At 38.6% G+C, this 144,179-nt stretch overlaps 2 protein-coding genes across 2 annotated transcripts; both read left to right on the top strand.

The window, feature by feature from the left end:
* Positions 1 to 36,803: 36,803 nt before the first annotated feature.
* Positions 36,804 to 41,870, top strand: GPR78 (G protein-coupled receptor 78; the record flags this gene model as incomplete). Its single annotated transcript, XM_079534842.1, has 3 exons — positions 36,804 to 37,471; positions 37,836 to 37,949; positions 41,633 to 41,870. 3 exons carry the CDS (start codon positions 36,804 to 36,806, stop codon positions 41,868 to 41,870), a joined length of 1,020 nt encoding a protein of 339 aa, XP_079390968.1.
* A 15,977-nt stretch (positions 41,871 to 57,847) lies between these two features.
* CPZ (carboxypeptidase Z) lies at positions 57,848 to 92,685 on the top strand (the record flags this gene model as incomplete). Its single annotated transcript, XM_079534375.1, has 11 exons — positions 57,848 to 57,935; positions 70,933 to 70,956; positions 72,211 to 72,585; positions 73,378 to 73,590; positions 75,030 to 75,226; positions 76,201 to 76,362; positions 82,679 to 82,837; positions 85,714 to 85,849; positions 87,159 to 87,298; positions 90,439 to 90,538; positions 92,336 to 92,685. 11 exons carry the CDS (start codon positions 57,848 to 57,850, stop codon positions 92,683 to 92,685), a joined length of 1,944 nt encoding a protein of 647 aa, XP_079390501.1.
* Positions 92,686 to 144,179: the final 51,494 nt, after the last annotated feature.

Consider the following 144,179-nt stretch of genomic DNA (forward strand, 5'->3'; position numbering starts at 1 on the left):
TAGGAAAAATTCGAAAAATAGAATCAAATGGAGGAAGATGATGTAGCACTGTTAACAAATGTGATTCTCATACAGCACTGACACAGATCTGATATTGTTACCATCTACATATTCTTAGCCCCAGCTAGAGCTAAAATAAGCACGTTTAATAAATGGTCAGATGCAGATGCATCTTTAAATTACCAGGCAATAGGCAAGATTCAATTAGTAGCTATCATCTGTGATGAAGTTTTTGCTGAAGTGCACAAATTCTAACATGATTTTATGTCATGAAGCTTCCATGGAGCAAGGATTATTTCAGCACTGAAAGTTACATGGCTGTTCTAACAACCTCAGGATCACATGAAAAAACTGCACTGATGGGCCAGGGGAATCTAAATCAAATTATGGTCCTGTATCTTACATAATTGTTCTTAGGGGCGTCAAGAAAGTGAACAAGGGTACAATACCTGAATGTACTTAGGATAAAGATTCTTGGGGAATGTTTTCCTGGTGAACTTAGCAGCTGGTGATTTCTGTCTCATGTGACAATAAAATTAGTGCCTTGGAATTTCAATCAATCATCAAGTCAAATGTAAATCAGAGATGAACTACTCCAATTTATTGTCACTACTGCAATAAGAAATTTTTTCTGAAACTTGAATCATTCAATTTTGGTTTTGCTGCTGCTCATGTCTTCACACTTGGGAAAACTTTACATGAAATAGTATTTCCTTCTTGGATGGCAATAGATTTTTCTGTAATAGCTTAGCAAGTAAACAGAATTTCATTACTTCCGCACTGTGTGTTTTACGTCATGTTAATCTCCTGGAAGTACGAATAAGCATGAATTGAACATTGGAAAATAATGTACTGAAAGACTGTTCCTTTTGAGGTATTAAATCAGATTCAGAGAACATTAAGAGAGATTTGCATACAATGTACCTGAGTTTTCAAACAGAGCCAAATTTTAACTGGAGCAGAGCTTGCAGGCCTAAGGCGAAATGGGTCTTTAAAACCAAACAGCATACATTTTTCTCACTAGCAATCGATTATCAAAGAAACTGAAGTGCTGAACTCTTTAGAAATGTTTCATGCTCTTTCAAAAATTTTGCCTAGAGTGTACATTCTTTATGGCTTAATCAATTTTGTGTCACACCTGTGAATTGCTATTTTCATAGAGATTCATAGTTGTAAAGATGTTCTAATACAGGGCTTAATGCTTTTGAAATTACCTTACTACGTGAACAGATGTGTCTTAATAAGAGGCCTGGAAGTAGAGGACTTGGTATCTCAAGTATTCATTCTCATTGTGTCATTTTTTTAATGAAATCCTCCAAAGACTGAGAAATTCTGAGATAAACAGCAATTAATAATTCACGGTGGCCAGAGGAAAGCAGCAGCCAGTTGCACTTCATTGCACAGATCTAACAACTAATGCATGGCTTGGACACAGAATTGAAGGAGTTGGCCATTGGCTGATATTTCAAAAATCCAATTTCAGTTCGGATAAAATAGATCTGGAAACATAAATGCATGCTTTCCTAAAGCAACATAAAGAATGCTTATGTCTCTAATCACTACTTTATGATTATAATCTAGAGGCAGTTCTATTCTGCAATACACATTGGTGTTTACCTTGCTAAAATTAGATTTTTTTTAGAAACCTGGTGTGTAATAAAGAAAATAAAGCATGTCTTTTCTTTCTTCTCCAGACTCACTGTCTTCAATACACATGTAGTAGTCCCATCTTTTTCCCCAAACTTTGCTGCCATGGGGAGAGATCATTACATCCACACGGTCACTGCATGTGTGAATGTCTAAAACCACTTCTTTCTTTTACCTTTGTATTCTTGGCTGTACCTTGGCTCTCTCCTTCTGACATCTTCCTGTTCTCCAGTGGCTGACTAAAAAAGAATATTTTACATGGCCATACTCCTTGTGCTCAGTGGGTTGAAGTCATGATCTTGTATCTGCTTCATAGAAACCCCTTTGAATCCATCCAAAATGTTCTGGTTAAAAATCATTACTGCGCAGACTGCTTTGGCCACATCACGCTTAGAATTGTTTCTTCTGTCTTTCACATTAAATCCAGATTTAGTGGCCACATTTTCCAAATCATTTCCATGCTTGATAGAAAATCCTATCAGAACAAGACAGATCTGTAATGATGTTGCTGTAGACTACTTTTCATTTCCAGCAGTGTGCATTTTTTTTTTCTTAAGGCTTATTAATGCAGATTCCTTTGATGAATTTGGATGGTCTCCTCTTAAACCAAGATAAAATTTTAGCAGTTGTGATACTCTTTAACAAGGAGCTCTCCAGCTTTGAATAATTTTCATCCTACCATCTACTCTTTAGGTTTAGGCTTTCTTGATCTTCTTGCAGGAGGTGGCAATGCACAACCATACTCAGTTTAATTTTTCCCTCCCATTTCAAGTATGTTTCTGTTGTATTTCTCCTTAGTCACATCTTCCAGTTTATGTATTCCTGACCTATTTAATCAGTTCTTGTGCAGAAAAAATTGGACTTTTTCTATCCTCTGTATTTACTTTAAATGGGAATTTTCTGAATTCTTATATGCAGCATGGATTGATCCCTATACAAATCTTAACGTGTCTACATCTGAAAATGTTGACTATTACCTCTGGACTACTCTTCTGTCCACCCTAGACTGCAAACCCTACAAGGTAGGTTGTAGATCATAATTGCAATCTGCATTAATACTGAATAATTAAAGATAATTGAATACGGGTCCTGTGTTTAAAAGTTGCTACCATTATGTAGAGAGCTTTCATAGAAAGAAGGTAAAAAACTTTCACAAAGTAAAAATCAGGTTGATTTCTTGTCAGAAATAGATTTAAATTAGAAACAATTAATAGATCTTGAAGATAATGCATCAGTTTCTGGTGTTCATCTGGAATTAATCTTGTGTTTAATGATTAGAATTTAGCACATTTAGCTTCTCACCAGCAGTCAGAAATGTCTGGCTGAGAGAGTATGAGAGAATAAGTTTACATTTCGCTCTTTAGCAAGAGCTGAATTCAGGCTGAATTTTGCATTAGAGAGGGGAAATAATTAATTTTCTCTGAATACAATGCTTCTTTCTTTTTCTAATGTAAGTTTTTTTAGTGTGTTATAAGGATTATCCCAATTACTGCGCTATGAATACTTTGTGACTTCTAAACTTACAGAATAGAATCATAGAATTGTTTGAGTTAGAAGAGACCCTTAAATGCCATCTAGTCCAACTCTCCTGCAAGGAACACCAAAGGGACACCTACAGCTCCGTCAGGTGCTCAGAGCCCCGTCCATTCTGATCTTGGTTGTCTCCAGGGGTGGGACATCCACCACCTCTCTGGGCAGTCTGTTCCAGTGCCTCACTACCCCTATCATAAAAAACTCTTCCCTTATATCCAGTCTAAATCTTCCCTCTTTTGGTTTGAAACCATTTCCCCTTGTCCTGTCACAATAGTCTTGGCTAAGGAGTCTTTCTCCTTCTTTCTTATTGCCTCCGTTTGGGTATTGAAAGGAAATTGCACTATTCTGTATCAGCAGATATTTGATAAGTAATCTTTTTCCCTTTTTTCCTTTGGTCCATTTTCTTCATAAGCATGGTATTTCTTGTTCTACATTTTTCCACAGAAACCATGCATTATTTATTTTTATTTGGCACAAATCATCTTATCTTGCACTATGCTGAATAATAGATACAGTGGAAGGTGAGGTGAGCTGCTTCAAAGTGCCAAGCAATCTTAACTATTCTCCTCTTATTTTGGGAAAACAAAAACAACCAAACAAAAAACTGTTCTGTATTACAGTAGTTTGGGGGAAAACATAAAGTCAGCATTTAGAATATGAAGGTACCACTAAAGAATATAGCTGGTGACTAGACATGCTGGGAAGAAGTTGAAAAATACAGAAATTCAGTCAGGGAACAGAAATTTAGAAATGTTTCTTTTGTTTTGCAGAGGGATTAAGCCTTTCCAGGAGTCAGTGAGTGGTGACTGAAGAGTAAAATAAGATTGTTTTAACGGTTTCAGAAAAAAGAGAGTCTGTGACCTCCAACTTAATTTGTTTGTGTTGGCTCAGGTAGCAGCTTTTCCTCACAGAGTCCCTGAGAATTCTGTTCCACCAAAACCATAGGTAAAAATTCCATGTGATGTATTGAGTGTTCAGACATGTTTATTTTATTTTATTTTTTTACTCTGTTTGCTCAGAGTAGGCTTAAATACATAGTGAAAAGTAAAGGTACAGGTAAATAAATATTCTGGGAATAAATTATTTTAAGTGTTGAAAAAGAAAGTATGACCCTGTCTGAGTTCCTATCAATAAAATACAAGATAGGTCAGAGCTTTTCTCATGCAGAACAACACAAGAAAATTCACTACTGAAATTTACCACATAATCTCTATGGAGCTTGGCTTGAAAGATGCAATGAAAATGCTTTAGACTGTGATTCTGATTGCAGAATTGACTCATTTTCTACATATGAACCCATAAGCATGTCTCCAGTGATGTGGCATTTTGAAAATGAAAAAACAAATGAGTAAGAATTAGCACGGTCATTTTGACATTCTGAAGTTGCTGTTAGTCAAGAATTTCCAAACTTGCTGTTCTATGGATGGCATCTTAAATTATATGATTTGTACACTTATTTTTATGGAAACACACAATTACTTATAGCAACTACAGGAGTTGCTATTGTATATAATTATCAATAATGAAGATGAAGTGCAAATACATTTCTTTAAAATTATGATTTAAATCTTTTCTTCTATGCTTAGCCCTCTGCACCTTTCTTGTCTTTCCTGTAAATGCTTTACTGTCTTGTGTAGTACTTCTCCTATCTGCTTCTGCACTTTGAGTATCAAGTTTCTGTCTCTTGATCTAAACATGCTTTGCACTAGTAGTTTCTATTTTCCTGTACTTGTATGAACATCCAGCATCTCTCCAGGAATAACCCCTGTGTTCAATACGTGTTCTGGGTTCTGGGTTCTCTGGTTCTACTGTCATCCCTTGTGTTCTCTCTCCCTCTTATATATTTCCCATCCCCAGGGAAAAATTCTGATTTCTCTTGCATTTGTGAATATAAAAACATCGCTGCAAAAGGACCACAAAGATCAACACATCCTTTCCCTGCAATTTCCAGAAGCCCTTCACGGGGCATGTAACTCAAAATAGTGCATTAAATACCCAGGCATAGAATCACAGAATTTCAGGGGTTGGAAGAGACCTCAAGAGATCATTCAGTCTAACCCCCTGCTAAAGCAAACACCCTACAATATGTCACACAGATTGGCATGCAGAACCTCTTCCAGTGCTCCATCACCCTTACCATAAGGAAGTTCTTCCACATATTAGTACAGAACTTCCTATTTTCAAGTTTTAGACTGTTACTCTTTGTCCTATCACTACCCACAACTGAGAAGAACCTGGCCTCATGCATTTGCCTCCTACCTCCCTTCAGATGTTTATAAGCATTTACTATATCAGTCCCTTTGCCTCTACTTGCTAGAATATGAAATGTTTCCAACATTTTATAACATCATTCAAATATAAGTCCTGACCTACCCTAGGTTTTGCAACACTGGGAGTGGCAGGGAATAGTGATTAAATCATAAAATATTTTGGGTTGGAAGGCAACTTAAAGCTCATCCAATCTCAACCCCCTGCCATGGGTTGATTGTCACTCACCAGATCAGGCTGTCCAGGGCCCCATTCAATCTGCCCCTGAGCATCTCCAGGGATAGGGCATCCACAGCTTTTCTGAGCATCATGTGCCAGCACCTCACCACCCTCTGAGTACAGAATGTCCACCTAACATCTAACCGTAATCTCCCCTCTTTGAGTTTAAAGCTATTCTCCCTTGTTTTATCACTATCAGCCTGTGGAACTGTTGGACTCCCTCCTGCTTATAACATCCCCCCAGTTATTGAAAGACCACAATGAGGTCTGCCTGGAGTCTTCTCTTCTCCAAGCAAAATAGTAATAATTAATATCTGTAGATACAGAAGTTTTCTTTTTAAAGCAGGAAATTTGACACCTATCATTTTAAAATCAATATAAGCAAGAACTTGGGAGCAGAAACATGAATGAATTATCCTTGACACTGATGATATTTAAATGTACTGTCCCACATGGTACACAGCAGTTCCATCCTGCAAGGCAGCCTGATGAATATTTTCCCACCGGGTTACAGGAGGTTCTGTACTGCCTGATAGTGATAGGAGTGAATTTGCTGAACATCACACAGAAGAGGATTTTGGGATTTTCCTAACTTTGCTGGCTGTCTCATCATGTATTGCTTTCGGCTCGCCTTCTTTATTCCTTTGGAGTGATTCCTAGATGGCAAGGAAATCATCTTTAGACTACAATTAATACCACTCCATTCATTATCAGTCAATACTCTTAGCAGTGTTTCCAATCTTGCTTATTTTGAAATATTTCCAATGTCAGTTTTACAGGCACATTAACTAAAAGGTTATTACAAACCATAATGCAATTGACCATTACTCTGAAATAAAAAGAAAAAAAGGAGAAAAGAATGCAGTGAAGAATCAGCCATTTCTAAATTTTCTCTTTGGGTTAACAAATAAATGACATGACCCATCATGTGAATTATAGCATCTCTAAAATCATGTACTACTTTCAGCCACACAGCATATGTGTTAGAGACAGTATCTATCAGAAGAAATGCCAACACATCTGCACCACTTGTCATGTTTTCTGTTGGATGAGATCCAGTGCCGGCTGGCATGCCTCTTGGGGTAAGTGTGCCTGCACCATGTCTATGAGACCACATGTTCAAAACAGTTTGTGGCTATGTATACTTATCAGGTGTTCCACATCCACAACTGGAGCAGCCAAAAATCTCAGCTTCTCTTGCAGCCCATGAATTGTAGACAGTTTCCAGAAGCAGCGAAGCTTGAGAGCTCCTTCTGCAAACCAAGGTCATGTTTCCATGATCCTGGAAGCCAACGAGCTGTGTGCCTTTGTAAATGCACCTCAGACTTTCAGCAGTATTGATTCTCCGGCTAAGGAGAATGTTTGAATCAAAATATGATCCTTTGCACTATCTGTCCCTAGCCATCACTTTCCTATTATTTTTACAAACAAGATCCCAGAATATTGACTTCTTTGTATTCATCTTCATCATTACTTCTCGTTTTAGGAGTGACTAGTTCATTTAGATTTCTAGGAAAGAGAAGTAGTAGAAGAAGTAGTTTAGATACATTAACTTTTTCTTTTTTTTTTTTTTTAATTTTATGGCCTCCATGTGCTTTAATTGGCTCTGTAGCTAATATGTTTTGTGTCCATCTTACTTACTGCATCTTTAGTTGCTCTACTTTTTGTTTCAATTTCATTTTCCACTAAGAGAAACACTTTAAAATTTGTTCTGCATTTCTTTATTTTTCTAAGTATTCCCATTGCCAGCCAGTGCAAGTCTACATTTGCAAAATATATTGAGAAACCAATGTGAATTTCACAGAAAAAGGCATCACAGAATGAAAGGGGAATAAATGTAGCCTTTATGGGAGTCGTCCTTTTTTTTTTTTTTTTAATTGAGCGTTAAGCCTTTTTAAACTGACTTCTCAGTTTTTTTATAATAGTACAAGCTATAAACATGTAGGAACTATATAATTGAACTGAATTACCTTAGTGGTTACTTCCAATCTTAATGATTCTGTGATTCTGTGAACTCTTTACATCTGCCTAGTTACAGCAAGAAGTCTTTGGATTCCTGGGGCAGAGACTTAAGTCTGAGGTGTCTCATTTCAACACCCAAGTGTAGCTGTAGAAAATGTTTCTTGAGTCAAATCCTGTGGTCCTAGCATTGTTGTACCTGATCTTTGAAGTCAGTTGGAGTTTTGAATGTCCAGAGACAGTGGGGTAAGTTTATTGGTTTAAGATAAAAAAGCGCATTCCTGCTTTGGATAAGAGGTGGTGTGCAAGGCAACAACAGTGAAGGAAAAGAATAGTAAATTAATCTTTAGAAAAATATTCAAAATTATTCCCTGTTTTTGGTTTGAAATAAAAAATATGCAGGTATTGCCAGGCTTTTAATGTTTGAATCAATCATGCTTATATCTCCAGTTTACTAGAGTGTAAATGTATTTAGCAAGATATGCTAGGAAAATAAAAAAATTAAATCCAGTCCACACTAAAATTCCTAGGGAGGATTCACATGCTGATCAGCTGTTGAAATAGTTGTATTGATTGGGTAATAAGATTAGGCTCTTACTTAATACCCTGAAATAAGGTTGTAATTTTCAGCAGGCAGTGAGAAGCATGTTTTACTGAACTGTGTCTCCACTAAAAGACATTTTGTACACAAAAGCCCACCTGCATGTGTCCTTAGTGTCCCTCCCTTGGGTCTTAGGGTCTAATATGAGATTTCAACACTCTTTGAAACCAAAAAAGCTTCTCAAGCTGTGCAGAGAACTTTACTGCTACTTAATGAAAACTCTGATTATTTTTCAGTGGTTTGCTTAAATGTAGGTGTTCTTTTGTTTTGAAGGAATGAATTATTCTGTAAGAAAGTTATTCAGGGCAAAAAACCTAGAAGCAATTTATTTTCAAATGACATGAAAAAAATATCTAGGATTATCAAAAGGTTTTAAGAGAGGCAGGTGCTCAGAAATTAAATTTTGCATTGTCCTAGGTTTTAATTTGCATTTCTTTGCCTTTCAAGTTTTTTTAAAAAATAAGTACTTCCATTATAATGTCAGTTCTGTTCATTTCTATTCATATCTGAAACCTGCCAGGACCGTTGTGATCAGCTACTCTGATTTTCTGTATGAAAAAAATAATAATAATAAAATAAAATGCAGGCAAGAGACCTTTGGCAAGTAATTCCCATATAAAGCTCAGAGACTGCAGAGCTTTTATTTTCCAAAGAAACAGATTTAATCTTGAGTCTAATAATAAAAGCTGAATACATAAACCAGACTAAAAACAGTGAATATTATAAAAAAAGAACACTGTATTTACTTTGCCTTTGACAAAGCCTAATGTCTTACTCATTACTTCCACTATAAAATTTAAACTTCAATTTTTTCTCTCTCTGCCTATACATTGTAGCCTGTACATAAATTATATTTCTCCTTATGACAAAAAATATTTTGTCAGACAAAAACTCTCACCCTTCTTCCAAAGCATTTTTGCTGCTGAGTAAGAAGACCAGTGAAGGAACTTATTCCACTAGTGCTGATTTTTATTAGATTTCTTATTATGAGGACAAAAATTTCCACATAGCATATTCCATGCTGCCTAGAGGGAATATTGCTTGTTTTCATAAATGGCATTATGCTTTGCTTATCTTTGGTTATTACATTTGAGTGAGGAAACAGACATGGATAAATAGATCTGTGCATTGGATTAAGGATAAAATCTGATAAAAGTGACAGACCTTGCACGTTTATGCACGAACTCCATGGGCAATATCTTAAATCCAGAGTTAGAAAGTATATATGTAATATACATGTATGTGTATATACCTTTGTATACATAATTTATAAATGCGGTGTATGGTTTACAGAAAACCTAGTTCATCTAAAATCAGGTAAGAACAGGTAAGAAGCTGCCTGAATTTAGTGTGCAAAGAATTGTAAAAACAGAATCTTTTATTTCTTTAGATACAAACTTAATTCAGATCTTCAGACATCGATACTGAGCTCTCTACCACAGGAATAATAACCCTAACTGGTCATTTGAAAGTAGTAATTGTTGGCTTTATTGGGTTTTTTGTTTGTTTGTTTTTCTTATGATGCCTCTGTTTATAGTCTATGCTGTCTAATGGAAGTCTCTCCTAAAAGCATTTGTGCATTTGCTACCTTTTTCACTGTGGAGCTACAAAACCCTGCAACTGCAGCATGTCAGAATGACCAGAGGAAAGCTTGGTTTATGAGTAGCAGAATTTCCTATCTCTTCTTTGGAGGTTGTGTCAAAGCTGATAAAACAACTTTGTTCATAAAGAGATGGAAACTGGCTTTGTAGCTTGTATTCCATGTAAGTCCAATAAGACATTAAAGTCCTTCATTTGAGTTTCTCTTCAAAGTTATTTCCAAGACAGTTGTTTTGTTTGTTTGTTTTGATTCATTTCTTTGTGTTTGAATTCAAAGACTCCTGCATGCATAATGCTCACACAGATGTCAAAGGAGTGTTTTGAATCCAGAGCCCCCAGAAATGACGTGTCCATATCATGAGGAGGTAGTCATGTTCTTTCACTCCTTTTCCAAATGAGCTCACTGTCCTCTCCGTACTGTTGTCTGGTGCCAACATTAAAACAGAGAAAAACTCACTGATTCCAATCTTGCCCTCCTTGGCCTTACTCTTACTGGCTGGCTTGCAAGGAGAAAGCAAGCCCAACCCAGGTTTGTTTTTTATTATTATTATTTTTGTTGTTGTTGCTGTTGCCTTTGTTGTTTTTGGAGGGAGATGAGATGGTAGCTTTCCTGCTGCTGTGATGAATGTGTGGACTTTGTGCCTGTTGGATAGGGTGAGAAACAAAGCTACCACAGCTCTCTGCCTCTAGGTATCAGCAGGGATGACAGTACAGCTAGGCGCCATTCCAGCAGCTGACAGATGCTCAGCAGAGATTTTTGGGCATCATCTATTTTGAATATAAGTACTTAACTCTTTTGCATAACACCATACTTGCAAGACTGTGAGACTGATCTGCTAGGTTTTCTTGACATACCTGATATTAAGGGAATCTCATAGGAAGATATTCTACAACATTTTAAAAACATACATCAAAACATGATAAGTTTAATATTTAGTGTTAAGAATGAAAATAAGCTGTTTAAGATCATATATCATTATTTACAGCTACTGAGCACTAATCTTATATCAGTGAACCTTATGGAAGAAATGTGGAAAACCAAGAGATTGGCTGAAAGTGCAGTGATAGATATATTAAACCTTTCCAGTCAGTTGCTATATGCCATCAAATCCCAAGCCAGGAGGAGGACTGGTTTCCATGTGTTTATGATAGCCTTGGGTGAGTTGCTCAGAAGAGCTGTCATAAGGACCATGAGTACCTCAAGAGCAGGTGAATATCTCCAATCATACATTTTTAATTGGCTTGATATGGATATTGGAAACTATAGAACACCAAAAGCTAGAAGAAATTATAGAAACTTGGTCTTTTTCTTTTTTTTTTTTTTTTTTTTTTTTTTTTTTTTAGCAAGGAGGATTGATGCTTATAAGAGTGGGTATGTTTCCCAGAAGTGATACATCCGTGAGATGGAGCCTATCAGCTTCTTTCCAATGGGCAGAGGACAGTGTGTCTCACCCCTCTCCAAGACTATGTTAAAGGCAGTCAGGTCTTCCAGGCTTTCCCCAGGATGACATACAACATGTTGTCAAAATCTCTTACGGAGAAAAGATTCAATACATTTCCTTGACTGCTGCAATTTCACATAGAGCAACCTCACTGTGACTGAATGTCCTAGATAAGAGCATCACATTATTTGTCCTGTTAAAATATGCTCTATTCAAGCAGTCATAATTTATACCAGAAATTCTTTAATCAAGAATCTCTCTCTCTGTTTCTTTCTATAGAGAGCATTTAAAATACTTAGGGTCCTCTGCACTACAAGTGGATGCTCTGAGTGCCATCTTGACAGGATAAACATTGTTTTTAATTTTATTTTTATGATTATCTTGTGTTGACTTCATTTAATTTTACAGTTTATTAAAGTACACTGGAAAGCAGGAATTCAGGAACTGAAAAATGTATTTGTGCCTCAAATATAAACAAATGCCTCTGAAGCACATGCTTCAGAGTGATGCAGGCATGCCAAGCTCCTGCCAAGAGTGCTTGCTTCCACCCGTTCACAATATGAGTCTGTCTGGCTGTTTCTGCAGTAAATAAATTTACTTATTATTGAGCAGCTTGGAGAAAATGCCATGCTTATTTACAGAGAATATAGATCTTCCAAAAGGTAGAAAGAAGAGAGAAATAGGTAATGACCAAGATGAACTGTATGAACTGAGCATGAAATAATAGAACTGGATTTGATTTTACTCTAGGACAATGAATTTACTCTGCAATTCATTAGTAGAATGTAAAACTGTATTAAAGAACAAAAATATACTAATAACAGAAAATGAAAACCCCACAACATACGCCTTCTCAATAGCTACTGGGACAGCACATAGTTCTTTTGAATTAATGTATTGAATAATATGTCTTGTGGCTTTTGATGAATTCTATTATCCTGGGAAAAAAATAAAAAAGAAGTAGTCGTATTTCACTGGATGTGAAGTACTTTTATAATTTTAGCTGAAGCACCACTTCTATAGATACTTCACACATATCAGCCATTACAGTGAATTCAAAAAGTTACTTGTGTGCCTTGCATAGTATGCTCATATCTTCATGAACAGGCTTAATTTTTATGGGCTTCACTCTGTCCTCTGAATGAAAAGGTCCTCTTCATGATTACCTACAGTAAGTAATCTCTTAGTTATTCAAGTTGGTATTCACTGTACCTAAATTAGGAATCTAGGCTGTGGAGGTAGAGAATGGAGAAAGGTACATTCCTGCAGAGCATGATTCAGAGCACTGCATTTAATAGCCTAATGATTGTCTAACCTACATGCTCTGAATCTTCTCCCAGAGATGTCTGTCTGCTGAGAAAGGCTGAACATGTCCCAGGAAGGAATTACCAGCTTTGCTGCCAAGGGCCTCTGGTTCATCTCAGCATTGGGACTGTTCAGTTCTAGGAGAGCTGAATTTGATGTGAAAGAGCTCTAGATGGACTCCATGTCTGTTTTATCTTCTGAAGTTCCATTTGTTGATTTTGTTTAATGTCTTGTTTGTATGGCCTTACAGACTACATTCATCCCTGTTTCTGTCTCATCATGTGCCGCCAAACCTGCAGTATTCGTTTTTAGACACAGAACCCAGACTCTGCATCCTCCAAAAGGAATCTTGAGCTTCATCTGGGGCAGTCACCCTCTATTCCCTCTTCAGCACTGGAAGATAGTTTGGTTTACGATGACTATTTCACCTTGGCTCTGTGTGCTGCCAATACTCCAAGTGGCTTACTCAGTCTTCTCTCTGCTTACCAGCCAACTTCCTCCTAAGAGATGTTGGCATTGGCTGACAGCATCCTACACAGATTTCACTGGGGTAGATAAGGTGGAAACCTTATAAGGAGGTAACTGGAAACCAATAGAGCTTTCTCATTTGTGCTTTCTTTTGAAGACCTTCAGCCCTGTGGAAGCTAGGTCATATAAATCCAATGGGCTTCTGAACAGAGATCTGACTCATGGGACAGCACTTCCCCATCCAATTTCCCTGATGCATTTGCAGCTTTGTACTTAGATTTTGATTTGCTGCACGTAGCTGTCTCTATTACAGCATCAATCCTTTTATCCTCAGCAAGTGAGTAGACTCCATTTCTCCAGGTCATTTTTTTGGTTAATATCAAAAATACATTTAGCCACTGTATACTTCTGTTAGTCAAAACAGTTCTAACAAGCTAGTGTGTGCACCAGCCTTTTTTTCTTCCCTGCTTCCAATGAAAATGTTGTACAATGGTACTGAAACCCAATACTGATCCCTATTGGGAAAAATGTTAATGAGGAGAGGCAAAAATGTTCTTTTGACATGAATTTCTGTTGACAAGAAATTCAAGTTTCTGAGGTCACTGCCTGTAAATCTCTTATTGGATAACAAGATCCTGTCCTTTGCAGCCTATAGGAAAAAAAAAAAAAAAAAGAATTAGAAGGAAAGCAAAAGAAAAAAAAAAAAGCTGTTTTTGAAGTAGGTCTAAATAACTTGCCACACCAAAAACCTTCATTTGTGTCTTTCATCTCAGATAAGTGCTAGGAGTTCATACTTCTCAGCCATTGTGTCTGCTGAGCCAGCTGAAGTAATTCAGTAAAGGTCATATTGATGGACCAACAAAAAAATAAAATAAAAAAACCATTTTCACTTTATAAAGATAGTATTGGAAAAATCCAAATCCTGTCATGCCATTCATCTCAATATTTTGTAAAACATTTGCACTCAGATGGAGCTGTGACTTTTAGTTAAAATTCACATTAGTGTTTATTTCAAGGTGACTGCACTTTTATTCTGTAAACTTCATTCAACCCTATAAACGCTTATGGAAAGCACACTCTAAAAATAAGTTCCTTTTGCTCTTCTCTCATTTAAATTTCTTGCAGGAAAATGCTGATATCAGAAATGAGGCACCCACATCCATATGTTTACATTTATTGCAATTCTCAGTCACTTTTCTGATGTTAACTAGGAAATTATGTTATTTGAGAAACCTATAATTACTCACAAAGCAGCACTCTGTCTTCATATTCACTGCTCTTATTAATGTTTATGGCACCTACAAAAATCACACTCAGATCCAGGGCTGAGGTACACAGCTGAAACAGACAACATAAACAGAGACAGCTTTTCCCTCTGGGTGACCATAGACCACTGTAACCACCACTGGGTGTTTAAAATGTATGGGAGAGCAGACCACTCTACGGCAGCTGTGTTCCCACTGCAACAGAACACATTTTCAGCTTGCAGCAGACATCCTTAGCTCAAGAGCTCTTGTCTTAACAGGGTTAGTGCCAGAGAGAGGTTCCCCTGCCCCAGGCACTTATTGGGGAACATTATTTTCCAGACATTCATGCCAACAGATGCATGCATGGGATGATGCATCTGTACCAAATGCTACTCTCATGGTGGGCATTGCTGGTAGCAGCTGTGTCGCTCCCAAATGATGTCATGGATGTGTGATGGTGCCCATATGAGGAATTGGTGGAGGGGGGGGGGGGGAAGTTTGAGGCTGCAACAGTTTTTGAAATGGAGAATTGAAATGATTCAATGAAACAAAATCCAGAGAGTCTGTTATGAAATTCAGATGCCCCCTGTGTAAAAATACACCTTCCAACATCTTTCTCTGGCTAATTGTTGGCTTTTTTGTTGACTCATCAAAACAAAAGCCCTGGGCTTTTGATGATACAGTTACAAATAAGGCCTGGTATATATATAGGTAGATAGATACATTCATGGGTCTCTTCCTGTTCCCCTTATAGAATCAAAGAATCATTAAATTTGGAAAAGAAAACTAAGATCCTCCAATCCAACCATCAACCTACCACTAATATTGCCCACTAAACCAAGTCTCTTGGTACCACATCACCACAGTTCTTGAACACCACCTTCATAGGCAGCCTGTTCCAATGTATTACCACTCTTTCTGAGAAGAAATTTTTCCTGATACCCAACCTGAATGTCCTCTGGTGCAATTCAAGGCCATTCCCTCTCATTTTATTCTTGTTACTCAGGAAAGAGGCCAACCCCCACCTTCTTACAACCTCCTTTCAGGGATTTGAAGAGAGCAATTTGATCTCCTCTGAGCCTGCTCTTCTTCTGACTAAGAAATTCCAGTTCCCTCAGCTATTCTTCACAAGACTTGTGCTCCAAATCCTTCAAATAAAACAGGGACAAGTTCCTCTGTGAAAGGATGTGTTCTCCGGTGCTCTGTATGAGCAGCTGCTTCCTCACTAGCTTGATGAGGTCTCTCTTTGGGTCCATCAAGATATCTGTAATAAAATACATCCATGCACACCAGATCTGTATGGAAATAAAAACCAAAAGGTTTTTGGAAAATCGACAAGATATACAAATTTGAAATTTAATTATGCAGTTAGAAGAAAATAAAGGTTGTTCAGATCAGTGCTAGTTCTGGAAAGAGTGTCTTAAATACATTTTTAATTGACGAGATTGTTGAGAGATGGCTTTTTGCAGTGCTGCATAGTAGCTTGTTCTTTCTGTAGTGCTCGTGGGTACATAAGAAATAAGAGGTAGTCACCTAATTACAGGGCAGGTAGTGTTATTAATGACTCTTAGTTCCAAATGGAACCATAATTATGTATGAAGATCACTCTAAGAAACACTTAATTGCATCACTTATTGCTAACAACTTATAGCTACCAGCATGCTACTGAGTGATAAAAACAGTTCATCCTCACACACTTCTGTTCATACAGTACACTAAATCTCTGCCGAGACAGAAATGGAGGAAAGGGGTGTACTTATATCAAGTCCTCAGTCTTTTGAAGAATACTTATTGTCTAAAGGTGACTGGAACTGCCTACTCATTTTTCATTGTTGAAAAAAGTGTTCTCGCTTAAAAGCAGAACTCACAATAATTCTTGTAACTTTGTTTTACCTCTTCATCAGTTGTATAGCATTAAAAAATTACAAAAATATAGATTTTAAAAGAGATTGTACTCTTAATAATTTTATTGATCATTTCACTGGAAATTCAAACTTTTTGCATTTGTATTCACATGTCCTTAGGTTTACTGTAATTTGTTAATATAAGATTTATATTTAGAAATAAAAAGATCACTTATTTCCTTTAACATGTCTGTAAAAAAAGTCATTAACAGAGGAAATCCACATTTAATTTTATCACATTTTGAAAAATGTCACAAATCTTTTCAGTTCATGTTTCAACAAGTTTCAATTCTAGAAAGCATTTTAAGATTTGTTATGAACAAACAGTTGAGGCAACAATATAAAGATGTGTGCAGAACAACTAGTTTAAGATTTCCAAATTAATTTTTTACGAAGCTGGATATTTTAAAAATAAAACACAGCAAATTCATATTTGATATAAATATAAATTTTATATACTTTTTATATAAATTTTTATACCTTTCTTAAAATTGCTAGAAAAAATGAGATTTCTTTTTTGATTGAAAATGTTGGGTGTGCATTTTTGAAACTCCACCTTTATCTTCTTGCTTCACTCAATATACTCAAACCAGTGAGAATGAAGGCTGCCTTGTATGATAAGCTGAACTTGAGATTTCACAGAAATTAGAGACCAGGCTTTATATCTGATTTCAGTAGAAACAGCTGCTACTTCTTTTCTTGAGTTTAAGGTAATAGAATATGCATGACCCAGTTTTTCCTTCTTTTTTTTTTTTGTATATGTTTGCAGACATTGTCTAATACTAATTCTGAAGTCGTCCTTTTGCTACACAACTGGGAGAAAAAAAAATAAAGGCAGAGCTTCTTGTTTTTTATATTTCCAGCACAGGAGAAGTGGACAGTATTCTTGCTGTGAACAGGCATGAATTAATCATCAATTGCTTTTCTCAAATGGTCGAGATCTAAACCTCAGTCTCTCCTTTGCAGTCATGGGTTAAAGCAGAGGACTTTTTCAGTTCATCTTGGTTCGTGCACAAGCTCTCACGAGAGAAGAGTAGTGAGTCATACACAGTGGTCCACACATGGGATGCTAACTCCAGGAGACAGGTGTCCAGCTGTGGAAGATACCTAGGACATTGTGGCTCTTCCCTAAGGAATCAGACTAGTTGCTGTGTTTATTGCTTCTGGGCCTGCCATAGGGATATCCTGTCTTTCAAATCTCCTTTTGCTTAACTGTTTCCTTGTTTTTAATTCACATTTCTGCCTATGAGAGGAATATAATGTCCACTTTTTGGAATGGAAAACTTCAGGAATTCTTTAGGATATATACAGAGATATATTTACCATTTCCGTAAACATAGACATATATGCAAGTATTGTCAATCTGCCTGGGAAATATAAACAAATAAAGAGAACCTTGATGGCCCTCCAGATGCTTTCTCAAGGAACTGTAGCGGTGGGGAGAAACTTCATACACAGCTAACAAAATAAATGATCCAGGGGTGGGAGAAGTATGCTGAGCACTTACATCTGGGAGAGTAATGTGTGCTGTGAGGCCCCACACGCTGCAGCCCAGTGTCTATTCTGAGGGTAAAGACTTACATGGGGTGGGAGAGCCCTTTGTTTTCTCTCAGGCCAGAGACAGTAGCGTGGGAAAAGAAAGAGCTAAGGCAGGGCAAACCTCCCCTCAGCCTCTTCCAAATGCTTTACAAAACAAGTGGGAAAATTTTGAATGACATTAAAATAAAAAAAAACATTTAGTTGTTTGTGGAAAAAATGATTTCTTCTAGTTTCTTCTAATACAGCAGAGAAAAGACTTGATAACGGCTATCAGGAGGTTTGGGCATCTCTGCGGTAATGTCCCTGAAAATGTGTAATGTCAGCCAGGAGTGAGAATCTCTGCAGGAAGGAAGGAAAACACAATGTCTTTGGTTCACATCACTCGACAGGGAGGAGGCTCTTGACGAACAACAAAGACCTTATATATGTCAGTGACCAAAGGAAAGCTGAAGAGTAAAGGGGGTGGAGGAAAAGTGCATTAAAATAATAACAAATATGTTATGAAATTTCAGTCAAATGTATGTAAATCTTTATTAATTAAAGGATTTCTCAACATGATGATATGGCCACTTATTTCTTGACATTTTCACAAATGAGAAAGAGCAGCTTCCTGCACTGGCAATTGATCTGCTTACCAGTGTTAACATTAACATACTTGAGACTTTACATCTGTTAACTTGATGACTTTACAATTGATATGAAATGTTTTCTCTACTGTTTTAATCTTGTAATCCAGATTCTGCCATCTTGGTCATCTTGCATGGCATCAGTTTAATAAACAGGGTCATCATTCTCCTTTTGCCAACTTGCTCTTTTTCCTCTCCTGGGCTCTGGCTTTTTTTCTGTTTAGCATCCAAATAGGATGCCTTGCCTCCTGTACTCTGCCTGGATGCCTCTCATTTAAAGCATGGATGAGACTAGCTTCTTCTTGTACTATCAGGGCCGGGATTTACAACATGCTGGAATGCAGGTTATCATGTCTTATGGGGTAAGTTCAGCTTTAACCATAGTGCAGGTAATAGGGGGATCCAGTGAGCTCAGCTCTGACCATGGGAGCCAAAAGGGGGATTAATTTCTGCTTCAATGCACATTAACTGAGCAGGAAAAAAAATGCACTTTTCAAAGCCGTTTAAGATGGCCATACTTGACAGGCACTCGTGGTAATTCTGCGCTTTCCACTTCCTGTTTTTTCCAAATTTCAGAGTTCATTCTCCAAACCAGAGAATGAAACTGCAAAACCAAGAAAATAGGAAGACTTCTTTTTAACTCTCTAATCCTGTTTTTTTACTTGATTTCTCTATCTAAATATTTTACATGGCTTCCTAACAAAATGTTGTCATGTTTCTTGTCTCTCAATTCCCATTTAGCAGTTTGCATTGGCCAATTTCAACTAAAAATGAAAGAGAATGAAAGAAGTCTTGCTCATAGTTACATTCTTAGCGGTTCTGCAAAAAGTAGCAGCTGTGAAAGGACAGATAACCTAAATTAATGTCAGTGCTGAGAAATGATGAGCAGAAGGTAGCACTGCCATAGACAGAATCTCCTCACATAAATGAGGCAATGCACTCAGGCTCAATATGAGCCTGAAGCAGCTCTGCAGCTGCCAGGGATTTAAATCCAATGAACACAGGTCTGTGCATGTATTCATGTTGACTTGTTCTGATGTTACCATGAAAAACCCAAGAACTTTTAATATGAATATGTTAGAAAAAGTAAATAAATAAGAAATAAAGCCTGGTTTAAGGAGTATCTAAAAAGGAATATAAAATTGGCAGTTATTTTTGGAAGGAAAAAATGTCAAATTAGAGAAGCAGGTACATTAAAATGTAGATATGCATTTTCTCTCTTTGTACGCCTATTTTCTAACAGCTGATTTTAAAGGACTGGCATTGCTATCTTAAGTATGTATGATTATTGCCAATGTCTTTTAGCTGCTCTAAAACTTTCAATCTGTGAGCAGCTAATAGAAACGCAGCATGCCAAAAGCTGGGTTTTAGAGAACAATTGTTGAGACTCAGAAGGGTGTTCCCGTTATTACAGCAAGAATAATAGATAGAAAGGGAGAAATAACAGTAATATAAATCTGAATTATAACAGATGATATGTTTTCAATGAAGGAAATTCTTTCCTGGACATCACATGAAAGGATATACAAAGAATTAGGCAGGAGAGGCTGGATATGACAGCATGGTATGTATAGGAGAAGAGGAAACTTCAACAATGTTTTTCATGGAGACCAGGGAATGCCTAAGTGACACAATGAACCAGGTGGCTGAAAGGTCAAGAACTGTGAGTAGTGTAGGTCAAACTCTCAGAGTTGAAATGAATGAACACTGTTCTGTTCAGGCTTATGTTATGAAACATGTATACACTTAGCAATCAATAATCTGGTGAAGAGAGGACTGGGAGGAACCTGCTGGTATGAAGTGAATGTCCAGAAGACTCCATAAACACAGTATCCACAGCTGCCCCTCACAGCCATTACAGTCAGAACATGCTTCAGTGTCAGTAAAAAATAAAAACATCTAGCCTGGAAGGTCAAGAGCCATAAAGCTAAAAAGGACAGACGTTGATGGACACCACCAGTTCCCTGTACCTATAATGTTGACATGAATGAGTGCATTCCTGAGTTTCTTCCTTGAGAAGATAACATAAAGATATGCTTTTCTGAGATATCTCATGTGTACTAATTCTTCGTGAGACTCCATTTGATTTATGCTAAACCTAGCAATGAATTTGGGGTTCTACTGTTTATAACTCCAACCTCAAGTGTATTCCTGTGAGATGCTCAGCATTTCAAAGCTTTACAAAAATTTCTTAATGTTTTAAATTTGGAATTGCTATGTAATAAAAATTAGAGCAGGGTTTCACAGAGAAAGCATATAATACTGAAATACAATGGTTATTAATTATTGTAATTTAAAAAATCCATGGAAAAAAAAATGCGAAGAGGGATTAGTGTTCTGAACTTAGAGCTTAAATCCAGTAGCAATTAACATATGAAAGATAGGGGTTCTCCTGTAAATGGAAAGATGGAAAGCATAATGCCTCTCTAATTATAGCTCATGGATACAGCTGGACAAGGAGCAAATATCTCACAAGTTAAGATTGAGGTTTCAATCTTTGCCTGTCTTGATCCTGATATGTCTTGAAAATAATTTTATTTTATTTTATTTTTATTTTTATTTTTTAAGAGAGAAGGTGGAAGACAATTTCACCTGTGGTATTGATTAGGACAGATAAGTGAGACATGTGATGAATCCTTGACCTAAGTCAGGCAGAGTAGAAGTTTAAATCTGTTTCTCTCTCATCTTACCTGACAGTTCAGTCCCAGCAGGACTGAGAGAGAATGATCTTTCTGCCTAAGAAAGCCAAAAATAGAAAATCTTGATGGTCTCCTTGCTTGAAAATCTTATCAAAACAGACACAAGCCAGCAAGTAACTTTGGTTTAGTGAACTAATACTTTCTAACAGTCACAGAATCACAGAATGGTTGACATTGGCAGAGACCTATGGTTTCATATGGCCAAACCTCTGCTGCAGCAGGGATGCCCAGAGCACACATATCTAGGTGGCTTTTGAACATCTCCAAGGAGAAGACTATACAACTTTTCTGGGCAGCCTGTGCCAGTACTCCATCACCCACTGCCTCCAGGCCTGGCACCAGGTACCACTGATAAAATCTGGATCCTTCCTCTCTGCACTCTCCCTGCAGGTATTTATGGTCATGGATAGGAGCCTCCTTCTCTCCAGGCTGATCAGTCCCAGCTCTCTCAGCCTCTTCTTATAGTATTGGTGCTCCAAATCCTTCACAACCTTTATGATCCTTCATTAGCTTCTCTCCAGTAGTTCCATATCTGTCTTGTACTGGGGAACTCCAGAATAGACACTATTCCAGGTATGTGGCCTCACAAGTGCTCACCCTCTTCATTCTGCTAGAGTAGGACAAAGGTAAATTGGTGAAAATGTGAGTTATATCCATTACATGAGCTGTATGCAGATAATGACTACTGTATGAATTTAGTTATTAAGAGACAAAGTTAAGATGTCACTTTTGCTGAATTCTTATTTTTGACATCTTACTTTAATAACAACAGTGGTTCTCAGTCAAATAGTTGTGCTCCACCACAATTTTGACCTTACATGTAGTGTTTTCTGTGGGGAATATTACATATTTGTATAACTCATGCTGTTCAATATCACCTGTGAAGCATATCCCTCACTGGCACACAAGTTCTGGAGAATATTTTTCTTTGTCTTCTCTAAGAGGACTACTTAAGTTGTGGCATTCTTCATAGGTATTAAACCTTTGGTATATATATATATGTATATATATATATATGTACGTATGTATGTATGTATATATATATCTTCAGAACACTGACCCTACTGATTATTATCTGTTTTCACAGCAGGTGGAAAAAGAATCCATAAAGAGTGGCTGCTTTTCTTCCTAAGAGTGAGACACTAATTTGAGTGGAGATGAGTCCAAGATCCACCTGATAGTCCATTTTCTTATTAGAACATGGATAGAGAGTCTTTGAATAGTGAAAGTTTAAGAAGAGTAGCATGCAAACATTATTGTTTCCAAGTTACAACACAATGCCAATTGAAACTGGGTCCCCAAATGCTTTTGTAAATTTAAATGACACTGTAAGGTTCCATGCTTAAAAATGACTGTCTTTGAAAATTTCCCTCATCACCAATTTAATATAAATGTGTGAAGGGAATACTGAGAATGTTACATATTTAGAGTTCAGTAAAGCACTTGGCACTGTGCTTCATGAAGTCTTACTGCTAAATTAATTCTGGTTGGCTTGGATAGCTGCATACTTATATGGGCTGAAAGCTGCCTGACAGATTGTAGACATGTGGCAGTGATAAAGAGACCTCCTTCTCCAGCGTTAAAGGTGTGTGTCCAGTGACATACACTATTGTGACTCTTCAGAGATTTATTAATCTTTTTGAGTTGTAGAGACAAAAAATCCTGGAAAAGTAGAAATGCAAGGCTAAAAGACTAGAAATAAAATAATAATAATAAAAAACTAATAATAAAAAAAATGCAATGGGGCCAAGAGAAATGTGAAAATGTAATGGTTTATTGGCAGTTACTCAGGAGGGCATCAGATAAAATTCTGTACTATGATACAGGAGTAAAATAACTCAGTGATTCCAGAGTGCATATACAAAGCTATAATGTAATGAACTAATTATGTTGTTATGTTAGCTATAAACTATGCTGATTAGTATTTTTTGCTGCGTCCTTTTTTTCTTCTTATCTATTGCTTAAAATCATTTTATTGATTCTATGGAACATTAAAAATCAAAGAACTCTGATTTTGTGCTTTGAGGCAGTGATTATATGGAAGAACTCTGAGCCATCTCTTGGCATTATGGTGAGTAATACAGATGCTTTTTTATCTATAGTTCCAAGATGAGCATCCTACAGATTACATTCTTCGCAGTACCTGAAATACATCCAAGAGAATTCAGAGAAGTAAAACAAACAAACAAATTGAACCATGTTTGATTGCAAGGGGAGATATAAACATTCAAATCAACTGAAGTTTCTAATAAAATTAAGAGGTACTAGATATTTTCCTTCTTGGAAATAGAGATATTTTGTTCCACAATAAGCTCACTGAAATCCACTGGTATACCTAACAGTAAAAATAAACTTTCAGGCTGGGCTCTGTCACACTGTTGAGATTTCCCTAGTATTCAAAATGTGCAAGTCCTTTGTGAATACAAACATAATCCCTGACCTCAAAAGCATAAAAATTAATAACACATTCCTGCAAGTATTTCACCATAGTTATACCCCTAATAGGTCAGCTGTTTCATAAGATCCTCCCAAATGCTAAATCTTTGGCTTTTGATACATGTGACCTCCTCTTCAATGAAAGAGGAGTTATTTACTAAAAATGTGGCATAAACAAATTGATTCTACTGGTGATTAGTAACTCTATAGTATGACAAAATAAAAGACATATTTGACCTTCCATTAACCTTATTTCAACATATGCAAAAACTTGGTATTACATCCATATCTTGGGAATTCTGTAGTAATTATAGAGTGTTCAGCCTATTGAATGGGCCAAGTGGGTTCACACCCAAGGTAATGAAAAACGCTGTCATTAATTGGTGGTTTGATTTATAATAGCCTTGCTTGTCACCTTCTGACTGTTAGCTGGCCCATACACCCAGCTCTCCACCAGCTCTTTAAGGGATTGGCACGTCGGTACAGTTTCATAACAAACAAGTCTCTGGCGTATTACACTTAAAATGATAATGAACTAGTTTTGAAGCTGAACTTTGAACAAAGCAAAATGAGTGTTTAGATTTCTTCATTTAATAATGCAACATACACTTAAATAGCTGCAATGCTACTGCTACTCATTTCTGTAAATATGCAGACAATAAACACATAGATTGGCCAAGTAACCAACTTGCTTTTAGGCTGGTCTGGCAAGGTAGAGTGGTTTTCTTGTTAATAATCATCCATTAACGCTTAGCCAGCTGAAAATGACACCCATTGCTTTCAAGCCTTATAGCTATTAAGTGAGAATAATTAAAGGCAATCAATGATGAGAGAACTAGATGATGCATTTTTTTCTCAGTATGGCCAAATATATACACTCCCAGAGGGGAAAAAATGACTTAAAATACTATGGGTTCTGTTTTCTGTTACTTATATCAGCCAAGGCCAGAGGACAAAGCTAGCAAAAACAGTACAAACAAAACTGCAAAAAGATAAATAAAATGCAAATGAGCCACTAAACCAAATAATGTTAAAGTTGATCCCTTTGACATTATTTTTCTTAGTTAACAGATATGTTTCTTCCACACTCAATGCTTCGACTATAAACATTTTTATTTATTTATTTTGTTTTCATATTTATTTGATTCAAACAATAGGAAAACACTTAAAAAATTCAGTTTAACCATGAACAGTGGATTTTCCTTGCCTATAATTCTATTTGGAAAAGAAGAGTATGCACTTAGTCACTCCAGTTTAATCTTATTGAGTACCTTTGGGAACCAGGAAACTGGGGCTTCAGCAGAGAAATGCTGGAAAGCAGCATGGCCAGCTGAGACTGAAAGGAGGAAAGGGAATTGGTATGTGTCAATCAGCTGACTACTAGAGAGGAGAAAACATAGCTCCCATATCTGCACATTGTTTTGCTGTTAACTGAAATTACCATTAATTTCAAAAGACTGAAATGTGCTAAATTATTTCTGTAGAAAAATTCAAGAAGGAACAAGAACAGAACTTACATTTCAGAAGGCCTCCAGAGACCACTTATTTTATTTAATTAATACTATCTTTCTACCACAGCATATATTTTTTAAATAGATTGGAAGTCTTGTTTCTTTTGGAATATTACTTCCCATAGCTTGCACAATCATCTTGTTTGTCGCTTATAATCCAAAATATAACCTGGAGATTCTGAATCTCCAGTTGGCCAAATTTCAATCATTACTTTCATAAAAAGACAATTTTTTTTTCCCCAAGTAGTGAAATAAAATTGTCAGGTTTTATTTGTAAGCTAATTTTACTATTATGAAAATCAACCTACATAAAAGGTAATTTTAAGTTGAGAAATACCCTCAAATGTCTATTTTTCTTTGAGGATGTGAAGGGGAATTGGTTTTGAAGAGGGGAAGTTAATAACTTGGGGGTCTAAATCATTCAGTTACATAAAAACATCTGACATTTTTTGACAGAATATTGAAATAAATTATCAGTTGTTCTCTTTATTTTGTCTTATGCTCTATAAATCCTTTTAACATATCTTGATTATTGATTTTCACATTAGCTAATTAAAAAAATACAACACTTTCAAGGTAATGCTGTCTTTTAAGCTGTTATGCGTAAACCTTCTTTTCAAATACTATTATGCAAAATAATTGCAAAGGGATAACATGTAATCTCAAATAACATGGAGGATTTTATCAAACAAGCTTTAAGAGCTGATCCTAGTGGATTTTTAATAGATAAAGCCTTTAATAAGCAATCAGAAATGCATAAATGTCCTGGTTACTGATGCCAGAAATTGCTTGTGTCAATATTTTGTCAGGTCAGTTATTACTCTTCTGCAGCAGTGCTTGTTTCCCATGTTCTCCATAACTCCTGGCTGAGATCCATCCCTGCCCTCCAACCCATGCTAAAAGGCTATACTCTGAGCTCTTGAAAGCAAGATGTCACTTACTCCTGCTCCTAGCAAAACCTATCCTCATTGACCTGCATGATGCATTCTTCCCTTGGCTGATCATGCACACAAGCAAAGATAATGTCTTTCTAGAATGATAATAGCACTGACCTCAGCACAGGAAAGACATGGACTATTGGAATGGTTCCAGAGAAGGTCCAGAGGTCCAGAGGAGGGCCACAGGGCTGGAGACCCTCTCTTATGAAGCTTGTTCAGCCTGAAGAGAAGGATCTGGGAAGACTTTATAGGAGATTTCCAGAACTTACAGGGGGACTACAGGAAGGGGGGGGGAAATTTTTTATCAGGGAGTGTACTAGTAAGACAAGGAGTGATGCTTTTAAACTTAAATAAGGTAGATTTAGATTAGACATTAGAAAGTAATTCTTCACTTTGAGGCTGGTGAAGCAGTGGTTGCCCAGAGAAGCTGTGACTGCCCCATCCCTGCAGGCATTCAACACCAGATTGGATGGGGATATGGTCAACCTGATGTTGTGGAAGATGTCCCTGACTATGGCAGGAGAGTTAGAACTATACAGTTTTTAAGGTCCTTTCCAAAGCAAGACATTCGATGATTCTATGACAAGTATCAATATTTGCTGTACTAGTGCAGGTCAGTCTGAAAGTAGTGTTTCCTATTTAGTTCCATGGAAACTACGTCAGATACAAAGAGCACAATAACAACGATAGAGCAAATTCTTAGCTACAAAACATTGTTTTTTAGCACAGTCACCACCATTAGCTGTGCATTTTCACCAGCAATGAAAAAGAGCCTGCACTGCTCACACCAGTGAAGGTGAGTGATTATTTCAGTGTTTTGCCACCCACTGCCTTGATGTGCTCACACTGGCTGTTTGGTTTCTATAAATATGTTCAGCAAGTATCAATGAACACCAATGAGTGCCATTTTTTCTGCTTTGAAGAATTCAGTGACACACCTTTGTTTCATACACTCTGCCATGTCAGACACTAATTCATCAGACTGCTCCTCTGCTGCCATCTGCCACACAGCAACAAAATGTAGTAGAATAATGGTGAGAAGGTTCAGCTTCTACTGCCAAACCAGCAACGTCTGCCTCTGATGTCATAGGTCAACATCATAAAATTGGAGGCATTACTTTTGGAGCATCCCTCATATGATGGATATATATTGTGATGCATCCCCAGGGGGACACCTCACATAGAGACTGTCAAAGACAGAGTTTAAAAGCCTACTGCTGCCTATAGATTTGATGATGTAAATATGAGATGGGATGCAGCAAATCATTCAAGTGAGAGGGGTGGGAGTTCATGTTAAAACAGATAAAGAAAATGAGAGTCAGTAACAGAAGTACAAGCTGATGTTTGCTGATCAGGAACAGAAAGAAAGCAATTTTGTGAGATGTTTCAAAATGTTAAATTTGTTCCTTTTCAACATCAGAAGAGATTGAAAAAAAAACATTCCAAATATTTCACTAAACAGTAGAGAAGAAAGAGCTACCTTCTATTGCCCAGAACTTTTACCCATGTTACTCAGGATACCTGAGATGTGAGAACTAAATCCAAGGTTTTCTCATCCTCAGCTATTCCATCCCATCCTGCTGAATTAGCCCATCTCATGAGAATGCTTTTCTTTTTTGAAGTTGCTATGTCAAATAAACCAGTAGGTAGGTCATTATTGAAGTGGCAGGGTAGCTCAAGGCAGCTCTAGCCACCACTATCCAGATTGTTTTTGTTTCTCCAATGGAACAGTGTATTTTTACTTGCTCAACTCATTGTACAAAACTAGATGTTAGGTACAAAGCTCTGCTTTCTGTTTCCAAGACTACTGCTGTGTCACTTAAAATAATTATACGGGAAAGAGACAAAACTCCAAATGACCTCAGGAGGCACAAAAATGAACATAATTACCAGAAATAATAATTCAGAATAAATTCACAATTTTTAATGTAACTCCAAAAAATCACAGAAGCTTCTCAGCTACAAAACTCAAGGGACATCACCATAAAGTGGAAAAAAGGTCATTCTGAGAAGAACTGATTTGCACTGAGCTTTGAAGTGAAGATTGGCTGCAGCAGTAGGGATGCCTTCTGGCACTTCTGAGTAGCAGTGCCTAGACAGGCACAATGGAGCACTTCATCTGTACATGACCTCCCAGAACCTCTGTGGAGAGAAGCAAAACATTACATTTCTCCTGACACCATCTATGAAAGATAGATAGATGTCCATTGTCCTCCCTCAAGATCAAGCTTTGAGGATTCAGCATGCAAAAACAGTATATGAAAAACAGGCAACAGCCAAGCCCAAGGGTGACTGTACTACCGTAGACATAGCTGGTCAGGGCAAGATGTTTTGGGTCAGGGAGACCTTTCTGTGGCCTCCTGTAGGCAAAGGAAGATGCTGAGCTGAGTGGATTTAAAGGGCCATCATTACCAATATGTTGCCTATTGCCATGCAGTTCTGAAAAGCTTATGGATTTTGCCAGCGTTAGTTCTGTGGAGGAGTTCCTGTCAGGACCAGAGATTCATATGTTCCATGTTCTGCAGGTGAAACTCATAGAATCATAGAATTATAGAATCACAAGGTTGGAAACGACCTGCAAGATTATCTAGTCCAATGACCCACACATTCCCAGTACCACAAGCTCCTAAACCATATCTCCTCTTGAACACTGCCAGGTACGGCGACTCCACCACTCCCTGGGCACCCATTCCAGTGCCTGACCACCCTCTGAGAGAAAAAGTTTCTCCTAATCTTCAACCTAAACCTCCTCTGGTATAACTTCTGGCCGTTTCCTCGGGTCCTACTATTTGCCTGGGAGAAGAGGCCAGACCCTTTTTCATCACAACCTCCCTTCAGGAAGTTGTACAGTGCAACGAGGTCTCCCCTGAGCCTCCTCTTCTCCAGGCTGAACAATCCCAGCTCCCTCAGCCACTCCTCATAAGACTTGTGCTCCAGACCCCTCACCAGTTTCGTTGCCCTTCTCTGGACATGTTCCAGGGCCTCAATGTCTTTCTTGTAGTGAGGGGCCCAAAACTGGACACAGTACTCGAGGTGCGGCCTCACCAGTTCTGAGTACAGGGGGATGATCACCTCCCTGCTCCTGCTGGCCACACTATTTCTAATGCAGGCCAGGATGCTGTTGGCCCTCTTGGCCACCTGGGCACACTGTGGGCTCATGTTCAGCCGAGCATCAACCAACACCCCCAGGTCCCTTTCCTCTTTGCAGTCATCCAACCACTCATCCCCAAGCCTATAACGCTGCATGGGGTTGTTGTGGCCAAAGTGCAGGACCCGACACTTGGCCTTGTTAAACCTCATCCCATTCACTTCGGCCCAGCGATCCAGCTTATCTAGATCCCTCTGCAGGGCCTCCCTACCCTCAGGCAGATCGACACCACCTCCCAACTTGGTGTCATCTGCAAACTTACTCAGGGTGCACTCAATCCCTTCATCTAAGTCATCAATTAAGATATTAAACAGGATGGGCCCCAGCACTGACCCCTGGGGGACACCACTTGGAACAGGTCGCCAGCTAGACTTCACTCCATTGACCACCACCCGTCCAGTTCCTTATCCAACGGAGGGTAAAACGGTCCAAGCCACAGGCAGCCAGTTTCCGCAGAAGGATACTGTAAGAGACCATGTCAAAGGCTTTGCTGAAGTCTAGGTAGACTACATCAACAGCCTTTCCCTCATCTACGAGTCTGGTCACCCAGTCATAGAAAGGGATGAGGTTGGTCAAACATGACCTGCCTTTCATGAACCCATGCTGGCTGGGCCTGATCCTGTGGACGTCACACATGAGCCATGTGATCTCTCCCAGGAGGATTTGTTCCATGACCTTCCCTGGCACTGATGTCAGGCTGACAGACCTGTAGTTTCCTGGATCCTCCTTACGGCCCTTCTTGTAGATGGGAGTCACATCAGCAAGCCTCCAATCCTCTGGAACCTCTCCAGTCAACCAGGAGCACTGGTAGATAGCCGAGAGCGGCAATCACCCGATCACAAGTAAGACTGAGAGTGAGACCCAGGGAGGAGAGTGATACTCTTCCTTTCTGTGCTTTTGACAAGAGACTGAGTCTCTCTTCCTGAGTAACTGGAGGAGATGATTTGGGGCTACATGTTATTATTGTTCCTAAGCAACATCACTTACTTGGGAACCCCTGCTATGCCAGTGCGCAGAGTTTGTATTACAGTGTCAATTTTGCACTGGCAGTTCCTTGGTTTTCTTTGTTTACCTTAATGAAAGGCAACTTTCTGGTTATATTTTTTTAATACACACAATGAAACACACAGTGAAAGGTGCATGGTAACAGGGACTCTGAGATAGCTGTGCATGTACAGTACCCCATGTTCACATTTAAATGTCTTACCCCCGGAGAGTGTTTGTGGGTATTTTAAGAAAGCAGCATAACACAGGCCTATTTTATTACCCGCCAATTCCATTTCTTAGAGTGAACTTGCTTCTGAGCCAGAGTTTTTTCCTGCAAGTATATGTTCCTGCGTATGGATGTGGGGGTGGCTGGCATAGTGGGTAGGCAAGGGAAGGGGATGGGTGTGATGGGAGGACTGTACTTAGATATTACAGAATTGCTAGAGAAAATATCCTGCTATTTATTCTTTCAAGCAGATGGTGCCAGTTGATTACCTTCACCAATAGAAGCTGTACCTGTTAGCGGGGGTGTGAAGAAACCTTTCTGCAGTGAGAGCTTAGGGGAAGGCAAATTACTGCTTAAGGTATTCAATCAAGAAGCTGCCACAGAATGAATAGCATGAAGGTTAAAGGGCTGGATCAGGGGACACATGGTCAGTTCTGTACAGCAAAGGATGTGGTTTAGAAGTTCTGCATTGTGGGACTGGTCTGCTGCGTGTCCATGAAGAGATGGGTTGTGTGACACATCAGCCCCATAGAAGGGGCTTTGTAGAGCCAAGGGTCACTGTGCCATAACACAGGAGCAATTTTCCCAGCAATGGATACTCTTGCACTTCTCAGTTCAACCCAAAGTTCAACCTGTCCTGCAAGCCCAGCTCTTTCTCCTCCTTTGATCCAGAGTGTCTGTTTGAACTGCCCCTGAGCAAACAGCTTTGCAAACAGCTCTGGACTGTGTGTGCACTCCTTCCTGTGCAGCCATCCAAAGGGCAGGTGTGCACTGTGTGTTTCTGCCCCATGCAGCTCAGATGTGATCTCCATCAGACCTTCCCTTCAGCAGTGGGAGGTGGGGTTAATGTTTTCTTGATGTGATTGCTGAGAGTACTCTGTAAAATAACTAACAATAACCAAAATATCCTCCATTGTAGAAGCTTCATATGTTCTTTACAGTCTTGATTACTTTCACTTACACTGCCTTGGTTTTCCCATTGGCTCTAAAGGATTTGCCTTGGGCTTGCATCAGCCCTAGGAAAGCAGAATCAAACCTTCTGTTAAAAAAGTGTGGGGGATTCTGAGCACATAACAGAAAAAAAAAAAAAAAAAGGAGAATTTCTACAATACGGCAGAAGAGCACATGCTGTTTTTTTCTGATGTTGGCTCCTGAAACTTTACTGCAACAGTAAATAAATTGCCTCAGCAATTTCTGAAAAATGCCATTTAAAGTTTGCTGGCCCCTGGGAGTGCTAAACATTGTCACATTTGTTGAAAATGCCAGTAAAATACTCCTGGGAATTTCATCCACATGCCTGCAGTCTTGATAGGTTTTATAACAAGCTGGTACAGTGTAGCACTGTTGGTTTGAATGGCTTGAACCACCGTGTTTGCGAGGCACTATGGAAAAACTGCAGGAAAAAAATACACTTTAATCTTTTTTCCAATCAGATTCAAATCTATCCACATACCAGATCCTTAGGAAATACATGAAATAGATGAAATGGAAGGAGGTTACATGTTTTGTCATTTTGGGATTCAGTAGAAATCCACTGACAATTCTATATTCCAAACCATTCTATGATTCTATGATTCTAACCTTGTAGAAAGAGTCTGAGGAGAGAATGAACACAGCCTGAGTATTTTGAAGAACCTGTCACTGAGTTATGGAAAACAAATAAGTTTCCATTTCATTTACTTGAGACAACAGTATTCCTCTATCAGTATTTCAGACCTCCATTATAGTAATAAAGCTACTGTTCTTCATAGGCAGATAGTGTTTGTTTACCACCTGACCAGAACATCACTGAAATCAGTCTATTTTGCTGCTAGAACAACTTTTCTTTTTTCTTTTTTCTTTTTTCTTTTTTTTTTTTATTTCCAGTGTACTCTAGGAAAAAAATCCAGCCAGCTTTATTTCAAAACTGAATCTTGCAATCCAGAATTCTACTTGTATGTATCTACTGACTCGTATTGCTAAAGATGAAGATAAAATGAACTGGTAGGAGAAAGAGTAAATATGGACACATACTCTTATCCATTTTTATAATTGTATCTCAACTGAAACTGGTTTGAATTCTGTGAATATTTTGCTGTTTTTCTTTCATCCTCCAATGCCTGCCTTCTTCTATTTCCATTAAAAAACATAAGAAATTGGTTATTCTTACAGTACATTTGCATTTTTCTTCAATCCCTGACTCAAAAATCAGATATTTTCTGTGTGAGTTATTTTGAGATCAGTTTTTGTAGACTCTAGGAATATATCTAATTTACATAAACACAAATATCATATGGAATGTTTTTGTGAATGTGCAGTTTTAATACAGTTGCAAGACTATCTATTGGACTGTGAGATTCCTCATGGTAATATTTAAGCAATTTTCAAGTAATTTTAATCTGCAGTACTGCTTCGTTGTTGAGACTCTTCTTTCTTTTATTCCTGTGTTTTCATGTAGTTATGATAAAAATGCATGCTTTTTAGTTCTCCAGTATTTTTCCCTGCAGAGTAGAGGTAGATAGGAGGAATGTGTAAACCTTTCAGTTTGACTTTATTCTATATTAGGAAGATCTTTGTGGCAAAGATATTCCACAGGTAACAAATGTGCCCACTGGAATTCTGCCATGGGAACAGTATAACAGAAATGTACGAAAATGATGAGTCAGTCTTTGCCTCTCCTATGAAGAGACTAACAGCTTGTCAGTTATATTACTACTATCTACACGCTTATTTGTCTTATTCTAGCAGATAAGATGCCCTGATTTTTCAAAGACCCTCCAATTCATATCATAAAAAAGTAGTGTTGTGAAAAGGAAGAAGGAATTTAAAAAAAGGAAATAAAAGAATGGGAAATTAGATTGCTGCTGAGACTTGATAGACCTAGAGGGCTTAACCTTCACTAAACCTTCACTATCTACTGTAGCAACACTACCACAACTGCTGCCATCATGGTTGTGAGAGGGTTTTTTTCCATATGTCTATTGGTAACTGTGAATACCAAAGCTGTTTAGACAGCATATTAAAAAATGTTAGGGGTATTGCTAAGTTATGAAATGGGACACTTTTTAACAAGTGGCCTGCAAGTGAAAAACTTTGTTCTCTGCATCAGTTCATGAGTCATTCCATTGTCCCTTCTATTAGCTAATATAATTCAATTTCCCTCTCTTCACCTATCATAAGAAAAGCTAGGGAGAAGAATTGCTCTTCTATGTGCATGCAAAGTATTTGATGTAATTTTTGAGGTCTTCAATCATGGTGTTTTTTTTTAAATTAGAACCAAATTAAATGTGTTCCTAGCCATTGCTGAATACAGTGATTAAATCTGAATTATACTCAGTTGTGATCTACATTGGAATTTGCATGACACATCTCCCCTGGTGTGAAACTAAAAGGGAATTTGAATCATACCCTATTCCTTCCCAGTAAATACAATCCATTAGCCATCAAATCCAGTAAGTTGTGGTCAGTATTTAGAATAGATAGATCTGTAGATTAAATGAATGATTCATCTATTAGAATAAAAGTCTCAAGTACTCTACCTAGTCCCTGACAACTGAATAGTCTATGAAAGGATAATTAACTACACATGCTTCCTCCTCATTTTCTTATTTTTGTTATGGCAGCCTCCACTGTTCCCAATATCAATCAGAACCACCTTCTTGATTATGAAAGTAAACACTGTAAGGTCTTGTTTGGGAAAACATGTGTTTTGCTTGACCTATGTGAGCTTTGATAGACTTACCTGTGCATAAAGGTAGCATGGATATATGTTTTTGGAGGCTAAGGTGGAAGATGCCTACTTTTGCAAACACACAATGGCAAGTTCAAACATTCTGGACTCACACAGACAACTGCTTTCTGCCTCAAAAACTGAAACCCAAACTGAAAGGCAACTGAGGTGGAGTGTTTTCCGTTGGTGCCTGTAAGTGAGAAAAGGACAAGACAGGACCCACATCCCACAGGAAGTCACACATATTTATCATGTTGGCCAAGGTCCTCTGAAAACAAAGGAGGGAAAGGACCAGGATACTGTTAGTAGGGACCATACTACACACACTGTCACCATATGTACAAAAAAATACACGTTGTTTTTCTATTTTATTTTCCCTGGCTTTCTGCTAATTGCCACCACATTTTTCTTATTTTTGATGTGTTATTTTTCCATTCATTTTCAGAAACCATTCTTCAGTTGAAAAGCCTTTATTTGAGAAATTATGTGAGTGTGTTTAGCAAATAGAGAGAGAGAGGGAAAGAAAGAGAGAGAAATCGCTTTCGTCTGGATCCAACAGGAAATAGCTTCTCAGGTAGCTGTCACAGTAAGAGAACAGCACATTTAGGTTGGCTCTGTGATGATATAAAATAGCATCTACCCCACCTGACATTACTGCTCAGGCAGACTCTAGTCCCAGATGGCTAACATAAAAGCTCCATAACCTTGTGCTCATATTTAATGAAAGGTAAGTCATAGACGGTTTCTGACTACAGGGAATCTTATGAATTACTGGTATGGGAGAGGGAACAATTGCAAAACCTCTGCTCTGGATACAGCCTGCTTCTGCCATAATGGTTCAGTCCTTTCTGATCCTCTGTGTAGTGTTTGGCTCTGCAGCAGTTGCTTCCTTAATGATAGAAATGAGACAGCTTAACTCTGAGAGAACTCTCATGCTTTATAGATTTTTTCCTCAACTGCTTACACAGGTGTTTTGGGTTTTTTTTGTTTGTTTGTTTGTTTGTTTGTTTGTTTTTGTTTTAAGCATAAGCACTGTCAACATATCTGCTCTTTTGTAGCCTAGTAAATGACAGCTTTCTGCTCAAAAAACAAAACAAAACAAAACAAAACATTCATTTTCTTTCCATCCTGAGGAATTATAGAGCACTGGTTCTTTTCCAAATAGCACATCTCATGTCTTGTTGCTTTGCTCCTTCATTAAGACATACAACTCGCCATAGCAACCTTTTCAATTAAGCCCGATCCAAAACTTATAACTGCTATTGGAAAAGGAAGCCATTGCCTGCAGGCTCTTTCAAGCAGTTTTATGTGCAGTTATTCACACAGTGGTCACACTTGCGTGACAAGACTACATTGTAGGAACAATATATACTACACTGCATTTCCTTAGGATATTAGTGGTCATTTTGGATAGTAAGTGAAATACCTTTTCTTCATGTCAGTTCTGGCAATCAACTGTGAAATATGATGAAATATGACAATGATTAGATGTGGCAGCTTATTACTGTACCAGAGTTTTATGCAGACAGTTTAATATTTTTAATTTTATCTTTTGAGATAAGAAAATCTTTGGACATGAGCCATAAGATCCAAATCCCTGACAGGTGCAGAGGGAGAATTTCTGGATTCCTATATATTTGTCTTTTCAGCTTTTGTCACAATCTGATAAAGGTTTCTCACCATCTTACTGTTATGTTAACACATCATTGTAAATTTAAAACAGTAGGAGAAATATTTTAGCTTTCCACAGAATACACCAGCACTACCCCAATATTTGTATTTGCTCAGTCATTTGGGGCTTTCAAAGAGTCTGAGTTGCCAAAGTGAAGTCTCTAGCTAAGCAACTTCCTTCCCGTTTTGCTGGCTGATGGAAACGGTGTGAATATACCAGAGGGAAGCTGGAATTCCTCAAGGTGCTGTGAAATAAAAGGCAAAAGAACAGGGCAAGTAATTAGACGGAAGGAAGGAACGTTCCAAGGTGCACAGGCTAGCTTTGCTACAGGTTCCAGTATTGCCAGATACAGCTGGAGTACGTAGGGTGTGTCTCAGCACAGCACAGCAATTAAACTACCAGCAACTTGCTGCCAGCTTTGATCCTTCCTGAGCTGCGCATTAGCGGAAAGTTGGGTTTCCTGTTGCTCTCTCCTGCGGTCCGGGAGTGGATCAGACCTACTTCGCGATCTCTGCGAGTCTGTGCTTCGCAGCTGCTCGTCTGCGCATGAGTCGCCGCGGGAGGCTCCGCGGCTGGAGTATTTCAGGGGCTGGGCACAGGGGTAAGATGCTCAGTACCTGAAGGAGGGGAGCGAACTGGCTGACCATGGCCATCACGTCGGCGCGAGGGGGACCCCGGCCCACCTCCTGAACAGCGGAGCTCGGTCGTCGGCGCAGATCCCGCTTCAGCACCGCGGACAGCGCACCCTGAGCTCCGCTCCCGGCTTCGGCTCAGCGCCTCCGGCTCCCGCTGACCCCGCTCCCGGTCCCTGGCGCCCCCGGCTTCGGACCCGCTTCTCCTCTCCGCTTCCCTCTAGCTATCAGCGTACCCCTCTCCGCTCCCCGGCAGCTCTTCTCCGCTCTCCCTCGGCCAGCTCCCAGCCTGTACCTTTGGCTCCTCTCTCCCCACTTGTCTCCTCTCTGCCCCTCTGCTCGCGCCCCGCTGTCCCCGGCTCCTCTCCCCGCTCCTCCGGCTCCACTCCCCCGGCAACATGCGCGGGCGGCCGCGGGCGGTGGCTGCAGTGCCGTCTCGGATGTCCCCTTCCTCCTGCCTTCGCCCGCTCCAGGGGACCCGGTAAGAGATGGACTTGGCAGGCGTGCTGCTGGCGTTGCTCCTCGTGTTGGTGCTGATCGTCTCTCTGCTCTCCAACCTCCTGGTGCTGCTATGCTTCGTCTACAGTACAGAGATCCGCAAGCAGGTCGCCGGGGTTTTCCTGGTGAACTTATCCTTTTGCAACCTGCTCCTTACCGTCCTGAACATGCCTTTCACCCTGCTGGGAATCCTGAGGAACCAGCAACCCCTCGGGGGCTGCATCTGCAAAGCTGTGGGTTTCCTGGAAACTTTCCTGACTTCCAACACGATGCTGAGCATGGCAGCACTCAGCATCGATAAGTGGATTGCTGTGGTGTTCCCCTTGAGCTACACCAGCAAGATGCGGTATAAGGACGCTATGATATTGATGGGCTACTCGTGGCTCCACTCTCTCACCTTTCCCTTGGTGTCCTTGTTTTACTCATGGGTAGATTACAACAGCGTTTATGCCTCTTGCACCTTGCACCTGAAGGAAGAGACAGAGCGGAGAAGGTTTACAGTGTTCACCATCGTCTTTCACTCCACCAGTTTCATGCTGTCACTGGTGATCTTGTGTTTCACCTATTTAAAGGTGTTGAAAGTTGCTCGGTTCCACTGCAAGCGGATAGACATTATAACCATGCAGACTCTGGTTTTGCTGGTGGATATCCACCCCAGGTAATTCTTGCCTTTTCATATCCACCACCCCGGGGTTCTTGCAGTAGGTACCCTCGTGCAGAGCATTGTCCTGTCTTCCCAACACCCCTTCCTGTGTTCCTTCCTAGCAAAACCTCCTGGCTCTAGCTAATGCATAGAGAGCTAGCAGACATGCTGTGCATCTGTAATCTGCACCATTTAAATGTCAGTCCCAGGTATCAGGGAACCGTTTTGGTGTAAGTGTCACTCTGAGGTCCACGGAGACAGAGCTGCCCTGCCATGCCTTAGTCCAGCAATGGGAGCAATCCTTCCCCTCTCCACCGGTCTCAGCTGTTCCCTCCTTGCTCCTTTCCTTAACCCCTCAGCTGCTCTTTTCCTTTTGCAGTGTGAAGCAGCGCTGTCTCAATGAGCAGAAAAGAAGGAGGCAACGGGCTACCAAGAAAATCAGTATTTTTATAGGGTCATTCGTGATCTGTTTTGGTCCTTACATTATCACCAGGTCAGTATCTCCTGATGCGGTGAATGAGGGGACTGTCTGAGAAACCAAAGTACCTTCTGATGAGCAGGTGCTGGTGTGGTGGGGCTGGGGAAGTCTACAGCTAATCTGGGACTGGCAGAGCCTACTGGAGATCTGGGGCCACCAGAACACACATTTGCACAAACTCACACACATTCACATGCTGCTGCCCCTAGAGCTGTGCACTCTCTGTCAGCTTCTGGCTCTACTTTCCTCATTGCAACCTGGTCTGGGTGCCTCTGCCAAGAGCAAGAAGCTTTTAGGATGAGTACCAGGAATTAATTATATGCCACTGGGAGATAGAAGCAGTTTGAAACATTTGACACCCTTCCTTCTTAGCATAACCCAAGCAATAGAGGGAAAGGCAGATCACTTCTACTGATTATCTCAGGTCCTAAAAAAGCATCAGGCCAAAGTCTGAAACTATTAGAAGCTGAGCTGACATAATTTAAATTTATCCAGGCTGACAATTTGGCAGATAAGCTTTGTGTCTGGAAACATTAATGTCTGTGAATTTATTACTAATTATGAATCTTGACCTCATAATTTGGGAGTTAGCTTCCAGGAAAACCAATAATTAATCTTTAAGAATGTAGAAGAAACACTATGCTTCTCAACTGGCCAGTCATTTGCATCCACTCTGGTGATCTGTGCCTTTTAGAATAGTCAGATGTCATTCTTATTCTCTACTTGTAAGGTCTTTATACAATATATGGTTATTATTTTTAAAGCCTGAGTTGGAAGCGAATGTAACTATAACAAATAGCAGCACCTGAGGATATAGTCTTTAGTCTCTAAAATAAATGGGCTGAAAATGTCACAAATTATTAATTTTTTTTAATAATAGTCACCGTTCAATGGTGCTTTCAATACGCTTTCTAAAAGAACAGATTTCTGGCTAGGGAAATGCACTTCTCTTTGAACTACCACATTGATTAAGGCATTCTCAAATTTGTTTCCAAGTTGTCAGGGTCTCCATTCACACCAACATACAGAATTCAGCCACTCTGATCTTACATAGTCATAACCACATAAATGTAGGTCATTTATGATCATCATTGTTGTCCTTTTCTTACATGGGCAGTGGAACATATTGAAGCCAGTGCACAAACATGACAATTTTTTTTAACCTTTAGGATGGCATTTCAGTCCCCATTTAGATGCTGAAATGGTCTGACTGCCTGGATAGCTGCATTTTTTTCTGCAGTTGAAAGGATTATCACAAATACTAACATTACATTACAGTTAAAAGGTTAATTGATCATTATTTAGTACATTCTGAGTCATTTTCTATTCATTTTTACAATAAGCAGGATATAATTTTATTGAACAAAGTGAATTTTGCCATCTCCATCCCATTTGAATACTGCCAGTCTCAGCAAATTCCAGTATCACATTTTTCAGGATGGAGATTCTTCTTGCAAACTTCTCAAATTATTCCTTACATGGTTGTAAAGTAAAAGCCACTTCCTTCCTCAGACATTACATTTGGCAAAGGTGAGATAGATCATTTTCCTTTCGTGACAAATGGGTACAACATGTGTCAATAAGAAGACTGAGTCTATGAGATGCATGTCTCAAGGTACATTCACAATGACCAAGAAGTTCAGTAAATGCAAAATGGGAAGCAATTGAGAAGGACATCTGGACGCTCTTTGGCCCAAAGGCAAAACAATGTCCAGGCTGCACAAGATTAAAAGCAATAGCAGCAGCCGCTGGACGACTTGCTATCATATCACTTCTCCATTCCTACCCTATTTTTAGCAGTTGTGCTGAAGTAATCTCAGTGATGGCAACGGCAGAGATCTTCATTTTTTTCTTGCTTTTTGGCCTGGTGACTCAGGTTGTGCTATGAGCTCAGTTTGCTCCTCATTTCAGAGATATGAACGAGATTTTGATCATTAGCAACATATTCATCTGTTCACTAAAAGCCTGCAGATTAATTTCATCTTTGCTGTCATGTTACTGAAATCAAGAAAATTATACTAAGATTCATTCAGATGGATATTTATAAGGCTGACTTGTTTAGTTCAGGCCTTTTATCTTGCAATAATTTTCTTCCGTGAGCTTCAAGGCAATTACATTTGGGCCCATAACACATTAAAAGGGATGCATAGCAATACATCTATTTTCATAGCTGAAGGATATCTTTCTCTCCTTATTTGGTGTGTTTATAAAAACATCAATTTTGTAAATATCAATAGCATATTTTCTACTTATATTGAACTACAGGATGGGATAAACTGAAAACAAACAAACAAAAAACAACAACAACAGCAAGTGCCTTTTATTGTACATTTATTTATTTCTCACATTTTATGTCTTATACATTCATTTATTCCTCTTTTGTTACTGTTTTGAATTCACTGGAATTTTCCAACAAGCTTCAAACAGAAGAACAGAAGTAATGAGATTCTGAAATGTACTTGCTGTAGGAATCGTTTCATTGTCTCAAAAGAGAATGTTTCCTGATAAAGTTCATCTGCTTGTTGCAAAGTTCAGTCCTCATGTTGGGAAGTCAGCTTTTCTATACAGAGGAGATCTGAACAACATCAAAGTTGAACACTTCGCAAGGTGGGAGCTCTGCACGTTGGAAAGAAGCCAAAAGGTTCCTCAAGCCTGAAAAAAGCATCTGAAATTGCGTTTTGAAATCGTGATGTCTTAGGATATAGAAAAGAGTTGTTTTATCTCATGATGTTTTGTTGCTGTTTTTTTCCTTCTTGAATAAATATAACAGCATATTCTTGAACATTCAAAAGATTTCACAAAAGATGTACAGATAACGTAACTTTTTTACCATGTTCCTTCCACTTCTGTGTAGAGTTAGCCCTATGTAGATGAGCTGTATGCCAGACACTTGCTGGAGAGTCTGAAGGTTTGTTCTCACCTCTGAGGAAAATACTGTTTAACTTGGTTTCTGTTTCTCTACCTGTGATTAATGCACCTCTCTCAGCTGAGGTGCTGAGGCCATTAATCATCCATGAAGCACAGGCCAGGAGACACAGGTCTGGAGACAGCTGTCTGGTCAAATAATGATGATAAAAGTGTTGTCTCCTTGTTTTCTTTGACAAAACTAACAGTCAGCCAAGTGCACACAGAAATTTTCACGGGTAAGTAAATGCTACTAAACACACTTACCTCAAACCTCTATGAAAGTTGGCAGATATGATAGTATGTAAAGGAGACCCTGGTTTTCAGGAGCAACAGACTGGTGCCATGAGTGTCATGCCCAAACATTTGAAGAGTTTAGTGAGTACAGACATCCCAGTTCATGTCTCTATCTTAAACTTGTCATGGGCAAGGAGTAATCAGTTATATCACCAAGATTTTGACCACTGTCACTTACTAGTACAAAGCTCTATATTCAGAAAGAGTAGTAATAAACTGAAGTACTTCATTATGTCTGTTTCATGAGAGCATTAACACTGAAAACACAATTTTCCCCTCTTTCCGTACAAGGAATTATTATTGTTTCCCAGTTGCTTTGTTAAGATAGTTCCCTTTGCTTTTATTGAATCCAAGGAGTTAATAAGTACAGAGTTGCAGGAACCATGTGTTGTAAGAAAATAAGTATTACTTTAATGTTTCATGAGGCATGATTTGAGCACTGGGCTCAGTGTGAATATAACACTCAAGTGTTTCCATCTCTCTTTAATGTTTAACAGGTTGATAGAGCTCCTTCCTTTTGTTACCATAAACTACTACTGGGGAATTATAAGCAAGTGCCTCACCTACAGTAAGGCTGCGTCAGATCCATTTGTTTACTCACTTTTACGTCAACAGTACAAAAAAGTTCTGATCAACATCGTCAATAGGATACTTAAAAGGGATCTGTATCCTTCATCAGGGTACAACAGCTCTCTTGACACTGAAAATGATTACTGCTTGCACAGAACAAACTAACAACACGACAAGTACTCCCCTTCAATCGAGACAGGTGATTGCCAGTGCTGGAAAGCTGCCTTTGCCCTCTCATGTTGACAGTGGTGACAGCGTCTCCAGTAGTTGGAAGCTGCATTAATGCAATGCACTTCTTTGTGGACTTTCCCAAAAAGGCTCTTCCCTGGTCTGCTGCTAGTGAGATATATGGCCCCTGACAGAATGGAGTAGGCTTGAGGGCTTTAAGAGAGCCTAAGGAGGCTTCAGAGAAGCTTAGAAGGAGCTTTTAATGTTTCAAGGCTGAAGACTTGACATTTCTCGAAGCGTCCCAAACCACAGGCCCACCATCTCCTGAGTGCACAGGAGTCCCTGGCTTGGAAGGCAAGGTTCAGCATCCTTTGTGCTGCGCATGCCCCTTGGCAGTCCTGGATCTGCCTTGTTAGTTTTGGATATTAAAAATAAGTCTTTTAATTGATTTATTGTATTGGTGCCTCAAGTGATTGATATGGATCAGCACTTTGAATCTGAGATTGTTATTGTTATTATTCTTTATTAACACGCATCATGATTGTAACATAGCTTTTAGGAATTGGTACATATATTCGATATGCCAGTATTCTATCAAGCATAACCAAAGTCCAAGTATCTGAGTTACTACTATTTAGTACTTCAGTGGTATGTGATTACAATAATTGCAGCAACAGTAACAAAGACATATATGGAGTTTAGTTAAATAGCACTGTAGTTACATCACTGAGCTAGTCCTATTCAAACAAGCTTTTATTCAAGATAGCAAAACAGAGAAAAGATCAGTTAGATGGTAGAAACGACAGCTATCACTGTGCTCAAGGAAAATTACTTCAGAAGACATTTGGTTTCAAAGAAGAGGCTACAATATGTTAATTCTTTCTAAGGAACATGCAGTGTGTAAAATATTTCATGCATTGACTATATTTGGTGGATTGTAATAATATTGTATAATCTTTTATTTTCTATTGATCAATTAATCTGATTATTTTAACTAATGTCAAGAGATGTCTAAGAAATATTATAACAAACCTGCTGCCAAATGCCCAGAAACACAAAGCTGCTGTATTATTGTATGTATTTTTCTCATTTCTTTATTTTTAAATCTAAACAGGCTTTGGAAAATAAAATGTAGGAATTATTTTTGAACAACATTCCTTTAATGATAAAAGAAACAAATAAAAGATATTCTATAGCATTCAGTAAGTTACTATTTTCTAATCTAGTACATGAAGGGAAAATTAAAGCAATTCTAAAATATTTTTTGAGAAAAAAAAAAAAAAGAAGACAGTAAAGAACACATATTTTTATGTAACAATAAACTGTACCCAATTAAGCACTGAGAAGTCTCTTCCTGGCCAAACTAAGTATATAAGCATGTGATTAGGCACAAGTATAATTTCTTTTGGTGATAATGGCTCTGTTCCCATGCCAAAAATTAAGTAGATGCTTAACTGTTTTGTAAAATCAGTGTCTGAGTGGTCATGGAGAAAGGGTGGTTGACATCATCCACAACATGGAAGAAGAGCACCTTACTGCAAACCTAATGAAGTCAAGGAAAGGTGATTCTATATAACAAATACTTTGTTCTCTTATCTCCTGCCTTTCTGATGCTATATATATATATATTTTTTTTTTGGTCATGCAAGTACCTTAGGCCTCTGTGCTTTGCATCTATATATCTGCCTGTGTTTAAACTGAATGTACTATAATGGTTTTGTCTTCTTAGTAAAGTATTTGTACTCTCTCCAATTTTGTGTAAATACAATATTTCCGAAAAAAAAAAGAAACGAAAATCAAAAAATGTTGTGAGTGGAATCTTTCCAGTTCTACTGTCTTCCTGTTGCCTCCATATGCCTCCCCACTCTATCATGCTGCTACATACCTGATGCCTCTTTCATCTCAATTTCAGCACTAGGATCAGATACCTCTGGTAATTTTTCTGCTCTTTTAGAGTCAGTTTTGTGCCAAAAGTTTTGGTAGTCTACAGCAATTCCTTGTGAGGAATTTAGGTTGTTGCCATATATATACTTTACAATACAACCGAGTCTTGCAAAGCACTCAACATTTCTGGAGATGCTTAGGTCCAATTGAAAAACAAAAAGATCTTAAGTCTGTGTTGGGTGTCACAGAATGTCTTTTGTATTTAATTTCCACAAAGAATTAGGAGGCTGAGGTCTACAGTATGCTCCAAAAGGAAATAAAAGGCATATGAAGCTAAGGAAAGGTGACAAGAACCGCAGTTCTTTTTCTAGCTTTCCCTCTTTATTTCGATTTGCAAATAATTTTATGTGTGGTACCAGAAGGTATCTTCTTCTGCTCAGTATGCACAGCTGGCTCTGCAGATAGATTTTTCTTTCTTTCTACTACTTACCACCTTCTCTCCACTCCAGAGAAGGGTTTGTGGTTTCTGCTACCTGGCAGGTCTGTTGGGAAGCTGGAAATACTGTGATTTGGTTCCCTAGTGGAAATGTGTGGTCAGCAGGGACTGCCCAGTACTGACATCCTCAGTGTGAAGGAGCTCAATCCCACCTGTGTTTGACTAGGGAAAATGATGGTGAGTTGCTAAAGAGCAGCAGGAGAAGTATAATTTCCTCAGAACAATAGTTATAAAATCAGCACTTTCAGAGCTGCATCTTCCTTGAGTGACATCCTTCTCCTAATGCAGTCAGATTAAAATCTCTGAAGGGCAATTTAACTAGTCTAGGCAACTGAGGTGACGTTCAACTTCAGTTTGTTTTTCTTCACACACCTTCACAAAGGTACTTCCAAGACTGATGATTCAGATTCTTTCTGACAAGACTTGGGATGGAATTTGAATCTGCCATCAAGAAGAAGGAAGCAGGTCTTCCTGCCACATTTCCTAGGTTAGTGCTCTAACAATTATGAAGAACAGAGTTGCCTCTCCAAAGATAACATGAGTTTATTTTTTTATTATTGTTTTTCTTAGATCCTGTATTGCAGATAAACCTGTCAATGAGGCTGAGGTTTTGAGTCGGTAGGAGTGAAGCAGTACTTAAACTGATTCCCAAGACATATAGGCGTGATCTGGATCCCAGCCTGCTCAGACCTAGCAAGATGGATGAAGAAGATGATTGGTGGATGCAATAGCAGAACTTGTTCTCTTAGGCTGTGTGATAGTGAAAGCTTATGTGTCTCTGAGTTGAGGTGGTGATAAAGACCTCAGATCTGTGAATTTTTGCTCCATAGTTTCTTTACCCCCATTGCAGAGCAGGCAGATTCTTCCTGGATAAATTAATACCTAACAAGCATTTGCAAATAATGTGCAGAATTAATTACTGAAAATGTATTTACTTTATTTGAACGTGAGTAATTGTGGTGCTGAACTTAAATTTCAGAGCTAATGTTAGGCTTATTATGTAATCAAACACGTAATCAAACATCTTTTACACCTTCTTATAGGAATACTGATTTTGCTCCTTGCAACTGTGGGTTGCAAGCTCTTTGAGAAATTTAGCAGCATTGACTGTTGTTGGACTAGATGTTCAAACTCACCCTGGTAAATTGCTTATATATATATATATTTATGCTTACAGTGAACGGAACAATTCTGTATGAGCGGGAAGGGTTGACTAGATCACATGATGGGTGTATTTTATGTTTATGCATTTAAGTCTTTGGAAGTTATTTTGTTTGTTTTTTCAAAATAATTATGTGCCACTCTGTATGCAGAATTCAACAAACAACTTTGTCCCAAAAGCACATAGCATATTTTGAGATTGTGAATTGCAAATAGCTTGTTTAGTGTAGTTCAGGAGGACACCTGGTTTGTAAGAGGTGTTAATTACACAAGTAAATTAGAGATTCTGGTTTTTATTTTTGGAAACAAGGTCCAATTAATATTTAATGACTCCACTGGAGACACAGCAGAGTTGACCTTAAGAAAGGTTGTAAATATATGAGCATCTTTCTGTGCCAGAAGCTTTGGAGAGCGAAATGTCACCTGGCAAAATGTGTGCAAACAGCTACTTGGAGCTGAAGCTGATTTTCCCTGTGGTTTATGGATGTCACGCAGGCTAACTGCCCCCATTTCTGCATATGCCTGATTCTTTCTACCAGCAAGTTTTTCTTGCCAGGACACGTAGGTGCATGAAGGTGTCTAAGGGTGCATAATGAAAAGAGCAGAGAACACCTAGTTTCCTGTAAGTGAGAAATAAATAAAATGTGAGTCACTCCCAGCTAGGTTTCTCGTAGGCTCCATGCAAATGAAACATATTGTAAAGCATGTGTGCTAAATGTCACAAGGTCCATACAGTGAAAGGTACTTTTGAGTAATGAGAACTTCGCTCATTCAGTGAAGCTTTTCAGATAGGTTTCAGAAACTCTATGAACATTAACTAAAGCGTCTTCATCTTGAAAGCCTTGTTGACATAGTCTCTCACCACATCCTTCTCTCTAAATTGGAGAGGTATGGATTTGAAGGATGGACTGTTTGATGGATTAAGAATTGGCTGGCTGCACGCAGCCAAAGGGTTGTGATCAATGGTTCTGTGTCAGGGTGGAGGCTGGTCACAAGGGGTGTCCCTTGGGGTCGGTCTTGGAACCGGTGCTCTTCAACATCTTCATCAATGACACAGACGATGGCATCGAGTGCACCCTCAGCAAGTTTGCAGATGATACTAAACTAAACGGTGCTGCTGATACATTGAAGGGGAGGGAAGCCATTCAGAGGGACATGGACAGGCTGAAGAAGTGGGTCCATGAAAACCTAGTGAGGTTCAACAAGGCCAAATACAAGGTGTTGCACTTTGGCCGGTGCAATCCCAGATATTCATACAAACTAGGAGAAAAACCTCCTGGAGAGCAGCCCTGCAGAGAAGGAGTTGGGGGTTCTGGTGGATGCAAAGCTGGGTACGAGCCAGCAGTGTGCACTTGCAGCCCAGAAGGCCAACTGTGTTCTGGGCTGCATTAAAAAAGGGGTGGCCAGCAGGGAGAGGGAGGTGATTGCCCCCCTCTACTCAGCTCTTGTGAGGCCCCATCTGGAGTACTGCATCCAGGCCTGGGGCCCTGAGAACAAGAGCAATGCAGAGCTCTTGGAATGAGTCCAGAGGAGGGCCACTGAGATGATCAGAGGGCTGGAGCACCTGTCCTATGAAGAAAGGTGGAGGGAACTGGGATTGTTTAGCTTGGAAAAGAGGAGGTTCTGGGGAGACTCATTGTGGTCTTTCAGTACTTGAAGGGAGCATATAAACAGGAGAGGGTATGACTGTTTACATGGGTTAATAGTAATAGGACAAGGGAGAATTGTTTTAAACTAAGATAGGAAAGGTTTAGTTAGATATTAGGAGTAAGTTTTTCACTCAGAGGGTGGTGAAGCACTGGAACAGGTTGCCCAAAGAGGTTGTGAATGCCTCATCCCTGGAGGCATTTAAGGCCAGGCTGGATGTGGCTCTGGGCAGCCTGGTCTAGTAGTTGGTGACTCTGTGCATGGCAGGGGGTTGAAACTAGATATTATTTGAGGTCTTTCTCAACCCAGACCATTCTATGATTCTGTGATTCATCTCTGAGTCCATTCTACTGTCAGATATAGCAAGCTGCTCAAATTAAAGCTTTCCAAACAATAACAAATTACTATTTGTGACATAGCAATTTGTTTGTTATGCATGCCTCATTCATTTCACTGAATCTTTCCATTTGCACAAAACAGCAATACAGTTTGTGTCCAGCAAATTCAAAGTAAGCTATCCAATGTATGTTGAAATTTCCAAATTTCCTTTTGTACACTAAGTAGATTGAAATCTTGAAACAATTCCCAAGATCTCTGTTCATCATGCCTAACCCTGAAGTATCTTTAGTTAACACATTCTCTCACATTTCAACTTTTTTTTCCAACACAAGGTTTTACACTCTTAATTGTGTTCAAGTGAAGCTTGACCTTAAGAGCCAGTCTCATTACCACCTTTAATACACTTTTACAGTTTCTGTCTTTATGTATCCAACTCTGTTCTTCTTTTTTGCAGCTGTCAGCCCAGAGGAACATGTTGAGAATAGTTTGCTGAAACCCAATAAATAGCTCAATGCCCTTGCTTCACGGCATGAGGCTGGATATTGGGCTTGCATGTGCATCTTCACAAGAATATTTAAGCATGATTTAGGTCTACAGTTTTCACTGTAGATTTGTCCTTATTTCTGTTAAAATGTTGATTTGCAATGTGTGGCCTACATTTTACGAATGATTGCTGATCACATCTTATAAGTTCATTTCATAGACTGCCTTTCAGCTCTGAATCTTGCTTTTCAAATAATTGAACTATAGTTGTTGTTGCTGATGAAGTCTGATTCAGGTATTTAAAATCTGTATTTGGGATCCTTACAAAGTAGTCCAAATATTTCATTACTTTTTGTTCTTTCCCTTATTGAAAGGCAGGGAAGTACTAGAATGGTACTTCTTAGGAGACTTAAGATACAGATGAAAGATCATTTAGCAAAAAATGAACCAAATTGCCTGGAACACACTGCAGAAGATACTTACAAATACAAGAATAACACTTTCATCCTGAATTTGTTTGCAGGTATATCGGTCAGAGTTTCAGGGACATTTTAAAACATGCTTCTTGTTATGGCCAACACTGACAGAAGGAGACGAATTCAAAGAAAGCTATTGCTATTTAGAATTCAAGAACAGGACCCATGCATCTTTATAGGATGGACAAAGGACAAACAGCACTCCAGACATCTAGCAGTAGCATGCAACTCTAAGAAGTCATTTTCCTCAGTTTTCTCATACGCCTTTAGGTATCCTCTCTGATGGATACCTGAACTTGTTGAGAAGCCACAGTAACTCCAGTCAACTGAATTTGGCTCTCTAAGCTTCTTCCTTTTCTTCTTTCTTTTTTTTTCTTCTTTCGTTTTTAATATATTTCCAGAGTCAGAAGTGCTGAAAATTGATTGAAATCCATTTTTTTTCCTTCCTTCTTAAAAATATTGTTTATTGCTTGAAAGGTATTTATCACAAAGAACAAATAATAATACACCCTCTAACTGCATACTTCACCCATAAGCTTTTCTGTAAGTAAATTCCCCTCTGTTTGGTTACATTCATCTCTAGATATAAAAGAGCTGGACAGACATAGGAACAGAAGAATTTTCTCTTTGAATCTCTGCTAGCCTGTGTTCTCTTTGAAATCCTCATGCTTCCTCCTCCATCAATGCCTTGTGAAGTCTCTCCCTTTCCTCAGGTTTCTCATGTCACCTGAAAACCAGGCTATCCAGAACACTTCTATTGCTGGTGTATACCCTTAGACTGTCATGTTATTATCCTCACTTGTTTTTTTCTATCTGTGATGTTGTTTTTCTGTGAATTTTGGTGTTTTTAAAGTTAGTTTTACATTTAGAACCTCTTCAGTTTTTTCAGCAGGATTGTAATGTGCAAATGAATTAAGATAGAGAAAAAGACCACTCTTTCCACCACTGTCCTCTCCCCTCCCCCCATTTTTCTGTGTGTGTTTTGTGTACTTTACATTGAAAACAAAATTCTTACTGAATCTATTTTGTCTTTTGACATTACATTCTGTGATTCTGTGATTCTGTGATTCTGTGATTTTGACATTACAACCTACCAGTTTCTGCAGTCAGTGACACACAGGAGTATAATATGACTATATTGTTGAATCTCATGGCTTATTTAATTTCAGATAGAATTATCAGATATCATTTTACAGCTGAATTAAGAAGTAAAAGGTGTTCAGCATGAATATCTCACAAAAAACTTCATTTCATTTTTGGAAGAAAAGAAATCTTGCTGCCCCAATTACACTTGCAAAGGGAATACTGGATGGAAATGCAACATACTCAATGAGAGGACATATACTAGGTTCCTCTGGGCTTGTTCTATAATGGCTAAATATCTGTTATTACCCTACCAGCTTAATAGCCTCTTCGTCTAATGCTGATTCTCTCAGGTTCAGTCCTAAGAGTGTTAGTCACCTTTTGGCTTTCAATTGTACATAATATGAACCAGAGAAATGGACCACAGCACATTTTGCCTTGAAATTTCACGTGCTGCAGTTGCATTGATTTGATGAGTCTTGAGGGTAGTGGTTGCTTGGCAACTTGAAGTTAAACAGGTCCAGCATAGGGTTGAGTATGTAAATGGCTTGCTCTTAGCTGTAGCAAGGTTTCTTGACACTCTGACATCTTTCTCATAGTAGAAAGCAGGAGGTTGGACTTGCCTCCTGATGCAATGTAGTTAATTCAAGGAGGAAGAAGAGTTGTTGAGAGCTGTGACTAGCAAAATAATCAGTAGGAAAACAGAAATTCAGCTTCTGCAGGAATTTCTCTGGATTCCTATGTCCAAATGTGTCCTGTTTGTCAGGGCCTTCTGGGCTTTCTTTTAAACCCCTGATTAATCAAAATTTTGAGTCATGTCAGCATTTTATGTGAGTCAGTGTTTCTCTAATTTTCCCTAATCAAAGTTAAACACAGAGAAATACAGATTCCCAGCTGTCATAGAGAGCTCATTGTCACCATTGTGATCGGGAACAGCAATAATGTAGCTAAGACCACAATGACAGTTTTTGTGTTGCTGATGATCTTGCCACGAGACTTTGTAGGCTGAAAGAATGAATAAGGAACCTCTCCCATGGTGTTAAGTTTGATGTGTATCTGATGCAGAACTTTTTGTATCTGTACAAATCTTAACAGTTGTATATCAGGTCTTTAACCAAGCAGCACCATAATATTAGTACCATAGATGAATTTTCACTGACAGAGGCTTAATCTGAAATACTGCCCTTCTAAAAAGCAGGAAGAAAGGTTTGACTAATTGATGGTACCAGTCCCAAAGTTTAACCCATGGCTGGAATTTCTCCCACTGCAGCATATGGCTGGTATTACACACCCTATAGCCTTTCTTTTACTCCTCCTGATTGTCCTGTTTTTGTTCTTTTCACCCTTCATAAGTGTGGGTTGGACTGTCCTATACAGATTATTTTTCAGAAGTACTTTACATACTTGAAATACTTGTGGACTCTTTCTGAGTATGCAATTAATCATTAGTTGGCCCAGACAAGCCTATAGCTCAAATTATTTCTCATGATGAGTCAGTGCTTAACCCCTCAATCTATTTGTTATTTATCTCCAAATTCCTTCCAATCTGTTAATGCTTTTCTTGAAATTAAAACTGTGCTTTTAATATCACTGGATGCAGAGTAATGTGGCAGAAGGGTGGAATAAACCAGTGCTGTGTTGGACTCTAGTTGAACCCTGGAATGAGTCACAAAAGACAGCCCTGATCCAGTGACCTCCACAGATACACTTACAGGCTTCGTCAAATATAGGTATCCACATCTGGGAATCAATGACTTTCTTACAAATAATTTAGGGAGCTGAGATGGTGCATTACAGGCCTGATTCAAAGCCTGTGGTTTATGCCCATGTAGACTTAGAGCAACTGGAAGAACAATTTTGAGGTCAGCTTGCTTTCTCTAGACTGGGCAGGATTTCTGGGATGCATCTGTGGGGCTAAGTATCATCTGCTGAACGTGATGGGTCCTGCATAATCCTAAGGATGGTCTCCAAGCCGGATTTTCCACCTATTTTGGTATTCTTATTCAGCTGTTCCTTTGGTCTTTGAAGATGTGCTGAATTACCCACAAAGAACAGTCTGAACACGGAAAGTGGGGTTAGAAACAATGCCTTAAAAACATAGGCCTTACAATGGCCAATGATTTTACGTACATTCAGAGAGGCTTCCTGTGGATTCCACCACTGTTTGAAGATTCTTTGAGTGAAGAAAATGAAAACTGAGCTGAAGTTCCTTACTTATTAGAGAAGACCCCATATTTGGGAGAAGTTTCTGCAGCACCATGTGGCCATGCCACTTTAAAAACTGAGAATATTGTATATAAAACAAATCTTACAACACTTCCTAAAATGATTGTGGCTCAGATTTTTAGTTAGATGTACAGTATCAATATACTGAAATGCAGATTTTAGGTGCCTAAATGCCTTTGAAGTTATCCAGTTTTGACTAACTTATCAACCTATTTCTCCTAGCATTCTGTGATGTCTGGGATTAGATTTCTTAAATTTGAATCAGGATTTTATTTCTAAATGTGAAGCTGGAAGTCTCAATATGAACTGAAATGGCTTCCGGTCTAAGTTTAGCACCCATTTTTTTGAAACTTTTGTATACTTATTTATTTTGAAATTGCTGAGTATCTGCCTTCAAGAAATCAGGATCAGTGTTTCCCCATTGGGTATCTGAAAACTGAAATACTCTGACACTTTTTCAAAGCTTCCAGCACCTCTGAGAATATGCAAAGTAACCCTCAGAGGACTTTTTTTGAATGTTTTGGCATTAATGTTTTGTGAGACAAGGAAGAGAGACAAAGTGAAAGGAGTCTCAAAATAGGACTGTCAAGTTCTTTTCTGGAAAAGCTGATATTAATTTTTAATACTCCATCTGTGATCAGAAGAAAAAGACCTTTAGTTCTCAGAACAGATCTTTTTTGAGCGTACTTTTTTTTCCTTGTAGTCATTATATATTCAGATCTGTGATTCATGGACTTGACTTTATTATTTTTCTTGCTTTCTGAGAGTCAGAAAGAGTCACCTTTGGGTCTCATCTTGAACAAAGACCGCAAAAGGAATTAGCAGCAATCCTTCTTTTCTATTTCACATTTGGAAGTAATAAAAAGGATCCTTTGAGAGGATAACAAAATCCTCATGTCGGTTCTATCTTTTTAATGATGAAGTTTAAATAATGTGCCTTGATGGTGGCATTTGGTGATTGGTGCATGCTATTTTGCACATACTTTCTTGCATACAGGATCGTATTTATTACTCTAGTTTCTTTGTGGTCTTGTTCTAACATCTGCTGCCATGTTTCCTTCCAGGTTTTATATCGCTTGGGCCTTTGATCATAGCTGAGTTTTAACTAGACATCATTTTTACCTGTCATCAAAAGAAACTTCTTCAGTTGTTCCATTTCTTACCACTTACTCCAAGTGAATCCAGAAATTACATGAAAGGTGTATTAAAATACAGGCACATCTTCAGTTGAACTGCCTAGGAAGACAAGGTCTCCTCCTGTTTTAATTGCATTCCTCTGTATTATGATAGGATCAGTTCTGTGGATTACCTGGAAGTGCTACAAGGAACTAATTTTGTGGGTCACTGATTTAGTTAATCTGTGACAAGTCAGGCAGAATATGAAAACAGGCTTTAAATATCCCTGGCAGTACTTTTAATGAATTTAAATGAGTTAAATTTTTTTTAAGAGCACTTTTTTCTTCTTACACTTATTATATTTAATCAAGGGGGAAAAAAATATCTGTAACCATTATATTCATAGGGTAAGAAATACTCAGTGCTTGCTTTGTTTTCCAGCATATGATAAAATCTGGAGGAAAAGCATTTAGCAAACTGTGCTAAAGTGACATAAATAAAGAGAAATGAATTCAAGTTCAATTTTAGAGCCATTACAAGAAATTTAGCATAAGGAGCTAAATCTAGACTGGTTCACTCTGGAATGGTCTACCAGAGGTCTGTTCTTTCTTCCCTAAAGTGCTGGTACAAATGTGGACTTGGCTGATAATGATTAAAAATAACTGCTGGAGGCTAAAGAGAATTCATAGAGTATTTGAGGCATGGAGAAAGCTTTAATCTGTGAGTGACTCCTAGGGTAGAATGCAGGAGAACAAGACAATTCATATGTGGTCTTTTTCTTTGCTCTCTTCTAGCATTTCCATAGAACTTCTGACTCTGGATATTTGTGGCAGTTTCTAAAGATGGTTTAATCTTATGGGTTGTAAAGGGAACAAACTGAAAGTTGAGATAAAAGGTACTGCTTAAAAAGTTCTGTTAGAACATTAAGATCTCCCCAGCTGTAATATATGCAGGTCACTCTAAAAGAGTTGCCTACTACTTTTTCCTATGGGAACTGCAAGAGATAAAAAGAACACAATAACACTACTTGATCGAGAAAATTCTCAGCTACAAAACACTCTCTTCCAACATTGTCACCACCATTATCTGTGCGTTTTCACCAGTGATTAACAAGAGCCTGAATGTTCTGCTTGCTTAATTTTTTTTTCTTTTTAAAAAGGCATCTATATGACATACAGAACATGTCTTGTCTTTCACACCCCTGTTGCCACTGCTGCATTGCACCACTCACTGCCTCGCTGTGATTTTATCTACTGTTCTACATTCAGCAAGTGCCGATGAGTGTCTAACTGCCATTTTTTCCTGCATGGAGGAATTCAGTTCCATACCTTTCCTCCATACACACCTCCATGTGAGGTGCCATTTTGTCTGCTGGCATCTGTCCCACATCAACAAAATATAATAGAATACTGGTGGGAAGATTCAGCTTCTACTGCCATACCACCATCTACTTTGTTATCACATGCTGACATAATAAAATAGGAAGCATTACTTTTGGAGCATCTCTCATAGATAGTCCCAAAGGACATAGAAAAAACATTCCACTGTATATACTCTGTTTAATGATTGCAAAGATCAGAATATTCTTTGTATCCCCAATGTAAAATAGACACTTCACTTAGGTGCAAACTAACTTGCATGTGTGTGAATTATGTTTAGAGAACAAATGGTTTTCCTTCTTTTAACTTAGCATCAAAAAGCTCTAGTGGGTCTTTCTGACATCTCTACTATAGCCTAAACCACAGTCACATCACAGGGGTGTAAGATCTTGCAACTACAGATAGAAAATGCAAGGTCTGTGGAGTTTTTTTGCTTGTTTTTTTTTTAAGTTGCAATGCCTTTGCAGAAAGCTGCTAGTTCTCTCCCTGTTTGTTTCGAAAGCAGATTCCCTTTTTAGCCCTGACTGAAGAGGAAAGGAGAAAAAGAAGAGATGTCTTTATGCAGTGGAAATGTAAGAATCTCACAAACGAATTTAACTATTAGATCTGGACCCATTTTCCCTTTCTCATGACCTGCAGGTACGGGTGAGTTCTGACAGGAATTTCAAGAGTATCTGTCCCTTCTGCTCAATTCTATTACTTCTTCTAAGGAAGCAAAAATAAATAAATAAACAAAAAGAGATAGTCACTTGTGCATGATTATATTTTGGCTTGGATGCAGCTGCAAAAAGACAAAAAATAGGTTCACATCTACTCCTGTCATCAGTGTTGCTGATACTCCAAGACCACTAAGTAGTTCTAAATAATGTCAGCAAGAAATCTGAGGTGACCCATGGGAGTGAGGGGTACCCTGTTTCAGTTGTTTATAGAGTGGTAGCTTTGGTCTTGGAAGCTCTGCATGGAGGTCAAGGAGCCATGACCCTCAGCAAGGTTTATTAAGCTGAACATTGCTATGATGATACAATGTCTTCCTTGTTTCAGAGTGCATTCAGGTTAATAACTAGGTTGTACAGCCTTATGCAAGGCAGAGGAAATACTGTCTCCATTTGTATTTGATGAATGAAGGGCCAAAATACGGTTGAACTAGATGAGTGAGCTGAGATCCATGCACAAACATACAAAAAATACTAGATGGATACAACAACTTTGAGAATGAAAAATGTTAAACACAGCATTTCTTCCATTCTAATTCACAGAATCATAGAATGAATCATAGAATGGCCTGGGTTGAAAAGGACCACAATGATCTACCAGTTTCAACCCCCTGCTATTTGCAGGGTTGCCAACCAGCAGACCAGGCTGCCCAGAGCCACATCCAGCCCAGCCTTGAATGCCTCTGGGGATTGGGCATCCACAACCTCCTTGGGCAACCTGTTCCAATGCGTCACCAGCCCCTGTGTGAAAAAAAAAAAAAAAATCAGTCATTTAATTCAGGTATATAACGAATAGCTGTTCTGAAATGGCTCAAAATTCCAAGTGTGATGGGACTATGGAGCACAATATGGATGTTGAGTATCATGGGAGGGCTACTGAAGGCAAGTGTCACTGATTTGCAAAATGCTGTGGGAGACCCTGAAAAAGTGGACTTAAATTTGCTTGTATTATTTAAAAAAAAAAAAATAATAATCCTAAGCATGTGGTATGTATATGGGCTGGTGAGCTGAAGGGTGGTGGGGAGAAGGGGGTAATCACGAGGATATAGAATCTAGCTGAAGGATAAAAGATTGGAGGAGAAATTGTAGGCAGAAACAAAAGGCACCAGAAAAAGAGACAGAAAAATGGGAAAGCCTACTGGGTTACAGCTATTGAAGGATTAGTTCTGCTGTGGAGCTCATATCAAAGAACAAATGGATGTATAGGGATAATGCCATTGCATACTTATGAGGAGTGCAGAAAATTTCAAGAAAGAGATCAACGTTTCCCAGAAAAGTTGGTCACATTGGTTTGTAGGTATAATCACAGCACCTTTCTTTTCACTATAAGGAATTTAGGCTAAAATGCACAGCCTGGATAGAAAGGATTTGTGCACTCTTGGCTGTACCTGGGAACACCAAGTATGTATGCATCAGATGGGTCCTCAGAGCAGCTTGACTGCAGATTGGTGGGGAGTTGGGCAGAGGTGGAGTACATCATACCCTTGGACATCCTTCAGTGTTGTGCTGGTAAGAGACCAGACAAGCTGCTATATGGTCGATGAAAAAGGCAGCCAAGTTATATTCTTCTCCTTAGAAGAAGAAAATAATTTCTTTGTTCTTTGAACCATGATGGGCTTTGGTGTTGTTTGCTCCCAGGACAGCCTCTGTAGTCTCTGGATCCAGTCAGAAATACTGGAGGCAAGAAAAACTGAGCTTTTTAATCCTTCCAGCAGCATAACCCTTCCAAACATGATCAGACATCATCTAATTTTCAAGTGGCATAGAGCTTTCTCCTGGCCTGTCAGCCTGTTTTGCATCTTTCCCTTCAGGGAGATTCAATTGATTACATTATCATACAGCACCATAACTCCCTGCCGATCTCTCTAATAGTGCTCAGCAGAAATCAGTGTGCTCTGACTGTAAGGTGAGGTTCTCTGCTCTTATGTGTAAGCAGGTATTAGTCCTTAGGGGAATGTGGAAAGATTATCCTGTGTTATATCTGGGGGGGGGGGGGGGGGGGGGGAAGGAGGGGAGGGGAAATACATGCATATTTTTTTCCATGTATAGGTCTAAAAAAAAAATTCATCTTACCTAAAGCAAATTTTCCCACCATACTTGCTTTATATGTATGCAATCCATATTTCTATTTAATAATAATAATAAAATCTAAGGTAAATTCAATGCAGAAAAACTGCCCATTTAAATAATCTATTTTTTTATATATATTCCTTAGCTTTTGTGAAGTTATTACAGAATCACAGCTATTACAGAACCACACATTCTTTTAAGAAGAGGTTGAAATCTAAATCTGTTTACGTAAACTGGATCTCATCTTAAGCAACTGGCAAGACCAGGTGGAGCCTGGAGGAGAATGGCAAAGGCTGCTTTGTGGGGTCTCATGTTTGTGTGCTGGAGGGTATGCACCTTCGATTCCCTATGCTGTCATATTGTGTGTTAAACTTGCAGTTTAAGCTGCTTATGAAACAACATTCTTTGGGAAGAAAGTTGCTTTTGATTGCTTTTCTCTCTGTGTGTGTGTGTGTGTGTGTCTTTTCCCTGTTTTCTCCAGGCAGTCGCTCTCAACTCAGTGAGACAGGCTTTACTGCCGCTCCCCTTTCCCTTGGGAAAACTGCAGCACGAAGAATGAAGTGAGGGACCACATCCCCAAGATGCAGGGACCCCTTTCACCCCCCACTGCTACCGAAATAACAAACCGGGCTGCACCAGGGAGACCGTGGGGAGGCAGAGGGGAGGGAGAGCTCATCCCTCCTCCCTCTCTGCTTCAAAGCCTTTTGCTTTCCAAGCTCGAATGCTAGCTGAAATCTGATGCCTGGACTGCATATGCAGCGAGACGTGGGCATGCCCTCGCAGTGCACCGATTTCCTCCGTGCCTTGGAGAGCCAGAGCCGTGCTGAGGCTCCAAGCGGAGGAGCCGCTCCATCAGGCAGCGAGTGCCACATCACTGCGCTGCCTGCACAAGGGCTTCAGCATGGTTCCGAGCCTGCTGCTCCTCCTCACCGGGCTGTTTAGGGCCACAGAGCCAGCACCCCGCTGTGAAACCGGCCAGGAGACCCTAGGTAAGGCTAACCACCCTAAAAGCCCCTTTTAGCCTTTTTCCTTCTCCTAGAGATGAGAAAAGAACTCTGATTTCAGGGCATGGGAGGTCGATGTCACCCTCCCCTAGAGATGGGGAGATTGGCTTTTTGGGAATCTGCAGATATCTCTGTGATGAAACTGGAGCTGTGCTGAGAAAGCGTGGATACAAATTAAAAAAACAAGCTTGTGAAGTCAGGCAATGTAATGTTTCCCACCACTGTCTTTTAGGGCCGTGTGCAGATGTGTTTTTCTGTCAGTTTTGAGTTCCCAGTCTGTAGGATCCCCTTTGGCATCTGGGGAATGCCATGGGCTCTCCCCATCTCTGGCCTTGCCTTCTAGGAATCTGGCAGTCAGATTGCATGGAGGTGAACTTTCGACCTTGTGTGTTTTTGTGCTTAATAAAATCTCCTTACGTTCAGCTTTAGGTCACCTTTTTTCTTTTCTCAGTCCAAAGTATGAGAAGAATTATTAGGATGTGAGAGCTGGAGGATGTGTCGTAGCTTGCTATAAGCAATATGGAATTTGTGAGAATTGATTGGCTGGAAGGATAGATTTGCCCATTAGAATAAAGGTGAAATAGAAACATGCTGCTGAATGGGTTGAAAGCTCTTGGTTCAGTAACTGGTTGACTAATTAATAAAATACTGAGTATCTTTTAAAAATATGTGGTGGCTTTTCTTTACCAAATGGATTTAATTTAGATTTCTTTTATGTGGGGACGCTGGGGAGGTGAATGCAGAGCAATTCCAGTGTAGTGACAAGCCCTTCTAGAAAAACAATAAAGGAGAGAAAAACTGCTTTCAGAGCTCAAATTCAAAATGATTCAGAGTTATTTTACAGGAATGCAGGAAAGGATAAAAAACCTGAAAATGACCTTATTGTTACCCAAGGAAATACAGCTATATTTTGGATTTTAAATATAAGTCATAATCTGTGAGTGACATTGCACTGCTATACAACACAACCCGTGTGCCATGCAGTGTATATAATTTTAGAGTGCTGTTCCCACAAACATCAAAGTGAGGTCTACCACAGCCTGAAGGGATTTTATTTTTGGATAAAGCTGCACAAAGAGAAATGTTGTAGACTATTTGCAGCCAATTACAGGAAGAGGCTGTGTGGTTTGCAGCATACCCTTTCTCAGAGAGCTCTGATTCTTCTCCAGCCAATCAAAGATGTGCTGTGGGGTGTTATTAATCCTGGAAACCATAAAAGCAGGGATAATTGAGGGGTAATTGTGGCAGGATCTGTTTGCAGTTGTGCTGTCTTTAGGGGAGGGCAGGTGGTGGAAATACACCTTGCACATGGAAGGACTGGAAAATGGCCCTAGAGGATGGCTGATGGCAGGCTGTGGGCATTAAAGTATGTTGTGCAGTGTGAGAATGGGGTACACTTACCAGTAACCACTCTTGGACCAGGAATTAAGAGGCAACATGGGTATCCAGAGACCTGCCAAACTTCTTCCTTTTCCAAGGAAGTAACATCATGTCAGGCAACATGAAAACAGGGAACTGCAGTGCTGAACATGTTCATGTTCAATATCCAGCAGGTTATGCCTTCAGCTGTTGTACTGGGATTTTCTCTTCTTTTAGGATCCCTCACACGAAGTGTAGATTTTGACAGAATTCAGTGGCCAGAGCCAAAGTGCCCTGAGCTTCCAGTGCAGGGGAGGAAGCCAGGGGAACCAATACTGCTGCCTGGTTCTCAGCAAGGCTGGGGCTGGGTTTGGAGGATTCTCAGTAATATTCTTCTGCAACTCATTCTTTTTTTTCCAATAAGAAATCAAAACAAAGCTAAAAGTAAAAAGATCCTGATGAAATGCTGTGTGTCCTTGTGTTTAGTAAAATAAGGAGATGATTACTGTCACCCTACACCAGGACTGTCACCAACATATGGCACGAGCATCAGTATCAGGCAACGTTTGGGGATCTTCCTGAGTAGCAGCTGAGAACCATGATGGGAGAGAGAGCAGACCCATTCTCTGCTGTGTGCCATCACCACAAGGAGCCAGGAAGCCACTGCCTCTCTGAGCAATAGGATGCTACAGTGCCCTGTTGAGAGGCATCTCTTCCAGACTTTGATGTGTTTCGCTGGCCATTGAGCTTGTAGCTTGGATAAGCAAAGTACAGCTTGGCAAGTTGTCCTGAAAGGTGACCAGCCTTTAGCAGAGGGAGCTAATGGCATAGGTTTCTGTTTTATCTGAGCACCACACATTGAATACTGGTGTATTCTGGTGGTAATGAGTGAAATGCAGCACTGTGAGCAAAAAAAAAAACCAAAACAAAACAGCAGGCTGGAGTCACATGCCTCAAAGCACTGAAAGCAGCTGGCTTCCCTCACAGGGACAGGGACAGCTGGGAGCAGGCCCCATGCTAAGGCTGGGTGTTGTGGGCTGCTGCCTGTGGGGCCTCTATATGGGCTCCAGGTGCAGCCTTCTGGCAGGAGATGGGGCTGGGAGCTATGGAGGAGAAAGGGGGTGCCTGGGCACCTGGGTTTCAACTCCCTAGCTGAAAGGTATCATAGAATCACAAGGTTGGAAAGGACCCACAGGATCATCATCCTCCCATCACCATTGCTACCACAGTGACTAAACTATATCTCATAGCTCCCCATCCAGATACTTCTTAAACACTGCCAGGGTTGCTTATAGATGAAGTTAGCCCACTGGATGTTGCTTGTGAGGACTGAAGCTGTTGTACATAGTTGTTTCTCATCTGCTCCCAGCCTCCTCAGGAGGGCCCCTGGTCCTAACCACTGGGAGTGGGAGGTAGATCCTATCTATGGCCTTAAGTAAGAGTGATCATTTTGTAGACACTCAGACTGAAAAAAAAGCTTTGCATGAAATACTGTGCTTTTCTCTTTCCCCTCTCCAGCATTTTCATAGTTTACCTTACTTTATTGGTACATGACCAAGGGAGAAGTTACTGCCTTCCACAAGCTTCAGGCTGGCCCTGAAGCTTCATGAGTTGAGTGTTTTAGTTCAGCTGTTGTGCACATTTCCACTGTTTGTTTCCATGCCTGTGCATTCACATAGAGGCAAAGCTTCTCCAGCTGCTCTTCATGGGACTGTACAGTTCCTCCTGCATTTCTTGTCCCATAGTGGGCAGAACCAGACGAGAAATGTGGCCATGGAACCCATGTGGGAGATCCCAAGATCTTGGAGTCTCACTGCTGTGCCCAAAGTGGACGTATCCAAGTCTTGTCAAAACAAAGGAATGCAGAACTACATCATGCATACTCACAAGACAAGAAATTCCAGCTCTCGTAAACTTGGTTTTCATCACCAAGTCATGTGAGCTGTTTGGATTCCCATCAGTGGCTTGAGTATTTTTACACAATTATTATTTCTGCAACACTGGTTTTGGCAACATTTAACATGGGAAGTGAGTCAGAAACTGCCGCTTATAAAGGCTAAGTGAGTATACACTGAAAGTATACTTGGTGGGTATATTCTTTTACTGCTGAAATAACTTATGTATGATTTTAATCTAAATGCAAAGTTTTCTTCAGGATACTTGTTTATGTATTTCTGAAGTGTTAATGTCTAAATACAAGTCAAAACCCACACAAAAATGTCCATTGCCATAAGATGTATCTAGGCTGTTAGACTCAGAAGCAGTGATGATTGATCTTTAGAATTTCTTGACACAGCCTTTCCCAACACACAGTTAATTTGGGATTGAATGGAGTTGCAACTGGCTAACAGCAGCCATGATTCCCTCTAGATGACCCAGGTCATGTGAGACAACTCATTCTCAAATCTGAAGCAAATATTACATAAGTTCTGTGAGCTCCTCTGAATCAGGAGAGGCTGAGTGTGCAGATGTGAGAGGAAGTCACCTGCCTTCTTTTGAACATGGTGCTTGATGCTGACAGGCTGCATCCTGGTCTATTTGCAGGGCTCCTCCTCATTATTTCTGTGACTGCTAAATCTCATTTGGACATACAACATTCTAGTTGGATGTAGCTGTCATATGTCAATGGAATTTAGTAATTTAAGGTTGTTCTGCCCATGGAATCATGGAATTTCAATACATTTGTCTATCCTATTGTAGTTCCATTGATTTAATTGGTGCTATTTCAGTTTTACAGGGTTATAAGAGGACAACCAATTTAGGAGACAAAATGAGGCTAAACCACGGATTTAAAAATCCCAACACTATTATGATTTTGGTCAAGAATGTTGAATTAACTATCCATCTTTTGTGGCATTAGAAAGTACCACATTTGGCTGAAGCTCAACTGCTTGCAGAGGAGCCAGGTGTGATGTTAGTTATAACGTTTCATGCATCTAACCTAACGAAGAGACAAGGCTATTCTAGGGGGCTGTATAGACTGTGCTTAAAGAGGATGGAATGACATTTTGGCAAATGCTTTGGAAAGATAAATTGAGGTTTTTATCTTGAGTTTTATCAGATGTGAGGCTCTGTCCTGCGGTATTCAACAGAGCTGAACTTACTGAAAGGTAATCCACTGACTCTGGTAGATCAAAGCACTGTCAGAGTACTGCATCATTAGAAAGTGGGAACTGAGAATTGAGCTTTAGAGAATATACATGCACAAAGTAAAGCTATGGAGATGTCACAGATCTGCATTACCAGCCTAGCAGGTGGTTTCACCTTTCTCCAGTCACTCTGATGATAATTTGATCCCTTACAAGGTAGTAAATTTCCTGACCTCTTCAACCTTCTCACCTTAGTTGTGTTAACACCAGCATTGTCTAGATCTGAACAGTTTTCTCTAACTTTCACTAGCCATACACAGAGAAATGGTCCCTATGCATGGTCAGATCATCTTGACACAGCAAATGCAAGTCCAGCATCTGCTGTTGCTATTTTTGTTTTCTTGTGTTTTCTTTTTCACAGCTGTAGATTTTGCCTTGCAACAAGGAAAGCATCACAGCTGAGGCCAAAAGAAGGCATTTAGCAGGTTTTCTTCTGGGGTTATTTTTCTGCTTGGGATTTTCAGCTGAAAGGGCTCTCTGGAGCAGCACTTCCCAGCCAGAGATGCAGCTGGGATGGCATAGGAAATTTGATTGCCAGAAGCACAGAGACAGTCAGTAGGGATGGACAGCCAGCCAGCAGTAATTTTCTTCAATTTGTTTAAGGCTCCTAAAAGAAAAGCTTTGAGTTTCATCTGGACAACTGTTGAGGTTGATTTTGAGTTGTTGCTGAGTGTCAAGTCTCTGTGTGCATCTTCACAGATTTTGGGTGGTGGCCTGCAGACTGTAAGAGCACCCATCTCCCATGGGAAATCCCATCTCACCTTCAGCATCATGTCACATGTCCTAGCCCTGTGCATACAGGAGAAGCAGGCCTGGAGGAGCTAGTTGCAGTAGGGACTGCATTGCTGTAGGGACGCACCCCAGTAGCTCAATAAAATGGTTGCTTAAGTGGACTCTGAGAAGCAGGTGATTAGAGAGAAGGTGGGTTAATAACAATCATTGCCTTGCCTCTTCCTGCTGTGATCTTACCCTCAAAGTGAATGCAGATTAGTCATTAATCTCTTTCAAATGTTTTCAGGCTTCTTCATGTGGGGGTTGAAAATAGGCTTGTATCACCCACGTTCACTGAGATCCTAGGAAGCACGTCTGCCCATTTCTCCCTGGGACTCTCTCTGAGCCAGAGGAGTTGGCTTTGAATTTTAGTTAACTGCCATTTGCAGGTAGAGGTAGTGCACTTTATGTGTTTGAATGCAAATTAGACAATTTGAGGAGGCAAGTAAGGAAAAGGGCTGATATTTCCACGTATACTCTTTGTCAGACAGCATCCAGACATTAGCTTAGATATGCCATTTTGTAGAAATGCAGGTGCATAGATCGACTACAAAGAGAGCACATACAGAATGGGCAAAGAAAGTGGAGTATAGAAAGAGAGATCTTATCTGCCTGCCTGCTTATTTAAAGGGAACTAATCAATTTCAGTCTCCTGAACTGTCTACCTAGGCATTTGTGACACATTATCGATGATATTTGACTATGATTCAGGGAGTTCACATGATGCAGTGCAAGTGTTACAGGCCTGGTTTTCTCCTTAGTCAATGCATTTCACCCCTCTCCATCTTAGATCCTAATGCTGCTGGGTTCAGTTTAGCACTCCCTAAGAGCTGCCTCAGGTATATCATAGAATCATCATCATAGAATCATTTGAGTTGGAAGGGACTTTTGAAGGTCATCTGGTCCGACTTCCCTGTGGTGAACAGAAACATCTACAGTTCGGTCAACTTGCTCAGAGCCCTGTCCAACCTGACCTTCAGTGTCTCCAAGGATGGGGATATCTTACCACGTGTCAGGACAACCTGTTCCAATGCCTCACCAGCCTTATTGTAAAAAAATGTTTTGTCCTTATATCCAATCTAAACCCCCCTCCTTTTTGTTTGAAACCATTTCTCTTTGTCTTATCAAAACAAATCATGGTAAGGAGTCTGTCCTGTTCTTTCTTATAGCCCCCCTTTAGATACTGAAAGGAGCAAATACATCTCTCTCTGGGAAAATTACAGTAATTGCTGGAGTGGAAGATAAATGTTAGGAACATAGTCTTCACCACACAAAGACTCTGATGTATCCAGAAAAAACAATTAACCACGTGGGCTGCTTTTTTTTTTCTTCTAACTCCTTCAGTTTTCCTGGAAATCCCGTGGCTTGGGATCTTCTCCGCTTTTGCCCCTGTGCATGTGCCTTAGATACACAGTTACATTCCTTCTGTATTTTCTGCTTGACCATTTATACCCTCGCCAAGCTATTCAGCCGCCTCATTTCACTGCCATTAATTTAGTTCTCCAAATTATCCTCCGCCCATTGATACCTTACTGTGTTTCCTGGTTTTAACCAGTGCTGTATCCAGGACTGAGCTCTGGAGGTTGTCAGTGCTTTGCTGTTTGCAGGTGGTATTGCAAAGTGATACAGCCCAGCAGTGTTTGCATATTACCACTGATATTAAGTTTTGCATCTTTAGTGTTAAAAGGTAGATGATCATCAAAAAGACTGACTCAGTCGGCCATGTAGAAGCACAGAGAAAGCAATTCTAACATGATCTGAAACTGAAATGTTCTATTTGGAAAAGGAGAGTTTGACTTTAAACAGGCTAAAAGGAATACATATGTCTTCCTGTTCAAAATAGTAAGAAACCCAGAAAAGTGGTAGGGGGTGTGCTGCTCTTTACAAAATAAATCATCTGATCTTGTTCAGTCTGTCAGTCATTACAATGCAATTGTGTAAGCCTTACTGAATGATTTAGATGTTTTGAATTTATGATCACCTTTGGGCTTATTCCTCTAGTGCCTAAGTCTCCTATTGGCCTTGCTTTTGAAAAGGCAACCAGCCAAGCCACAGCATTGGAGGTAGCTATTGAGATCTATTGTCTGTGTTATGGGTTAATCACAGCAGCTTGCTGCTTTCAGTGCTGAATCATCAAGGGGAAAAAATGTAATCTTGGCAGTAAAATATGTATGTGCTGTATTGTAGATTTTCAAGCTTGCTTTTGCAAATTAAAACCAGAAGTGTATGTTATAGAGAGGGCTCAGAAAGCTTGAAATGGCTTTTATGCTCTTCAGTAAGTGACTTTATCCATAATCTTAAATAGCAACTGTGCTACTGAGAGGGTTTTTGTACCTCTGGTGGAAAAGCTAAAGTAGAAAAATGGTCATAAAAAATTGAAAACACTGTTCTGAATCAGGAAGAAAAAGGTCTCTTTGTAGCAACCTGTCCACAAATGGGACTGTGAGGAGGAAGAACCGTCTTCCTCTGAGCCCAGGAAAGGTTCTGCTCAAAGAATGGAAAAACATTAGGCTTTCTCAAGTACACAAGAATCAGCAACTGAAGTCTGCCAAGTTAATCTGGAGGCCTGAGAAGCTGTCTGTATATTATTGTCCGCTGTTACTCACAAGAAAAAGAGAAAACATTGCTGAAGCAAGCTGTGACAGAGATTTCTTTGCTGATCATTTCTGTGCGTGGGGACCCAGAGTTCATGGGTGCAGGAGGGAGTGTGCAGTTCTAGGGTTGGGCTCTGAGAGACAGGCAGGAGGCTCAGACCCAGCTACGTGCATCCACACTTCTTTGTATAAGTACAGGCACTGGAGAATTATCTTTGGCCCTCGCAGAGCCACACCCTCCCAAACAAATGCAAGAATTGGCATTAGGAAAAGTAGGAAATGTCCAAACACCACACCAGCATTCATACACATTTAGAACTTGCTTTATAGCAGACCTTTTCTCTCTTCTTCGTATGCATAGTAACTCCTGATAACCTGGAAGATCAGGCTGCTCACTTGTCTGTGTTTACATGACGGAGCCTTGGCTGATGAATGGTTCACACAGCAGCTTGTATGGGGCTGTGGTGGACAGAAGTGCCACAGGCTGGGCAGAGCTGGCCTCTGAGATGACAGAAGCTGCGTAGATGTTTCTGGCAGAGGGAGACAGGGAGAAAACAGTGTGTTATAGTGCACATGCATGGTACTTAGAATCATAGGATTGTTAAGGTTGGAAAAGACTACTAAGATCATCTAGTGCAGTCATCAACCCACCCCCACCATGCCCACTAACCATGTCCCTCAATGCCACATCTTCATGTTTCCTAAACACCTCCAGGGATGGTGACTCCATCAGCTCCCTGGGCAGCCTGTTACAATACCTCACCACACTTTTGAGAAGACGTTTTTCTAACATCCAGTCTGAATATCCCCTGGTGCAACTTAAAGTTATTACTTCTCATCCTATTACTAGTTACCTGAGAAAAGAGGTAATGCCTGACCTTCACCTTGATACAGATACCTTTCAGGGAGCTGTAAAGAGTGTAAAGCGAGACCTGGACAGGCTGGAGAGCTCGGCAGAAAAAAACTGGATGAGGTTTAACAAAAGCAAGTGTAGAGTCTTGCATCTGGGGAGGAATAATTGTATGCACCGGTACAGGTTGGGGGATGAGCTGCTGGAGAGGAGCTCTGCGGAGAGGGACCTGGGTGTCCTGGTGGACAACAGGTTGGCCATGAGCCAGCAGTGTGCCCTTGTGGCCAAGAGGGCCAATGGCATCCTGGGGTGCATTAAAAAGAGCGTGGCCAGCAGATCGAGGGAGGTGATCCTCCCCCTCTACTCTGCCCTGGTATCTGGAGTACTGCATCCAGTTCTGGGCTCCCCAGTACAAAAAGGACAGGGATCTCTTGGAAAGAGTCCAGCGGAGGGCCACAAAGATGGTGAAGGGCCTGGAGCATCTCTCCTATGAAGAAAGGCTGAGTGAACTGGGTCTGTTCAGCCTTGAGAAGAGAAGACTGAGAGGGGACCTGATTCAGGTCTATAAATATCTAAGGTGTGGGGGGCAGAATGGCGAGGCTGGACTCTTTTCAGTGTTGAGTGGAGACAGGACAAGGGGAAACGGCCGGAAACTGCAGCACAGGAAGTTCCGCACAAATGTGTGAAGGAACTTCTTTACAGTGAGGTGACGGAGCCCTGGAACAGGCTGCCCAGGGAGGTGGTGGAGTCTCCTTCTCTGGAGATGTTCAAGACCTGCCTGGATGCCGACCTGTGCGACCTGCTGTAGGGAACCTGCTTTGGCAGGGGGGTTGGACTCGATGATCTCTGGAGGTCCCTTCCAACCCCTGCAATTCTGTGATTCTGTGATTCTGTGATAAGGTCTCCCCTGAGCATCCTCATCTTCTAGATCTAAGTTTAAGCTTAGCTCTAGGTTTAGGATCTAGGAGGAAAGAGTCAGTTTTGCTGCTTGTCAGTGAGTGAGACTTGATAGTTTCAAGCTCATGAGGAACATTGCAGGCCAAAAATAGTGGGAAACAGAGTTTAAGCATAAGTTGTAAGAAGCTTCATCTTTTACTGAAGAATTGCCCCTGCTTATCACATTCTGATATTTACAGCTTCAGTTGCCACAGGTAAGGTACACGTTTACATGGATTTGGTTTCTTCATCTGAAAACTAAATCTATCTTCCTCAATCAATGTTCTTAATAATGGATAATAGCCTTATTACTTTATAGATTTCCCCTCTATATAAATATGATAAAAACAACCAAGTGTAGAAGCTAAGTGGTAGACAACCTGAAACCAGAGATATCTTTGTCTTTCCTGTATTAATGTCTATTCCTGCTCACAAAAGGATTCAGACCTCTCATGAACCCAGCTGCAGGATATGACTTAGCAGAGTTTTACACATCTGTTCCATCAGATATCCACTCCTTTGCAGCACCTTTCTCTCTGGCCAGCTGGGCAGAAAGCAGCATCTGCTAAAAGCAGTAAGGCTGTTCATAGAGCCAGAGCAGGGGTAAGCAGCAGCAGCACCATGCCCAGACCATGCCTGGCTGCCATTTCCCTTTGGTTTCCTCTACTTAGTCCATCTTGTTGCCAGAATGCCTTTCTGCTCCAGCTGAATAAGCGCAATATTGGGATACCATTGAAAATATGTTTGTGCCACGTATGAAACTGACTGATGGGTATAGCACTCCTGCACAATAATACTGGTATGGAAAACCGTGTATGACTCAGTATCATTATTTGATCATCATATATCAGAGAGACAAACAAAAATGGCCTTTGTAGCAGGTCACAGAGCCTTCCAAGAGGGAAAGGACGTTACTTTTGAGGAAATGTAAAGAGTTGGAGAAAGACTATTCCTACTCCCCATGAAGAACTATACCTAGTGCACACAATCTCCAGTTTATAATAAGATCAGCTACAGTGCAGTCATTTCTTAACCACCCTTCAGTGTAGTGAAAGGTATTAATCTCACTGAGGGACATGAGTTGGTGGGCTCAGTGATGATGGGTTGATGGTTGGACTTGATAATCTTAGAGGTGTTTTCCAACCTTAATGACTCTGATTCTGAGTGTTCATTCCTTTCTCCTTCCCACCTAGCACTGTACAAAAAACTCTTCTTTGATTATCCCCACGTGTAAGACAAAATGTGGGACCTGGCTGAGCTGAGGCTTTTTTAGGCATGCTCTCACCTTAGTAAGGGATCATGTCAAAGTAGGGGAAACATTAAAATCCTATGACAGAAAGCAGTATTGATGAACCAGGTATTGTGTATTGCACTAGCATAAGGAACCAAGCCAGGAAAAGTGTTTTTATGGATAAATTTTTTTCCAGCTTGCTGGATACTAGAATTTGTTGCTGTTGGAGATGGGCTGTTTCTGCTTGGTCTGAGCCCTCATTTATTTTATGAGGAAATGTGGATCGATGACAGTTCATAATATAGAACTAGACTCATATCCAATTAAAAGTCTGCTTCCAACATAAAATTTCAGGCTTAATTTTGTTCTTGTTATAATGATTTTATTTTGGCTAAGGACTGATCAACTGATTAGCAGAACATATGTACATGATTACATTTAAACAAATTTGCTGGGAGAAGTTTAAAATTCCCTTAGAAAGAAAATAGAAAACAAAGCTCAATTCACTGAGCAAAAAGCTAGGTGTCTATATTCAAAGTGACAGAACAAATAACAACATAGGTTCCCCAAGATATTACTAGGCCCTTCAGTGTTAGAAAAGCTCAAACATAATGGCTTAGCTTCTATGAGGCACTGATGAAAACAACTTTAGTAGCAGTATTTTTCTTTAGTTGCCAGAAACAGAGAAGGACAATATAGAATCGTTGGCTACAGGAACAAAAGAAGACTCCCCTGGGTCATCAAATAGAGTTACTCAGAATTAAAAGAGCTTGTTTATTTGACCTAGTAAATAGAAAGCTAAGAGGATCTGACTGCCCTCCGTAAACACACAGAGAAGGCATGCACCAGGGAGTGCAGAGAGCTATTTAAGCGGAAGGACAATGCTGGCACAAAAATACATGGATATAAGCTGGCCATGACTACTTTTACTCAGAAAATTAAAAGGCAATTTCTAGCTATTAGAGGAGTGAGCTTTTGGGAAAGCTTTCCAGTGAGAGTAGCTGGAAGGCAAATAATTAGTTTCAAGATGCTATTAAATGGATTATAAAATGCAGTATCTAGAGATAGGATCAAGTCAGATGGGAAGAAATATATCCTCTTAGAACCAGCAAAAGCTTATTTTCTCCATGAGAAATTTATATGTACAGGATTATGTAGGACCAGGAGATTTGTTAGATGAAGGTCCATAAAGCCTGTTAGTATTTACATGAAGACTCCTGTGGTATTTTAGACTAAACCAGGTTCCCAAATTTCCAAAGTTTCCTAGGCACATAACTTAGAGTTTTAAGCATGTCCAGAAATGTTGTGAGGTTGTCAAGACTGCACAGCTCAATGTCTTTTTTAAACTTAGGCCCCATTTCTTACACAACTACGCTTGTATGTATTGTCAAATCCTCCGTCTTTTAATTGGGCCAGAGACTGGCTAGGCAATATTCTTGTTGGTTTATGTCCTATGCCTGCTCATTTGAATCTGTTCTGTCTTCTTATTAAACTCTATTTCCAGTTATTTTCTTGTTTGAGATTCTCTCTTTTCTTTATTGATGTGGGTGGATGGGGCTCCACATTCCAGCAGCTGTTGTAGGAAACACATGGCAGAGGGACTCCTGTGTCTGGGGAGCAGAAACCGAAATGGATTGTGTGTGTTTGTCTGTATTGTTAACAGTAAACATCAAGCTACATTAGTAGGACAAAAGGACAAGAGGTCTGGGAACTGAGCATTTGAGAACTTGAATGGACACTGGAGAAACCAAAAGGTCTCAGATTTGGCTACTGAGAGCCCAGAAGGTCTAAGCCAACTACTGAGGAGATCAGGGAGCTTGGGTCTTTGTACCAGTGAGACCCTAGATATGGGCCTGCTACCAGTTAGACTAGTGTGTGCGTCAGTGGCTGAGCCACTGATGTACCAGCAGATTCAGGGGTCAGCTACTGGGTAGACCAAGCCTAGCTACTGGGGAATCATAAGTATGTTTGTATTTGTGTGTGTACATGGAGATGCAGCAGACCCAGTGGGACTTCCAGGTTGGACAATTCCTACTGTGAGATGAGATAGGTGCTGCTGTCCTAATGCTATTTTTGTCTTCTTTATTTGCAGGTCAATGCCAAACTGCACAGAAAGGTAGGATGTGTCTTTACTTGCTCTCCTTGGAAAATCTCAGCATCTTAAGTATTTCTTCATTATTTCCTGAAAAGTTTTCTACAATGGATGCTGTAGTAGGTCTAGTTTCTGGAGAGATGGTCTCACACAGAGGAGAATTTTGCCATTCTGACATTTTTTACCATTTAGAGACATTAGCAAGATAAATATGCTAATACCTGGGTCCACTACTATAATATCCAGAAATTTTATGATGAGACATCTCTTTATTACTTCCTTTTTACCTCTGAGTTGACTGAAGGTGTTAGCAGCATTTTTACTTTCTAACATCTCTTATCTTGATTTCTTAAAGTGTATTAAATTGCATGTCTGTAAGCCAAGTCACAGAATAACTTCTGAATTGCAATTGCAATCAAACTTCACAGAGAGGCTGAAGTTTCAGAGAGATTAAACTCTGTCAAATTTTGGTGACCAGGCAAAAAAAGAAGACATTTTTTCCAATACCTTCCCCTCGAATAAAAAAAATATCAATGTAATCTCATGTTATTAGTGAATCCATACTGTGAGGCAAGGACAGGGAAGAGAGCATATCATAAGCACACCTTTTTCAGGATTCTGTGTTTTTACCATATTAGAGCATGAGATAGTCTTTCCTTTGGAAACCAGATTTTGATAATTTTATATTTGGTTCCAATGTATTTTCCAAATATGATTTGTTAAATGAATTCCTATATGGGCCAGGCACTCCTGTGTTGGTGAATGTCAGTGGATGTCATTTTTTCTGCATGGAGGAATTCAGTGGCACACCTCTTCTTCATACACACTGCCATATCAGGCACCATTTGTCAGACTGCTCCTCTGCCACTCTGCTGCCATTTGTCACACAGCAACAAAATTTAATGGAAAACTGGTGGTAAAGTTCAACCTCTACTGTCATACTACCAGCATCTGCTTCTGATGTTGTGCTGTGGACCAACATAATAAACTAGAGGGATTACTTCTGGAGCATCTCTCAATCAAAAGGCCATTTGAATCCTGAATGACATCTACTTGCATCAGACCGTTCACTGTCAATCTCTGGACTAAGTATACTTCTCATCATTTTTTTTCTGTTTTAGATACTAATTTGTATGAGAGTATTGCAAACTACCTCAGGCCTACCTGTGAATAAGAACAGAAAAATGTTCATTAAATGTGTTGTTATATTGTCCTTGAACTCTTCAGAGAACAGATGATAGAAGCCATTTTTCATATGTTCCCCTTTCTTTTTCATAGCAAAATGCGTGGACATCTCCTTAAGTTCTTGTACAGATGTAACCTATACTCAAACAATGTATCCTAATTTCCTGGATCAGAAGTCTCGAGAAGTGATTGAGTACAGCTCTGAGTATATTCTCATAAGCGTGCTGCACAACTTGCTGCAAGGAGAATGCAATCCAGATCTGAGGCTCCTGGGGTGCTCAGTGCTGGCCCCACAGTGTGAAAAGGACAAAGTTATAAAGCCTTGCAGGCATGTCTGTGAAAACCTGAAAAAAAATTGCCTCTCTGCTTTTGATGCAATAGACATGGCCTGGCCCTACTTCTTAGACTGTGATCGTTTTTTTGCTGGGGAAGAAGAAGGATGTTTTGACCCACTGGCAAAGCTGAGAGGTAAGGAAAGAGGCTCTGTTGACACATCTTACTCAACTTGATTGGAAAGTTCTCATCTCAGTCAGCTTGACATGCCTACAGCACAACACTTCTGAGCTTGTCATATTTAAAAAACATTTGCAAGGTGTGATTCATTTTGTTCTACCTGTTTTAATCACTTAAACTGGGCTCAAGAAGTACGCATTCCTCTCCCTTGCATACAAAGATCAAGATAAGCAGCTCAGTACTATGTACTTGGACTTGATATGTATTTAGATAAATCTTGTCCTCTGTTTCAGCATTTTGGGTAGTTGTCTATGTATTTGAAACATTTCCTAAAAATATTTTATTTTTTAAAAACTGAAGGTTTGAGGTACACAAATTCATGGTGACATGACAAGCTCAGTGAAGTGATCTCATTAGTAATAGTAGCAGATCTTTGTTTGGATAAAGAAGATCTAAATAGTTCAGAATAGCTGAATTTCATTGAAAATAAATTTGATCCATCAGATTCAAAGGGAAAGATCTGTATGTTTATGACTGAAGAGTGTTAAGCATGCCAAAGACTAAATTGCAACTGGATTTTGCACAGTGTATGTGTCGGTGTGCATACACATTACTATTTTTTTTTTCAAGAAATATATGCCAAAATAAACAGTGTAGGATGTAGTACATAGAATTAAGGCTTTGACTGCAGATTCATTTTCTATAATTCTATTATTGAAAAATATATTTTGTGGAAAAGCACAGGTATTTATGTAATCCTCTGAGAATGACAACTTTTAAACACTGTCATACAATTTTTCTTTGCAGGAGAAGTAGTTGTTGAAGAAGATTTGCCTTCAGACTTGCCAGCTACTTTTATTCAGTTCAAACATCATTCATATTCCCAAATGGTGAGCACGTTGAAGAAGACTGCTTCTAGATGCTCCCATATTGCAACAACTTACAGCATAGGTCGCAGTTTTGAAGGAAAAGACCTTTTTGTGATTGAGTTTTCAACCAAGCCTGGTCACCATGAACTACGTGAGTTTTATCAGTGTTGGTGGGTTGCTTAAGGGAAATCCAACATACTATCCATCCTCTTTAAAAGGATACTACTTAAAATGTAAGGAGTGTTTATTGAAAAACATTGTATTCTCGGATTACTGTGATGGCAGATGATTTGCTGCAGTAATTATTGCCCAGCTGCATTTTCCTAAATTCCTTGTTCCTAAATATATGGCCATGTATACGAGCACAGGGGTATGACTATTATTTATTTATGCCCAGTTTGCAAAGTTTTTGGAGAGTTCTCCAGCATCCATGTAGGCTCAGCACAGAGCTACATCCAAATACATTTATGAGCTTATTACCTGAAGTAAAGCTTCTGTGTTTTCTGTATGCTATGCCCCTGGGGAGGCAGAGAGGGCAGCTGAGCCTAGTGTTCATTTTGTTTGCTCTCAGCCACACTTCCTTGCACGGTGTGGGGATATTCTGAGATGCCTTTGAACTTCAACAAAATCCCAGAAGAAATCATTAATACAGCAAAGTTCTAACCTCCTATCTGCTGGCCAATTGTCCTTCTCTTGTGTAAAAAGGATAGAAGTTGCAGGTGTCTTTTTTTAGGCAATACTCTGTTTGCCAGGATAAAATAAAGCCTATGAATCAGGCTTTAAAATAAAAAGTGTGATATAGTATGATAAAAGATGGTAGTTTAACACATCACCTAGCATTTCCTTCTAAATCTATTGCTCCATGATTCTCAGGACGTGATTTTGGTAGCCTTAGTAAGCTGGCAAAATAGCTCTGTGCCAGCCCTCCTTCCAGGTCCAGTGCTAGGCGATGGACGGGATCAAAGATGAAAATAAAGGGCTAGACAGGAAAGGGTGCATCTATTTTCTACTTTCCATTAATCTCTAATGAAGGATGGAAACTGAGAGAATAGCTGCAGAGAACTGTGAGGTTTAGTGTTACTAATAGTTCTATTCCAAGTCTGTTTAGCCTAAAAGGCATTTTTTATGCATTACCTAATTTATGTTCCAAATACGTGGGTAATATATTACACATCTGCAGGTCATTTCTAAGATGTGTGACAATAGCATCGTAGCTGCCCAAGCTAAGTGAGAGTGCCAGGGGTGTGTTTTGTCCCTTTTCTACAGCTTGACATTTGCAGCATCACAACTAATGAGACAAAAAAAAAAAAAAAAAAAAAAAAAAAAGCTTAGAGCAATGATTGCCCCTTATTGTACATGATCCCGAAAGTATGGATTTTGTTTCACCCATCCAGAAAGTGATTTAAATCATTGCTGAACTGACTTGTAGGGGAGAGAAATTCATCTGGAGTTGGTGTACTGTTTACAGCAATGTATGCATTAAATTACTGTAAATAAAACTTTCGTCTATAAGCTGTCTGTGTTACTCTTCTTTTGGAAGCCATCCAGGTATAATCAAATTAAAGCATCTCATTGCTTCATGTTCCACAGTCAAGCCAGAATTTAAGTACATTGGCAATATGCATGGAAATGAAGTTGTGGGAAAAGAACTGCTGATATACCTTGCTCAGTATCTGTGTTCAGAGTATCTTCTCGGGAACCCTCGCATCCAAACTTTGATCAATAACACCAGAATTCATCTCCTGCCTTCACTCAACCCAGATGGGTATGAACTGGCTGCGGAAGAAGTAAGAGACTTTTTATAAATGAATGTTCAGTGCTTCCTGCTTCTAAAATTCCCCCTAGGAAAATACAAACTGTAAGTGAAGCAGCAAGTATGGAACAGAGTGCTAATAACCAGCAGCTGGGCTTCCAGGCTGCTATGGGGGTAGGTTGCTTTCTGAAGACAATGTGAACAGACCTTCAAAGCAACCAGAGCCATGTTTGCCATTTTTCCTCCCTGCATGCATTGATGTGGGAATGACTGTGCTACTTTTTCACACATTTCACAGTCTCTGTTATCAGTTCTAGAACAGGATGCCCACTGACTCACTTTAGTGACTTTTAAACTAATTTGTAAGTAAGGAAACATAATTCAATACTGTGGAATAGATGTTATTCCTCTTGTAGACTAACAGATGTAATAAAATGGTAATATGGTCTGTACTTTCAAGCTTTCATAAGGATGCCAGCTTTCAGAGATCAGCTGATGTCTGAAGGAGATGTATGAAAGCAACACTTCTGACAGATGTTACCTAGCATTCTTCTTTTTACCTCACTTCTATCAATAGCATAATTGGCATGAAACATGAAAACAGGACTTTCCTTTTTTTGAGTTGCTCAAGTGGTGAGCTTTACCCATTAGAATGATACTGGGGGTATTGCGTTCTGCCTGAACTTTTCTTTGAGCAAGAGCTGTAATTTTGTTTTTCTTTTCTTCTCTTCTAACCCACTCTGCATGTTGTTCTGTGTTGAGTAAGAAACTGCTGTGCTCCTCTCATGAGTCACATCACTGGTGAGTGAAATAGCTTTCATATGCTAGTAAGGGCAATCTCGGGGATGAGGAATGATTAATAACTATGGCTTTTTCTGACTGCATATACATTTTTAGCTTATCTCTGATGTATTTTAAAACATAACATTGCTAATTATAAAATGAAATTTTAAACACCTCCTTTTCCCACTAAGTTATACTGAACTGGGCTTCCGTGTTACATCTTAGGGTGCTGGTTACAATGGATGGGTGATTGGCCGGCAGACAGCTCAGAACTTGGACCTGAACAGAAATTTCCCTGATCTGACTTCAGAAGCTTATAGAAGAGCTGGGATTCGTGGGGCCCGCCTGGACCATATCCCCATTCCGCAATCCTACTGGTGGGGTAAGGTATGAATTACAGATTTTATAAATTTCATATACTACAGAGCAGCTCAGAAATTAAGAACCTGAGATTGCTTGGCCTTAGGTTATTCTCTAGTAATAAGATTTTATATGTCGGACTAAACTTAACATGTTCAGAATTGCCATGAAAAATCCTGCTGTAGGTCTGGCCAAAGAGGCAGGTGTCACTGGGAAAATTTGTTGATAATTTGTATGATGCTATTATAAACTAACAATCATAACAGGTATCAATTCACTGTTAGTTTTTTAAACTGAGGTACCATGTTTTTGTTTTTCTGTTTTTTCTTTATCATTGCCTCCCTTACTGTTGTTCAAGCACTCTAATTTCATTAGAAAGAGATTATCAAACTGAATTGTGGTTGACTTGAGCAGTAAGGTCAAAGAAACACAAGGGGGAATGGTTTTAAACTGAGACAGGAGAGGTTTATGTTAGATATCAGGAGGAAGTTTTTCACACAGAGGGTGGTGACACACTGAAACAGGTTGCCCAAGGAGGTTGTGGATGCCCCATCCCCAGAGGCATTCAAGGCCAGGCTGGATGTGGCTGTGGGCAGCCTGGTATTGTGGTTGGTGACCCTGTACATAGCGGGGGGTTGAAACAAGATGATCATTTTGGCCCTTTTCAACCCAGGCCATTCTATGATTCTGTGATTCTATGTTGAAAAGCTTTTTTCTGCATTTTTATATTGTGGGTTGCATTAAAAAAAATGTGGCCGGCAGGTAGGGGAATGTGATCCTCCTCCTCTACTGTGCCCTGGAGAGGCCCCATCTGGAGTATTCTGTCCAGTTTTAGGTGGTCTCCAGAGGTCCCTGCCAAAACCAACAATTCTGTGATTGTCAGACTCGGATCTCATTGCATTAAGCTCTGCACAGGTTTGATGCAGCTGTGGTTTCTGACTTGGAAACCACAAAAAGGCTTAGTGTGAAGTCATGTGGCATATGCTTTCCTCAGAAACAGTGGTTATAAATGACTACAAGCAGCTGGAGCAATGGGAAAATCCAGTCGGGCGGCAGTGGTGTTGGAATGGAGAGTTGCTGCCACCTCTAGACTCAGAGAGCAGAACGGAAACTACACTGAAAGAACTTGCACTTATCTTCACTAAGTGATACCCAGAGTTCCCATGGGGAACAGGATTGTTTCAGCAGCCTTTTTCAGTGTTAGCAAAAGATCTGAGACAGCACCCTGTGAATTTCTACTTTTCTATAGATGTTCTCATAAAAGGGCTGTACTATATCCCAAAGAAATCTCTAATGCTCCCTCAGTGTTTTGGTAACCCATTTCACAGTACTGACACGTGGATGAAAGCACCTCACTTCCTCAGCCTAATATAGATGTGATGATGCAAAGCTATGAGGAACTTAATGGTGCACTTTCTATCAGATCACTGATTTTCAAAGTAAGTCATATCAAGAAGTTTATTCTACTTTATGCATGTTGTTGTACAGATCCCAGCTCATGTCACTAGATTTCTGAAAGAATAAGAGGTCATGGGCATAATAATTTCCAACTTTTTCCTGAACAATGACTGATAACACTGAACAGTAAATGCAAGTAATTTACAGAGCCTCAGATGAGAAAGAAGAGTTGAGAGCATGTGAAGCAGAACCAGAGGTTAAATGAAAACAGCTGACAAAATGTATTTTAGGATAGACGTCTAGAGAGGGAATTGTTTCAGGTCATTCCACTTGTGCTTTGTAGTTTTTTCATGGTTTACCTTGTCTCGTGAAGGATTTACTTTGTCATATAGGTATTAGGCTCAGAGCCATCCGTGTTCTCTTTTAAGGAATTTCTTTTCCTCCCTTTAAAGCCAGAATTTTGACTAGGAATGCCTGTGTTTTGCAATAAATCTCTGAACACAACTCACTTCTATATATCTGTTATCCTATTCCCAAATGGCAATCCAAGATTAATCATTTAGTTGGGAACCTGCCTGCATTTACAGCACAGAGTACTAATTACCCACAACATGCTGAGTAATAACAATGTTATATCACAATAGTCATTATAAATATATATGTCTAGCTTATTGGAAGTAGCTATGCTACTTTAAGCCCACTTGCCAAAGCTGACTCTTGGTGAGAACTTCTTGCTGGGTTCCTCGTTTGAGAGCAAACATTGCCTTGTTCTCAATCTTGTCTAAGTTGGCTACTCCATGCAAATGCACTTCTTTTTGATCCATATCTATATGTGTGCTTCCCTGGAGGGAGATGCTTGCAAGGATTTGTTCCCTGCCTTAGGAGCTCTTTCATGGGCTATACAAGTCCCCTGAGCAGGCAGGATACAGAATCATCTGACACATTTGAAAAATTAATTGAAAATGCTTTTACTTTTCCTTTGAGGTATCCAAGAAGGCTGGTTTTGTCCTTTCAGACTGGATGTAGTGAGTGGGAAGCAGACTCTGGGGAAGGAATGCAGATCTGCCTCCAGTTATGTGCCACTCTGTCTCACTGCATCCAGAGGTGCAGGGCTGAAGGCTGTAGCACACCTAAGGAAAGTAAAAGATGACCTTCATCCCTCTTTGTGATAGTCCACCGTCAGCTTATCCCATATGCAGTCTAGAGTCCTCATAACTGTCTGGATCTTTGTTCTCTGACCTCCCTGATTCCACCTCTGAGTTCTACGTCTGTCCTGATCACTCTGCTACTCTTTAGGATAGTTAGTGTAGGCAGCCTCCTGCAGTTATTTTTACAACCACCTGTTCAGCTTTCTTAGATGTTGTGTATCATCAGAGCAGTTTATAGAGGGCTAATTGGAGACAGGCTAACATTTCTCCCACAGATACACTACTGCTGTGGCCAGTTCTGTACCTGGTCACTCCCATGTGTCTGCGCTACAAACAAGGAACTGGGAAACCTTGGCACCAAACCACCTTCTGTTAATGACTACCTTAGTGGGAACAAGCCCTGGGGTATAAACATGGCCCTTCTCCTAAAGACTAGTCCTTGCTTAGGAAAATGAATTAGAAACAAGGTGATGATTCAGTGATTCATTCTTCATACTACCAAAGTACTCAGGGGACCTCTAGGTGCTTCCTTGATCCCAAAATGGTTCCTGACCTAAACAATACCCAAAGCATCTCCAAAACCTTGTGTTTTGCAGAACAAAGGAGAGAACTAATTTGTCTGTGGTCTGAATGGCACCACAAAATCTCCTTAATAACTGTAGTTATGCATGGTTCAGAAACATAAGTGTAAGCAGTCTCACCAGCTTGGGTTCCTCTACTCCACTGGTGGCAGTTAAAGGGCAGCCAAAGCACCTTTCCCATAAGGAGTTTCAATTCTGTCAGGCAAGCAAACCCATGGCTCCTACAGAAGTCAGCTTTGTCTATGCAAAAACATCAGATCATGCATTTCAACACCAGTGTCTCAGCTTTCATTTACTTAATAGTGTTTATTACCTGCCTTATTAAAGTAATTATGTGGGTATTGCAGGACATTGTAAGTGGTCCCAGCCAATCTCATAATCTCAGGAGAGCTCTGACTTCCCTCCAGACCTTACTGTACAGTGGTTTTTGTTCCCTGGCATTTTAAATTATTGAACTAAAGGGTCTGAATGCTTGGTCTGAGAGACTTTGGGCTTCATTTGAAGTGAATCCAGTTAAATTGGCTTGACTCTAACAGAATTTGGAGGTCTGTGCCAGTGGAGGCCGGCACAGCATTTTGAAAAATGAACCTTGTTGTTTCTAAAAGAGGGGGAAAAAAAGCCTTTGAAAGCTATGGAGACAGTAACTAATTGCAGTATAATTGATAAAAATGGGATTCCCGTTTTAAAAGGTAGTGCCCATTCACTGTAATTATGCCCAAATAATTTAGCTGTTTTCTAATTATATCCCAAATTGTTCTTGTGAGATGGATACCTTAAGATTGATTTCCTCTGACTGAGAAACAAGAGTCTTGGTGAAAAAAATGAAAAACAAACACAGAATCCACATTATAGTAAAAGTCTATGAACAGTCAAAGGCCAGAGTGAGACAGAATCTGATATCATCCAAAGGATCTGAACCAAGATAAAAAGGGATGGACACTTTTCAAAGCCTTAATCATGGATCACAAAGTTGCTGAAATGCTATTAGGATAAAAACAATGACAGTGAAATTACTGTTTTTTCCGCAATGTTTGGTTCAACAAGACATTGGCTATGTGACTCAGCAGTGCCTTGCAGCTTATGCAGGTATCTAGTGAATAAGTCAGCTAAGCAGAAGAGAGCAGAATATCAGAGCTCTCTGAGTCAAAATTCTAATTTTACCCTTGCCCACGGAATGACAGAAGCAGCTAAAATCTTATCAAGACCTAAGAGCACTGTTTGAAAGTATGGCTGATTCTGGCATCGGGCATGTCCTTGCTGGCTGGGCAGCTGCACGTGGGGCAGGGAGTACCCTTTCCTTCTGGAGTGCTCTCTATCTGACTTTCAGAACGTTTTTTCAGGCCATGCCCTTTCTGGGAACAAATCTTCACAATTAAACAAAAAGCCTGATTTAGGTTTCCAGTGTGCAGAGTGCTGCTGGTAGTGGACAGGTGGCGCAACCTAGCTTGTGTCCATATGTTAGCTGCAACTCACACATTTCTTAATCATAAAATTATAGAATTATAGAATAATAAAGATTGGAAAAGACCACTAAGATCATCAAATCCAACCATCTGCCCATCAGTGATTTACCTTGCAGCAGTGTCATGGCCCTCATGTTCCTACTGCTTCTCATATACAAGGTACAGACTTTTCAAACAGTGCAGCTAATGCACCCAAATCATATGCAGATAAATGTAAAGCTGTGAGTGGATGTATGAAGAGAATAGATGTAGAAAAGTGTGATTTCCTAGTGTGCCTGGTCGATATACCAGAATATCCATTTAGATGTGCCTCATCCAAAAGTTACATCTGCGCAGGGACTGATGTGAAGAAAACAGGAATTACTGTTGCAGTGAACCTAATGTTTCTGTCGTTAGGGTGTTATTTATTTAAGTTCTGTACCTACTGTGTTTTGAGCTATATAGCACAACCATTAGAGGCACTTAGCCTCACAAGCACTGGATATTAGCCCCTCCAGGACCCTGACTGGAAGATTTCCCCAGAGAGGATGGAATCAATGCAAAAGGTGACATGCAGTGTTGGCAGCCCTGCAGAAACACTGAAGTAAATCTAGCATAACAAACCTTGCACTTTTTTTTTTTTTTTTTTTTAATATACTTAAACTTGCATATCTGCACTTGTGCAAAGCAGAGTATGGATCGACGACGTTCTTTTTCCCTGATATCCTCGCAAGTTGCAAACAAAACAGCCTCACCTCCAAGAGCACCGACTGGTGTCTGGGCTTGCAAGGACCAGCCACCAGGTGACACTGTTAGCCCGAAGAATTCACCAACGCCGAAGCTGGGTCTGTGAAATCGCTCCGCAAAACGGAGCAGGACGGAACCCCGCGTCTGCGATTTCCGATCCCCACTCCCCGGCAGCTATCACCTCACATGCACTGCCAGAAAGACGAATTTTGTGACCTATTTGCAATAGTTCCCTGCAAGTGAACTGCAGTTGTTGCTGTGTATTATATCTTTTAGTTTCCTTTTATTTGCAGAGCTAAGGTTAATATATGAGATGTTATTTGCAACAAATGCTGAGCATTACAAATTGGTCCCTGTATTCCATCCAAAGTCAGTCCTGCTGTTTCAGAAGTGTAATTAGAAAAGACATCTGGTTTGCAAATAATAGTAAAGCACCGCGACAAATAATGCCATCATCACTTTGAACTGCTGAAAATGTCACTGCAGTGAAAAAGTATTCTTTGTCAAAGTTCCTGTTTTTTTGGTTTTGGTTGTTGTTTGGGTTTTTGTTGTTGGTGGTGGTGGTTTGGGTTTTTTTCATTAGTTTTTCCACAGTGTTTGCTTCTGATTTATAGGGATATAAAAACAGTACGTGTAATCTAATCAATTTTTTATAGTAAGGGCAGCGAGGCACTGGAACAGGTTGCCCATAAAGGTTATGGATGCTCTGCCTTGAAGATATTCAAGGTCAGGCTGGACAGAGCTCTGTGCAACATTATCTAGCTGTAGGTGCCTCTGTTCATTGCAGGGGAGTAGGGCTAGATGATCATTAAGGGTTCTTTCCAGCTCAGAAATCCTATGGTTCTATGATCTGTTCCCTGGAGCAAACTGACACTTTTCCCCCATTAATCATTGGAATGGAAGAGCTGAAGAGCCTCATCATTCTCCTTCTTGACACACTCTTCTTCACTGGACTTTATCCTGCTAAAAACCAAATCTCTTCAGAGCTGAACAATCAGTCATGGCTATTTCTCCTCCTGGTTTTCAGGTGGCACCTGAGACTAAAGCAGTCATGAAGTGGATGAGGTCCATCCCGTTTGTTCTCTCTGCCAGCCTCCATGGGGGTGAACTGGTTGTGACTTATCCTTATGACTATTCAAGGCATCCTATGGAAGAAAAAGAGTTCTCCCCTACACCTGATGAGAAGGTAAGATTATTTTTGTACAGTAGGTATATTGATATGGTTTCCATATTCAGAATTTGAATTTTCTCTATCAAGTAGTGCTATTTAGCTCTTTGTATCTGTTGTAGTTCCCATGGAAATAAATAGGAGGTATTAAAAAAAAAAAAAAAGTTTATGCATTCATAGTAATTCATACAATTACTGAATGTGCTCTAAAAGATAGCTATCAGATTGATGTGTACAAATTTACTCATGTTTTGTGAGGCCAAACATGCTTTCAGGAGACCCAGATTAAGAAAAGTAAGGATATCACTATATAATGGGTGAAAGCTCTGCTATTTTTACCACTGTTTTCCTAAAATGATAGAAGCAATCCTCATCAGAAGTGTTATTTCTCCTTGAAATCTGTCGTAACAAAAAGGCTGCCTACCATATGGTGGCAGCCTCGTAACATTTATTCCAGAAGAATAGGAATGGTTTTCCCCTCTCAGGTTCCTCAGCTGGGAATCACTGTAAATCTTCTGTAAAATTTTTTGCTGTCTTTCCTATTTCCCTTTGATTTCCTCAATCTAGTATTCATTGCTGACAAGCCCACTAGGAGAAGAGCCAGCTCTTTATCCTTCTAGTGTATGCTAAAAGTGTCCCTGGCCTCTTAAGTAAATGTGGTTCCTTACCCAGCTTACAGCAATTGAAAATCATCAGAAGTTGGTGTTTGACTGGTGGTATCCCTTATCTTTGAGCACATCTCTGGGATGAATCTCTTCTAAAGTGACAGTTCTCATCAGCAACTATTAAATATTTATCACTACTTAACACTTTCCATATCAATTCATTTCTTCTGAGCAGCATGAAGTGTACTGGCTGTGTGTGCATAACAATGATTTAGCTAAAAGAGTCCCAGTTAGCACAGAGATGTTGCAAGATTGTGGCCACACACGCCTCATCCAGCAGCTCAGATGTGGGAATGAAGGACAACTGTCCCTCCATCATCTCCATTCAGAGACAGCATGGATGTTTTGAATGAAATGATTCATAACGTAACATAACACGAAAGGCTCCATCCTTTGGGATGGAGTGAGCCCTAATTGGTTTGCAAGACATAGATTCCTGGTTTGTAAGACACAGAACCTCATGCTGAGATGGCTTCATAGTCAGTATCAGCAAAGCCTGGGAAACTAATTACAAGGTTGGAAGTTTAGAACATATAGGGGTGGGTTAGGGATGTCCTCCATTTAAACCAACTTTTCAATAGTCAGCTCAGGAACCTTAATAACACTACCAGCATCACTTGGCTTTTGCTCAGGAAGTTATAAAATGTGTACTAGTGAAGTGACCTGCATTTAACTAATGTCATCTGCTGCTGCTGCTTCTGGGCAACTGGCAACCTGAAGTATTGCAGCATGTTTTAGCTGCTATATGTTAGCTGTATCCCTTGTTCTGAACAGTGATCTACCAAATGCACCATGCAAGGGGAAGAGAGGCAAATTTGCATCCTTGGCTGCAGCCCTGGGTGAAATGCTGCAGTACAGATAATGTTCAGAATTTCAAAAGTCAAATTCTGCAAAGCACATTCAAACTAGATCTCCAAAAGCTCCTGGATGCTGCCATTTCTGTATGTCTCTCATGGTATATGTGTGGCAGTATGGAGATCCTCCTGGCAGTGGCAGATTTCAAGCCTCTTTAACCTGCATTACTGGCTAGGCTTCTAGCTGCTGAGTCTCAAAACTGACCCATGCCCTTATGTCACTTTCTTGCATCTGTTTGGGCTAACCTAATCCAGAACCTTCCTTTTTTTTTTTTACCTGCTTACAAAATTCCTCTTCATTATCTCCCTTTATGCTCTTTTATATAATGCACTCTTCTGTATAAACATGGAATTATTTTGAGGTCTGTGGCCAGTCACAGCTATTCTGGCCATCAGAAAGATTTTGGCAAATTTTCTTTACATGGAATCACAGAATCCTAGAATGGTTTGGGTTGGAAGTGACCTAAGATTTTAGACACCCAATTCCTTGCACGTTGTCTTAAGAACTGTGCAGTGCAACCTGTAATGCTGATCTGATCTGGTGGCTTCTTACAATTGCTGTCATTTCAGGGCTGAAATCTGGAATAGTAATTTTTATAGATGAGATTTGAATCAAATAAACAGATGGGAGTATACGTGTTAAAATTCGGAATAAACATTGAAGAAAAAGTGACAGAAAACTGACTCAAAGAAATGGCTCCCCCAGATCACTGCTTCTTCTGTCTTCACTTCATGTACTCATCACTTTTCATTTCTGGATGGTGACTCAGCTGTTCTTCATCACTATTAACACACTTAAGAGATCGGTGGTGACATACTCCATCTCTACATCCTATCTTTCCATTTTTAGGAATGCTTTCTGCCCCATGGAGAAGCAACTGTCATTGAGATCAAACTGGCAGGTTGTCCTGTGAGAAGGATAAGTGCAAACCAAATTGACACTGTCTATTTTAATCACCAGCAGCTGATGCAAAGATCTGGTTGGGCTGAGGCTGGTGTAGGGGTTTCTGAAGGAGTAAAAATAGCAACAGTTAGAACATAATGGAGAGACCTGATTTCAGCTATTAAACCTTGGATTTAGACCGACTAAACAAACTTCTATGTCTGCTGAAGACAGGTTAAAGCCAAGTGTTATAAAATCAACTGGTATTTAGTATTGGCTAAATAAATTGGATTGCAGAGAAGCACATTAGAGAAGAAAGCAAGTGAAAGCTTTCTGACAGAACATCCTTGCACAGAGGTTCTTCCTCTCCATCAGCCTCAAGGACTCAGAGTTGCTCACTGTCTGGGCTCAACAACAACAAGAGTTTCTAGCAGCAATAGCCATGACTGAAGGCTAACACGTTTCCTGTTTATTTCACACCATTTTTTTCAGATGTTTAAAATGCTGGCAAAAGCCTATGCTGATGCACATCCAGTCATCTCAGACCGATCGGAACATCGCTGTGGTGGAAATTTTGTAAAACGTGGAGGTATTATAAATGGTGCTGAGTGGTACAGCTTCACTGGAGGTAAAACCACTTTACCATCATTTCAAGTGAGGTAAAACCTCTATGCGACCTTTATGAGATACAAGGGTTTGACAGAAGTAATTTTATTCATTTCAGTTTATTTTAGTCTGATCCTTGCAAAAAGTTATCTGTAAGGGATTAAAATAGTGATATGTATGTTGGTAGCACTTATTTCCAGCTGCCAAGGGACATAATTAAGCCTGATAAAACCCAGAAAAATTAACAAGCTATACAAGTCATGTTTGTTATTGTATATAAGATCCTTCTATTTTTAAAATCTGAAAAGTAGAAATAAATGCTTAATGCTGTGCTGTCATACCTTAGTACCATAGGTTTGATTTCACTTTTTGTATTTGTATTCTTTCTGAATGTATTGCTTTTTCAATTTGTTTAAAAAAACTTTTTTTTTAAATGAAAAACAACAGCAGAAACAAACTTCCCATTAATTTGTGCTTAAGTTGGTAATTTTATTTCCTCAATAGTATTATTCATTTTTTTTCAGTATCTAATGGGTGAGTTACTAGTATTCATAACATTTTCAGAGGCACTTCAATTATGTCTTAAAATTGAACTTGGGCAGTTCTTAAAACTATTGTGTTGAAACTGGGCATTCAGAAAGATTTGAGGCATGAGTGAGAATCAAGTTTAAATATCTTAGACTTCCATTCTTCTGAAAATTATATCCAGTGCCATTTGTGCAGAAACATTTCCAAACATTCTAATAGCAAATGGTCATGTATATCCTGATGAGCTTTGGCAATTATATCTAATATGGCTGGTTATCCAATTAAAGTGATTAGCCAACTCTTCACAGAATCACAGAATCACAGAATTGCAGGGGTTGGAAGGGACCTCCAGAGATCATCGAGTCCAACCCCCCTGCCAAAGCAGGTTCCCTACAGCAGGTCGCACAGGTCGGCATCCAGGCAGGTCTTGAACATCTCCAGAGAAGGAGACTCCACCACCTCCCTGGGCAGCCTGTTCCAGGGCTCCGTCACCTCACTGTAAAGAAGTTCCTTCACACATTTGTGCGGAACTTCCTGTGCTGCAGTTTCCGGCCGTTTCCGTTTCTTATCTTTCTATTGCTGCTTCTTGGCCAGGTGTACAATACTTGAAATGATGTTTTTTCACTGGAAAGCAGTGTTACAGTCATTAGTTAATTTGCAGCTGAAACAAGTTCTAGCATTCTGAATTTGTTGGATAATTTATAAGTATTGGCCATTGCCTTCATCCAACTGCAACAGCAAAGTTCTAGTTTGGAGTTAAATGGGTTCTTCTTTATCTCTTCTTTTTCTTTCTGAACCTGCAGGTATGGCAGATTTTAATTATCTTCATACAAATTGCTTTGAAGTTACTGTGGAGGTAGGATGTGAAAAATTTCCATTGGAAGAAGAACTGTTTACAATCTGGCATGAAAACAGAGATGCCCTTCTGAACTACATGGAGATGGTATGACTCTACATTTTCAGACCTTAATGCTTATGGTTTTCTTCTTATTTTCTTTGTCAATATTTCTCCCATTACTGTTTTCCTGGTTAGTTATCATTGAGACAGCACTAAATCAGTCATCACATTCCACCTGCAGCCCAGGGCCTCCACTTGTCTGACAGAGCATTCAGATAATATTTGCCTTGTCTTTCAGGAATGATGAAAATAGAGAAATTTAAAACAATGAAAAAGGGAATTGTATCTAAATACTTTCAATGTTATAAATCAACTTTCTAACTTTAATTTCAAGAAAAAAAAATACATGTAGAAAAATACAAATCAGCCTTTCTCCTGAAGAATAAACCAAGATCTGTTTTCCAGAAAGCTTCTTGGAGCTTTTTTACTGTAATATTCTGTGCTCGCAGCCAAACTCCGCTGTACAGCAACAGGAGATACAGACTCAGTTGAAATGGGGAGGTTCTTAGTAACTTGCTAGAAACATTGTTTCCACACTTCTAAGCTCAATTTCTAGATGAAAACAGTTTAAAAGGTTTGAGGCCTCATTTTCTAAAGGGACAACTGTATGTCTGTGAGCATTAAAGCAAGCCATTAGAAAGTCATTTTTAATAATAAGCTTGAGCTCAGCAAAAACAAATACCTCATTGACAATAAGTAAGTGAGCACAGAAACAGAAGTTGCTCCTCTTTCTCTCAGCCATTAGTAGATTAGATTTCTGTCATGCCTTATTTTGATAGAGTACACAGTAATTTAAAATAGTTAGGAGTGTTTTTATTGCCTTTCTAAGCAACCTCTTGCTACTTGTGGTAAGTATCATCATTCAATAAAGTCTACAGTACAGACCACCAAACTCATTTCATTTTACAGCTGTCTGATGAAAATGAGTTTTAGTGAATCCAAATGGAGCTGGGTTAAATCCATATATATTGCAGTTGAAGCCTTCAAGATGTAAAGATTTTTATAGTGTGAGATACTGTAGAAGTCTGTGCCGGAAAAGCTTTTTGAGTAAACGCAGGACAGTAAGCAAAACAACTTTGCAGATAAGGATGACTGAATTACTCCCGATAAGGATTAAGTCTGCCATAACCAATTCTAACTTTTCTTATTCTGATACATACCAGGCTGGTTGGTGTACAAATCTCCTTGGCTTAACACACTGAAGTAGTACTCATTTTCATAAACACTCATCTCTTCTCCCCATTGGAAGTTGCACCAAAAAACACTCTGAAAACTACATGGCACAGACCTGAGGCAAACCCAAAAACAGTGTATTTAATAAAGCAAACCAAATCAACATCATTAAACAAATTTCATATTTGTCATTTTTATCCTCTCATGTTGTAATTGCAAAATTATTACTGAAGTTGGATGAGGTCATACTACTTTGAGTATGTCTACAGTGTAAATTCAATTTGGCTCAGAGATGACTCTTCTGACCAGATTTACCCACTATCCATATGATAAATCCTCAAGTTCAATGCTGAAAAGTAAATTGCAGTTCTTCATCATAATCTTTTTTAAGGGACAGTTTTTAAGTCCGTAGACTGAGTCATTCCTAAATCCATCAGTGCATTGCTCCACTCAGTATGGAAAGGCTACATTAAAATGACAGTAGAATCTCACCTTAAATAAAAGCCTGCTGTCATTTGACAATGCTAATTATTTTAAAAGCTTAGTATGAAAAAGTTACCATAAAGTCAGATGTTCAACTGCTTGTTTTTAAACATATCTATTTTCCACTTTATTTTTTTCACTGCTTTGATGCTTTGCTCTTTAAAGTCAGGAAGAAAAATAAGTAAAGAAGAACAGCACAAGTTAATCATAGCAATTCACAGGAAAAACAGAAGTAGAATCACTTTTCAATTACAAAGCTCATATAGAGTTTCCAGTAGAAAAATTTCCATTTTTGAAAGCTCCAAAAGAAAGATCCTTATATAAAGTGAGCTTTTTTTGCACCTCTTCGTTTGACAGAATTCACATTGCTCTTTATTTTGTCACCGAACACATTTCTCATCAGCTCAAGCAGCTGTGCTTGTAGAGAAGAGAAGAAGGATATTGTACACACTGCTATCATGACAGTCTGACATGTAGTGATGTGTAGGCAGCATGGAGATGATGAGTCCAAAGTGGCTAAAAATTTTCCTGAAATACTCTTATTCACTCATATGACATAAAAATATTAAAATTCTGTAACTGTATTCAGTGTTATATATTGATTAATATTCATAAACCTGTGTTGAAAATGATTTTAAAATATTGCATTAAGAATTGCATAGGATATCAGGATTGCACAAAGGATTACATATTTAATAATATTAATACAGAGATAAATATAACATTATTTATAACAAATATTTATTCTTCTTCTGATTTCTCCTTAACTTAGAATTCATGTTATTATTTTATTTATATGTTTTTACTCTAAAATAGTAAAATTATGTCTACCACAAGACAGTTGTGCAGTTCTGGTTCTTTAAGCACTTTGAGATCCCTTAGGAAGAAGTGGAAGAAAATGAAAACTACCTATTTCAACTAACAAAAAACACCTGGTTTCTTTGTAAAACTTCATTAACTGATTCTGCTGCCAGCATGGCAGTGTATTGTTTATGTGTGTTATTGTCTTAAAGCTAAGAATTATGCATGATTTTGATTTACTTCTCACATCTTTTAATGCTGCACTTTGAGTAAAGGGCCACTGCTCTATGCTGATTTGATTCTGCTCATAGCAGCAATGATGCCTTTACACTGTGTGTAGAGCATCAGATTGCTTTTTACAGCTTTAACTTTTCTTTTCTTTCCAGTCCTGGGTCTAGGGTAGGCAATCAGCAACAGTTTCTAAGTGCTGAAGTTGTATCATGAGATGCTACTTATCTGCGCAGTGAAGGGATCCTCATTGCAATGCACAGCAACATGCCTAGCCTGGGAAAGTGCTTGTTCAGTTCTCCCTTTTCATCAGCTCTCTCCAAGAAGATATTGCTGCTTTTGAGATCTCAGTGTAAATGTGATCAGAAGAGTTATTAGCACCCAAGATCCTCTGTAATGGATCAAACCTCTCAAAAGTTGTTTCCTCTCAACACGGGTAGAATATTCAGATGTGGTGCTATGATCAATGACTCTTATCTATCCTTGCTTTGCTTTTCCAGGTTCATCGGGGAATAAAAGGAATTGTGTCTGATAAATTTGGCAACCCAATTAAAAATGCTAGAATTTCAGTCAGAGGCATCCAGCATGATATCACTACAGGTAATATTTTTATTTCAGATTTTTTCCTGGGGCAGAGTGAAAGCGCTGAAAAGTGAACCTGTGAACTCTTGTCATATCTGATGGAAATGTCACCTTATTGAGAAGTCAAGGCTCAGCTGTGAGTTTGTTTTGAGAAAAGTAAGAGAGAGCAAACATCAAACTGACTGTTGAGTCTGTCATATCTCTGGGATGACACAGTCCTTGCAGTTAAAACTTCCACATGAAGCTGTCAGCCAGCCATCAAAAAGAATGAGTATTAGAGAAATTCAGAAATCCACCTAGAAGTACACAGTTCATGTCTGGAGGAATATAGCAATATCCCTGCTTGGAGGCCAAGACTACTCTGTCCATCTTGTATTCATGGAAAATAGATGAGACATTCTCAGCATGAGATATAGAATGTATAGTAGGATCTACAGTGGCTTTAGCAGCTGGAATAAGTACTGTGTTTGCAAGGCAAGCAAACTTTTTCCATGTGAAAAACAGTATAAATATAAGCAATCTGTGAACAATGTTTATATCAAATGCAAAAGAACATAGAATTTTGAATTATGTTCAACGTCACCAGCTGATAACTGCGTATCGAGGTGTGTGCAACTGCTAATTTTCACAGTCCTAACGTTCTGAGCACTGGAATAAATAATTTCATTTTGTTATTGATTTCAATGGGACAGGATAGGCCATAGGAGTGCAAAACAGAAGACATTAATGGTAACATTTTTTTATGACGATAGTTGAATCAATTTGGAAAGCTACGATGACTTATTATGTAGTGGATGCTTTCCAGCTTTTGGGAAAAAAGAAAAAAAAAGTAAAAAATCACAAGTTAAAAAAAAAACACACACCTTAACATCAGAGAGGATGCAATAGTGGAGATTATGCATATTCTTTAAATTGATGGGAGATTCTGGCGTGAATTAGGGTCTCTTTCAAATTTCTTCCCAGGTGATGGCTTTACATTGGCAATGGACATTTAAAGAATTAAGGGTTGAATAAAAAATATGTTTATACTGAAGTAAAATGGAGCATTTGTACTTGTGTTAGGTGGGGTTAAAAATGTTACAGGATTAAAACATCTTTAAATTTCAGTGTCAAAAAAAGGACTGAAAAATTCCATGGGAAAATAACATTAATACAGCGTTAACTGAGTTAAGAAACATATCATTTAAAATAAAGGGAATACAAAATGGAGAATAAATATTGCATTTTGAAACTCCCTGCTTTTTGCCTGCGGGGCCTAACCTTCAGCTGGAGGAAATTTACACTCATTTTATACTAATGGCAATTTATACCATCTGCAGCTCCGACTCCATGGTCTTATGCACTATAACATCTGTAAAGTAGTAGAATGTAATATAATAAAAAGAGGGATTTCTTACCTCTTTTGACATGCTATATTTATGTGTATATTGCAGCTTGGATTCTGCTTTCACTTTCTTAAGTTTCACGTAGTTTTTAACTCATGTTATTTCTTTGGAGTTATTCCTTGTGCCCATAGGCAAGCAGCAAGGAAAGCTTCCCGGTTATTGAAATTTTGTATGTGAATTTTAGTCCCTAAGTTCCCAAATGCCAGACTTTCAAAGGCAGAGTATATTTTTGTCCTTCAAATGTTTCAGTCTGAACTTTTTTCCAAAATTTGTGTCGACTTGCTTCTAAAATCCTTTAAAAACCTGCTCCCTAAATGTCTGTGTATATGTGGATGTATGTATTCACGAGTATACATGAGTATGAGTATGTATCTGTAAAGGATGGAAGACCAACTAAACTCTGTCTTCTTGTGTCTTTGCCTTTCCAAAGCTGCTGATGGAGACTACTGGCGACTCCTGCCTCCAGGGACGTATGTAATCACTGCCCAAGCCATGGGCTATACCAGGGTGATGAAAAGGGTCACCCTTCCCATCAAGATGAAACGGGCTGGACGAGTCGACTTTGTCCTTAGACCCATTGAGGTTTGGCCTAACAAACTTCTCCGCCGGCCCATGGAAGGCATGAATGACCAGTATGACCCACTGGAACTGTTTGACCCTCATGCTCAACATGCACAGGCTCAGGGAGGGTCACAGCAGGTCAGGGAGAAGCCCTGGTGGTGGTCCTACTTCAGCTCTCTAGGCCTGCATAAACCTCTCTGGCTGCTTAAACAGCATTGAATGGTGCCGTCGTGCTCTGCATACCGTGTTCTGCTGCCCTTCCACCCAGCTCCATGCACCCTGATTGCTCTTAGCAATATTTAAATCTGTGTCATTTGAAAGTACAATGTTAATTCAAGCCACTTGCTTCTTTTGTTTTCTCTTTGCACACAAGTGAGTCTGGTCAATTGTTTTTATATATTAAAAGCAACGGTGCTCACCCATTCAAGAGACAGGTTTTATGTAGTCTTTTTCTTAGTAATGTGCTGTACTTCTGCCCATGTAGTTAATCATCACATTCATTATTTATTGGGTTCTAAGTACCTGCAGGAATATATTCCTGATCCTTTAATGCATTTTTGTACATGCCTTAACATATTAATGACCACGTACTAAAAACAATTTTCAGAAATCTCTTCTCTTTTTACATTATTTTACTATATTAAGTTCCATTCATTAGCTCTTCTAATATAGCTCACAGTCATTTTTTAAGTCCATCATGTGACATTAGTATTGATTTTGGACTGCAAAAAAAATCATTAGGAATATGGAAGTAAATCTGTACCTGAGTAAGTAGCACATTCCATAGGATGGGCTGCTCACAGACAGGTCAGTATTAATGAGGAATCATTAAATAATGTTTTCCCAAGTACTGTTTCGGAAATTACCCTTTGAAGACAAATGTAATAAAAAATTGTTAGTCAGTCTTATTTCTTTGAACTCCTTTGCATCAATAGATCTACAGAATCAAGAAAAATGCTTGGAAAGTAGATTCTGTTCCAAGAAGTGTAAAAATCCAATCATTATGATGTATAAATGTTAATATAATTTGAAGTTTTCTAGTTTAATAAGTAAAGCAAAACACAGAAATATATGCTCACTCATGGAAGTACACACAACCTATTATGTAGAAAAGTGCATGAAGTAATTTGAAGAATATGACACATTATGCTAAAGGATGTTAATATCACAGTCTTTAGTCCACTGGATTATTAATGGAATAATCTAATAAATCATTAAGTTCTTTCCAAAACAGTTAAGTACGTAAATAGTGGTCTTGCAAGATGCTGTCCTCCCTCAGAAATGCTTTTTGAATATCCATGATTTTGATGAAACATTTAGACTCATACTTCCTTTTGGCTTGCAGTGGATAATGAGCTTCATGCACTTACAGTAATTTCTCATTTGAATGCCACATTGTGTGATCAAGGTGTTTGGAGCTGATGTACTTCCTGCAGGAACTGCTGTATTAGTTGACTGGATTGCCCTAAGATTTCTAAAAACCTTTTCCTCAACTTAGATTAAAAAAATCCCATATTACATGAGTCCTGTACTCCACGTGCATGTATCTTAAACTATAATTGCCTAAGAAGACCCAGGAGATGAATGACTTTAAGTCTGCAGCCAGACACTGTACATGCTGAGTGCCTTATTCCCTGCTGTAACCTGATAGAAGTTCAGAATCTGTTAGTCCAGTGTTTAAATGTTTGCAGGTCTGGAGTCTATGTAAAAATGAAGGAAAACCAACTCATAGCATTAACAAAACTAGTCATATGAGGCCAAATGTACTGCATACACAAATTAGCGATCCTTTCCCAGGCTTACTAAACTGAAGAAACTCTGAATCCTAAATGTTTCACAGAGAAATAAGCAAGAGATATACCTCCAGACTGTATTTCCTGCAATAGGTATTACCACTGTTTACTATGGTCATTTTTTACAAAGACACTATACTGTGAAAAAAATGGTAAGACTAACAAAATCAGAAAAATATGCCAAATTGCTAGCTATTAGGTGTTCTCTTTATGTACGTAATGTCTTGCTCACTTAGAAAGATGCTTTCTATTAGTATATCCCATATTCTCATAAGACTATTTGGAATTTTTTCAAGTAAGCACAGTACAGCCAAGACAACTGAAATATAAAACAGAATGGCTGTGCAGAAAATCCATTCCTTTCCATGAGTCCCATTTGAAATAGCAGATGGCAATCAAGACTGTGGAAAGACAATTTTCTGGGAAAATTGTTAAGAAGTGCTAAATTTGAGAGAGTGTAAAAAGCAGCTCTTCTGGACTATCATAGCTCTAAGGTGAAATTGGTGCAATAGAACAAGAGTAACTTCCTTACATCTCTCTGTCTCATCCATAAACGGAGGTGTTCAGCAGATAAAAATTTGAGATCAGACTTCTGATTCACACACAGCAACCTGTAGAGATGGGATCTGTAAAACTGCGTTGAAGCAATTATGAGAGTTCTGGGAAAAGGTATGCCTCAGTCTTCTGAAACTGCTTCATTTTTCCAAGAAACAAAATCTTCAGTTCTCAGCTCCTTGGAGATGGAAAAGACTTCCAGCATTCTCTTGGTGATCTCAAACATTCGTTTAAGTTTAGATTTGGGATGTCTTTATCAATGCTTTGAAGATACAGAAAGAAAAAAAAAGTAAGGAAAAAAAGAGATCATTGGTCAGAACCAGCCTTGCAGACTCAGCTTGGCCTTTTTCCAGAGGACTACACGTTTAGCAGTTGGACTGCTTTCAAGAATTACAGTGTGTGTTCATGAGACTCCCTCTCCTTTTAAGTCAGAGACTACATAACTTTTTCAATTACCTTCCAACCACATATTGAACAGTACTGACATATGTTTTTTGTAACATCCTCCTTAATAATTAATTTTCTAGTCTCCACATTTGAGGGGATCTTCTCAGCCATGGAGCCAAACTGTTTCTGCAGAAAGCAATAACATTAATAAATGCTCCAACCTGCGAACTATCCAGAACTCATCAGGCTGCCAGCAATGAATCTTCTCACCAAGTCAAAATATGTAAATCTAAGCAATACAATTACAGAATAAAGAGCAAAGATCTCTTTATGTCATATGTACAAATTACTTTTCATTCTTATTGCAGAAAAAAATCAAGAACACCTACAGAAAATACTAGGAGCTAAATCACAAGTTGCCTATATGGTTACACCGAAGAAGCCTTTGGTCTCTGTTCCATTCATAAGAGAGAAGCTAAAGGAGAAAAGCTTGCAGTAGTTGACATTTTCATCTGTTTGTTTAACAAAGTGATTTTTTATTCTTGGGCCACCCACATGTAATAAGGAGCGTCTTCATCTTCTTCACAACAGAAAAGAGGAGAGTGTTTTAAGCTGATTTCCTAGAAACACAACTTATGTCAAAATCACCATCCACTGAAGATTCCTGTTTATGTTTTTTGTACTGCCTATCCCATTCTTCCTCTTTCAACATCTCATTTTAACAGCAAAATGAAGGCACTCCAGAGCAATATTGCAGGCTTCTTGGAAGTCCTGTGAACCAGCTGTCAAGCTGGGCTTGCCAACTCAGTGCCATTTCTTTGTGTCCATCATTCTAGCATTTCAAACAAGCCAGAGATGTCTTTAACAGCCATCCAGCCCTGTGTAGGGGGGGGGGGGGGGGAACACCAGGAGGGTTTCTCTGTAGCACTTTTTTGTGCCCATGTCCATTTTCTGGATCTAGGCCAATTTGAATGAATACATGATGAATGAAGGGGGATTCCTCCAGTTGGGCTCCTAGGAATCACCAGTGACACAACAGTAGAGAAGCAATTGTGCTCGTGTCATCATGGCAGTGTAGTGGAAGAGAGAACACCATCAGTAAGTATATCCTTGGAGTACTGAGACTGACCCATAATTGTTACAAAGTTTGGAATCATAACGTCATTTTCCCATATCATTCTGATGTATGAATAGTTCTTAAAGGTAGAAAAGTATAGTCATATCCCCAAAGAAGTAAATAAATAAAATTATAAATATAGAATTATCTGAATATTTAAATTTTTGACATGTGTTTGTTGCTGAAGTGTTTTCAGAACTGAATTATGGAAAGAGGTGTAACTTTTTAAAAATATTTTAGAAATTTACATATATATCTTTGAAACAGATCTGTTGTGTCAATTTATAGGTCTCGACTTTGAAAGGAAGCAAAAGGGGGAAAAAAAAGTCATTAACATGCATTGGTAGCTAAACTTTGTTAGGATTGTTTTAAATGATGGGAGAAGAGTCTTTTTTAGTTAAATACTCCTTTAAGGAGTTGTATCGCTTTCTAACAACAGGGAAAACTTCACTAATCTAAAAGAATAGTGATATTATTGCTGGCTTCTTTAGTTTCCTTCTTTCAAAATGGAATTTAAGTACTGTTGGTACACTCAGTAACGTAATGTATACTCATTTCTTTCAGTTTTCTTTCTCACAAGATACATACTGTTTATTTTCATGCAATTAGTACTGATGTTTATGTTTACTGAATCCAATTCAGCATTTTAAGACATTTTCTGCTTGAAAATACCACTACTTCAATGATAGTGGCAGTTCTGTTTCAATGAAGTCAGGATATTCCATTTTTCGCAATTCACACAGAAACACAATTCTAAAAGGTCAATTAAGAATTCAAATATAATTTTGCATCTTGCAGCCATTTACATTCTGAAGCATATCTTTTTAATTACTCTCCTTCTCTCTGGGGAACTTCATAAAAAACAAGTTTGTTTTTCCTTTCCAACTCATTAGTAATTGTTATTATGTATAATCTGCTAGAACTATCAGTATACAGTATTTGCTTTATTATTATTATTATTTTGTCAGGGAAAGGGTTTTCCTGACACAATGCAAAATCTGTTAATTTCTCATTAAAAAAACATGGAGGAGCTTCAGACATGTTGGTGTAATACATGCTCTGCAGTACATGCCTGGGTACTAACATCTGTGCTGCAGTTGCATGTGTAAAATGCCAGCAGTGTTACAATAATTGGAAATTAAACCTTAAACAAGAGAAGGGGTAAATTTACAAGAAACATAGGAACATAATGGGAGCGCCTGCCCAGGGAGGGGATGGAGTCACAGTTCCTAGATTTCTTCAAGACACATGAAGACGTGATGCTGAGTGATGTGTTTAGCACACATGGTGGGAATGAGTTGGGATTGGGATAGATTATTTTAATGTTCTTTAAAAAAAAAAAAAAAGAAAAAAGATTCTATAATTCTATAATTCTAATTTTTGGCACAGACGTTCAGTAAGTGAAAGCTAAATCTCTGCTTAACTTTAAAGGCTCTGTCATAGCTGTTGATACGCCATAGCTATTTTAGTTTTGCTGCTCCATTTGTCCAGCACTGCAGTAAGACAAATGCTGTGACTGTTTCACACTGTACCATGTCAATTTCCCAAATTACTTTTGCTTGTTGCTGAGCACAAGCAGCAGCTGCACGGTGCAGAGGTTCCATGCTGCATTGCCTGTTCAGGGCAGTGGCTGTGCCACACTCACAGCTCTCCTTTCCACTGTTCACTTTGGATCAGGGTAGTTCAGACAGAATTCCTACTTCTGCTTCTCTTCAGTGTTTCTGTTTTTCCCTAATAATAATGCTAATTAATTTCAATTTTAATGATTACTTGCAACCAAATACTTCCAAATGCACTGAAGCAGTGCCTGTAACTCCATTCCCAAGAACGTTCATCATAGACTTTAAACACTTCAGTGGAAATTCTGTCTCTTGCTTTTCCTTCATTTTAGTGTCCAAATGACATTATGGCCCAATGAATTTTTCAGGAATAATGTGCCTTATATAGTACAAGCAGATATTTAACATGGAGTTTGAATTTTCCTATGCAGAAGGGCCTTAGAAAATAAGATGTTACAGTGATGAGGATGAAATTTGGTAGTGAATCTGCTTCAGCAAGTCTGAGATGACTTGTGGCGGGCTGCTGGCAATCCTTTTGGAAAACTGGTTAGTGACAAATCTAAGAGGGTGTTTAAGAGTATTCATGAAGTGACAGAGTGAGGATTTAATCTTAGGACTTTTTGGCTTTCTCTGTGCTGGGCCTGCTGTAAAAGGCTCTAACTTTCCAGTCTATCTCTTTGTATAAAGGGTTGACCACATGGAAATAAGCAGTGATTCTTTAGTATGTTTTCTGTTCAATTTTGCTTCAGCTGGTAATCAGTAGGCTAACTACAAGAGCCCTATCCATCTTTTTCACTCAGGTACATACAAGTGCTTACCACAGCCTGCTCTCCTCAAGCACGAAACAGAATTAGTTTAGATCCAATAGCAGCCAGCAATTTTAAAATGGGAATTTCTATTAGAGCTACATATGTAACAGCCAACATAGATGATACCAATAATGTATGATTAATGACAAGCAGGCTGGTGAAGTCCATGCAAGTTAGATTAATAAAAAATGACTTCAGAATTCACTGCCTTATTCCTTTTATTCCTCTTTAACAAGAATAAAGATAACATTTGTCATCAGAAAATAAAATTTCATAGATAGAAATCACAGACAAGTATGCAGCAGTATATTCCAGAAAGCAATGCACTGCTAACTAAAGGAAAAATAAGACTGAGTAGCTCGTACACTGACATTAACTAGAATTTTATGTCTGTAATAATATTTCAGCCAAATATATGCTTGAACTACATAACCCAGTATTCAAATGAACATCATTAAGTCATACCCCGGATGCCTCAGTTAGTTGTAATGCTGGTCACAAACATAATTTTAAAATCATCCATAAATCTACTAAAAAAAACCAAACCACCGAGTATAAACTTATACTCTACAAAAGGAATAAACCTCTGAGAAACAAATATGTACATGTACAAAGAAAGAAATATAGGCAACTTGCTATTTTATACTAGAATATTATTCAGGGAGAAGGTGATTTCTGAAAACAATAGTAAATAATATAAATAACATATAACATAATATAAATAGTAAATAATATTGCTTTCATTTAAATTGGCTGTGATTTTTGAAGACATGATTAATATACCTTGTTTCAAGCCAAATAACAAAGGCTACAAAAGCAGGTGGATCATGAAACATAAGGTGTTTTTCCTTGTTGCTATATTGATTCTAAACTGAATGGAGCACAGCTATGTCCAGAATATGAATATGAGCATTTCTAGCCAAAAAAACTACTGCAAAGAAGTTTAGTTAGCTATGTTGCTTTTATCCATATAAAATTTCAGCAGTTTACAAGGTGCAGTTCTTCAGTAACAAAACTGGCTATGAAATCAAAGGTGAAACATGAGTAGTTTAAGACAGCAGAAAGGCTTAGAGGTTAGGGCTTCTAGAAAGCTAACCATGCAGAGATATAACAATATAAAATGACACTCTCATGTGGCTAAATTAATGCTCTAGGCAATACTGCTGTCTTCCAGTAGGAAGTTAGGAAATTGGAAGATTCCTTTGACAAAAATATCTATTCTTCACTAATGTTAAAAAGGGAAGGAGGAAAGGAGAAACATTCAAAAAATAGAACACAGACTAGTAGTCCTGTAGTAAATCAGTCACTGTTGTTAAAATTGCGAAGAATGCATTTGTTGTATTTGCACAGAGGATATGTGAAAACATATTTCTGACCATCAGGCCATTTCATTCCATGTGTAGGAATTAGACAAGTTCTGATTTTAAAATCTCAGAACCTTTGCTCAGCTACTCCAATCTTTGTACCAAAAGTCCATGTTTACTTTGCTTCTGATGTTAACGCTCACTTAAATGTCTGCTTGTTGGATTGCTCAAAAGCATCAGTCTTTGCATGCTCAGGGGTAAGGCTCCTATTTCTGTCTCTGCTGGGATTCACAAATTGGATTTTCCTCTGACTACCTCCCTTGAAAGGCTTGGTCCATTCAGCGCTCAGGTTGCTCATCTATGTCAGTTTTCATTTAAATCTCAGCTAGAGAAGGCAGAGCCCTGTCTTCAATAGCCCTGTGTTTATAATATAGCTGCTATATGTTCAGCTCATCCCTCCATAAAAAGTATTTCATTCCCTTATTTTTCTGCTAACTTGACTATTTTCTGATCACTAAGCCATTCTAGGTTTCTAGCATATTTCTTATGCTTTCTCTGTATTTTCAGAAAAATAAGACAAAAAGACAGAATAATCCTGCATTGTGGCTCCCTGTTTTCAAGAGATTGTTCACTCTTCATGAAGTGCATTGAATACACTTATCAGACTGGACATGTGAGGAGCTGGAGTACCTTTAGAGGAATTAATTTCACCAGACTTTGATGTAAATGCGGACAACCAAAATAATAGCTGCAAGTTCTTCATATAGTTAATGCATGGAATTAGGCATTTTCAAGATGTTGTCTGTCTAATCTAGAGATCAACTTCATGTCTCAGAAACAGCATGATTGGCCTAAAACTGCACACATTTCTCAACATATGTTATGAAGTGATTAACTTAGATGTAAACATCTTTATAACAGTCCTACTAGCTGAGTTCCAGGCATGAGCAGAAGCAGATGTATAGATTATTGGAGAATGTTACTGACACAAATAAGAAATCTGTAGTCTTCAGACTCTTAGGAGTCAGGTGACATTTGAAGATATCGTACTTTAATGGATATTGTCAAACTCACTGAGGAATATTTTAAGTCATTTTCATAACACTTTATCATGTAGAAATATATTTTTATATATAGAACTACCAAAACAATCAAGTACAAAGTATATGTGCACTGGTAAGAGAGCAAAATTCAACCTAGTTTTTGTTAAGTTAGGAGAAAGTTTTTCACACAGAGGGTGGTGACACACTGGAACAGGTTGCCCAAGGAGGTTGTGGATGCCCCATCCCTGGAGGCATTCAAGGCCAGGCTGGATGTGGCTCTGGGCAGCCTGGTCTGGTGGTTGGTGACCCTGCATATAGCAGGGAGGTTGAAACTAGATGATCATTGTGGTCCTTTTCAACTCAGGCCATTCTATGATTCTATGATTCTATGATTCTATAACTCTATGACTCTATAATTCTATGAAGTGCAGTATTACTTGTTTTTAATTGTAAAGTGCACTATTACTTGTATTTAATGAACATGCAAACTTGTACTCAGTCTGAGTCTAGAACATTTCACAAGTCAAGAAGCATTTTTCCAGATTTCCAATGAAACCCCTAAATGATTTATTGGAAAAGCATTTTGGGTAGGACTTGACTGGTGGAAATATTCAGAAGCTGGGAAGGAGCTGTAAACCCAATCTTTTCATTGTGTGGCTGGTTGTCTGTACAACCAAGTTTTCATTTAGCAGGGGTAGGCTTTGTTGCGCTTCTTTTTTCTTTTTTTTCAGACAGAATCCTGAAAGTTTGTAAGATATTGTGTTTAGCATTTCCTTACATAAAAATGACCATTAGGTGGGTAAAGGCCATCTGGCCTAAAATTGCCTGCTTTTTAGAGAATCTTAGGGCTTAAAGTTGTTGGTATCTTCATGAGCACCTATGTAACTTTCTATATAATCCTGAAGATAAATTCATGCTCAAACATATAACGCTACTGCCTAAATTTCTCTAAGGAGAGGTGACTTAAGGAATACATCTTTGCATGGGGTACTGGTCAAGGACTACTTTCCTCTGACTTCTGCTAATATCCATCCTCCACCCATTCTGGTGCCAAAGGGAAAATGAAAAAATGAGCAAAATGAGGGGAAAAAATAGCTTTGGAGGGCTCAGTCCAGCTATTGTTAAAGAACTTCAGTGCCCACATACACTTGGCTTAAAGTGGGTAAATCACAACTGCTTGCAACACATAGTAATGTGCAGTAGAGTCACACCATTAAATACATCCAGTTTCCTTCTATTTTATCCATGTTAAAAACACAAAAGGGTGTTGCAAGCATGCCCCTGGCACTTCAGTTTATAAAAATAAATGTTATGGTTAAGTGGATGGGAAATACAATAAGCAGTTAAGAACCAAATGAGAAATATCTGCTTGTTGAGAAATTTTTTTTTTGCAGTCTTTATTTTCTTTTTGGAAGGAACTGCAGTCAACCTTTGTGCATAAACTAAGACAAGAGACCAAACAACCGTTTGGGCACATGTTAGTAATCATTATGAGGACTCAGGAGTATTTGCTAAGATGCCTTAACAATTGACTAAAGTAGCTAGGCTGTGTCATTGTGCTCGAAAGAGAATTGATTTCCGGTTCCAATTACAAAAACAATGCTGAACATTTATTTTTTTCCTTTTATCATTTGGATTTGAATTCTTCTATCCATAATGACTTCATGTAATTCATTTCACTGTGGAAAAATTACTATCTTCTTTTGTGACTGCAGATTGACGCCCAGAGACAAATGAGCAAAGCAAGTATTCTGGTATCATCACAAAGTTTTAACAGCAGAGAGTACTGATAACTCCATCATCTCAGGAACCCAGGGTTCCTGATGTCCTCTTGGTTTGTGTCTTGATGTTTCCATAAACATCCTCCAGGCCTAAGAAGAGCTAAACTCACTGGAAAGTCACCTTCTTAGTGGGAGTCCTAGAAGGATTTCTTACTTTTGAGATCTTTCTCAAATTTTGATTGCGATTGACCAATGGTCAAGAAAAAGTAAGAAGAAAAAAGGAAAAAGAAGGTAAAAAAGTGGGAATACATATAATCACATAAAAACCCTGTAAGGGCATCAGGGTCTTTTCCAGTAGAAACCAGCCTAATAGCATTTTAAATGCAAATGTATCTATCCTATACTCCTGGGGTGAACCACCATTTCCTTCTGGGTACAAGTGTGCTCATCTGCTGAGAACCTCCTATCTATTGAGAAGAGATGAATCTATAAGCTTTAAACTGTTCTGCCAGCGCTAAAAATAAAAAGCCAGAATGAGCTCCCTTCCATTTACAAGCAGTGATAAATGCAGTAGAAACTACTTAATTAGTCTATGATAAATTGCATGCCCAATTAATTGTGATGATTGCCTAGGGGGCAAAAACCAACTCAAGACAGTCTGGTGACTCCAAACAACAGACTAATGGCACACTTTAGAGAGCACTGGAAAGTCTCTTCCTATGTTCTTTCTTCAGTTGCTGGTAGCTGAGTCACAATTGTTAACAGCCAGGGATGTATTGTCTTGAACCAGCTTTACCTCAATATGAACTTCTATTCATTTTATGCTGGTTAAGTTAATCAATATTATCTTAATACAGTGTTTCCTTATGTCTTACTGGTAGCAGTACGTGGTTTTACAGTGGACTTAAAATGCAATTAATGAAATATTAAATGAGTGCAATGGGCTTCTTTAACCCTCAAAGTTGCAGGTGGGAATTGGGAGGAAAGACATTAAAGGTACAGGAGTTACCTGAATGTTAAATCAGTGTGGATTTAAGAGCTAAGCTCCATAAATTTATGAACGGCGCCTGTGAAACATGGCCACTGCAAGCAGAGTTTTACTAGTTTGGGTGAAAATGTTGTTTGAAAATGCTTTTGCTAAACCAATGACAAAGACCATGCAGAATTTGCTCTTTCAGTTTCAAAACAGTAAATGACTTTGCAGGGCAAAGTCAGGTCCCAAATGTGCCATCTGCCTGTTTGCGGTTTGTTTACTTTATACATGATTGAGTTTAGTGCTCATCTTGGCTTCTTTTACATAATGATGTTATGATAACCACATAATTAATGTTTTTAGTGTTCAGCAGATAAATGAGATATGAAAGAGAGAGAAAAAATATCAGATGTATAAATAGAAATGCTTTTGACATGCTCAGTGGGAGCTATATTTTATTCTATGATAATTCTGTAACATAACCTACATTGTGTTTAGTATCAGCTTACCGTGATAATAAAGCAAAGTGAAAGCGATCCTTCTGTCTATTTGTTTCCTCACACATTCCCTTTCTCCCAGATAGGAGATAGAAAGCTTCATATAAATTCAGCAGGAAATAATTATAAAGTGGCACATGACTAAACAGGCAAAATATTTCAATTTATCTAGGGAGCAATTGAAGAATCTCATGAAAATTTCATGGAAAGCCTATTCTCAAAAGTCTTTCCATTTTTTCTCAATCCTCCTATTCCTGCAGGCATCTAAAGAACTTGTACTCTTTCCTTTTATCTGGAAAGTTAACCTCTCTGCAAACACAACTAGAGATTGAGCCGAAACACATGGAGAAAATACATGACGTTCTTCTGGCTCCGTGAAAAATTATGAAGTGGAGGTGAAGAATGTGAGCTCCATGGGGGGAAGAGGAGGTCAATGAGAAATTTGTCCCTGTTTCAAATATTTGCCCATCATAGAGTAGATTGGGCAATATTCTTCCCAGGTCAGGATCATAGAAATATGTCTCCAGTGATTTGGCATCAGCTTCCCTCTTGGGATTGATTTTTGTTAGTAATTCTTATAGATCTTAGAGATGTTTCAAGTTGCAAACATTCAGATAAAGAACTCCATACATTCATAAAAATCTTCTACTGACTTCTGCAGTAACACAAAAAGGTGGTGTCTGCTATTATGAAAGCGCTTTACAGGAATAATTTTGAAGTGGAATTACACATTATTAAAGCAGACAGATCTAATGGTGAAGTAAACCGCATTTGGCAGCAAGAACATTTACTAAAAATGTCATTAAAGAATTCAGGCTGTATTCTACCAAGTATTTTGTAACTTCCTCCACTGACTTCTTGGCCTCTCCTTTTCTTTCAAGTCTGTTGAGTAACATGAGGTGGTTGATGAACACTGGAACTGAGGAAGTCTGGCTTCTTACTGCTATTTTTCTAAGGGTTTGCTGGCTTTGACACCTAAGAAGAACGAAGCTCTATCCCAGTCCATGCTCCATTTTGTGCCTTTAGAGCTTTCCTATGGATTTCATTTCAGAGAGGTTTTACAATTTGAAACAAGAAATAGAGATTTTACCATAATTATTTCCTTAGCAGAAATAGTTTTGCCAATTATTTTTTAATAATGAGTGCCTGTTTTTATATTTTAGAAAATTTGACATCTTGGGAAATTTGACATCTTAAAAAATTTGACATCCCTTCCGATCTACTTCGGACAAATTTATATAAATTTTGCTAATTTTTTTCTCTAAATTGTAGAGAGAAGTTGGTAGGAGGCATTACTACTCACTTAGAGAGTCATCACAGGACCTTTAAATAAGTAAGCCACATGAGTTACATTTCATCAAACACTACGTGTCATCATAGACTCATAGAATGATTGAATCACAGAATGGCTTCCATTGGAAGGGACCTTAAAAAATCATTCAGTCTCAACCCCCTTTCCATGGGCAGGGCTGCCAAACACTAGATCCAGCACTTGATCAGGTTACCCAGAATCCTGTCAAACTTGGCTTTGAACACCTCCAGAGATGGGGCATCTTCAAGATAGAATGGCAACACCAGCAGTAGCCATTTACATTGCCCTCATGTTCATCTAAAAATAGGTAATGTGATTCTGTTGTTCTTTGAATTTTTTTTTTTTATTTCATAAACTGCTAAAGGTATACAGGTTTCTTTCTGCCATATTCCTGAACAGTGATTACAAATAAATAGCCTCAAGTAAGTGAAATTAGAAAGTGACAAAGTAATTAAAAAGAAGAAAAGATTTTCCTTCAGTGCACCAAATCTAAGCAGAAGGAAGTATACTGTGTGTATATAAATATTGTATGTATATTTTCCACTGGGTATTGAAGGGCTCTACAAGGCTTAGCGCTGAGCTCACCACTCCTTGAATTTAAGGTCTGAAGCCAGACATCTTCATTTATACCTGTGAACCGATATTCACAATCTCTACTTACAGTAGATAAATTACTTCATCTTCCAGAGGCAGCACCTAACTTTTAATTACAGGTTTTTTCAGCTCCTTAATGAGTGCTGAACAAGTTGTTTCTTCTAGCAGCTGTATGACTTTATCCAGTGCCTCCAGCTCCTTACAATCAGAGCTTCCATAAGGTCACATTTTTCAAAGTCATACTGGTATTTGGTGCTGACCTCAGTTCTCCCAGAAACTCCCAGAAACTGACTGGATTTACCACCCTGGAGGCTATCTGTCCTCTGGGAGGTCCCATGTGGGCATAGAGGAGGGACAAAAACTGTCTGATTGTCCTCCCTAGGAGGAGTTCAGTTCATCTTACTTTTGATTAAAGTATTTTTAGAGTTGTGATATCAGAGAGAGGAAAAGCAAATAGGGAATTGCTCAAGGCAAGGCATTCATATAAAGGAGACCAGGTCTGGAATCAGTCCAGCTCTGTTCACCTCTGCAATGGAATTCTTGTTATTGGTCTTACTAGTATCAGGTTTACTGGGAAGCAACACCTGCACCCACACTTTCTACAGATAGGTTCTCCATCTTCCAAGCAGGGCAGCCAGACTGACACCCTGAGCAGATGTGTTTTCGAGAATTTTCAGGAGCAGAACTGCTGGGGCATTACACATGTTGACAGAATTTAAATGTTTCCAACGGCGGATGACAAGAGGGCAGAGTGAAATTTGAGTAAACTCACTGCAAGCCTACAGTCAGTTCAGGAGTTTAAATCCCTCTGTGGATATTGGCCTATATACAAAGCTGCTGGACTGTGCTTTTACATGAGATCCGGAGTGACTTCACAAGCATTCAGCAGCTTCCAAAACTCTCTCTTTCAACAACAGTGTTCTTTGTTCTAAAAATTTAGTATATGAAGACATATCATAGAAATGGATTTGGATTCACTCAGAAAAATTCCACCTAATGGCATCTTAATGCCTAGACCAATGCAAAATTTATATTCTAAGTTCTCCCAAAGCATTAAAAGTAAGAGCAGTGAGATTTTTTTTTTTTTTTTTTTAAATTGCAAGCTCTATTTTTGAGACTGGCAGGGGAAAATCTTCTCAAGCTGTAAGCTCAGCGTCCCTGGAGTGAATAGGGTTCAATGTAGCATGGATAATTTGTTTGCTTTGCAATTATTTTCCGTCAGTGGAGACAAATTGATTTGTACAATAAAATTGACGGTCACTGCAAGGCAGTTGGCTTTCTAAACTGTAAGAGAATTTGACTAGGTTAAGTGAGTACCAAATTTTTTGATGTCCTATTGTACTGGCAAAACTTGCAGCAATTTTAGGACTTGCCAATGACTGCTATGTTAGATTCAATGTCACAGAGTGCCAGACTGTTAATATCACTGTGAGCAGGACCACTGCTGCATTATTAATGGCCTGCTTTAAAAATAATTTCTACCAAAACTAAAATCAAAATCCAGGGAAATAAACTGGTATTAGAGCAGATGAATAGGTAGGAAGGAAAATGTTTCCAAACTCCAAAATATTTTCTTAATTATTAAAGGAAATTAGATGTTTAGCATGAGCCAGAATTGAGGATGCTGGGCAAAAATTGTGTTTCTGCAAATTCTTTGCTCATGCAGCGAAGACTTTGTCTGGAATTGAAGTGTATTTCTAGAAACCTTAGGTAGTGGAGACAGAGAGGAAACGAACATTTTGCATTTTGACTGGAGTATTTGGATGAATTTGCCCAAATAAAAATATTTAAAGCCCAGTGAAACTAAGCAGAGGTTGGCATTCATTTTTTCAGGTTTTCTATTTAAAAATGAAAACAAAAATACAAACCAACCAATAAAGAAAACAAATAAAAACAGAAACCAGAGGAACATTAAAAAAAAAAAAGAAAAGAAAAAGAAAATAGCCCAAGATTTTATTTGCTGAAAAGCCCTGACAAATCTTTCATGCACTATGCTTTGTGTCAGTAGAAATGCTGCAGTACCTGTTAAGTAATTATTTTGTGCTTGCCAGCCTGCAATGAGGCTTTGGTTTCCCTTTTCTCGATGCTGGGCTAATCAGGACATACTGTCATATTCAATCTATAAGCAGAATATGCCCCAGAAAAATGCAGGACCCAAAAGTTCAGAAAATTGCTCCAGCTAAACACCATTTGGATGTTCTGAGTGTTAAAACTCATTGCAGACATCAGGATTAGATTAGCAATACTGTCAGTTTTGCAAAACCCAGGATCAGCACTAAACAAGGTAGAAGTTTTCTAAGACAGACGAGTTTCTCTTTGCCCAGAGTTAAAGGACCAGGTTAAAACCGATACTGTACAGTTCAAGCACATTTGGCCGGGCTTAGCACACAAGGTAAACAAAGCACTCTGAGCACTGATCAAAGTGCAGGTTTGGGGGCCAGTGGCATGATCTTTAGGTGTGAGAAAGAAAATTTGGAGGAAGAAGGTCACATGTTTGAAGGTCCAGACAATCAGGCTTCAGCTTGACCTCTCTGCTTAACTGGGAGCAGCTCTCCCCAGCTACTCATGTGAGCAGGGTTCAGAGGTTACCAATTACTTAGGGAGACTGAGAAAGTTGTATAGAGCTGCTCTCAGCTGCCATCTCACATTAACATCAGGCCACTCTCAGGTAGACCATCATGATTAATGCTTCACTGACGGTCACTGATGTTCTTCAGCTTGCAATGTCTGCATCACTGACATAGCATCTGCCCGCCCTCTGCTGTGCACCATCCCTGTGCACCCCTGGATCCCATAGTGCCACTCCTGCTATGCGGGTGTTACTTTAATTGCTTACCCATTGGATTAGAAACATTTTTCTCCCTTTCTTGTTTTTTTCTCACTCGCTCTCTCTTTTTGTTCTCTCCGAATGTTTGAGTCATCAATAGAAATGACAGAAATGCTTTAATGAGTTGCAGATATTGAGATGATTTGAGCTGTTTCTAGCAGCTGTGCCTTACAAATTTTAATATACGTTCCTATTCACACATCGTTGCTAACAAATTAAGCAAAGGTAACTTATAACCTTATGATCAGAAGTATACAAAAATGTTTTCAATGTCTTGCATTCAGTGCCTTGGAAGAAACATTAGATATTTAAGACTCATAAGATATTTAAGACTCATACTAAAATTTTTAATTTAAGCACTTATTTCATTTTCCATCTTTCGAAGCTATAGTTACACTTATAAATTACCTAGGGGCAATAGACTGTATCAAATAATCTCCCTGAGGGAGCTCTTGTGCTTTCCTCTGAAGTTACTTGCTGTGGTGGTGACAAACAGGACATTGAGATATTCAGGCCTTTGGCTTGCTCCAGTGTGAAAATCCCTATTTCTTCTTTTTCACAAATAGGATTTGGGGGTTTGGATTTTTTGCTTTGTGAAAATCACACTTTCCTAACACAAGACATATTTTTATTCTAAAAATGAGCCAGTTTTCTCTCAGAAATAAGCCTGGTTATTGATTATACTACCCCTTACTTTCCTTGGAAAATAGTACATCTCTGTTTGGAAATATCCTCATAACTGAAGAAAATTTCTCAGTAATGAAGTGAACCAGGCTGTGCTTACAGTGAAAGGCAAAAGGAGAATGGCCATAGATTCTGAGCATACTCTTTCACATATTTTGCCACCGCATATATTTTTAGTAATCTATTTATGATTTTTTTAAATTCAGAAAGATCCCTGAGTGTTCTGCAGATGAAGCCGAAGTGCAATTGGGATTACTTCATCCTTGACTTAAACCTCTTTATATTCTTCTCTTCATCTTAGCAGTTAATTCACCTCTAGGATAAAAAGTGGCAACTGTTCAACAGCTTTTCACAGAATAAATATATGATTCCCACAACTTCTCCAGTGTCATTTGGTTCTACAAGCTTGCTGGAAGTCATATTTTTCCATACAGCAAGCAAACAAGTGTAAGCACCAGTGCTCTAAATATATGGATGATAGAGTTGGAATATCTTGATCACATGGCATGTCATGCTGCATAGCACAGATTTGGACATATTTGGGGAAATGTTAATTTTTTATTTTTTTTTTTTAAGGCTGGGCTTAAATCTTTATTTAAGATCTACATACTTTCCCTAGCAAAATAGCTTTCCTTATTTTTAAACTTTTTCTTCCCAAAATTTGTATTTTGTCATCCTTTAGCGTTCATGTTTCTTCTGCAATCATGTCTGGAAAATCACAGTTATTATTGATTTGCCATCACATGCTATTTTTTTTGGCTGCAAAATTACACACGTGCAATCTGATATGCTCATTAGCGGTACAAGAAAGTTACTTTTAACATAATCTCATATGTATATCTTGAGAACTACAGGAGCACTGCTAATACTTACGTGAAAAATACTGAACATGCTAGTGGCAGCTGAGACTCAGACCTTGTCATTTTCCCTGATGCATGTAACCAAATATAAAGAGAATTGCAGTTTTGAACCTGTTGCCTCTGGATGTGGTTGGAGCATTCCCTCTGGCATTAATGATATCAGGTCAGGTAACAGATTTGCCGTGGTATTACTATGCAAAGAACAACTGTAGAACTTGCAAAGACATCTTTGACCATGAACTTAGTAATAGGCATTTGTTTTCTTTGAAAACAATAAATATGAATTTATACCCTGACTCTGACTTGTACCAGGCATTGCAAATTTTCTGGTTTGGACTGTTTTGTTCTAATGTGCTGGGGGAATTCTAAAGGGCTGGCAATTAATTTCCATTTAATTTTTAAATAAATAGCATTTTTTTCCACCTACATTTGCAGTGGTATTTTCACTATTAAGAAAACCTTGACTGGCCAATATTTTTTAGCATTTAATCTTGTCGCTTAGGATGTAATAAGAGAACTGAGTTTGTCCTCAGGTATAAATGCAATTGTAGCCACTTAACTTGTCTGTGGCTAGGATAATTATGTCAGTTTCATAGGAAAAAAAACATATATATATAGTAGCAAGCATGAAAAATACTCAGATGCTCTGTATATGATTTTCAATGGATTTTATAGGGCTTGTAGGTTTGTAATTGTCTAAATTGTAATGCATATAGTCATTACATAGTATAAGGTAACAGATGTCTTCAACAGGGTTTTCAAACGAAAGAGGAAAGAAATGCAAGGAAGGTTTAGTTTAAGTGTTTTAAACTATGCACAGCTCCAGCGCACCAATTCTGGTGGTCAGTGGGAGTCTTCCCAGTCCATGCTCCCAGTAGCCAGTTTTGTCGTATTCTAGCAATCAGCCACATCAGGAACCTAACACAGATGGTAGAATAGAGGCAGTGAAATCCCATCCTGGTCCTATTCATGCAGACCCTCACCACCACTCATCCCCACAGCAGCCTCAACCCACACTTCAAAGTCTTCTTTTGAAGGCTTGAAGCTAATGATCATGATTCTGCCAAAATACATAATATGAATAATATTTCTCATGCAAACTTCCCATGAAGTTCAAGGGGACCTATTAAGCAACTGTGTTTGTCACTCTGTAGAAGGAAATTCTTGGAAAACAGGGACTGCAGAAGAGATTTTTTGAATCATTGCTCTCTTGGATTGAGTCCAGGCAAGACAGAATGCTGCATGGAGGAAGAATAGGTGGAAATTAGTTGAAGATAAGGAGAAAAAGACTGAAGGATTGAATGGAGAGGGATGGAAAGATTGAAGGCTATAGAAAGAAAACATTAATTACATGAAACTTAAGATGTGTTTTGGATGAGTTTTAGAAGCATTAGCCCCAAGGTATAAGGAGAAGAGATCCAACTTAGACACTTGACAATAGACAGAAGACATTATTTCTATCTGTTTCACATTATCCTCTGCTAAACAAAAAAAATTATTAGATTACATAGCATATTATGCATAAACTCAATATTGAAAGTAATATTACTGTAAAATATTCTTCTGCATATAATGCAAAAACATTCTGTTGCTCTTTTATTTATAGTTATTTGTAGTTATTCTATACGAAAGATAAAATGTGATCCAGACTTTCTGTGAGTAATATTTACAAAATAACATCAGCAACAGTGTGACGTTTCAAATACAGCATTATGTAGGTGTTTAATACCAGGGTAAGAATATACATTAAAGAAATCACATTGCAAGATAGAAGCAAAAGCGTGTGTTCCAGGCAGAAAGGTTTCTGGAAGTCTTCGGACTAGGAATTAGAGGAAGATTTGGAAATTTATGTGTGTTATAGTAGATGTGGACTTCATTGATTTAGCTAAGTATGGAAGAAAATACGCATAAAGATAGAAAGAATTTTTAAATGTACTTCCAGATGTCATTCTAGATGATGTCAGGAGAGCCAGGGAAGGTTTTGGTTTATTTTCAGAGTGAGGAAGTTGAATGGCGTTGAACACACAAAGTCTCTAAAATAATAATTTATCAAATTTGTTGCTTAACACCAAGAAGTAATGGTAGCAGCCAGGAGATACAGGGTTGCGTTTCAATATGGAGTGACTTATTGTAAAGTACCACACTGAGCCACAGGAAGAGAGGCAACAGACAAAGTTTAAAAAGGTTGAGCAGGCTGAAGCTCTGATCTCCCTTTATGTCATGTGTCGATGCAGTGAGCAGCGGTGCCCTGTACACGCTGGGATTTGTAGTCACACCCACAGAAAACACAACAGCCAGTAAAATTCTCTTTTATTCTGAAGGCTAATGCAGCAGCTATTTTGTAGAAACTTTCAACTATCAGGCAACATTACATAGATTTGATTTCTTCTCCATAAACATTAATGACAGGAAAGCTTATTAGGGGGGAATAAACAGATGCAAAATAAAGCCAACTTTTCTGCTATGAAATTGGAAATCAGGACAGCTGGCTTCAGTTCCCAGTTCTACTGTGTTATCGAATTACAACAAAGTAAATCCCTCAGAGACTCATCCACTCAAGTGACTAGTGGTACCACACCTGTTCTCTTTGGCTCTCAGTTGCTGCTTAACTAAGTTGTCAGATCTTTAAGGAATACATGGCAAGGTTTTTTATAATTGCAATGCTGCAGTACATAAACTAAGTTTAGAAAGTTCAATATCAATGTTTATTTTCTTGTGTGTGTATGTGTTTTGAACATATTCAAACTGTACTGTCTGTCCTGATAATTGATGTGATTGAAGGTAACACTAAGTTCATCCACTACAAGTTTCACTACCCCCCCCAAAAAAGATTTTACATTACTCAGGAGCACAGCATCTCTGCTCATGATGTAAATTATAAACTTGCCTATTTAGAACAGTTATAGAAGTACAGAAGAAGTACCGAAGTTTTCCCTTGAGTGGGTTTATATTTCTTTGTATTACTCACTAGGAAATTTATTTTGTTTGAACTGCAATTTGAAAGAGGTAGGAGTTATTTTCAGCCAAATCTAGCTTCCTTTTATCATATGAAATCTATTTCTATTTCATCTGTTTCAAGTGTTTTATTGTCATTTTTGTTGTTTTTCATTAGTAGTAACTAGCTAAGCAGAAACAGACCTGTCTTGACTGTAATGTGTTACAGTGGGCACTATAGAAGTAGAAAATGGTCACAAGAAAGGGGAAAGGGGGCAGATACAGCCAAAGCACTCATTTCTGGAGTATTTCCAGGTACAGAACAGAGTAATAAGATCCATCCAACAATATTTTAGCTCTTTCCTAGGCAAGAGGAAACCAGTCATATATAGTCTAATGTCTCCTACATACACAAAATACATAACTGTCTTCAGAAACTTCAGTAAAGACCCATGGATGCCAGCAACAGCACACAGAATTCGAGAGATTTTCTCTTACTGAATGCTTCACTCCTTCAGTATAACTGTTTACCTCTGTGCAGGTATTCCACTTTCCCTCCATTTGGTATACTGTGCACATTTTCCCTGCCCTCTTTCATTTCATTAAGTATTACACTTTTTCTTTCTTTCCTGCTTATCTTCCTTCAGCTGTGATCTGGGTTGGGGTTAGATGCCAGGGAACAGACGTGTCAGGATCCTCCAATTATGAAGACAAAGATAAAGTTATGAAGAGAGCAGTCAAACCTTGTGAAGTTTTAATAGCAATGATCGCTACAACTCTACTATATGGAGGGGATACCATTTGCAGCTACATGTTATGGCCATCCTCCCAGATATCACCATACTCCTAATCCCAGCTGAGATCCATGTCAGCACTCCTTCCAGTGAAAAGAAGCCAAATTGACAAAATTGGCCAAGAGATCCTTCTTTACTTTATCATATAGCAACCATAACTTCCTCTGCCCTGTGTGGTTCTCCAGCACATTCCTCCTGCAGCTCAGCCCAACTTCTGGCTTCCCTCAGTATTCTTCAGCAGTCACCCCCTGCCTTGCTCTCCTCCTGATGGCAATGCTTATGCCCTGTAGCAGTGATTTTTGAGGATTATCTCCTATTCCTGCTGGCTAGGCCAGACAAAAGGGCAATTGCTGGGAATAGCTGTCTCCTTCCTAGCTGATGCATTGTACTTGCTTTCTCTTTTATGTGTACTGGCATGGTTTGCAAAGTGTTATTTTAGTTGCAGCTGTAACTAAAGCTAATAAAATGCTATTATGGTTAATTATATTCACTGGTGAGGCACTTAAACTTTACATGAAATGGCATCCTGATAGGCTTGGTTCTCATAACAGATGGCAGTTGGAATGGCAAGGTTTTGAAAACATGTTATTTCGTTAGTGTAACAAGACAACAACTTGAGTAGTCTTTTTATGGCATGTTTAATGGTGCTGCCATATGGATGGCTTGTAAACAAACAAACAAACAAACAAAAAAAAAAAAGGGAGGCTAGATGAGGTAAGGGACACGTACATCTGGCAGAGGATATCCCAGTATGCTTTAAGCTCTTGCAACTTTCATGTTTCTCACCACATTGTGTTATTAGAAGATATAGTGAGGCTGTGTTTATGTTAGCATATTTCTAACCTCCAGAACTGCTTTTTATTTAAAAAGATATATGAGGCTGTCATAAATTCCTTTCAGGACTTTGGGATGCATACCGCGAGGCTTTGTCACTGGCTTTGATGACTAGAAGACTATTCCACACTCAACTCAGTGCTACCAACATCTAAGTTATCTCTGCAGTTTCATAGAGATAAGTTTTGCATACCTTGGAAATGGATTACTGCATTCAAGGACAAAATGTTATTAGTGGAATATCCCAAAGTTAATCTACTTACTGCATGAAAAAAAATTACATGGATACTGATGACAGAAAATAAAACCATATTTATTCACACAACCAAGATCAATTCCTTCCTCAATACCTAGCTGTGTAGATGTAGGTGCTCTTGTAACCATAGCACCAAAACTTCAATCATACACACTTCAGAGCACATTTACGATAGAGCCTTTTCAGTTTGTATGTGTACAAAATTTTAACCCTTTATCTTTGCCTGAGGTTTGGTTGATGGATTGTACATGATCGCATTTCCCTTCATCTCCGTTCTTCTTCCTCAGATCATTGGACCCTGGTTTAGAAGATGTTACAAACCTCTAGACTATTAACTTTCCTCATTGTTTTGGAAATAACTGCAACTACAACTATAGATGAAAATAATTCCAATGGATCTTTACCCTTTGAATAGCACTGTACTCCTTTATACCTGAGAAGTATTTTGCAAATATCATTCTTATCTATTCATGTTTTTCAGTCCATTAGCTCACACTGACATGTATTTGACAACTATACTTTATAGAAAGCAGCCTGCAATTGACTCCTCTATTGACTGAAACTATGTGTAATGGTAAGTAGCCACTGTAAGGTGTTAATCACCAAAGACATGACTGACTGCTATTGATTTTTCAGATATAACATAATAAAAGCTTTTAAATGCTGTTCCAAAGATTTATTTTATGATTGCCCAATCAAATTTGTTATCTGACTTATTAATAACTTCTGTTGTCAATTTTGAATGATTCCAAGCATGTTGGTCAAACGGGACTGTTGAACAGACATGCACAAAAAGCGACAAGTTGTAATGAATCATGGGCGTGATTGCATTTGTAGCCAATATGGAAGTGGAAGATTAGGAAACGTAAAATGAAGTAAAACTACATTTTCTCCAGAGGTATTGTGATTTAAGGAAGTGTAGCGGAAATGCTAAGTCACAGCTTGAAACAGTGACTGAGCACCTGCTGGGAAAGCAGGGCCAACCCAGGGAAGCTCGGTGCATGCAATGCACCTGAGGGAGGGGTGGAGCTGGATCCAGTCATTCCCATATTTCATTTAAGGGTTGGCAGTGAAGGTAGAGGTTTTTTACTGAGATCCCTGCTTCCTTGAGGCCTCCCAAGGGTAAGCAGCTTATTTCCTTCTTTGATAATGTGTCCATGGCTGCTTCATTTAGATTTATCTTCACTTGCTGCAGCCTAGGACTTTGTTACCCCATTGTTACTGCTGTGCTTTCCATCACATATTAGTGTTCCAGGAAGGAGGACACTGAAATAAAGCAGGTTAGTGTGGTAGAGTATGCAGGGGGAAATTTGAAGAGGGACAAGAAAAAGACAGAGGGGAACAAGTAAGTAAGGGCTCTTCCCCAAGCCAACACAGCAGGCACAATGAGGATGGGAAGGCCCAAGGACAGCAGAAGTTCTATGGACACTGACAGATTAGAGAACTCAGAAATATCATTATGGTCATCAGAAGACCTTTTGGTGAGTCATCATAAAGTAGGAAATAGGGATGCTTCCATTCATTGTGAAATAACACAAATCTGTCCTGTGTTTTAAGGGCAATTTTTAGCCCTTTTAACAACTTCAGGACTCTTTAAAGAACAAACCAAATAACACAGACTTGAGTAACACAAAATGTGAGCAGATGTTATGGAATCTCTTGTGTGTGTAAATCTGCCCTGGTACCTACCGTGTCAGTTGTGACCTATAATAGCACTTGTGTACTTCCTCTGGTATGCTCCTTTTAACCACAGACTGCAGCAGTTTGAGACTGTGTAATAACTTTGTGATGCTGACAACAGGAGAGAAGGATTAAGCTACTAAATTTGTTTTAATAACCACCAAACATAGGATGCAAAGTCTCTAGAGGCAACTTCACTTTCCAATTCTGCTTTTACAATCATAATTTGCAAGATGCAACCTACAATTTACATATATGTTTTCACTTTAAAGCACTTGCAAGTGATTGGTTTGTTGTTATTTTTAAATAAAGTATTAAATTTGGCAGAGGCTTTTGGCTAAAATACAGTATGTCCAGATTTCTACAGTGTATTTCCATGCATTTGCTGTATGCTCCTTAGATTTGCTGCATGTTTTCCCTTCATGAGTGGAAAAAAATATTCAGTAATGTTAAGGTTTATAAAGTCAAAGAAGCAATTTATTTTTTTTTAATATAGCTCAGGAAAATAGTTCCAATTCAAAGACCTTTCTGTCTTGATAATATGAAGCTGGTATTACCCAAGACTGCCATTCACACACACGTACACGAAAAGCATAACAAATTGAATCAGTGACATATTTCTCCATAATTCTAAAATATTTAATATTTTTTTTTCTAATGACCATTTGAATGTCTCTAAAATAAATCTCCTCACATGAGGATGTGGGTACTTCTTAAGGCTTTTCCTTTCTTTCCACTACAAAACCAGATTGCAGGATGAGATGGACTGCCTTCTGCTGAATACTTAATGTGAGAGGTGGGAAATACAGATTTTTTTAACGTGATTTTAGAAATCAGTTGGTAGAGACCTCTGAAGAAAGAATAATAATGAGTAACCAGAAGGTACAGCAAGCAGGCTTAGCACCCAAAGAGAAGAGAATGTTCAATGAGTGTTAACTAATCACTCAGTGATGAGGCATATGTGAATCTTGTGAATGTGCTCATATTTCAGAACCATATCAGTTTTTTTAATGCTTTGCCTGTTTTTCTGTTGTACTGTATTGTGTGCTGTCTTGCATTTCAGATGCATAGGGATCATCATATGGATTTTGACAGCAAAATTTCTCTTTCATAAACAAACCAAAAATGTAAGTAAAAAGCAGAATTCCTCTCGTAACCCTCACAAAGGGCAAATCACAGAAGCCAGACAGGGATAATAAAAGTATGTGATTGACAGCTGACAGAATGCCCGTGAAAATTTCTCTCCTTTAGGATATTGTTTTGATAATCTTTGTCAATTTAATACTTTGTGGAATCAGGATTTTTTCTTTTGTCTGTATGGATTTTCATTTTGAGGAGTGGGGGTTGTGCTTGTCAATCCCGCATCACAATAGGGCCGATAGACAGAGAAATGAAATGTAAACAACTATTCCAGGTTTGTTTTTTCCCTGGGCTGTTTGGAGATGTTTTTGCACATGAAGGTTAACAAAGAACAGAAGTAGGCTGTATCAGTTCTTATGGACATTTGGCCCGTGTTCCCATACAACTCAGCTAACTCACTGTTTAATACCTGTATTTGTTTTTTATCATAGAATCAAAAAGTCTATTTTGCAGTGTGACAGTAAAGCAGCCCAATGTGCCTGCTTAATTCTGGTATTTGAATCCATACATCTGCTTATAAGTATGTAAATCTTTTTCTGTTATTTCTGTTATCACTTTACTAGTGGGTCTACTTGTCCCTTTGGTCCTTCTCTTTCTATTCAATGGAAAATTTTTAAGAGCGTGTTCTCATATCTATTCTTGCTGGAGGCATTACATCTGAACAGTAAGCATCCCAATTATGTTAAGGTGACCAGTAACAAAATATAGCCCAGCATGTGCCACTGCTGTCACAGGTACTCACTGGATGGGATATGAGCTGAGTTCTGTGTCCTTGGGCTCCTCAAGCCACAGCCACTACAATTGCTTATTCCCTAGTGACCAGTAGTGCTTTCTTGGACCGGCAGCACCGGTCATGCTCAGGGTCCTCATCCCCATTTATCTTTGTCCACCCTTTTATCTCAGTACTGTCTCATGCTATGAAAAACAAATGAACTGAGTTCCCTCTTCCACAGTTGTGCTGATCCTGCAATATAACAAAGACAAAAGGTATTCAAGAAAAGCTTTTCCTACGGGAGTTAGCAAATATGACTCCAAATGCACAGGGCAGATCTGTTAAGATAGTTAATGCCTTGTGTAGAAACATTATCAGTTTTCTGGTCAGAATGACATTTTCAAACATTTTTTTGTGCTACATTCAATGAATTCATATAAATTTTTCAATTTAAAGTTTTTGGTTTCAAGCATTAACAGCAGGAAAGAGAGCTCGACAGGCCAAACGTACTACTTATTTCAGCTAATATTGTTTGTGGCACAGATATTCATTCCATTTGGTGGGACTTCATAGTTGTTACTGAATGAATCTTATGAGCAGTTCTGAAGATGATTCTTTCAAGTTAGATTCTATTTTCTTCTGAAAAAGATGCTGTTCATCTTCCTAACTGTTAATAACATGGACTTCCTTGACAAACTGCAGGTTCAAGCTCACCTCTAACTTGCCCACATCAGAGCTGACATGGAGCTAAGGAATTGAGGATTTTGCTCCGAGTTTTAGCAATTCAGTCTTGCATCAATACCTTGCATCAATGTTTTGATATTAAAAGAGACTCCTAAAAAAAAAAAAAAAAAAAAAAGGAAATTAAATAAACCATTTCCAAACTTTTCTAAGCATAACAAATCCTAACAGAAGAGAGTCTTCTGAATGTGTTTGTAAGGGGGGGGGAGGGGAAGATATTCAAGGAATAATGAGAAATTAACTGTACAGCTTCATGTCAGGTTAATTTTGCACGAGTGCTTTTGTGCTTGGCTAGATGAGAAAGTGGTAGGTGGTTGAATATATGAACATTGCATTTTACTGTTGTTTTAGAGATTAACCCTTTAAAATGCATCTAAGTAGACTTTCATACAGGTATGTTCCCATCAAACACAGATTGTGTTGCTCTGACATAGCTGTGACCTGGTTGTTGATTCTGGGACATATCACATAAAACAAAATTTGAGTATACTGTTACATTCACTGGGATCTGGTAAGGTATTTATGAAGCTTTGTTCCATGTGAGGTACTCAATATACAGTTTTGCTATTGTGTGTTACTGAATGTCATACTTCCTTGAAAATGAAACTGTTCTCTGCTTTTATGTTCCTAGCCCTTTTTTTTTTTGTCTACAGTTACCATTTCATTTTGCCTGAGGACGCCCCATGCCTTTTTTCCTTACTTAATTTCTACAAAGGAGAATAATCATACTTGTTGTCAATTTATTTGTTGTACTCTCATCTGCATAGCTAATGTTCTTCTGCTTGATAGGATGTCATTACTCTCTGTAATTATAGCTGTGTTTATAGCCTGGAGGAAGAACATCTGCTATTTCCCACTCATAATTTACATTTCATCTTCTCATTTCCTTGGTGTTATTCTGCACTACAGTGAAGCATGGTGGTTTCTGATACACTTTGCCATTCTTTTCTCTGAGGTTTGGTGCAGTAGGGTCTGCAGCCATCCTCCTCAACTTTCCATTCCTTCACCAGCCCACTTTGCTGTTGTCACTGATCTGCTCCTCAGTGTGGGCAATGCTTTCACTTGTCTGATTCAGCTGTGAAAGAAAGTGCAGAGATGTGCAGGGAGCTCCTACATTTTGCCTTGTCTGTGAGCAAATGTGGAAGGGAAAAGTAAGGATAATGTGCTATAATGCTCTTACCTGTGGGTGTCCAACCTCTTGGCTTACATGGTCTGCACTGAGTGAACAGGAATTTTCTTGGGCCACATACACAAGGATTGCTCCAAAAGTAATGCCTTCTGTCAATTTCCATAGAAACTATAATTGATACAAAGAGCACAATAACAATATTTGATAGAGAAAAATCTCAGCTACAACACACTGTTTTTTCCAATTGTCATCACCATTAACTGTGCATTTTCACCAGCAGTAATCAAGAGCCTGTATGCTGTGCTTATAGATATCTGCAACAGTAGAGGTGACACACTGTCACCTCTGCTGAAATGCACCACCCACCAGCTCACTGTGCTCATATCAGTTGTTTTGCCTCCATAAACATTCACAAGTGTCTATGAATGTTAATGGGTGCCATTTTTTCCTCATGGAGGAATTCAGTGTTACATCTCTTCTTCATACATACTTCCATGTCAGACACTACTATGTCAGACTTCCCTTTTGCTGCCATCTGTCACACAGCAACAAAATGTAATGGGATACTGGTGGAAAGATTCAGCCTCTACTGCTATACCACCAACATCATAAAGAAGGCATTACTTTCAAAGCATCTTTAATAGAATATATGACATACTCCATGTATATAAGTAGCAAAACTTACTATAATCTTTAATATTTTTATTAAAACAAAAGAGTGAACAAATGGGATATTTGACCCTGATTTTTAAATTAGTGCATCAATCTGGTTTGATGGTAGTGACTGCAATTCTCACTGAGTTCTCAAGGTGTTCAATGATTTTTTGTAAAATATTATTCTTCCTGTATTTCATCCTTGGACATAGTTGTTCACAAATATACATACTGACAAAAAGCAATGACATGAGTAAAATGCTACTGTGAAGAGAGGGATGTTTTTCTCTCTGGTAGGATAGGGCTCATGAAAATAAAGTGACATGGTCAGATTTTTGAGTTGAATGTCTGCAACTTTATACACTCCATTTGCAAATTCTGAGGTAATGTACTTAGGTTGTCTGAAAATGGAGTTCCAAATATTTTAAAAAAGATGGTGGGTTTTGTTGTTGTTGTTGTTGTTGTTGTTGTTGTTTGTTTGTTTTTTTGCAATCCTAAAACCTGTTCTCAAATTCCTTTATCACAACAGAAAGCAGGGCTGCATAAATTTTTGCTGTTCACAGGACCGTATTTAGTCAGCAAATCAAAAGGCATAAAATTATTTGCTATAATTTGAGTCAGCAATGCTCTCCCCATGCCCTGATTTCAGCTCAAACAGCTTTAATAGCTCACTGGTGTTTTGTTGTTGCTGAGTGATGGTTGTATTCCTGGGGCTGGGCCAGGCCACGCAGTGGGACAGAGCTGCAGCAGCAGTGAAGGACAAGTTTCACAGGACAGAAGTCAGATGACCTGTGCCAGTCTGCATGCAGATTGCAGGTTGGATATGCCTGCTCTTACCCAAATGAGCAGTGTAGGCTGTCAGGGTCATGATATGGGACCACCCAGTTAGAACAGAAGATGGAAGGAGAGCAGAAAACAGCACTTTCACTTTTTGTACACTTACAAGTAGAATTCTGTCATCTTGGCAAGTTAGTCCCACCATATTTGTCGTCTTTGTTGTTTATTATTGCATTAGACCAACAGAATGATCTTCTTTTCTTATATAATTATATTTTTATTTTAGAATGATTGATATTAATATGAAGTAATGTTTTGTAGTAGGTAAGCTTTGAATAATATTTCTATTATTTTTGAAATAGACTAAATTGAGTATCTGAATATTTTTTTTTTTTACCATTTTTATAATGTTTTCTTGTGTAATGGTTGTAATAACATACTTGTTAGTAATTAATGCATATTTTTATGTAGCCAAAACTATGTGTGAGAAATCTCTGCCAAACAGGCTATGTGGAAGATTTTGAAATGTTAACTTCTAGCAAGGGCTGGGAAGAAGGTAGAGATCATGGTAAAGTTAAGACAGAGAATGATAGAGCCTTGTAGATACACTCTATGTCTTTGTCAGACTAGCTTATACAATACAGAACAGTATTTGCCTACTTGAAAGAGTTCTCCAGTCACTCAGCCACATGGCTAGTGCAGCAGTCAGTCGAGCAATGTGAAAAAGATTAGACTAGTTTACAGAGGAGTTCAACGTCCTGAACTTCTGCTGTCTCTTCCTTCCCTAACTAACTCATCAGTTCAGCACAGTGACTTCTGTAATAATCCTGAGGCACTATTATAATAAAAAAAGATAAATTATTGGATTAAGATCAGCTGGCAGGCGTGTCTTCCAGTAGCTGAAAAGAAAACTTAATATGAACATATAAGATGACTACCTTGCAGTGTCAAGGTTGATTTTTATTACAAATAATTGAGCAGAATTTGAAGAATAAGGAAGTGCTTCATTCTTAAAATACAATTTGATTGGTGCACTAGCCAATCAGTTGTGTTGCAGGATTAGAATGACTATGTGGCATTTGCTATTTTCTTTATATTTTTCTAGAAGAGTATTAACATGAGACTGTAAAATGATGTGAGATTTTTTTAAAAAATAAACAAACAACTACAAAAAGAGGAAAAAAAATATATGTTTTACAAGAAGGAGAAAACAAGATTTTACAAGATGAGATATGGGAAGGAGATGAAGGTTAACTTAACCAAAGCTGTAAACTCCAAGGTTAATTTGAGACTGGCAGAGTCTATGGAAGAGCCATGTGAGAATATGGGCAAAACCAGGAGCAATGAAGATGCCTTATGAGAAACGATGAAAATTACAAATTTAGTAAAGTATAATTTGTAAAATAGTTGATAATTCCATAATTCCACAATAGAAGGGGGTAAGATAGGCATGTCAGTTCTTAACATGTACAGTGGATATCTTAGTATGGATCCTTGAAAGAAAGGACAATCAAGAAAAGTACACATGAGTAACAGTACTGAGATAGGCTCTTCTTTTCCTGCTTTGCACTACAAAAATAAAAATTAAAGAGAGTCTAGTAAAAATGAATATTACTACAAAGAAGGGAGGCTTTTCTGGGAGCAGAGAAGCACGTTTCCTTGTCTCATTCAAGAGGTAAAAAAGTGTGAAGTACAAGTAATAGTATTCATGTTTCAAGAGGAAAAGAATTAAGAGGTAGGAGAGGATGCAATAGCAAGAGTAACTGCTAGGACTAGTGGGATGTGATTAATGAAACATCATCAGTCTTGCTCAACACCAAATAACTGAACAAAGACTACAGATGGGCTTGTAAATCTTAGGGAAAAGAAGTGAAGGGGGAGACAAAAGAAAAATTACATTGGAGGCAATGGAGTAGTTGAGCAAAGGAAAAGAATAGAATAGGGATTCTGGGCTGAAAGGATGAAAACTCAAATGATGAAGTGTAGAGTTAGAAGGGAAAAAATATAGCAAATAAAATGATTAAAGAAAAAAAGAAACAAAAGCAGAACAAAGCATTACATAATCAAGCCTTCAAACATGCTTAAACAGTAACTTGTTGTGGAACAGCAAATGAGGAATGGTGAGAGTGGGGCTGGTTACCTGAGGGCAATGTAGGGCATTGTGCCAGATGGCATGAATGGAATCACCAGCATCCAATGGCATCCCATGGCCCTGCTGTATGCAACAGAGGACAAGGTCTCTCCTGCCTTTTTGTTCCTTACTAGGAGAAGAAGGAGGATCCTCACTGGCAAAAAACAAACAAAAAAACCACCACATTTTAAGGGACACTCATATGCAAATACATATACAGACACATGCTTGTTTTATTGAAGTAGTTCACACAGCTTTCTGAAGGGGAACATGGAAAAGATGTAAGGTTAAATCAATTTGAGGTTTTTTTGGAAGAGGAAAGGAGGGACAGGGGACAGGCGGGTGCTGACATTTGGAGAGTGGTAACAGCTGTGAAGGCCTCAGGGTCACGGACTTTTATTTCTGACCTTAGGGAGAAACCGGAGAGTACTGACCACATGGAGTGATTGCTGGAAAAAAGTGAAGGCAGAGGGGAGACAGAAGTGGCAGCCCCTTACTGTTGTACCCTGGAGTCTTAGTAATATATCTCTGTAAAGAGGCCACAGTGTGTCTGTATGGAAAGTTACTTCTTTCTGTCTGAAGTCATGCTAAAAATAACTCTCTTTGGGCCGTGGGGCATTCTGCTATAATGAAGTTAAAAGGATAAATGCTATTAAATGTCCAAATAATGTTGCTAACATAGCTCATCTTCCTGACCATTTTGTTAAACTATGGTAACATACAATCATGTCACCATTAATACTTCCTGCATCTGCAGGAAAGAAGAATACAAAGAGTATGAAATATCAATTGATTTTAGGAAGGTGTGTTTTATATTGAAAACATCTGGATAATCTCTTCTCTCATCTGGCTGGTGGTGGGTACTGGAAACCACATATTTTTATTGTTGAAACAGAGTACAAACTGTTTGGAGGAATACACCTACATCTGTACGGTATTGCATTGTATGCCTGGCTGCCATCATTTTATTGACTCAATATCTGTCCAACTGTTATTTTTATTGAGTATTGTAACTCCATATTTGGTTCACCTATAGAGCCTGTGAATTGTCAAGTTAGAGCATTTTGCTATTGTCAAGTGTCCAGTTTTCAAATCAGAGTGGTTTCCAGCTGGACTACAAAGGACCAGAAATGTTATGGATAGTTATTTTTATTTTAATTACACATATTCCTCTTTGTTATTGTAGTCTGCAGGCAGAAATCTGATATCCAACGGGGAAATTTATGTTTTTATTTTGGATGGAAAGAGGGAACAAGTACCATATTCCTTATTTCCTTATTATTATTTAATAGTTCTATAATAGTTGTCACACTTGACACTTGTTTATAACTATCCCAATAAAAAAACAGGAACAAGAATAGTTGTTCAATTTCTGGACTGCCGAATCTCCCTGACACGTTCCTGAGGTTCACTTGGACAGTTCATGATCATTCAGACATCAAAGACGGAATTCAAATTCTCCTTTGAAGACCTATAACCAATTCATAAAATCCACGTGATGGATCCACGTTTTGGAAAGACTCTATTGCCCCAGCCATTACTTACTCTGATGAGCACTGACTTGAACATACATTTTCATTGGTCTTTTCTAGTGTGCGTATGTCTCACCGTGCTTTTTGGTTTTGTTCTTGTTTTTGGCATTTGTCTATTTGCTCTTTCAAAATTTGTTGTCTTCTCTTCAGTATTTTCACTGGAATTTGCAGTTCTCCGTTACATTTCCATCTAACAGTCATTTTCTGATGTACTCCTGAGCTCATATCTCTGGCTTCTTGTTTTTCTTTCTTTCTTTCTTCAGTGCATCATCTCAAGCATCAGAAGCTGTTTTTGTCTTTCCAAACTTGCTTCCAGTTGTAGCTGTATTCAAAACCTCAGATGATGCCAAGGTGGAGCATTTTCAAACCCCCAGGCTACATTTCTCCCTGGCTTTCTGGGGCGGATGAGAAATAGAAATTTTCATGTTAAGACCTGTTGGCCTTTGCTGATGCACTAATGCACACAGTACTTTCAAGTTGTATGATTTTTCAGACACATAAATCTGCTAACTTTCCAGCCTAGAAGGAATATTGTGTATAATGAATATGTATATTCATTATATATGTACTTGAGGAATCGGTACATATCTGCAAAATGAAAAACTTAGCATGAAGACGTCACTTAAATGAGGTGAAATTCAGCAATTACTGCCAACCACTGGTCCCATCTGTGAATAGCTGAGGTGTCATCAGTGCTCTCAGATATCTAATAGGGAGCTGTGATCCAACTTCCAACTGAGGCAACTAGGTTTGCAGAGTCAAGATAATGTTTCAAGTTCTCAACTACAGGGCAGGGATGCCCACGTAATGTAGAGATTGTGTGAGAGTGGTCTGTCCAAGGAAACACAAGGTATTCAGACTCCAGAATGGTCCACAACTCCGTAAGTTGCCAGTTCTCCATGTGACAACCATGTGAGCTGTTAAGAATCATGCCATCATCCACTGGTCCATTCTTTCCTGCTGTACACTCACCCAATTCTTTATTACAAGTTCCAGAAAATAAATGGCAATGTGGTTTGGTACCTTGTTGTTTCCTGTATGGTAAAGTGTAAGATGATCTTTAGGTGCTACAGAAAGGCCACAGATAGTAATGTGGCTGTTTTCAGACAGAAGAATGGCAATATTACTCATTTAAATTAATTATTCTGTTACAGTTTCTGTAGTCAGCTGATTTTATGAGTATTTACAAATCAGTTTTGAAAGTGCCAAAGTATGTTAGCAGTTTTATGGAGTAGATGTACAAGGCTGCTATTTAGTGAATCCTATGGGAGTAGATCTTCTAGTAGGACTTTATGAGAACTAACATGGGTGGATTCTGAGGACCACCGCTGTGTTATTAGGCTTATTAAGTTGTCTGTAACGTACCCTGTGGTCTTTGCAGTCTACAAAAGAAACATCTGGTCCATGAAGGTTTCCATTTGTATCTATTTTGTTAACTACATTAACCAACTAAGCAGAAGAAAAGAATACATAATGTAGTGAAAACAAAACTACTTAAACTAAAACAATTAGAGGTCAAATTAGTCACACAAGTGTATAAAATATCACAATTATTACAACCAGCAACGACTTTAAGTTTTTGGCCAGGACTAAGGAAGATGATAAACCTTGTGTACTACCTGCCAATAACAGAGCATTATCCATGCAGTAAAGATATCTATTTGCTACGCTGTAAACAGATGAGGATTTACGTTGCCCATGAGCTCATACTGATTCAAAGATGTGTAATTACATTAGCAAAGGACTATTTCCCATAAAATGTAGTCTGCTTTTCACTTACGTTTGAAGATTTGGGCTTTTTCCTTTCCAACATAACTACGTTCAAGTTTGGAGCTTTCTGGTTACACAGATTGGCTGAAGAAACAATGAGGAGTATTCACAGGTGCTCACCCTACGCAAGGAAGATGTCTCATCTTTGTTGAAAGGCATGCTCCATATAAATACCTGCAGAAGTGGAGCATTGAGTCACGTTGTCATTACTGCTCAACTGGGTTGTATCTTATCACGAGGTAAACTGAGTAGTCACAGGTGATTATTTTTCTCCATAAAATGGTTTTAGGGCAACCTAAGAATAGGCAGGACTTAGGGAAATATGGAAGTACCCCTGGAGGCAGGAGCTGCAAGAGAATGTGGCTCTTGTTGTGGGATCAAAGAGCACGTGGGCACACTTGGTTTACAAATGAAAGAACATTTCCATTTGCATTGACCTGCTCAAGGTTAAATAATTATCAAAAAAAAATAAAAAAAATAAATTAAAAAAAAACATAGTATTTGCTACTATGTAGAGTGAATTTTTAGAAGATACGATTGATATCAAGAATTTTGTGTTAGCCTGAATGTATCATTGGGTATCATAATGTATCTTAATGTACCATAAGTGACTTATGGAAGTACCCCTCATTTCTGTGTGTATTTACTGCTTATACTGCTCTGTCATCTTCATCATGAGAAGGTATGAAGATACTGAAGTTTAAAAGCTTGAATATTTTTTTCTCTGAAAAAAAGTAAGGAGGACGAGAATAGGGTAGCTCTGGGTAGCTCTGGGAAGGAAATAACATGTTTTGCTGAAGTAAATCTAGAAGCAGCATACATTTCTACCTGAAACTACAGGTCAAAGTCAAAGCCATCATTTTTACACAAGGATTCCAGAAAACTGAAGTAGTTTTTCCTACTTAAAACAGTCAGGTCATTAGGCTGAAGTATATGCAAAAATGTGCAGTGAACTTGACTGTCAATCAGCTCAATGTATTTAACAGTAGGAAAGTAATAAATAGCTGAAAAGTCCTTACATCTAAATGCTGTTAGAACTAGTGAAAAATTAAATTCTCGATTGCCATGGAAATTATTGGAGTCATTATTTTATGTCTCAATAGAAGCTGAAAGTAGCTATAAATGTATTTATTTGTATTTAAACAACAAAAAAGTAGGATAATATGAGAAAATAGAGCTGAAGTCTTCAGTCTTATTACATGTATTTAAAAGTTTTGAATTCCTTATTTAGATTAGCTTTAGCTAAAAGTACCTGAATGCTATATATTTCCTCTGTCAAATAAAATAACCATGAGATTTTATTTTTAGTTACAAACACATAATTTACAAATTGAACATCTGTTCAGTTATATTTATAATGTCATGGGGGGCAATGATTAACCAGGGCTTACTGTCATTTCAATTTCTTAAATTAAGCAAATATAAAAGTTATCTGGTGCTTTCTGTATTTCCACTATTATAATCAGATCTATTTGACTGTGTCATTTTTATCTTAGTTTATCACTTGCTGTATTCTGTAGACTCAAGGCCTGACTCAAAAGCCTATTTTAAATGTCTTAAATTGCCACAGTGAAGCTGGCCAGACTTCATCTAGCCGAGATAATTCTTTTGTCTCCCTGGGAAAAAAACACTAAGTACACAAGTGCTAGAAATGATGTGAATCTTGCACATCGATGTCTCCCAGTTGATACAAATAGTGATAGGGAAAAAAAAGGCTGATTGTATATGATTTTCTTTCTGCCAGTAAATGCTAGGAAAACATTATATTACATATTACATATCAGGAAAATCTTATATTACAGATCAATTTATGTGTTTAATCTTATTAATGACTTGTTTGAGATACATCAGCTTTAAACAAAAATTTCTTGTCTCTGATTGTGTAGAAGGAAACGCTGTGGCAAACAATACCAAGAAAAACCATGAAAAGATGAAGACAGAGCAGCACATGCTCCTGTACGATGATGGAAGAAGCATAGGAAGAAACAGCATGAAAAGCCTATCTCAGCTCTTTCCACATGAAATCTCTTTCCCTTTACTCAGAAAATATGACTTCCAGATCCTAACACTATCAAAGGCTTGAAACAAATGCTGAGGCAAATACCAGGACAGTTTTGAAGGTCAACACTGTCATCAACTTGGTTCTGAAGGTTTTGGCATACAAAATTAGTACAATATTTAATGTGAATGACTCAAGAGCAGAGCTGCTGGCAGTTGGCTTTCCTTTTGCTGGTTTGTGTATCTCACAGTATGAAATATTCTACATCATGTTTTGTGGTCTTTTTTTTTCTGAAAAAAGATGACATCACCTTCTTTTCTGCTTAAAAATGTCATACATTATATAGTTCTATTTAAAGTAACAAACAGGACTTATTTCAGCGTTTTGAACTGACTGTTGTCAAAGAGTAAAACACAATAAAAACAAATCAAAGCCATAAAGTTCATCTCATTTAACAAATAGCAGTAACTATCTTAAAAGTGACTGGCTTTTTATGGATATTTTGAGTGTCTGCAGGAGGCTGCTTTCCATTCCCACAATAAGATTATTAGTGAGGGAGGAAAAGTGGAAGGGTTGCTGATACCACAGTGCTTATTCTTGTGCAAATACTGATTCAGAAACTCCATTATTTTTCAGAGATTTTCCTCAAAAAATACTTCTTTTTTTTTTTTTCTTTTTTGGCACAATAAGGAAAAAAATGGTAGTTGCAGAGGAAAAAAAACTAGGACGGCAAAATCATAGTTTTGAAGAACTGACTAAATTTAAACTTACACACGTGTAGATTTTGCTTCCAATTTAAGAAGTTCAAAGAGATATATTGCTGCTAGATATGACAGCAAAAGTAATATTGCCACTATGCTCCATTATCATTCTGTACAAAATCAATATCAAAACAACCTAAGTCTAGACGCATAAATGTCAAACTATTTAACAAGAAGCAGTTAGTGCAGAAAAAAACACTTAAATGGCAATTGAGGTAGTCTGATGGGTCTTAAAGTAGCTTACCAGGATTTATGTAAGATAAAAACAGTTTAACTAAGCATGTAGAACAAAGCCTGAGGGCTTATGGCTAAGAACAATATCAGAAGAACATCTAAGCTCTTTATCGTACCTGTCAGGTCCTAGTACTTGGCTGTTCTGTCAAAGGTAGAAGGCCTTCTAAATTTCCTAATTTCCTCTTTGGTTTTGTGTTTTAGGTTACTTAATAAGATTACCGTTTACCTACTACTCATAAGACAGAGTGCCCAGTTCAGAAAAACACATTTGGGTTACTCCTGCTACTTTTATGAAATCTATCATTTTCAGAGTGCGTTCTCCACATTTTCCATATTGTTTCCAGTTGAGAACTGGCAGTGAGATTATTAGCAAGTAATATACACCAATAAATAGAATTTTGTTGTGAGATAGACAACAGAAATTAGCACTTAACTGAAACACCTAAACACTAATGCTCATTCCAGTCAAAGAAACAAGAGGGCTAGAAGAACTGAAAAATACAGAGGGATTTTCAAATTGAAGCATGTAACTTAATAATGACCAAATAATTTGCATTTTTTTTAAATTATAATTTCATTTTTACTGCCTTTCATTTGGCTCTCAAATTGACCCAAAATAAAAAAGAAAATTAAACATAATTAGGGCTTAGGTTGAACAATGTAATTTTAGTTCGTTTGCAATTCATTTTTATTTGTTCACAATTTATTGTTGCTCTGTGTAGCACCAAAAGACTTCTTGATTCTTGTATGAATCATGTTTTTTTCTGTTGTGGTCACAAAACAAAAAGAAATCCATCATTAACCCATCAGAAATTAAATCAAGTTGGGGTACTGCCTTGCTGAAGAAAAAATACATTCAGTGTAAATAGAACTAAAGGGGATTTTACTTTTGAATAAATATTTCATTTCACAGCCTTCAGGAGAAGCTATTACCAGACGTCCTGTAGCACAGTGAAATTTGTTGCTGATTTTTCTGACTACAGGAGAGGGTCTATGCTTTTACACAGGAAAGTTTGTCAAGTAATTAAATAAATACATATTTCAATACAAAGCCATTCTAACTTCAGATCATGTATTACTTTTTGAGGATGGGATAGTTATAAGCAATTTACATTATTCAGATCAAATATCTCATTGAAATATTCAAACTATGAAAATGAGAATGAAAGAATTCTTGAAATGACTGGTTCTGGAAAAAAACTCTTGCACCTTGGATTTGCTGTAACTTGCTCAATAAGAGGAGATGCAGCGCTACAGGGAATAATGCAAATTGTTATACATTCAGGAGTGTTCTGTGTGGCTTTCAAGAGGTGCCCATATGGCCAGCTTCTTAAGAGTCACAGGTAACTGAGTAGAAGAAATGAAAGGCTGCAGGTGTGAGAGAAGTAACACTGCTCCTCTGCTCATGTTGTCTCCAAAAGCAGATATTTCACACCCATACCCAGAAGAGCTTCTTGTGGTTTGGAGCTGATTCAGGCTATCCAAATGGGTAAAAACTCTTTTTTTTTTTTCTTGAACTGTACCTCATAGAACAAGGAATAACAAATTTTTGACAAAGTGCAGGGTATTTTTTAAGCTAATTGATAACTGCCTTGTTTATGCTGAGTGATGATTATCATGAAGATAACCAAACAATGCCTAATTTTAATTACGATAGCAATCCCATTTAGTCAGGGATAATTATAGACTTAATGTTAGGAAAAGATTTAAGGATTTTGCAATTATTGTATTGTCTCCAATATAATTGTATTCTGCTTATGACACTCTGGTGTATTGATGTGAACTCACAATTTATGGCCAGCTGTATTCCACTGATTTGTGATTTCATGAATAGAAACAATTCACTTTAAGCTGGGACATGCTGATCTGCAGAAAAGGATTGGAGTGCTCTACTGCTTCAGTGGTAACATATATTTGCACAAACAAACTTCAGACTTCACAGCAACCTCAAAAAACTGCAGTGCCCAACTGCTAAAGTTAACTGTGAAGTCTGTATTTGATGATGTATTGTGTTAATCTGAAGGGGTCTGCATCACAGCTGTTTTAGAGCATGTTGCTTAAGTCTCCCATTTCTGATCGTACCCTTGAAGACAGTTTTAATGGGAAAAGCTTTGTGCCTGAGGAAAAAGGTATTCTCCCATGCTCTTTACCATTTTTGCTGAAGTCCTTCCAAGGCTTAATACATCTTCTGAACCTCTGAGATGGAAGTGATATTGAAGGAATATTAAAGGATGTAAAATGGTTTCTCCAGAAAGCCGTCACCCATCCTTTCTGTTCACTCTTAAGAAAATTTATGTAAATAATCAGTGCAGACTGTTTGCTGTTTCCTCTTCTACCCCACACCCTCAATTATTTCTACAGATTAGCAGGATCTCTGTTCTGCAGAAATCCATTAGAGTAAGGAAGTGGGCTCCCCGTCTGTCTCCCTACGTAAAGAAATTCTCCTGTAAAAATCTGAGGTGAGACCTTCAAGGGCTAGGGCAAATAGAGAATAAAGAAAATCTACATTTATCACTCTGCCAAAGATGGTGTGAAACAATGAGCTGCTAAATTATTCTCCTCTTCTTCACCCTGTGTTCAGTCTTGACTGTCAGTTCCTCCAAGAGTGCTGATCACATACCTTGATTACAGTCAGTTACTTCTAAGAAATCTGTTTTGCACTCTGCTTATCAGTTCTTAACCAACACATGCATTTATTAGGAGACCAAGGCTGGTCTCCATTCTCCTCTACTCTCCTATAAGACTTTGCAACTGGCATTTGAAAGTGGCCTCATCTTTTGTGCCATGGCATTGCACTACCTCATGTTTTGATCATAAACCATGTTATATATGTCAGTAAAAGCAGAGTATACAGATGACTGCAAGAAGTCGTGGCATTGCAACATGGATGCACTTAATGTCATCTAGAGACACAGTTTGCTAAAGACAGAAGTTTAGAATTAGCACTGGAAGTTAACTGTACTGGCTATTTCTAAGTGAAACCAATCCTCTGAGCACTTAAGAACATACTTAATTTTCAGCATATGCCACAGACTTCAAAGGAGGGTCAAAGTCCAATAGTTTGAAGTAATGACAAGCAAGAAATGCTCTGGAATATTGGCCAGAGAATAGTATGATGGCAAGTGTTTCTAGCTGATACTTTTACATTTAGCTTTCCAGGTTCCCAGCATGTGTGCAGATTTTCAATTTGAGAAGACACGTCATGTTGCCTTTTTAGAATAAGAGTCTGGAAAAAGGTAAAGGGGCCCTGGTATTTGCTGTGTCCTTTCTTCTCCGATTAAATATTAATAATTGTGATAATTATTCTCACTGATGTTATGCAAATATTCCTTGAAGAAATAATTGCCCAAAGTGCTGTTTTACCACTTCTAATACCAGGCCTGGCTTCTATGTGTAAACAAAACCGTTCATACTTACAACATATCCAGACATTGTGTCACTAGCTTCTCCACCCCTGCAAAGCTGACTTACAGGGCCCCAGGCTTACGTTATTGCTTCACTGAAAGAGACTTTTGTCAGAATGGGATGTTTGTGTCAGAAGGGGCGATGATGTATTATCATCACTGTAAATGTGAGCCAAAATAAAAGGATCAGAGACTAAAAACAATAATTAAAATGCCTTCTCCTCTATATGTATCTGTCACGATTTAATGTCCTGGATAAAAACAAGCATGACTGAAATGGCAAAGGAGAGGTCAAGGATTACACATAGTAATTTCACCAGATCATCTATTTGTAACTCACATATCACATTCATTCTTTATTCAGTCACTGTCTGTTCTTCCATATATATTTTGTTATGTTTTAGCATTTATTTGGCACAAAATCTTGAGCAAGGAAGTTGGACAGATGAAAGAAGACTGAGAGAGTATGTGAAGAAAGCATAGGCAGGTGGAGATGAAAAACTGAAATATCTCAAGGAAGCATCATGAGAAACATCGGGGATGTGCTTGAAAGAGCACACCAAAAGGATAGAGAAGCAATGAGTCTGGAAATGTCTTTTGTAAGAGGGATCTCTGAAACATCACTCTGGCTCACCTCCATTTTCTGTATGAAAATCTTTTAATCACAAACGTTCTTTAAATGACTTTAACCTTGACAGAAACACTGGAAACACTAGAGAAAGAAAATTTAATCAAATTGATGCTTTTTTTTTTTTTTTTTTTTGTGAAGTAATATCCCAAATGACAATCACTTCCCTGTGCAATATTTTTTTCTTAGATAAATGGCACACTCTGGCCTGTTTCTTTTAGTCCTAAAAGATTGAAGAAAAATTCCATATCAAATCAGTAAATTTGCTAATTAAATCTATGAAAAATGTACATACATAATGCAATAAAGCAACAAAGTACAAATTATTAATCAAATCCCACATTTCCTGTGAAACAAGGTGACAGTGTCCCCTTGTTATATATGTGAAATGTAATTTACATAACGTTATGGATTTGGTTGTAAGGCACCTAGATCCCTTGGTCAGTAAAGAGAGGGAGAAAAGATCAGGGACCTAAAGGATCAGCTGGAACCTCTCCTTTTGGACTCTTTTCATATCAATCACAGCTTCAATGTCCCCTTAGTGAGGGAGTAAAATGATGGGATATTTTACCTTTCCAGATGACCAGACCTCTTTGCTTTTAAGAATGTCTAAGTGAGAATATATTGCAGCTGGTTGCACTATTGAGAACAGTTGGATAATCTTTCATTCTCAAACATTGACAGAGTAGCTTCAAAGCATTCTCATTCTCTCTCTCATCCTTGCATGTTAGATTGTGCTGTAGGCAACGTGACAGCTGAACATATGGGGCATAGGTAAGAATGTAGATGGTCAAAACTGTCTTGATGAATTGCTGTATGGATTTGTGTGTATATACTCATGTATTTCTAAGGCATGTTGGGTGTGAAAACACAGAAAATGTTCATCTGTTGTTATGACCATATGTGTTAAAAGGAAAAATACAAGTTTGGAACTTGTTTCCTTAAATATTTTGTTACACACAGACCATTTTCACCTTCTTTATTCGGTGACTAATTTGTGTGTAATCTTGCTTTCACAAGATTTCCAAATTTTAAAATGATGATTTGATTGCTTAGATTGTTTCCCTGCTTAACCAGTAGAATTAGACCAGATGACCTCCAAACATCTCTTCTAGTCTCAACCATTTGGGGATTCTATAATCAATTTTTTAGAGAGCTCTAAGGGCCAATCCTGTCTGAAATTTTCAGATCTATGTGAGGTCCATTTACCATTCTTGTGAGTTTGGTTGAGGCTCTGTCCTTTCTGGAAACCAGCTGAACACGAAAGGGCATTAGTGGATCCATCTCTACAGTGGGCCATTGCTAACAATTTTCTCATGTTTAGAAATGCTGATAATACAATAACTTCCTGCGAGAGCAAAGTGAAGTTCCTAAGAAACTGTGAGCAAAACACAGTTCTTTTTAGGATTACCATTGCAGTTCTAGCAACACAGTGATAAGGACACATCTAGACCAGTAGAGTTTCTAAATAAAACATGATATTTTGTAACTTAGAAACCCCACTGAATTATTGAATGCCATAAAGACATCAGGTTTATAACATCTATTTCTACTCCTTTTTTCCAGTTATTCTTCTTTATTGCTTTATAAAAAAAATATAGCTAATCTGCCATTATTTGGAATGATCTTGCAGCTTTCAGAAAAATTCGCAATCTATATTTTGAAAAGATTATAAAATTACACTTAAGTTTCATTTCAGGGAACTCAGAATAGTGAGATAAACAGAATTATTAGTGCACCAGAAAAGTTTCTTTAGCCACAAATCTCATTTTCTTGCAGTGCATCCTTCATTGCTTTGTCTAATCTAATTGTAGAAGTCCCATGTAAAGGGTTTTCATTTTCTCTTAGAACATTCCACAACTTACTATTTTCCTTTCTTAGATTAAGACCAGCTTATTTTTTCCTAGTTTCCCTTTTAGAATTTTATGAAAAACATTTTATAAAAATGGCTGGTTATTTTTTAAATTGAATTTATCTCACCTTTACTTTTATATTCACATTTTACAAACACTCTACCATATCAGGGCATTTCAATTAATTACAGTGTTAGCAATGTTAGCAAATGCTTAGTATCACTAGGAAAATATTGGTTCTATCTCTGAATCATACAGAAGGAACAATAATAAAAACTTCCCCAGGGAATAAACAAAAATGAATTCTTATTCCAATGAAATAATTCTTTTATTCTTTTGTTATTAGTTCTTAGATTAGTTATTAGATAAAAAAGTGAATTTTTCTTTTTTATCATTCAGATAGAAAATTAAAGGTAAGAAACTACTTTTAATTTCCTTTCATTTTTAATACATTCCCCTTTCTCTAATAAATGGAAAAAAAAAAAAAAAAGAAATTAAAAAGAAAAAGAATGAGATTATTCCACCATCCCTGTATTTTCAGAGCTATAACAATGAGAAATAGAAAAAAATAAAAATGAAGTATTCCAATTAAATATTTTTTTTACATAACTGGCTTGGTTTTTGGACTTGTTAATGGATGGAAAAATATCAGTTTTTTTAACAGATAATTCATTTTCCCAATCTTGGTGATTCTATGACTCTATGAGCTAAATCTTCCATTTCACAGTAACATAGTCAATCATCATCACTAACACCTCTGGTAATTCAGGCAATCATACTTCTTTATAATACTTTTCATGTTAGCTAATTTTTACTGTTGTTCAGAAATGCTCACGAGAATCGTGTTTGAAGAAACACGTGAGGATTAAATTATGAGTTTATCCACCAGATCAGATTTTTCAAGCAATGAAGGAAGGAGATTAGAAAGTTAATAAAAATCTCTGAGTAGATCGAGGGAAATAAGGGCTAACCAGGCAAAACAGTAAGCACAGGAGCCTTCCAAGAGAGACTGCTATGCACTGCATTAAGTCCTCCTGCTCAACCTGCTCCCAGCAGCCATGTCTTTATCTCTGTCCTCTGCCTGGGCAAAATCCCTGGCTGATGAAGGCCCTGCTCTGCAAATCATCAAAGGCTGAACAAGTATTCAGGAAAGAATCACTGTGAGGTTTCTGATTTTCTTATTTTTCCAAGGGTGTCTGGTTTTGGTCTTTCCCCCAAAGCTCACCATAGGTACGCGATTTTGCTCTGTACATTTCTGCACACAATTTTTGATCCCCACAAGGAGCAAGAGGGAAGGAGCTTGATGATGACACTGAAAGTGGGTTGGAGATCCTGCATCTCCTCCAGCAAGGGATGGGTCAGACAGAGGGGCCCCACAAGGCTTTCGGGGCTGCAGAGATACCAGTTCAAAATCTGATCACTGCAGATTTACTGGCATCACTCCTGAAAATTAAATAGTACTGCAGCCGCAGACAGATATTGGACAGGAACCTTGGCTCTGGAAAAAAGCAACTAAGCAAAATGCAGGTAGATCTACCCCCCAAAAATTGTCTGTTGACTTCAGAAATCATGTGAGATGTAAAGAACATGTGTTCACCTCACCGCCCTATTTGTTTCTGCTCCAAGAACTAAGTAAGAAACCATAGATGTGTAGATGATTAATTAGTTGAACAGAAATGATTGCTGTAACCTACAGACTAGACAAGGCCATTCAGACACTGTTTTCCATCTTCTGCTCCATCAAATGCTTGTTTAGACAAACAGAACAACTCTAAGAAGAGGAAAAAAACCCAGAATAAACCATATCCCTATGTCTCAGCAGACCCAGAATAAAAAATATCCCTATGTCTCAGCAGTAGGAGAGCAGTCTCCACCAGGACAGTATGGCTGGCAGGCCACCAGGCTGTCCACAGCCACATCTGGGCTCAATCTGAACATTTCAACTGAAGCCTTGGAGCTTTTCCATGTCTGCTGAGTGGACATATACTAGAAGCCATATCAGTGTCTTATACTTCTTGCTTACAACAGAAGAAAACAGGAAAGACCTTTGGGAAAGCTTTTTGGGAAAGCTTTTTTTAACAAGTCTTTGCCTGTTTCTCCTTACTGATGCTATCAACTATACCTTCCGTCATTGCCCTCTTGTGCTTGATCCCATGCAATTATCCCTTTTTTCCCCCTTTCTTTTAAACAAGCACTTGATTTCATGTTTTACTGGTTCAGTGAGCAGAGGGAAGGAGCCACAATCTAAAAGGGAGTTTTCTGTGCCCAGCAGGACTCTGGATAGGTTGGGTTAAGAGGTGCATAAATGAATTTGTTCATAATACCTTCCTTCAGTTTATTGTAGTCATTGTAGTTGAACTTTTCATTCTTAATTTTAAATATTATTGTCTTATAATTGTCTTCCAATAGACTTCCTACAGAAGGAATTATAGTAAATGCATTTTTCTTTTAAGAACAAGCTTTGAATATTATATATGTTCACAAAATAATCACTAATCTGTTCTTGGAGAGTTTAAATGCATGAGTCTTACCTAACACTTAAAAGTAAATTTTATTGGATGTATTTAGCTTTTGGATAAATGAAGGGAATAATAAAACTGTTTTTCATTCAACGCATTCAGTAAATTGAGCTTATATGATAACTTTCATAGGATAAACGTTAGTTTAAATTATCTGCATTTGACCTTTAAGCTAGTATTAAAATGCTAAACCAATTTACGCTGCTAAAATGCATTGAACAAATTATATGACAATAACTCTTATACAATGTGAAACAATTTTGATGATCTTTAAAGATAGTGGATGGTATTTATGATAATAGCTCTAAGCGCCTTTATATCACAGCTGTGGCGAGGCTTAATGTGGCAGGAACTGTCAGACTGGATCAATACATGCTTTTCAGGCTTCTTTTGGTGCCATAATCCAGCCCCTGCAAGAAGTGACCTCATGAGCTGCCTAAGCTCTTGTTGTTCTTGTTCTGTTTTGTTAATTGAAGAATATCGAGGCTTATGAAAATGACAAAGCTGAGCAAAAGCTAATTATGAAAGAAAAACAATAAAGCCAGGGGTGAGTCTAGGTCAGCTTTCAGTGGGAGTCCAGCCCACTATATTTTTTCTGCCATCTGTCTTCTGGTGTTTTAGAGAAGAAACTAACTTTTATTGAATAAAAAATCAGCAAACCAAAACAAGTGCTTCAGTGTTTCCAGAGAAGCCTTGGATTGCTTTAAAATGGCTTTAGATGGCTTTAAAAAGCCATCAGCTCACTGAGAGGAAGCCATAGGTGACAACAAGCAAGTTGCAGGCAAACAACCCACTCGCCCTTCCCATCTCTTTATCTCCTCTTTTACCTGTGCCCTTCTAGCCACCAGCTCTTTTGCTGCCTTCTACAGCCAGGCACAGGGGCTGTGGGATTGTGCCCCTCAGTGATACGAAGCCACTGGCATCTCAGTTTATTCAGTCTAACAAGGGCTGTGAGCAGAACAAAAAGAAAAGCTTTTAACATGAATGCGGAAACATCCTCAGCGCTGAGAGTGAACAGTGCTAGAAAGCTCAAGGGAAAACATAGCTTTGCTGTTGTAATGAATTTTTGCTTTAATTTAAAAGCCTCTTGTATAGAAGCACTAGGGCTGACAGCTTAGCACAATCATCTGCTCGGGATTCAGTTGACTGTAAGCAAAAATGCAACAGTATCTCTAGACAGTTTGTAAAAGATTGTCTAATACCTGTTTAGCATCACCAAGTGACAGCTGCAAGTAATTAGCTGCACCTTCCCTTAAGTATTTTAGCAATATGCAATAGGTTTTTAGCTGTAAAAATGCTCTCACCAAGATCCCGCTCTTCATGCAAGCTCTAATGCTCCAGCAGGAATCCCGTCCTTCCTCTGGTCTCAGGTTTAACTACCACAGTGATTTCTTTGCCTTTGGGAAAGCTCTGCTACACCAAATCCAGATGTACTTCTTATTGGATAATAGCTCCTTTTGCATTTCATAGAAAATATTGTGCTGTGTCCAGCTGTACATTATACATTTGATATGCAGACTCTAAATTAAAATACAAATGGACTACGTCAGTGACATGTGGTTGATGTTAATGTTAGAGAATATTGAAATGAAATTTATAATCTTGTCTAAAAATGTACAAATGTCTTCTATTTTTCTAAGAATGACTTCACACTCAGGGAGTTTAGGTGTGTATTTTGAAACATATTTTGCTAATATCTTCAAACAATCCATGTGACTTCGCAAAAACAGATTCCAGAGCAATCGTTTCTGTTTCTCAAGTACTGAGATAAAATACTGCTGTTGACATACAAGCACGGCTTCCATTTTCTTTCCCTTAAAATTAAGTTTGCAAATGGAGCTCATTTTCTCTTTGAACTCCTCAGGCTCACAGTGGTGTGCCAGCAGCCCCGTATACCTATCATACCTAGGTGTATGGTCCCAGCAGATGAGTATATATAGATGAAGATCTGCCAATGTCATACACACATACAGGGTGGTGTTAACTGATAACACGAAGAATCTGGTTAAAACATAGTCATCAGTGAAGACAATAAGAAAGATATCTTAAAAACAAACTGTATAAGGTATTGCATCTTGTTTAAAACAGAAATCTGTTCTTTAAGAACTGCAAAAAAAACTAAGACAGAAGGAGTTTTTGGCCAGGAAATTTGAATATGGATGTATAAATACAATTAAAGTAGTTAGCTTAAAAATTGAGTAAAAACTCTCTTTTGAAATGTATTTCTTACTGTGTTTTCGTAGAATCATAGAATATCCCAAGTTGTAAGGGACCCAGAAGGAAGATCGAGTCTAACTCCTGCATGCAACTGAGTGAAACAGAAAGGTAAGGATTATTTTAAAGAAAATACATGGGTAGAGGATAAAAGGAAAAAGCAGGGAGTGCAAGGCTACTGAGCCTGCCCAGGAAACGCTAGTGCTATTTCATTGCTGTCCTCTGGCAAGCAAGGCCTCTCTATCTGCAGATGTTATGTGGTTTGTTCTCAGCATCCTGAATGGTGATGGCAAGCCATGGCTTGTCCTAGCCCGGCTTCACCCCTTAGTGTTTGCTCAAGTGAGTCTTGAGCATCTCCAGGAAACATGAGCAGTGCCTGGCCCTCAGCTCCAAGACCTCCCCATATGGGGCCAAGTGCAGGAGCTCATCCTCTGTGCCCCTTGAGATGAATTCTGGCCACTGGGCTGCTCTTAACTGCTTCTTCTGATGGAGAACTGACCAGGGCAGGAGGAGCCTGCCCCATCGCAGTCCATCCAACACAGCTCTCTGCATAACCCCTCTGGTCATTCTGGGGAAACAGAGTGGGCTTATTTGGTTTTGGTGTGGTAGGAATTTCAGTTGGGCCTTTAGACCAGGAGTGAAATCCTACTGCCTCTCTCCATCTTTGGCTCAGCCTCAGTTTTCCAGCCGCTGCCTCTCCACTGTAATCTGTCTGGGGGAGCCATCCTCCAGATGTCTAAGGAAGTAGTTGCTTTTCTATAAAGGATTAAATGTTGTTTTGAATAACGCTGCTTGTTAGTAGGATTGGAAGTGTCCACTCCTGAGTCAAGTCCTTTTTCCCATGGCACTGCACTAACTCAGAGCTGAAGGTTCTCCTAAATAAGCTATAGTCACAGTAGTATTTATTGCCACTGTTCATGGGCTGAAGTGAAATTGTTTCCAATTTAATACATCTTTAATCTAAAAACAAAAATGACTTCAGAAATCCAATGCCTGTCACATCTTTTTCCAACATGAGAGGAACTGAACTCAGACAGATTTTTTTTCTTTTCTTGTTAAGAAATCCTTTGAAGCTGGTGGTGACCCCTCAGAAAGTTTTTGCAAAAGAATATACTTAAGGAAATCACATTTAGAATTTCAGTGTTTTTTCTTAAGGAAAGAAAGCAGTGGACAATACCCAACAACAAGAGACAGTGCAAGTGCTTTAAATTGGAAAGTCAAGCTTTCTTTCTTTTTTTTTTTTTTTTAATGTAACAAATTGCCAAATGCATCAATTAAGGAAGCTCCAGGAAAGAGCAGTAAAGAGCATTAAGCAGCCAAAGAGGGTGGGAGAGAGCAGCATGTTAAGGCATGTAAGGAACTGCCGAGAATAAGAAGTGTCAAATGAAATATACTTAGTGATGTGAAACCTACAGTCACCAAACAGTGCTTTGCTTTATAAAAACTAGAAGATGGAATTTAAGATCATGTAAAATGGAATGGAATTTATAAAGAACAGGAATTTCTGAAGCGTGTAAGAGCAGTCTACACGTATATAGTCAGTACGCTGGTGTGCTTTTTATATTCTAGGAGCTCATGCTCAAACCAAAAATTAAAACCTGCCTTCCATGAAAAATCCTAGGTCTGATTCTTTGCCCACTGCAATTAATAGCATCACTTCAACCTGTATCACAGACAGCTGACCCTATAGCCCACTCCTACACATCTAGGAGCCATTTACCCAGAGACACCTGGTGACCCAGCCCACTCATGCATGTGCTTCTTGTCTGTAATCCTAATTCCAGAACTGTATGTAGTCACATTGTGGTGAGCCAAGTGCTTTCACACTGGATCTGTGTGTGTCCCTTCTTCCATACCCTAATTTTCATCCCTGGAAAGATGAGAAACCAAATCACTCATAGTACAGCAAACTCCAGAACTGGAAAGCCAAGCCAAAGGTGTCTCAGTATTTGATAAGTGTGTGTTTTTCTTCAATGCAATCCTTTTAGAAATGCACCCCGTATCTTCTGGAATTCATTTTCTCCTGCTGGACATGCTGTTTCTACAGTCAACTGTTTGCATATGGATAATACATACTTAGTTAAATACACACATTCAATGTGTTTAATACACATGCAAAAAATGCTGGTAGTTTTATATAATGGTAGAGATGTGTTTTCAGCCTAACCTAACAAACACTTTTGAGTTTTTGGACTCAAAATTTTATTATAATTTTATTGTTTTATTTTATTATAATTATTATAATTATGATATATTTATTATTATTATATTTTATTATTTTCACTTTTTATTTTAATTTTATTATAATCACTGTTTTTTTTTTTAATAAATCTGAGTAATATTTTCTTATGTATACAAGTTCAAATAGATTTTCATTTAATTACACTTTTTGTTTTGAGGCATTTTTACACCTCAGACAACAAAAATTGTATAAAATATAGTCAAAAATTTTATATATTCACAGTAACTCTTAGCTCTTTTTGGAAGCCAAGCTCTTTGCACTGTGATGGTTTACAGCAAAAAGCTCTGTGAGTCATGTTGTACACACTGGGTCACCTGTACGGAATACCAGAGCTCCAGATGAGCCCCCTGAGCAGACTCTGGGCTTTTGGTTGAATTCTCCATGCCTTGCTCCTCTCACCAGCTGTGCAGTCAATGAAATTACCTGCAGAGGACAATTTCTCTGATGTCTTCTAAATACTGATTTATCCTCCACTGACTATGGAGACGACCTAAATAGCAGTTTTAGTTTTGACGCCTAACTTTTCCTAACCAATGGGTAAACAAGACAAAGCCTTCCCTTACCCTAGGAGTCTATTTGAACACAGATGAAACAGATGAAAACTAATAGGAGGGAAAGTGAAATGCAACAGACACATAAACTGTAAATTTTTTTGATAATGCTTTTCACTGGAAATATTATTATGAGAAACAGATGTTTCTCTCAGATAGGCCTTCAGCTCCTTACGTCCTTTTCCTGTC

Source organism: Tetrao urogallus (genome assembly GCF_951394365.1).
Source record: "Tetrao urogallus genome assembly, chromosome: 4".
NCBI classification, from domain to species: Eukaryota; Metazoa; Chordata; class Aves; order Galliformes; family Phasianidae; genus Tetrao; species Tetrao urogallus.